The 144,179-nt window shown below is 41.0% G+C and overlaps 2 protein-coding genes and 2 pseudogenes across 3 annotated transcripts; 2 read left to right on the top strand and 2 right to left on the bottom strand.

Moving 5' to 3' along the window:
• The first annotated feature begins 4,636 nt into the window (after positions 1-4,636).
• On the top strand, positions 4,637-41,392 carry TNFAIP8L3 (TNF alpha induced protein 8 like 3). The gene is made up of 2 exons (XM_047736672.1): positions 4,637-4,988; positions 39,902-41,392. The coding sequence occupies exons 1-2, from the start codon at positions 4,937-4,939 to the stop codon at positions 40,462-40,464; spliced, it is 615 nt and encodes a 204-aa protein (XP_047592628.1). The 5' UTR covers positions 4,637-4,936; the 3' UTR covers positions 40,465-41,392.
• A 20,156-nt stretch (positions 41,393-61,548) lies between these two features.
• AP4E1 (adaptor related protein complex 4 subunit epsilon 1) lies at positions 61,549-122,149 on the bottom strand. Of its 2 annotated transcripts, XM_047736669.1 has the most exons (21): positions 122,000-122,149; positions 119,855-119,926; positions 116,837-116,960; positions 112,936-113,009; positions 112,146-112,267; positions 109,092-109,251; positions 107,222-107,388; positions 104,214-104,287; positions 97,138-97,260; positions 96,719-96,828; positions 93,890-94,029; positions 92,533-92,645; positions 92,303-92,421; positions 87,421-87,723; positions 85,188-85,302; positions 80,931-81,054; positions 75,991-76,249; positions 71,712-72,269; positions 67,787-67,977; positions 65,687-65,844; positions 61,549-64,640 (listed from the first exon to the last, which is right to left on the bottom strand). In XM_047736669.1, exons 1-21 carry the CDS (start codon positions 122,147-122,149, stop codon positions 64,480-64,482), a joined length of 3,417 nt encoding a protein of 1,138 aa, XP_047592625.1. In that variant the 3' UTR covers positions 61,549-64,479. The 2 variants fall into 2 exon arrangements, with proteins under 2 accessions (XP_047592625.1, XP_047592626.1); XM_047736670.1 differs by lacking the exon at positions 97,138-97,260.
• Positions 68,871-70,801, bottom strand: LOC125104194 (heterogeneous nuclear ribonucleoprotein A3-like; annotated as a pseudogene).
• Positions 122,150-135,185: 13,036 nt separating the features above from the next.
• Positions 135,186-135,919, top strand: LOC125104454 (60S ribosomal protein L7-like; annotated as a pseudogene).
• Positions 135,920-144,179: the final 8,260 nt, after the last annotated feature.

Raw genomic sequence — 144,179 nt, 5'->3', positions numbered from 1 at the left:
TCGTCCATCTCTCTCCCCACTATAAAAAAACAAATGAAGTTGTTGAAAGTTCACAGACATTGATTAAAGATGTATGCAGATTTAGGCATGAAGTGTTCACTAATGCTGTCAGTTATACCAGAAAATTGGAAACAACCTCAATGCCCAATAATAAAAGATTGTTTAACTACATGATGGTATATCCCCATACAGTAGAATACTGTGCAGATATTAAACATTGTGGCAAAAGTAGATGGAATGATGTTCATAACATACTATTAAAAGGAAAAAGCAAGTTAAAAAAGCAGAATGCGGGGCACCTGGGTGGCTCAGTGGGTTAAGCCGCTGCCTTCGGCTCAGGTCATGATCTCAGGGTCCTGGGATCGAGTCCCGCATTGGGTTCTCTGCTCATCAGGGAGCCTGCTTCCCTCTCTCTCTCTCTCTGCCTGCCTCTCCATCTACTTGTGATCTCTGTCAATAAATAAATAAAATCTTTTAAAAAAATGCAGAATGCTACACACAAAGAGAAAAGTTTTTCAAAAGATGTGTTATAGTTACTATAACTAGTGCAATTATGACTGGATTTTAATTTTTCCACAGTGATACTCCTGAAATGAGGAATGGAGGACAATAAAAATTTATTTTTGCTAGCCAGAAAGAAAGAGGAAAGGCCCCCCCTTTCAAGGTTGTCTTCTGCCAGATGAATATGAAGCCAGTTCAGACCCCACAGTCCAGCTTGCCTAGAGCCCCATGAAGGCCACCTCACTCTGGGCAGAGCTTCCTTGGTGCCACAATCCACCTCAAGACAAGTTATTTAAAATGGGGCTGCCCTAGCCAACCTCTCATCCCAAAATACCAAGGGCCACTTCAGCCTAGAAAAAATGGCAGTGCCAGAGCCCTGTGAGGTTTTGAAGCTGAGCAGCAGCCCTTAGCGCATGAGAGGAACCTCCCTCCTCTCTCCAGGCTGCTTGCCCAAAGGTTTACAGACAGCTCCCTTGCCATCCCACAAGAGGAGACAGGCAGATGAGTCATAGCACTGGCTTAGATTAGAGTATTATTGTGTTCGCAGAAATGGATCTACTTTATTATCCGTTTCTTGACACCTTACATATAGATAGGCTTTTCCCACCAGACTGGGCAAGTTTCTTTAAAAGCCAATGACTTCGTTAGCTAAAGCTAAGGAATGACCACTAAGAGTTAGAAACTCATCTGTCTGAAAAGCTGCCAGGCTGAAAAGATGTAGTGGAAACACTGAGGAAAGTGGTTTATAACCCTCAGACTTTAGATTCAAGTCTGCAAAGTGATGCCATTCTTCTAAAAATACACAGAGGAACTACGGAAATCCTTTCCTCTTTTCTAAGAGCTTTTCCTTTCCTTCTTTTTCTTTTTAAAGAAATATACTAGGTCTGGCTTGTAAAGGAGATTCACCACCTCAGATTTCACTGTTTTCGTGGGGGTGACGGTCGTGAGATACTATTTTAAGGACTTCCTTCTCTTATACAGATTTTTCCACACTGGGAGGACAGATAAGGTATGTTCCACTAATGTTCCTCATTAAACCCACATGTGTGCCAGCAGTCATTTCCCTTTGTCTTGCTATCCCATGACAACAGATTGCATGTCATAGGAAATTGGAATGGGGACCTTATTTGGTTTGGATCTCTCTTCTCCATTGTTTAATTCCACATTCAATTTTTCATTCTAGGTCTGCTTTTTTTTTTTGCAGAAATATACTATGACTGAATATAGGAATAAATAAATGAATAGGTGTTATTTTTCTGGACTCATACACTTTTCTGAAGCACTTTGACCAGCATCCCCCACCCCCAGCATTCTATCTCTGGGATGAATGTACTAGTTATTCAGTAAAGATCCAATGACTGATGGGCCTGTATGTACCATAAATGTGTGCTCTCCATACCTTGTTTACTGTTAACCAAGTTCCAGTAGTGGCTTCCCCATTTCCTTTATTGCTGTGATGTACAGATACCTCCGTGGGACTCTGTCTCTCTCATCCATCAACCTAGACCATCTGTCCATTAAAACAAACAAATAAATAATCATTAAAAAGCTTCTACCAAGTGCCAGGAAAGGAGGTGTAAGGGAGCAGAGAAAGTTTCACATTTCCTGTTGTTGAATCTAGGGTTGGCTTTCAGAGGAAGCTGGATGTCTTTTCAATCTAATATACTCTGTTCTCTGCTACCGTTCTTGTTTTTCCTTAAGAATGCAAAGCTAGGGGCGCCTGGGTGGCTCAGTGGGTTAAAGCCTCTGCCTTCGGCTCTGGTCATGATCCCGGGATCCTGGGATCGAGCCCCACATCGGGCTCTCTGCTCAGCGGGGAGCCTGCTTCTCCCTCTCTCTCTCTCTGCCTGCCTCTCTGCCTATTTGTGATCTATCTTTCTGTCAAATAAATAAAATCTTTAAAAAAAAAAAAAAGGGGGGGGGCGCCTGGGTGGCTCAGTGGGTTAAGCCGCTGCCTTCAGCTCAGGTCATGATCTCGGGGTCCTGGGATCAAGTCCCGCATCGGGCTCTCAGCTCAGCAGGGAGCCTGCTTCTGTCTCTCTCTCTCTCTGCCTGCCTCTCCGTCTACTTGTGATCTCTCTCTGTCAAATAAATAAATAAAATCTTAAAAAAAAAAAAAAGAATGAAAAGCTATGGGGCATAACTAACTGGGTAGCTCAGTTAGTTAAACAAATCTCTTGATTTTGGCTCAGGTCAAACCTTTGGCAAGGTCTTGGGCTCCAACCCTGACTGGAGCTCTCCAGTCAAAGCAGAAAGCAGAGTCTGCTTAGGGTTCTCTCTCCCTCTCCCTTAGCCCATCCCCACCCCACCCCCTGCAGCGCACAATATAAATAAGTAAATAAATTTTTAAATCTTAAAAAAAAAGGAATGCAAAGCTATGATGGCAAACTCTTTAAAGGATACCAGCTATTATTTTTTGAGTATCAACTTTTACACAACTGTCGCTGTTACTCTTTTCATTTAAAAATGCGATTTTAAAATATTTTTTCTAAATGGGATCCATTAGATCTAAGAAGTAATGTTCTTCCCACTTATCAAACATTAACTGTGTGTCAGGCATTGAGTAATAGCTTCCACAGTCATTACTTCATTTACTCCCTTACAACTATCCTATGAAGGAGATGCCAACATACAAGGAAACTGAGAGTTTAAGCCATTTGCCCAAGATTACACGGCTAGAATGGGAATCTTTTGACTATTCCACAGAAACCCATCCAGCTTTTGGCAACTAAAGCCCATGAGTTTGGCCACGTAGAAAAATGTTTTCTGAGGACGCAAAGTAGAACCGTACTTGTATTCTATGAAGCCCATACCTTCACTAAAAGAGGCAGTCATCAGGTAGCCAAAAGGCCAAACTGACTTGTTACACTCTACCCTACCAGCTGGGAGCAGGTCTGGACATCAGACAAGCCTGATTTCAAGTCACAGCTCACTCACTCACTGGACACGCGACCACAGAAAATTATTTGCTCTCCCTGATATTCAGTTTCCACATGTATAAAATGGAGACAGCAATATAGGTCGGATTCTATGAAAATACCAACTTTCAGCTCTTTTTGAACCCCAAAAAAGGCATCTGCACGTGCTTCAACCCAAACTCTTCAGTAGGTCGCTGTACAGATTAAACAAGAGCGCACAGGAAACAATTAAATGGCACTTTTAGGTAGACTGTGTCCTCCTGACTTCATTTCGCTCATGTCAATATAGTCTGCATTTTCGGTGGCACTTGATAAACACAGAGGCTGGCCTGAAGTTACGGAAGTGCAGGGAGTTGATAATTCGGGAGACAGTATGACTGCATGGATGGTCGAGAATTAACCACCAGCGATCTCCCGATCTCCTGAGGCCTTACAGCTCCTGCTCAGGGCGTTCCCCCCCAACGGCCCCCGTCGTTTTGTCTCTTAATTACTAAGTAAATTCACAAATACCTCTTTCTACAAAGTGAAAGGGTAGGCGCTTCGGAGCATGTGGTGCACTCCTCATTAACACGAGGTTTGAAAATCCCATTCTCCGCCCGAGTCCGGGGCGCCAAGGGGCGGGGCCGGGGCGGGCAGGGTGTGTCCGCGGCGCGCGACGGCCCCGAGTTAGGCCCCCAGCTCGGGCCCCCAGCTGGGCCCCGCTGCGCTCCGCCGCCAGCCCGTCCCGCCCACGCGGGCAAGAAGCGCAGCCGGAGCGTGCGTACCTGCTGAGCGCTGTTCCCTTCCTCGCCAGGTGCCAGGCCCTGCTCTCGGCTCCTCACGTGCATTATCTTATTTACTCTCCCACAACATTCCCGGCAAAAGGCAACTGTCATTTCCCCATCTGCCAAGTGAGGAAACACCTCAGGGAAGTTGAGTTTCTCGCCCAAGGTCCAGGAGCGGTGGACTCGGATTCCAGCCAAGGCAGCCCCAGGACTCCCACTCAGAACCCTTTTTTTGTTTGTTTCCCTTACGGGGTAGGGGCGCTTTTTCACCTCAAAAGCCAACCAACTTGGCCATCCGCAAGCGACCGCGCTCGGTCTCGCCGACCGGCACGACCTCACCGCGCGCCTCAAGTCCAGGGCTGCGGGCGCGGGGCGCGGGTAGGAGGAGCGGCACCGCCCCCGGGGTATTTAAGCCCCGTCTGGAGCCCACGGGGCCGGCCGCTCCCGCTCCTCCCAGCTCGCACCTCCCCTCCCCCTCCCCGCTCTCTCCCTGCGCGCCCCCACCCTCCGCCCCGCGCTCGCCTGGCGCGCAGGCAACGGCCGGCGGGGCGCTGGGAGCCGGGCGCGGGCGGCGCTCGCCTCTGCGGAGCCGCCCCCCGGCCGCCGCCGCGCATTGCCCAACCCGCGCCGCCAGCGCTGCCGCCGCCCGGCTGCCGTCCCGGGTGTGCCGCGGTCGCCGGAGCCCGGACGCCGGCCCCGAGCAGCCCCTCAGACGGGCGAGCGGCTGTGGACGTCCGGCCAGCAGCCCGCAGCATGGATTCGGATTCCGGCGAGCAGAGTGAAGGCGAGCCCGTGACCGCCGCAGGTACCGAGGGGCCGCGGCAGCCCAGCCGGGAGGGCCGGGGCCGGGAGGAGGGGAGGCTGGGGCAGGAAATCGCGAGTATTTCTCGGAGCAGCCGGGCGGGAGGCCGATCCCTTCCAGGCCAGGACCGGGGATTGCTCCGCGCCGTGAGTTTGCTGTGAGGTTTTCCACTGCACTTGGGCGCGCGGGGGGGAGAAGAGGTGCATCTGCGGGTGGCTCTCCGCGTAGCTGCGTCCTGCCGCGGGCTCGGGTCGCCGGGGCTGGGTGGGGGTGGGGAAGAGTTCGGGAAATCCGCGTCCTGTAGTTTGCTGCAGCGAGGGTTGCAACACATCTGCCCTTTGAAATAACTTTCTGTGCGCCGACCCTGTCCTCGAACCCTGGCGCCAGGGACGCTGCGGGACAGGTGACCCGGTCCGAAGGCGTGACAGGGGACTCCAGCAAGGAAAGGACCCGCGGGTAGACGGGCAGGGGTCAAACCACAGCTAGTGGCTGAGGTTCCCGAGGCTGCTACACCAGCGGAGCAGAGGGGTTCGCCCATCGCTGCCCCACAGAGGCAGAGGAGGTCCCAGCGGAGGAGTCCGGGAACACAGCCACGGGGCGGGGGGGAGGGAGTGGTGCTGCGGGGGCGCAGACGCAGGAGTCGGGCTTCGCCTTTAAGAGTCGCCGCCGGCTTTTCACGATCGATAGTTATCGAAGCAATGGGTGGATGCTTACTTTGGAAAAAATGAATGTCCTCCCCCGCCTCTCCCTGATACTGAGCAACAGGAGGAAGCCACCCACAGCCTTGGGTCGACTTACCGCTGGGCTCTGCCCGCCTTCACCGGTCGGCTCCATCTGCCGCCCACGGGTCCACGCACGGTAGAACTGATCGTCCAGCCCACCTGTCCCAGGCTCTTGGCACCCTCGGGGGCCCTGAAGGCTAGCCGCGGCCGGCCGGCGGACTTGTGACCTTAGAGCTGACCCTCCTGTCACAGACCCGAGGTCCTAGACTAGTCCCCACTCTTCCCTATGTCAGACCAGCATCCTGAGAGTGGGGACCAAGTGCCAGGAGGCACTCTCAGCCCAGGCGTCCAGGCGTGGGTGTAGGAAAGGCAAGCTCAGGAACCAGGCAGGACAGCGCCAGGCGCTGTGCCAAAAGCCCTACATAGATGATTCCCCTACATCTGCACAGCATCTAGCCAGGTGGTTATTAGTTCCATTTTACAGAAGCCCAGAGAAGCTATGTAGCTTTCCCCACCACTCACAGCAGGGAGTAGCCAAGGGCAGAGTGATTCCCTGTCCACTACATGGTACCCCTCTGCCTCTCACAGGGAGGCTGTGGTCAACACCTTTGGGTGGGTGGAAGAGATGAGCCTGGTCAACAGGTAGGGTGGCATTACCAAGATGCCTGCGTTGAGGATTCCTCCGTGTGTGTGTGTGTGTGTGTGTGTGTGTGTGTGTGTGTTTGAGTGTATGTGTAAGGGTCACCTCCTTTGTGCAGGTAGGTGTGGATATAACAAATTGACCTGAGCCCTTCGCCTACTTGTATGTTTCTGTGGCTAGGAAGCACCAAGATTTTGTATCATGCGGGACTTGTGGATCTCCTCACATCTGTTTAAAGTTCCAGTAGGTGTTTATGTATGTATCTAAGTCTATCTGGAAAGCTGGGGCAGGGTTGGGGGATGCTGACCTTGACACTTTACTGTCTCAAAATCCCAGGAACTAACATGCTGTCCCCACCCCACCCTCAGGTCTCTTACGCAGGTTGATGTTTCATGGAGAGGAGAAGGAAGCTTAGAGAAAGAAGAGGGAGGAGAAGAAGGGGGAGGAGACACTCCAGAGGAGGAGTTGGTGCTTTGGTAAAAGGGGAGGGAAGGAGTTCTCAAGAGTCCTGTTTCTTCTTCACCAAGTCTTCCCAGCCCCGGGTATCCCAGATGGGTGCGTGTCTGTTTGTGTCAGGCCCCTGCGCTAACAGCAGACCTTACCACTGAGGTCAGATGGGTCCCATGAAGAATAGGACAGCCAGCTCTATGAGCTGTCACCATGTGTTTGTGCCTTGCTGTTTCCTACAGTCATTTCTTCTTCTCTGTGTGTGCACGAATCTCTCAAGCTGAACATTTAATTGAATATCACAAGCCATTCTGCTAAATGGCATTCCATCTCATTATTCATAGTCTTAAACTATTTTTCGTGACAAAGCTTCTAGACAAAGAACTAGATGCTAATTCATTGCTTTGCTGTAGTTGCATCCTGTCAAATGGAAACCCTTGCTGCAACTTCAGATACAGGTTAAGTGAAGCTATGTTATCCTTAGGGGTTGGCCTTTGTCTCCATAAGGACCTTTGTCTCCATACAGGTACATCTGTGGACCTGTATCTGTGCAAGCTGGGTGTGTTTGTAGCTGGGGACAACAGAGAAGTGGGACTTCTTGGAGTATTCATTGTGTGTGTGTCTGTGTGAACCTACCTCTTGAGGAGTTAAGATGTGAGGACTGCTTCTTCCTGAGTGGCCTTCCCTTCTAGAACTTGTAAAAAAAAAAAAAAAAAAAAAAAAGCCCTGCCATGAGATGTACCCTATTAAGGTCAAGAGCCTGTACTCAGGAATCAGAAGGACCTAGGTTTCATTCTCTGCCTGTTGGGCAAGTATGTTAACCTCTCCAAACCTGTTTCTCCATCTGTCGAATGGAGATAACAGTAGTACCACAAAGAGGTCGTGAGGATTAAATAAAATACCACATGAAGTGTTCCCGGTAATCTTTCAGTACATGGTAGCTGCTATGTTGATTATCACCTGACTGGATTATTTATTGTAAGAATACTGCTAAATAATGTACACCAGTGCTTTATAAATTGTAAATCAGTAGACATGTATAACACGTATTATTGTCATTATTATCACACTAATGTAATTGCCTGAGAAGGTTTGTTTTGAATTTCACTCTCTCATTCTCTCTGGGGTGTGTGTGTGTGTGTGTTTGCTTGCTAGCTGGTTTGGGGGAGGTTATCTTTAATTTACCTCTTCTTATCCTCCTCATCTTCCAGCTCAAGGCATGAAGATGGAGACATTCAGAGCTATTACCTTCACTATCCCCCTTTCCTCTAACTCTAGGTAAAGTAACACAAAGCAGAAAAGCCCTTATCCAACCCACTGGCTAACTTGGAGATATCCACTTTCATGCCATTTCAAATGAAACAAGAGGAGGTAACCCTTCCAACCAGTGAATCATTTTCCTTCAAGGTAGCAGGAGGCCCAGAAAGTCCTCATCATTCCCCTTCCATTTTTACCCATCTCAGTCACCGTCCCAGTTACAAATTGGCAGAAGAGTAAGAAAGTCTCCGAGGACAACCTACTCTTGACCCCTTTCAAGAGATGTTTCCAAAGATCTCCCCAGTGCCTGTGGTGCCCTCATCGAGCAGGACAGCACTGTGCATAGTGGGTGAAGCGGGGAGATGAGATTTGTCTCCAGCTGCACTGTTTTTCAGGAAGCACAGGATGAGGCTTCTGTGTCATTCTGCTGCCTGAAACTCTACTCTGCCTTTCTGTCGTTTGGGGTTCTTTCTATGATTAGGAAAGAGGCAGGGTTTATGGAACACTGGATTCATTCCAGAGACCCAACTTGGCAGTCTGTCATTTGGCAAACCCACCATCCATCTCTCAGAAATTTTAGCACTTGGTATATTAACTCGACAGTGATTAAGAATCTTTCCTAAGAAGCAACAAGCAAGTAAACATTAGCAGTGTCAGCTTTTTCTCTTTTAGGCCTGTAAAACAAAGACAGTCTACCCAGCTGAGGGCAAACAGGCTCCTTCCACTCACAGCTAGGTGGTCCGGGGCCGTCAAGCTGGTGGGGTTTCTTCACAATCCAGGCAGAGCAACAGAAAAGCATTTCCAAGCAATGGAGTCAAGATATGATAGGGAAGCTTCCACACAGTAAAGGAAATGGGAAGACAGCAGACCTCTAACCCTGCCTTTTCTATCCTCATCACCTAGGTCCTCAGTGTGGTCCTTGTGAACAAAGTAGCAAGGTGGATTAGGCAGGTAGGGTTCAAGTAGGTAGGATTCCATAGGTGATTAAGAAGAGGAAAGGTGTTCCAGAAGTCAGACACCACTTGAGCAAAGGCCCAGATAAGCAGGGAGGTGACTGGAGTGGAGAGCATATTCTAGGGAGTACTGGGAAATAAAAGTATTGGAGTGATAGGGAGGGCCACATAGAAAAGGGTTCTTAGTGATTAGTCCTGATGGGGCCAGAGAGGACCCTGATGAGCTGACCGTTATGCAGAGACAGGACTGACTGAGAGCTGGGTTTGCAGGAACCGCATCCGACAGACACGGAGTGCGGGACTGCCTAGGCTTGGAGCACCGGTGACTGGGGTGGCCGCGGTATCAGGGCAAGTGGCAGCTCTCAGGTGAAGCAGAAGAGGGAGGATGCAAGTGCCATTTCTGAGAAGCAGACGACAGAAGTGCTGACAGACTGCATAAAAGCAGTGAAAGGAGAGGGAGAGTGGAAGAAGACTGGCATGCCGCGTCGGGGTGAGGGCCGGGAAATACAGAAGACGGACTCCCCGACCCACACTTCCCAGCCGACCCCTTCTTTCCATCAGGCACTTAGCGGTGGTGTTTTGCTTACAGGCACTTGTCCGCTGTGAGCAGTAGACCATGCTAGAGCACTAGCTTCAGGGGATTATGAGGTTCGGCAGTCTGTTGATTCTCATTGTTAGGTTCCTGGTGGAGACTGTTGGGTAACCCTTGTTAACTGACAGATTGACAGTGGATGGGCTGGCCAGCCTGGGACGGAGACCATCTGAGGATGAGGTACCACATGCCTGTTAGTCACTGTCTTGTGTCTTGTTCCTGTTTGTGGACATTTCCAGGGGCCTCTGCCTTGTCCACACACTGTCTGTAACTGCTTTATGGGTCAGGACCTTGTCCTGTGCTTTCAGGTTCCTGAAGGTTTATGGGCATAATAAATGAATGTGCATCTTGAGGAGCCTCCTGGGAACTCTGCACTGAGAGACCAGACAGCCAGAAACCTTTCCTATGCAGTGGAACTGCCAAAGCTTGCCTTCAGTGTTTTAAGATTTCTAATGCTGTCTGGGACCCCGTTTTGGGAAGTATGGGGAAGGCAGAGAGGTAAGGACACTATCCATTCTGGCTTCCAGGGCTTAAGATCAAATGGGGAAACAGGACACATACAGAAATGGCCACAGCCTGCACTAGTGCATGAAGACAAGACTCCTGACCCCTTGCCCTGGGATTGTACCCAGCCAAATTTCTGTTGTCTTAATAACAACCACTTCCCATTGTGTGCTTTAGGGTTATTCTGGTACATTCTCGTCTCTTGTCCTGGATTGTTAGCTCCCTGAGGGCAAGGATGGGGTCATTTTCACCTCTATCACCTCCCACTAACACCTTGGATCCTGAACACACTGGGAGGTTTCTGGCTGGCTGGCTGGCTGGCTGGCTGGCTGGCTGTGTGCCTGCATGGATAAGTGAAGACAGGCACAGCACAGGGATACTGCAGGTTCAGTTCCAGACCACTGCAATAAAGCAAATATTGCAGTAAAGGTAGGCCAGGGAATTTTTAGCTTCCCCAATGCATATGAAAGTCACATTTACACTGTAGCATAGTCTCTTAAGTGTGCAATTGCATGATATCTTTAAAAAACAATTTACATACCTTTATTTAAAAATCCTTTATTGCTCAGGCACCTGGGTGGCTCAGTCAGATAAGCATCTGACTCTTGATTTCAGATCAGGTCATGATCTAAGGGTGAGATGGAACCCCACGTGGAGCCTGCTTAAGATTCTCTCTTTATGGGGCGCCTGGGTGGCTCAGTGGGTTAAGCCTCTGCCTTCGGCTCAGGTCATGATCTCAGGGTCCTGGAATCGAGCCCCGCATTAGGCTCTCTGCTCAGCGGCTAGCCTGCTTCCTCCTGCCTCTCTGCCTACTTGTGATCTCTCTGTCAAATAAATTAATAAAATCTTTAAAAAAAAAAAAAAAGATTCTCTCTTTGTCCCACCCCCCATCTCTTTCTCTCTCTCAAAAAAATTTTTTAAAAATATTTTACTGCTAAAAAATACTAACCATTATCTGAGCTTTCAGTGAGCTATAATCACTGATAACAGATCGCCATAACAAATCTTAATAATAATTGGAAAGTTTGAAATATTATAAAAATTACCAGGATGTGTCACAGAGACATAAAGTGAGCAAATGCTGTTGGGAAAATGACACTGCTAGACTTACACCACCAGGGTTGCCATAAACCTTCAGTTTCAGGGGGGGAAAAGTCTGCAAAGCTCATTAAGCCAAGTGCAACAAAATGAGGTATGCCTGTATGTGGATGGATGGATAGATGCTGTTGTAGGCTGTTTCCCCAGGAACTGGACTCTGTGATTGAGGTTGGCATGCACTGGGTTTATTTGGGGAAGGAGAGGGAAGGGGAGGGACACTGGATTAGGCATAGTGAGAAGCTGAGCTCCAATGCACACCCAATAATAATAGCCTCCAGCTCTGGAGCTAGAACAGCCCTTCAGAACTGTTCTGAGTCAGCGTGAGGGGCCAGGCCTTCATGTCCCCTTATACAAGGGGATGAGATGTAGGCCATCTCGTGGCCAGATGTAGGCCATCCCAAGGAACAGGGTGCAAACTTGGGTGAAGCTGTCCCCACCCACTGAGAGCTATCTACAGGCCCCCAGAGGCTTGTGGCATGCTTGGCCCTTCATTCTCCAGGAGGAGCCTGAGCAGGACATTGAGACACCCCATGCAGGTGGTCCCCAGAATTCTTCAGGAGTGTTTCATTAGAGAGGGCAGCCCTGTCTACCAGCAAAGCTCAGGGGATAGTCATTGAGCTGTAAATTTTACCTAGACCTCCCTAGGAAAATTTAGATTGCCAGATGAAGTTAGCCATTCCAGACCTCATAGCTCTGCACCCAGTTATTGAGTCCATTCAATCCAAGAGGTTTTGGCTGATCACCTGTTTCATGTTCAGAGTGGCACAGGGTGCTATGGTCACATAGAGAAATAGAATTCGATGGGACCCTACCCTCTAGAAATTTGCAGCTGTGTTGAGGAGAGAAAACACCCACCCAAAACTGAATCTACAAGACTGGGAGGCATCAGCAAAAAATGCTGTAGGGGGACGCCTGGGTGGCTCAGTTGGTTAAGCAGCTGCCTTCGGCTCAGGTCATGATCCTAGCGTCCTGGGATCGAGTCCCACATCGGGCTCCTTGCTCGGCGGGGAGCCTGCTTCTCCCTCTGCCTCTGCCTGCCTTTCTGTCTGCCTGTGCTCGCTCTCTCTAACAAATATATAAAATCTTTAAAAAAAAAATGCTGTAGGATCTGGAGCAAGAGGCATTGTGGTCTGGAATTCTGGTGGTGAGCTTCATGGAGGAAATGGGCCTTGAGGGTAGCCTTAAAGGAGTGAAAAATTTAGATGGGGGTAGAAAAAAGAGAAGGTGGCAAGGCTGGAAGCTTGTGAGGAGCTTGGCCTGACCCAGTGGGGATCTCCTTAGATGACCAGCAGCAGAAGGGAGTTGTCATACTTAAAAAGTAAAATGGTGGGGGGGCGCCTGGGTGGCTCAGTGGGTTAAGCCTCTGCCTTCGGCTCAGGTCATGATCTCAGGGTCCTGGGATGGAGCACTGCATCAGGCTCTCTGCTCAGCAGGGAGCCTGCTTCCACCTCTTTCTCTGCCTGCCTCTCTGCCTACTTGTGATCTCTCTCTCTCTCTCTCTGTCAAATAAATAAATAAAATCTTTAAAAAAAAAAAAAAGTAAAATTGGGTGTCATAGTGGTACTTGTAGCCAATGTGTAAGTTTCTAGAGCTGGAACAAGAATATGTGTGAGTGTGTAAATATAAAGCCCTATTTCTTATGCTATTTTTTCCTTTAAAAATATGGCACCTGTTTTTTTATTTGTCAGCAAAACGAAATTATAGTCACACTTTCCATTAGCACTCTCCACTAACTGATTCCTTTTCCTCCAGAGTTACCATTGGCTCCTACTTGAATTCACATGCAGATCTCTATAAAGACACTATATACATAATTTGGTTTTGTTTTTTGCAGTCACTTGGCTTGTAGCTCTTCATGTAAAATGCCTATGTAGGTGGGTGTTTGGGCTGTATTCTGTGCAAGTATAGAAATAAAGGATAGAGAAAAATTTAAAAAACAAGTTTTCTCTAACAACCTGATCTAAGGAAACATATGAGAGTGAGTACCCTTTTCCCCACATATATTAAGGTATGCCAAAAAAAACTATTACTTTTTTGTACATCAGAGATGGCTTTGTTTATTTGTTTGTTTGTTTTTAGGCAGTTGCGTGGTCCAAATTCTGATGCTGCTTTCAAACAGTCTTCTCGTTCATATTGGCTTGCCTAAACATCATTGCCTGGGAATAAATTTGAGCCTGTTCATGGAAAATCTCCCAGTGTGCAGACTATAAAAATGGAAAGCTTGGCGGCACAGAAAGTGCTAGACACACCCTAATAGAAACCAGTATTTTGTAACTCGGCTCTCCAGAAAAAAAGAAGAAAAAAAGAAACTTTGGTGGTATCCAAATACTGGTTTAAACTGTTGAAAAACCCCAGGAGCAGCCACTGTCTTGTAGGTTCTCTTCTCAAAAGTAAAATATGCTTTCTGTGAAACTGTTCTAACCATGCAAGGAAACATTTTGGTGATACGTAGTTTTATGGAGATTCCTAATTGATATTTTTATAGTGGAGGCCTCCTGTTTCACGCAAGGGAAGAAGTTCTGTCACGGGCTGTTCTGGTGAGCACGCATGTCCAGCAGGTCTGATTTGGGCTCTGTGGGTTGTGCTGGGAAAGTCAACAGAAATTTCGGTGTAGAATGTGGGAGGGAGATGATGGGGCCTTCTGCAGGGCAGGCCTCAACAGCAACTGTCTACCATTGTGCTTCCTTGGTTTCCTTAGGATAACACTGACACAGCGAGGGAAGACTGGGATTGGGGTTATAGAGGAGAGGGCATGGGGTTTAAGAAGTTGTGGCAAATATCTAACAAGATGAGAAGCTGTGAGGATGCTCTTTGCCAGCCAGAGTCCAGTCCCAGAGGGCTAGTCCTAAATGTAAAATAATAGTGATGTTTTGAATTTTACTCATTTATTTCACATTAACTAAGCACATATAATGTATTCAAATCTGGACTGATTATTTATGTGATATTGAACCCTTATACCAGCCTTCTAGGATATGTACTAGAAATAGCCTCATTTTATAAACTCGGACACTGAGGCACAGAGAGGTTAAATAACTTGCTCAGGAATGTGCATCTTGTCAGTGGATATGAAGTCAGGGGAACTCCAAAAATAGTGCTCTTGTACAAGGTAGATTAGGTAAAGTTGTTGGATGCCACCAGGCTCATTTGTATCCCCCTCCAGCTCCCACAGGGCCTAGAATCCTGACCATTAGGTTCCTTTGTGAGGCTCCTTCTGGTAGGACGTGCCATTTCCAGAAGGCCCTGTGTTAAGCACCAGACATCACCTGCACTAGCCCAGTTGCACATTGGCAAGGACTGGCTGGCCCAGATTCCTGTTCTAGAGCTGGTGAAGTGTGGTTTTGGAGGGAGATAGAGAGAGGGGCACCAAGCTCCTACCGGGGAGAGAAGGTTGTAGAAGGACCCTGAAGCCATGCACATCTCCAGACCATGGGACGTGGTGGGTGGTGAATGTAGCAAACACTAGGACAAGAGAAGGACTGAAAAGCAGTCAGGAGAGGTGCTGAAGACAAACATTCTTTTTATCAAAGTGTACTTAAGCTTGCTGGGTCCTCAGGCATTTTTTTTCCACTCCAGCATTAAATCATCTCAGATAAAGCATTCCAAGGGCATGGTAATCCATTGGATTCAAGGATGAGCAGAAACCCAAGGATGAGCCTGCCTCACAGTGAAGAGAAGTTGAGATTCAGAGCTTGATTATTGGGGTTTGGGTGTCCCTGCAGTCTCTTACTTGCTGCTTTTTAGTAACATTAGTTTCTGACCAAAGGAATGCAAGCTCATGGTAGAATATGTGTAAAAATCGGTACAAAGAAGGAAATTAGATTGAGCCCTAAGAATAGATGTGCTTTTCCGAAGCCAAAAAACAATCCTGAAAAGATGCAAGGGAACTTTCTAAGGGGAGGGAGCAGTCTTTTTAAGAGAACAAAAGCCCCCCCAACGCAATGTTTTCTTGGGGACATTAAAGCCTCTGGTTATACTGCCAAGCAGTGTCAGAACCAGAGCTGGAGGCCAGATCCTCTGGCTCCTCTGTCCTTCCCAAAATCATACATAATTTTTAGAAAAGGATCAGAGTTATTCTGGATGTTGTGATATCAAAGGGACCCCTGCTCTGTGTCCTCCCAACACCCTGTCCTGTGTTCTTGCCACCCCTTCCCCACCAGGCACGTCTGCCCAGAACTCAGGCCACCACAGACCCACACTAGGCCTTACCCTTCTGCATGGCCCCTCCTCCCCTTCGTCAGAAGGGCCCTACACAGAGCCCTCAGAAGATTTTCATGGTCTTTAAGAGCCAAAAGATGTTTACTGGGTTTTATAGATGCCCGGTGACAATCGCAAAGGCTAATCTACTTTTGAGTTTAATATTTATTGGCTTCAGGAAAAGATTTATTGACTTCTAGTTCTCCAGTTTGATTTTTATCTGTGTTTAGATTGGCTGTTTTTGTAAGGAAACAGGGAAATTTGTTCATCTGTATTAACCTCTCTACCCTAGGATTTAAGGGTATTCATATTGAATGATTCAGTCTCAGTGAAACAAGGCAGGCAGAGTTCAGTTAAAACAGAGTCAACTTTGAGAGAGCCCGGAGTAGGACCCAGTGGGAATTCAACAATAATATCTTGGCATTTTTTTTTTCCTTTCGAATTCTCCAACCATATGTAATCCTGGTTTTCCCAAACTCTTCTTCCATTGCTCCTCCTGTGTCCATCATTAATACTTTTTTCCTACACATGTCTCTTCAGGCTGAGCCCTCAGCCTGGTCTTTTCTGACAATATACTTTCATTTGGGAGAGACTATTCATTCTAAAGGCGCAAGACCAAAAATTCCCCAAGCTGCAGTCTCGCCCAGTCCTCTCTCCCAAAAAATCCTGCCTTTCAGGGCATCTGGGCCTTTCCTCCTCACTGGCCAGGAGGCCCCTCATCTCAGCACCTCCACAACCACACCATTACCTCTCCCTCAGCTTTCTCCAGGTTTTCTGTGGCCTCCTTAGCCACTAAGTTATTCGGAGTGAAACAACGGTAAAGGCAGAAGAACAATGGAATACCCTGTACACTTGATCCACGGCAAAACCAGGACATGGATAAAGCAGGCATTATTATTCTCAGTTTACAGATGAAGATACAGAATCAGAGATTACCCCAAATCACAAAACAGGTGCTGAATTTTCACTATTAAAAACTGCACCTCCACCCCCACCAAAATGAGGGCAGCAGCACACCTACGTATCCAACCTAAAAAACAACATTCGGTCAAATAGCTACTGAACGATTAAATACATAACGACATTTCCACAATGCAGAATATTTTTCAGCTGTTAAGAAAAATTTGGGGGGTGCCTAGGTGGCTCAGTGGGTTAAAGCCTCTGCCTTCGGCTCAGGTCATGATCCCAGGGTCCTGGGATCGAGCCCCGCATTGGGCTCTCTGCTCAGCAGGGAGCCTGCTTCCCTTCCTCTCTCTCTGCCTGCCTCTGCCTACTTGTGATCTCTGTCCTTTAAATAAATAAATAAAATCTTTAAAAAAAAAAGAAAAATTGATTTGAAAAACATATAATAATAGAGGGAAGAGTTTGCAGTCTCATGCATAATGAAAGCTTGATAATCTGTGATCTCACTTGTGCTCCATACATGCATATACACACACATTATATGTACATATATTTACTTATACACACACACGCCCCTATACATACATATACATTCTCTGGTTTTTATAGAGAAAAGGGGAAGAGTCTCCTTTACACTCATTCACATAAACTTTTTTTTAACTTTTTAATTCTGGAACAGAATTAACCATTCTATATGATGAGTTTATGGGTAATTATAATTTCCTTCTTTGTACTTTTCTTCCAGATATTTCACAGTGAGTATGTATAACTTTTAGCAGGACATGTTAATTTAAAAGCAACAATCGAGTAAGATCTGGTGGCCTAGGCCACTGCTCATCCTGTGGGCTTTCTTTTAGTTTTGTCCCAGTTCCCTCCATCTTCTTCCTCGAAAGTAGTTCTTCCCTCACTTCCCTGTGATCTTCTTTCCCCTCAGACAAGTCCTCCCTGAGTCCCTCTCAGGGCTTCTTCTGGTGGGGGGCATGCTCCAGGCTTCTCAGCCCTCTTCCTGCTCACCCACTGCCCGGGCTGTGGCCCCCCACTCTCCCTGGTGCATCCCCAATCTGGGGCCACCTGGCCTAGCCTTCGTGGGCCCTCATGACATGAAGAGGAAGTGTGGGCCGTCAGAATAGGTAATGAGTAGGTAATGAGCTCATGGATTTGGGGTTCAGAGTCCGGCACAGGGTACCAGAGCCTCTCAAGCCAAACGCAATGCTGGAATGAGCTTGCTGACTCAGCCATCTTGGCCCCTGAACGTGGCCTCACTGATGCTGACTGACTGTCAGTGTATGCAGCTGGCATGACATTTCTCTATCCCTGACCTCTATCCCAAATACGAATGACTATGACTTTCCACTTTTTCATTTACACATTGATTTTGTGTCTTTATTACTTTTACAATTAGAAAAAAAGAGGGGTGCGCATTTAAAATCCTATTATAGAAGGATTATTAGCTTTTAGGAGGTACTAATCTACTGCCACCATTGGTCTGCCATTCTGAAACAAAATTATTATTGAGGAGCTGTATGATATTAAATATCATGTGTATCTGTTTGTGTTTGTGTGTGTGTGTGTGTTTCTAATGGAATTAGAAATTTAACTGAGGATTTCTTATGCAGAGGGTTTCTTGGAGCTGAAAATAAGAGACATTGTGGCCCCAGTGTTCTTTACTGCCTCCCTATGTCCACCTTATTCTACTCTAGCCAACCAAATAGGGTTAGCCCAGTCAAGAAGCTTATAGGAAACAGAAGTGCTAACCATTTCGATTCACCTTTATCAGAATTTTTAACCTAGGATTTTATCTATCTTTACTTTCTTGGTTTGAAATATACAAAATGATTATTTTTACCTCTTTTCAGATATAAAAATATATATTGACTATGTTCACCCTCCAAGAAAACTTCATCCTCCCATTTAAAAAAAAAAAAAGTCACTTAATTTTCCCATGGAAAGCAATGTCAGTTCTTTATTAAGCAGCCATATCTCCTTCTTAACAATTGCAAGTGAGTGAATATGACCACTGTGATTTTTAAAAGAGAGATCAGGGAATAGGAAAGGCAGAATAATCAAGATAGGAGTGAGTTCTTAGAGAAAGTAGGCATTTATGCCAATAATGGATGATACATCCTAAGACCAGCATTTGTAGTAAGCACCCAGGAATTATCTCCAGAAAGCTGTCACCAAATACCCCCATCCCAGGCTTTCCTTCACCCCAGGAGGGAGGTCAGTGATGAACTGAGGCATGGGTGGGATGAAGATGTCTGGTTCCAAACATCCTTGGGTTTTGTTTGTTTCATTTTTGGTTAAGAAAAAAAAAAATCACATAAAAATAATTCTGCCAAATTGTCATAACTCAATGAGAGAAACTGGAGTCTAAGTCTGAAGATAGTTGATAATTAAGGGGCCAAGATTATCTTAAGGCAGCCTGGAGGCAGGCAAGAACAAAGAGCAGCTGGTCAGGACATCAGGACATCAGGAGGCCAGAGGGGCAGGGGTCGCAAGAAGGGCCACTCTCTTGAGTCACTAGGCCTGCAGCGGTCCTGCCTTTCATGGTTGCCCAGCCTTCTTGGACCTCTTCACCTGGAGGATAGTACCTCTTAAAGAGTCCAACACTGAGAAAAGCTGGCTCCCCAGCAGCAGCCTCCTGACCTCTTACCTGTTGCCAGAAGCAAGTCTCACTCCTGACCTGTCCCCTTCTGTCCTGTCTCCCTGACCCCAGATCACTATCTCATCCTTAATGCTCCCCTTCCCTGCAGCCTTTCCCACCCAGGTGCATCTCTCCATTTCCTCTCCCTGGACCCCCCACTCACCTCACAAGCCCTCCTAGGCATTAGAGGAATGAAGGCAGAGGAAATTCTGAGACATACGGCCATGAGTGGTCATGAAACAAAGATTTTAAGCTTCCAGAGAGAATAACCAGGCCCTTTTACCAATGGACTAGTTTTCCAACTAGCAGCACCAAGAGCTAAACAACAGTGGTACAATGCCTTTGAATTCTCAAAGCAAAGGATTTCCCAGGTAGAGTTCTGAACCGCATCAAACCATCAGTCGAGTGTGTGGATGGAATAAAGTCATCGTAAGACACATTAGGTGTCCAGAACATTACCCTACCACTTTCCCTTCCTTAGGGAGCTGCTAGATCAGGAGTCAGCCAGCTGAGGCCAGCTGAGGCCCCCAGGCCACGTCTGGCCTGCCACCTGTTTTTGGATGGCCCATGAGCACTTTTACTTTTTCTTTAATGGCTACATTTAAATGGCTCTATAAGTACCCAAATATATTTGCCTTTTGGCCCTTTGCTGTCGGGCTCTTTCAGGTAGTTTGCTGATGCCTGTGCTGCACAATGTGTTCCACTGCAACGGGGTGTAAGTTAAGAAAGAGGAAGCCATGAGATAGACACAGGAGAGAAGGGAAGAAGGATGGAAGGAGCACCAGGGTGGGGGCCTAGCGGGGGCTTAAGAGGGAGAGGTGCCCAGATTTGGACCAGTGCACCGAGAGCGCCCCAGCAAGTCTCCAAGAAAGAAAATTAAAGTAAAAGATGAGTTGATGTGTCTGAGCCCATTGAGAACGTTGTATTGTGCTAGGAACTTTGGGAGTAAATTAGTGCTAGGCAGATAGAAAACCAACCGGAAGAAAAACAAGGCAGTGTTTAACTCCTGAGAAAATAAGATGAATAAAAAAGGAAATGCAGTCATGGAAGCGATAGAGCATACATGAGTCAGCTATGAACGGTATCCAAGTCACAGTAATGTAAATCACTGAAGTCTGATTTAACCAAATATTATAAACCAGAACTAAATGGGAAAGTGGAAGGAGAAATGAATGGGGGAGAGCTAATTTCTCAGCTTCCATAATAGGAAGTTAAAAGTGAAGTGGAGGACTAACAGTATAAGCATGTATTTATGTCTTTATGTAAACATAAAGAGGTAATTTTTAGTTGAAATAGCTAAAAGAGTTTGAAGTGTTTTGCCATGAAGAGCCAGCATCCAAAGTGGGCCAGAAGATGCTGCATTTTGGATAAGCCCTAGAGTGACCAGACTTTTAAAATAATGTACCCATATCACTTTGAAAATAGATTTCTAAAATAATAAAAAGGAAGCGTGACTGGTGAGCTGGAGGAGTAATGTCCTGGCAAGCATGCCCAGGTGGGAAAGAAGCTCAGTGGGGGGTGACCTCAGGCCCCTGGTTGGAGGAGACAGGCTTCAGTGTCCTAGGGCCACACTGGTTCTGATTATCATTACTTCTCCTGACCTAAGTGTGAAGACATTTCAATAAAATGTCAAGACTGATAACCACTTGCTCACGCAATGAATGTTCTCTGCGTTTCAGTCCCTGGCTGGAGCCATGGGATGACTACATCATGATGCCTGCTGCCCAGCCACTCACAGACAGGCGGCACATGACGTCACTAATCCAGCTGGTGTGCAGTGGCTCTGCACTGGGACGAGTAGACTAGAGGGAAATGTGGTGGCAGGGATGCATGCTCAGAGGTCAGAAGTCCTTCTGTGGAGCCTGGCTGGTCAGATAGGAATCGGGAGGAAGGGGACAAGGGAGGCACCCATGTCTAAACCAGGGAGCAGGACGTGCAGAGGTGCAGAGAGGACCTGGGAGTGATAAAGCCTGGTACTGGGAGACCTGGGTGTGGCCGGCAGTCGGGAACTCAGAGTCTAGAGAGAATGAAGCTGGAGAGGGGAACAGAACATAGATTCTTGGCCCTGCAAACTGGCATGCCATGATAGAGCCTGTCCTTGTCTTCCCCCCCACAACATTGCTTCCTGACTTGTCACTACTGGTTTTTTTAGGTTTAAATTTATTTGAGGGACGCCTGGGTGGCTCAGTTGGTTGGGCAGCTGCCTTCGGCTCAGGTCATGATCCCGGCGTCCTGGGATCGAGTCCCACATCGGGCTCCTTGCTTGGCGGGGAGCCTGCTTCTCCCTCTGCCTCTGCTGCCATTCTGTCTGCCTGTGCTCGCTCACTCTCCTCTCTCTCTCTCTGACAAATAAATAAATAAAATCTTTAAAATAAATAAATAAATAAATAAATTTATTTGAGCTCCTACTATGTGTCAGAGACAGAACTGTGGACACAGCAGACAGGTCTCCACTTCTGCAGTTTGCAGTGGACAAACCAGTGAAATCAGGCAGGAGGTTCTTAAATAGGCCCTGTGTTGGGGGTGGGGGGTTCTGGCTAGAAGGACTGTTCAGGGGAGGGGTGAAAGGGAGAGCAGCACAACATGTTTACATTCAGGTAGAAGCTGCATAGAGTAAAGTGTGCGGGGCTGGGGCAAGGATGAACCACTTTCTCTTTGGGCAGAAAGGTGGGATGACAGGGAAGTGAGACCTGGCAGGAAGAGCTGGCCCTGAGGGTTTGGGCAGAGCTCCCATTGGCAGCTATGTCAGCACAGCGCAGCCTGCTGGGGCTGGCAGTCTGTGGCTTGGTCTGTGGGATCTGAGGCCAGCACAGGGACAGGCCTCGGGGAGAGTCTGCCGACCGCCTGTTCTGTGGTGACCACATGCTGTGGTCTGATGGAGGAGGCAAGGGCCCCAGGAAATTTATGGAGGGGACATTCTGGAGGGAAACCACAGAAAAGGAAAGCTGGAGTCTCCAACGTCAGTGCCCTGGGTTTTTCAAGGAGAGAAAAAGGAGGCACTGCATTGCTGAAATGGGCAGTTGCAGAGCAGAGCGAGAGCTCGGTGGATGAAGGAGAATCTGAGAGAAAGGAGCCTGAGAACCCAACCTACGGGTATCCGCTCATATGTCGTGTATGCTTGGTGTTGTTCTTCTATGGACTTAAAAACTCCATTTCTGATTCTGAAGAAGTTAATATAAAATTAGCAGAATCATCTAGTCCAGCTCCCCTGTTTAACAGACCAAGAAACCAGGAAGGTGAAGGCTTGGGCCCATGATAAACAGTGAGCACAATGGGGGCAGTGGGGCAGCCTGGGGTCGGCTTCGGTCCTCCACGCCCTGCTGTCTGCACAGTGACTGGACACAGGGACAGGGGAACAACTCCATGGCCACAGCTCTGTATCCTGACCTCACAGGACGGCCATTATCAGCATCTGGGGGTGACCACACCAAATGACTTAATTTGAAATGGTAAAACAAATCATTTAGAGACATATCCTGCCATGGGACAAGTATGGAGAAAGTTTAATTTAGAAAGGAAGCCTCAAAGAAAGACACATTTGTGTGTAACTTCCAGGAACACGAGTTCTCCACAACTTGTTTGGTTCCTGAGTGATATGAGTGGGACCCTCTTGGCTGACAGCGGTTCTGTCTGAAGAGGGGTCCCAGCTGAGCCCAGGAGTCCAACCTTGGAGACTTTGCAGGTGAATGAGAGACCTGCCGTCTCACCTCCCCTCTGCAAACTCCATTCCCTGCCATGGCCTTTCCCCTGAGCCAGAAATGACCATGGCCCCAGTGGATATCCCGAATGTGGTCTGACTTACGTCTTAGATCTCAAATCCATGGACAAAAGACAAAAAAACGGAAAAAACCCACAATTACTACTGAATATATGTAAGGGGTATTATTAATGATATATTACATGTGCCCCTTTCCTGCTGTTCCGCTTTCAGATTGACTGAAATCCAAAAATGTCATTGTACAAAATTTATTATTTCACTTTAAAAAGAAAAGTAAGTAGAACATTGAGCAAGGCACTGTACTGTCTGCCAAATCATTTCCCATCTAGAAGTACCTTCTGGTTTCTTCTCCCTCATGTGTTCTGACCTCTCTAGTACAGCTACTGTTTATTTATTTATTTTCTTTTTTATTTTTTTATAAACATATAATGTACTATTAGCCCCAGGGGTACAGGTCTGTGAATCGCCAGGTTTACACACTTAACAGCACTCACCATAGCACATACCCTCCCCAATGTCCATAACCCCACTACCCTCTTATTTATTTATTTTCTTTAAACTCACTTAAGCTGTGTTAATCTAATCACAGCACCTTCCAAGAGCCTCATTCCTTTAGGCTTACCTGCCCACTATCTCAGGCCATTATTTTGTTTATTTTTTTTTTCCAGTATAGACTGGAATGTGTTCCATCTTATTGCCTGATTTTTTTTTAAGGTTTTAGGTTTTATATCTACACTCCAAACTTGAAGAATTCCAAAGGCTGACATTTTTATTACATCAGTCTGTTTACTAATTTCACATATTACCAAGTTGGCATCCTCCCATGGCTCTGAATGCGGCATCCTACTGGTGTCCTTGTTAACAGTCCGCTGGCCTGAGCCTGGGTTTTCAGCGCCTGCCATGGAGAACAGTGTGGGAGCCACCAGCAGAGAGGGGATCACCCAGAGAGACAGATGTGGCCCATGCTACTGTGATCCCCAGCAGCTCCTGGGTGTTAAAATATCGAGTAAGCCTGAAGGGATGTGAATGGGAAGGCTCCTGGGGTGGCAGGAGGGTGGGGGCTGCTGCCATGGAGAGAGAGCTCCTGCTGGATTTGAACACAGAGGGTGTGGTGGGCAGCACCGCTGGTGCCCCGGGGGACGCTGCCACGTGCAGGGGTGCAGACGGGCAGGACCCAGCTGGGCCGCACAGGTGACTTTCTGGGACAGGCAGGGCATGAACTTGTGCAGAGCTCAGAATGTTCAGCAGGTACGCCATGCCTCTGCACACCGTGCCAGTGTGGATCCTGAACAGATAGACTCTGGGCCTCAAAGAATGAGAAAGAGCACTCTACATCGTTCAATCGGTTATTCGTTTACAGACATTTATTGAACAACTTGTACGTGGCAAATGCTGCCCTCATTGGGAGGATACACAAGTCCTCTGAGCAACAGTCCCGGAATAACTCCAGTGCTGCACTGGAAAAGGACCACACTGGACATGGGTGCGAGCATGGGTGCGAGGGTCCCCCGTCCTGGAAGAACGTGAGTGCCGGAGAACAAACCTTCGCTGCCCCTCTGCCGCCTGGGCAGGGATCCACGGGATTCCGTAATGGGCACGGAAAACCAGGGCAGCTGGGGTCAGGGCACTAGCCCCAGAGGAAGCCCACTGAATTTCTGGTACTGCTTGGCTGTCACCTGCCTGTCTTCAGCCATTTGGGCTAGGGCAGAGCCATCCATGTGAAGGGATGAGCTGCCCTTTGGCGTCTGATTTCAGTGTGTCCTCTAACGTCCAACAAGCAGGCATCTGATGGGATGAGGTGGATGGAGCCAGGGCTTCTGTGGGAGGTGCTCCTCCTCGGTGTCTCCTGCCACCTCATGGCTTAGGAAGGGGCAGTAGAACGGACTCCTGGATGTGCAGGTAGACACCTTTGGACACCCTTTCCCCCATCACACACTTGCTGCTGGTTATTTGTTACTTTCTATAGGTTAGAATATAGGGTTCTTTGATCATGTGTCTGTGGATATGAAAGTGTGTATGCCTGGGAGAGTGTTTGGTAGAATATACACATGGTGACTGTGACGCATGGAGGGGTTATGGGAGACTCATTTTCTTCCTTTAGTGTATGCATCTTTTCTGACTTTTCTCAATACTCATTAATCATTTTTTGTAATAAAATTGTTAAAGAAAATATTTTGAGAAATATTTTATCTTAAAATAGAACAAGGAGAACAGTATTGAAAATTATACCTGTGGATAGTGTTAATTGCTTTATTCCTGAGAGTGACCCATCATTCACAGCAGCTACCTATTTTGTGGGTGCTCTAGGGAAAGAAAAGAAAAATCTAGAGACCTTAAAATAAATGTTAAATCGTAAGTATGTGTTGATTTTAGGGGATTATTGCTCTTCTACACATGAATAAACATTAAAGAAATTGATTCTCCACTCATCCCCAGTCTCAAAACACAACACTTGTCACAAATGGCTTTATGGGTGAGTTTTACTAAACCTTTAAAAAAGCAAGGAAGCTACACAATCCATTTCATGAGGCTAGTTTACTCAAACATCAAAATCAGACAGGGACTGTACTAGGAGAAAGTTATAGTTCAATCTCACCTTTGAGCATAGTTGCAAAATGCTGAATACAATACTTACTATGGAATTCCTCAGTATATTATATGTGTGTATGTTACATACATAAACACTATACTATATATAATGTACATATGTAATATGCATTATGATGAAGGGGGTTTTATTGTGGGAAGGCAATGATGATTTAAATCAGAAAGTCATTTAATAATTGGTTAGATTCACATGTTAAAAGGGATAAACCATATGGGGATCTCAATAGGTACAAAGGAAGCATTTGATAAAATTAGATACACATTTCTACCTTCAAACAAAGCCTTACTAGCAAAACTGGAGCAGATGGAAGATTCTTCCACTTGATAAGTGGTATCCATCAAAAACCCATAGCAGAGATCATATGTGGCCAGGGTCAGGGGTGGGGAGGATTTTAGAGGCAATTCTGGTAGTTAAGAACAAGACAGGGATGCCAAATAGCACCCTTATGATTCAGCATTACACCAGAGGCCCCCAACAGTGTAACAAGGCAAGAAGAAGAAATGGGAGGTAGAAGAAAATCATTTTGTGCTGGCAATGTAGTTGTCCATATAAAAACATCTGAGAGATGCTACCGAAAATCAATTAGAATTAATTACAGAACTCAGGAAAATTTCTCAATTAGAGATAAATATACAGGAATCAGTTGGATTCCTACATATCACCAACAACCATTTAGAAACTATAAAAGAAAAGAATTATACTTGCAGTAGCAACCAAAACCATATGATATACCCTGAAGTAAATCTGACAAAAGATATGCGAGAATTTCACAGGAATGACTCTTAAAGCATTATGGAAGGACACAGATCTGACAAATGGAGAGATATATCATGCTAATGGATGGGAGGCTTGATAGCATAAAGATCCCTGTTTGCTCTAGGTTAATATAGCATGTTCATGGCATTTGGTCAAAAGATCCTTAAATTCATGTGGAAGAGTAAAGGCAAGAAGAGTCAGGACAATTTTTTTTTAAGATTTTATTTATTTATTTATTTATTTATTTGAGAGAAAGATAATTAAAGAAATAGAGTGCAAGCAGGAAGGAGGGAGAAGCAAGCTGCCCTCTGAGCAGGGAGCCAGATGCAGGGCTTGATTCCAGGATCCTGGGATCATGAACTGAGCCAAAGGTAGAAGCTTAACCGACAGAGCCACCGAGGTACCCCAGTCAAGACAATTTCTAGGAAGAATAAAATGGTGGGGGGAGCCTTCCCTGCAGCCTATCAAGATTTATTATGAGTTCCAATAGTGAATACGGTGTGGTGCTGGTACTAAAATAGTTTAGTAGAACACAGTACAAGACACAGGCCTGTTGTAATTTGGAAATTTGATAAGAAAAAGGTGGCCCAATGGGTGAGTGGGACAAGGATGAACTATTCGATAAATTGAATAAATTGTGAGGAGACAAAGGTACCTCGTGCAGAATGCAGGAATAAATGCCAAATGGATTAACGACCTGCAGGTGGGAAGCAAAACCTTTAAACTTCTGGAAGATATATGAGATTCACTTCCCACCTCGTGGCAGGAAAGGATTTCTTAAAACAAGATACAGAACCCACTAACAATAGAGGAAAACATTGATAAATTGGACTATATTAAAAATCTTAACTTCTGTATGACTAAAGACACCACAAATAAAGTGAAAAGGTACTACAGACTGGAAGGAGATGGTTGCAACTGATGTGACCAGCAGAGGATTAGAGTCCATAGCATACTAAAAGCTCCTGCAGGGGAGCCTGGGTGGCTCAGTCGGATGACCGTCCCGTCTGCCTTTGGCTCAGGTCATGATCTCAGCGTCCTGGGATTGAGTCCCGTGTCAGCCTCCCTACTCAGCCAGGAGTCTGCTTGTCCCTCTCTCTCTGCTCCTCCCCCTGCTTGTGCTTGCTTTCTCTGTCTCAAATAAATAAATAAATAAATAACTTTTTTAAAAAAAGAAAAGAAAAAGAAGTCCCTACAAATTAGCCAGAAAAAGACACACAATCCAGTGCGGGGGGCGGCGGGGAGCGGTGGCTGGGAGGGTAAGGCAGGAGTTAGTAAATTCTACCAATAAGCAATTCACAGAAGAAGGACCTGAATGCTCAATATACACAAAAATACGTTGAATTTCCCTAGCAGAGAAAGATATATTACAACAAGCTACTACTTTGTACCTATCAGATTGGCAGGAAATTAAAAGGTGGGCTGTTTGAAGTGCTGATGAGGAAATGGAACTGCAGACACCCCTCAGCTGCTGCTGAGAGTGAAAATTAGTGCTGTCTGCTGCGAAGCAACCGGCAGCCTCGGGCCCAGGAGCCGGCGGTCACCTCCTAGATGTAGAGCCCAGGAGACTGACGTGTGTGCACAGAGAGACAGGTCTGTGGACGTCTTTGCTCGAAGAAAGGGGAAAGAACTGAATCGTCCATCATCAGGAAACATGGGGACATCGTATAGTCACATAAGCAATTCCATGCCTGAATACGATAAATCTTGAAAGCATGATCGTGATCGAAGATTTGCAGAAAAATGTGTGTGGTCTGATATCTGAAGTTTTAAAACACTCTAAACAACATACTGGTGACACATGCTTTCTCGGGAGGCAAAACTATAAAAACGTGGAGGAGACAGACACATCAGCTTCCGAAACACAGTTAGATCTGGGGAGATAAAAGGGAAAGAGGCAGTTGAAAACAAAGAGGGCATTTGCCCTAGCTCTGTCTCCCAGGACAAAATTCTGAGATTTGTCACACCTGGGCAGGGGCCAAATGACTAGAGTTTGTCAGATTATCTTCCATTCTGTCTACGTATTTGCTATGTGTCATGGTTTTTAAAACAATTTTTCTGAGGGGAGAAAATAAACCCATTTCCATTTTTCAAGTGGGCAGTAATTCAAAGCACATTTAAACTAATTGATCTTTGTCACTCGAGAATGGCAGTTTAGCGTGGCGGGGTGAAGCACGGGACTCTGGGGCCGGCTTTCGGGTGTGAACCCAGCTCTGCTGCTCCCTGAATGGTGGCTTCACATGAACTATTTAATCTCTCTGCTGCGGATGCCTGGGATGGAAGACGTAGAATGCCATTGCTGCTGCTGCTGCTGATGGTGATGATGGTGATGATGACTGGCATGTGCTCATAGAGTTGTCGCAAGGGTGTGATGAGGTTGTGTGCATTAAACACTACGGAAGTGGGCTCTCTTATCATGCCTGAATATGACCTACCGTCCAGACAGACCCCAGTTAACTTATTAGGTGCAAGGGAGAGTGGGGGAGGGGATGAACAAGCTCTGGTTCAAGAAATCATGTAAGTAGATGTTGTGTTTGGTGGTGGTGGTTCTTCTACTACAATAAGACAAAAATATCTCTCAAGTCTCCAAAATTGACCTGTGGAGTTGGAGATGACTCAACCCCCAGCAACTTCACCCGTATCTGCCTCAGTTAGCTCTGCTAAGTAAAATCCTCACTCATTCACTTTTCAGAGCTAGCTGTAAATCAGTAGGAAAAACAAAATCAGTATCTAACTGTTGAAATATATAGAATTCCCTCTAAAAACGAAAGCGACATCTATCTTCAGGTTTTGATGAGTATGTGGCATTGTTCTATCACATAATAAGAATGGTTTTTGTAGTTAAATGATGAAATGTGAATCTCCTTGCTAGATGGGGACTTAAATTGAAGTCTATTTAATGTCTCAAATAAGTGAGAAATCACAGACATTCGGAAGCCAAGGATGATTTTCTGAAAGCAGGTGCCAGAAGGCCAAGATGGCAGGTTTTGTCTGGAGCTGATCTGAACTTGGGCCCAACTGCAGTTCTGCTGCTTACTAGCCCCATAGCTATGAGTGAATTACTTAAATCTGCCATGGCTCAGATTCCTCATCTGTAAAATGAGACTCACCACCCCTCTTGAAGCACTATTGGGAAGATCAGATACATGCCATCCACCATCCCAGGTACATAATCTGTGCTCAGTAGTTAATAGTATCTGTAACGTGATTCTTAATTAAATGAGCTGCTCAGTGCTGATGGGTGGTGGTTTGAAGGGAGTCTAAGACAAAATGAGATAAGGTGCTGATAGGTCTTACTTACAGCTGACCCTGCCAATTTCTCTTCACCTTACTTAGAACAAGAAGTTATTTCAAAGCCCAGGAATTTTTTGAAATGAAAACAAACAAACAACAACAAAACAACTTGGTCTTCTCCTTAAAGATGATCAAATGCTGCTCTTAAAAGAGTAATTATTTGGGACTCCTGGGTGGCTCAGTTGGTTAAGCATCTGCCTTTTCAGCTCCCGTCATGATCTCAGGGTCCTGGGATCGAGTCCGCGCGTTGGGCTCTTTGCTCAACAGGGAGCCTCCTTCTCCCTCTGCCTGCTGTTCCTCCTGCTTGTGCTCTCTCTCTCTGACAAATAAATAAATAAAATCTTAAAAAAAAAAAAAAAAAAGGAAGAATGATTCAGTGCAAAGTGTTGCAACAATCAGAATCAGCTCTCCTGTAAGAAGTGTCCCGTTTTGATTACCATTGCTTTTCTACATTTTTGCACAGCATCCTGAAATGTCCCGTACAGCTGGGAAGATTCATCATGCTTGACCCCCAAAAACATTCATTTCTAACCACTGGATGAATGACTCTCAAAGACGGAGCAGCCACCAAGGGCAAAGCCCAAACTCTGTGCCTGCTCCCGGGCCTGGGCCAACGGCAAGATTTCCAGCCAAGCCCGAGCTGGTGGGGAACAACTGGCCAGTGCGACACCCCGTCCTCCGCGTTTGCTTATCTGGCAACCTAGTCCTTCTTCCTTCCACCCTCCCTCCCAGTCCTGCCATACCCAAGCCCGCCTCTCACTTCCTACCCTCATTTTTTACTTACTAGAAGGGGCAGTTTGGTGGTGGGCCCAAAGAGGGGAGAGAGAATCTCTAGGAGGGATACAGTATGGCCCCAACTAAAGGGATTCCCAACAAGCTGTGAATAGAGACTATCCTTGAACCAGCTAATGTTAGATAGTTGCATTTTTAAGAAAGAACCTGTTTATCTCCAGGGATTCCCCCATTGACAAATTCCTTAGGGAAGATGGGTCTCTTCACTGGCTCCTGCTTGATGGAAAGAGGTAGAGTTTGGGTGGGCAAATGGGACGCTCAGGGTGGCGCAAGTTGATGTGAGGTACCTACTGGGCAGGCTCCCGTGACCTTCTCCAGCCAGACTGCCCTACGGCTCTGGAACTCAGCATGCTAAAAACTGAATTCATCCACCCCACAAGCTTCTAGATGCCTCTTCCAGTTGATGGTACATTCCTTGCCCCCTGCACCCAGTTAACCTAGAAGAAGCACTCAGCGTCATCCTTGATTCATCCCTGCCCCCCGACAGTCGTCCGTGCTGTTCCTTAGTACCCCCCCACCCATAGGACAAGCTAAAATCACAATCACAAGCGCATTTCACTAATTGTTATGGCTTCCTACTACCTTGGGGAATATCTCAAGGCAAGAAAAAGTGTTTCAAATCATCTTATTAGAATTTTTGAAATTTTTACAGCCCGTTTCTTGTCAGATCTGATTAGATCATTACTTTTACCTTATAATTTGGCTGTGGAAAAGCTCTTACGATGAGAAGGATAAACGTCTGCTCTCCCATTTCCTTGCTGTTTACTTATGCTGGCATGATTCGTGTATTGTCTTCAGTTTTGGTGCTTGCTGGAATCTTCTGAAATCACTGGTCCATTTTGTGAGGGTTTAGTTGAAACTAAATAATGTAATCACTGAGTCTGTTTAATCAAACACACATAAACAAATGCTGAAATAAATCAAAACTTGTGAGAGGGGATAAACAAGTGAGGGATACACTGAACACCCCCCAAATCCTGAGAGGGGGACTTTCCCCACTTCCCTTATGTCTCCCAGTCAGCCTGCGTGTTCAGTGTTAGGAAAACTTCACTTCTCTCCTGAGGAGACAGAAACAGAGGTTCTAACATTTTCATTTTGCACACTGCTCCCCTGCATGTCAGGGTGACCCCTCCTGTAGGACCCACAAGCCACCTGCTTCTTACTGCAGTAGTGGAAATTGGGGGGACCTCAGGTCTTAGGCACAGAGTGAGCCCAGGAGATACGCACTCAAGGCAGGTGGCTCTCTTGGGTTGGCAGGGTGGAAGACCCAGCCTCGAAGAAGTCTCAGGGTGTGCTCTGGGTGTGCTCAGCGGTGACCTGCAGTCAGAAAAATGCATTCCTGACCCTCCCAGGCCATCCACGTTTTACTGTGATGCCTTTTAAACTATCCCAAAATATCTTCTTTAAGTCTCAAAAATGCCATCCCAAGTATGAAAGGGACTAGACCAACAAAGGGTTTTTTTTCATGGGCTTCTAAGCTTTGGTTATTTCTCTGTGGAGAGAGGGAAGGATCCAGGTTTTAGCTTGTCCCCACCTCAAAGACCCCACCATCACTCAACGATCTCATTTCACTGTACCTCCTCTAGTGCCATGTTTTTAATATTCCAGCAGTACACAAGCCACAGCTTTATACAAGGAAAGGACAGTGCTTTCTAGTTGACTCCACTGGAGATGCAACGACTCAATTAGTAGTTTTCCTGGAAACCATAACTCTGTTAGGTTCACATTTCAAAACACTACTTAAGGTTGCTTAATAGTTTTGTCCCCATAGCTACATAGGGACATCCAAGAACTGAAGCAGAGCCAGCGTCTTCTCTAGAAGGTGTTTTGTCATTGTCATGGAGATCCAGTCCTGCAGACCACCTCTCCCCCTAAGCCAACCCCTTTCCATCGTTCACACAGAGAACAGACGAGGAAGCAGGCAGGGAGAGGAGAGGGTGTCACTCTCCCCACTGGGTCCTGGCCACTTGTCAGTAGTGAAGAAGGGAGCCTGAGGGACATGACCAGTCCAGTCAGCTTTTCTGGGTGCGTGTGCAGGTGAATAGAGAGGAAGGTGCTCATGAAAGTTCCGGTAGTTTGTGAGGCTGCTGCATCCGAAGGAGGCTTGCTTTTTTCCCCAACAGTTACATGTAAGTGATTTAAGTGCCAGAAATTTGGACTACCACCCATCACCCTCTGCTCAGGGTTTTGCCCTTCCCATGTTCCTTGTCTGTTGGGTCTCCTGCTTCAACAGATGGTGCTTATTAAGTGCCACGTATTGTTATTGTTTTCCTCTGGGTACCGTCTCCACTCCTAACTTCTCCTTCTCACTGTTAGCTCACTCTCTTCCTTGCTATCATCATCTTAGGCTGATTACAGAAGTGACATGATCCCCTGTACAGCACAGGCCATGACAGATAAATTTCCAGTTTTATTATTTTGACACAGCTATCCACACACGCCTTCAAGTTTTCCCCACACTCCTTTACCGGAAGCAGAAAAGTTACGGAGTCCAGAGTAGGGAGAGGTGGGTGGAGTCTGTCCCCCAGTCCCTCCATGCCTCAGCACATCCTGGGCGGATGCTCAGAGCTCCTCATCCCTCATAATCAGCGTTTGCTTTATTTTTCCCAAAATGTACTACCTGCTCTTACCACGCTAGAGCTCATCTGCCTCTTTTTCTGCCCACTCACCCAGCTCCGTAAGATCTTCCTGCTGTGTGTCACCACCCGTTTGGCATTTCACCATCTGGGAGAGCTTAGTGTTGTCTCAAATGTTGAAACATCACTTGTACTATGGCTGAACATCATTTATAGAAGCATCAACTCAGCCGGCCCCAGCACTTTTCCGTTTAGTGAGAGACCCACTTAAATTATCTTTTGCTTTCTCTCTCCAAACTAATTGGCCACCATTGTCACGCCAGTCTTCCAACATGGCTCTGGTACTTTTCTTTTCTTTGTGAATATTCCAAGAGGGCTTATTCTCAGAGCACTGACCTCGCATTGCTCTCACTTGAGCTTCTCCATCAATCTTAGTGTAAGGAAACCCCTGTTACGGTTCAGTGATCAATTTCACAGCTTCCTCCATCTTGTCTCATGGTACTGGCCAGGGGAGCTGTATGGTAGCTGCATGCTCACATTTTTATCTCCATTCTCAGAGACTCTGAGGTGTTGTAAACAACTCCTTAGCTTTTGTGGCTAGGGAATGGGAACTTTTGTACAAACATGGTTAAGAGAATTATCCCTGGCCAGAACAGCCCTCCAAAGGCTTGTACACAGCAACAAGGGGACAGTCTGCGCCAAGACCTAACCTGGATCTCTTGGTGTTTTCCCAAAACAACTACGTGTCCACCAGTTAGGCCTGTTTCCCCAAATATCCAAGTACACTTACAACCTTGGCTCCCAAAACTTGCATTCTTTCTCTCAGCCAGCACTGTTTCTCCCTGACAGATCACCCACATAGACCCCCTGCAGAAGGCTGAGAGAGAAGAATGGAAGGAAGGAAACAGGCCCAAGATTTCTCTGTGCAAAAGTCTTCTGAAGACGACTGCCTCTCTGGCTCTCCTTGTTGTACACACCCTCCATTTAATCATGCACACATGTTGGAGACATTGGCTCTCCTCAGCCCTGCCCAGCCAATCCCTGGGAGTTGTAAAAGTTGACCAGAGTGTCTTGATTTTATTTCTCTCAATCCTATCCCAGCATTTCTCGTAATATATACAAGATGATTGTGTGTGTGTGTGTGTGTGTGTGTGTGTGTGTGTGTGTGTGTACAAATTTTGTAAGGTTCAGGAAGTTTGAGAAGTGGGTAGACTAAACAAAACTACACAGGTATCTTTACTGTGGGTCTTCTCAAAGCCTTTAATAAGCTACCCGGTATGATAAAGCCTCAAGAGCCAACCATAATCTGTGGTCATCCACAAAGTCATATGTAACTCACCACAGATCCTTCTATCTGAGAGCACCTAGCACGATGAGTGTTCTGGCGGATCCGTGTTGGCCATGTCCTGATCAGTGGGTCTTTCACACAGCATGTCAGAGTCACCTTGCAAGCTTGCATTACCAGCCATCTCCTGAAGATTTTCCTACTGGCAATCTGGGGTAGAGTGGGAGAATCTACTTGTTTGTTGTTGTTTCTTAAAGCTTTCTTGATGATTTTGATGATCCATAGCACTTGGGTTCCTCTGCTCTAGACTGTTGCTATTTCTGGCTTCAAAAATGCCACACCTGTGACCCTCCTGAGCCCTCAACCCTAGAAGCCTGTACCCTAAGTCCCCTTATACATAAATAACATATTCTTATACAGTAGAAATGGCTGAAAACTTAGCAGGAAAACCACCCCAAGCCTTTGTGATTAAGGGGAAATTACTGGCCTGTACCTTTACTTTAGAAACCACTTTGTAACATGGTAGCCACCCCCATCTGTCCACATACAAGTCCCCCTTTGGCTGTCCCCAGCTGTTCTCACTCAAGCCATTCTGGGACATTTTGTTTGTTTCTGCATTTTGATTCATTTGTCTGTGTCTCCCATCCCTGTGGGACCAAATTCAGAGCAGGACCCAAATGGATATTCTGGGGCGATTTCCTCCATAAGCACTTCATATAGAGCCAAGCTAGCCAAAATATTAGGCAGACTAATTTGGCCAAACTCATTTATTGCCAAACTAATAGGAAGTGCTCAATAACTACAGAGCAACCAAAGGACAAAAGGGACTTTGCCCAAAATGAGCAAAAGGGGTTAAGTTTACAGAAATGAAAAGTAGAGAGAACGGCAGATTTTGGTAAATGTGGCAACATGAGAGTACAACTTACCTGCTCAGATGATAGGCAGGTATGTATGATTTTCTACCACCCTCAGAAATTTTTCTTCAATTACTTCTCTGTTCAATTTTTAACTCAATGATATATGCCTCACTGGTGGTTTCGGAATAGGGTGACCAACTTTTCCCAATGTGCCTGCCACTGATCTAGTTCCAGCCCTGAAAGTCCTCTATATGGGAAACCCCTCCATCCTGGCAGCCCCGGGCAGCTGGTGGCTCTACTCAAAAGACAAAAAGAATACCCTGACCAGATAAACTTGCTACATCACGTCTATCCACCTGAATTATTGCTGCTGTAACAAAGCAAATTACCACAAACTTATACCTCTAGAGAACAGAAATCCCAAGTGGGTTTCACAGGGCTAAAAATCAGTGTATCCACAGGGCTACACTTTTCCTGGAGGCCCCAGGGGAGATTGTGTTTCCTTCCCTTTTCTAGTTTCTTGAAGCCAGCCATGTTCCTTGGCTGGTGGCTCCCTCCTTTATCTTCTCAGCCAATGACCACATCACTCTGACCCTTTACTTCCACCATCACATCCCCCTCTGTGTCCCATGCTCTCCTGCCTCCCTCCTTCACTTTGAAAGACTCTTGTGATTGTATCAGGCTGACGGGATGATCCAGGGTAATTTCTCCATCCCTAAGCCCTTAACTCAGTCCCATCTGCAAAGTCTCTTTTGCTGGGTCACACTCACAGTTTCCAGGGACCAAGACACGGACATCTTGGGGTTGGGGGTTATTCTGCCTACCATATCCAACCCTCTAAAAGTTGATAAAACACCTCAGTGTATTAAAGGAGTGTTTTAAAGTCTCAAAGGAAAAGAATCTAACTGCTTAACCCAGTATTTTCCAAACTTATTTGGTCAAGAATCTCCTTACCCCAAAGAGTGCTTTTTATCACCTCTTGGAATCCTGCTGCTCTTGCTGAAGAGAATTCCATGTACTGTGCACACCGAGAGTCCAGACCTCCCATTTGATGTGCAGACAAGGGTGATTTTGAGGTAATTGATTTATAGATCTGATTCCTCTTTCTTACCTCAATACATACTCTTTTCTACACTTTCCTACCTGAGGAACAACCTGAGGTCAAAGCCTGGTGGACCTCTCTCCTTTCCACTCTTGTAGTCAGAGTTCTAACCCATGAAGACTCATATGGGGGCTGACTGACATGCCCCCGGGGTGCAGAACCTCCCTGGTCAGACACAGGGAGGACAGGAAGCTCTGGTGCTGGTGGTGCCTCTTTGAATCAAGGTGCCATAATCCACCCCTACACATTTCATTTGGAAGTGCATCTCCAATAAAAATTTATTTTTTATGTTTAGTGTTTACCGGCGTTTTAATATTATATATTGTACCCCAAAACAAAATAGCTCACTCTAGAAGAAATGTTTAAGACATGAAGATTTATGATCACTAGAATCATCTTTTAATTTAAATTTCAATTTGTATGCATCCTTTGGCTATAGAGAATTGTGATGAGTTGATCAAATAAAACATTTTCAAGCATAAAAATACATTAAAATTCTCTGGGTGTCATGTCATGAGATGGGGGGGGAAGAACAATGTAATATCTCTAATTTTTTAAAAAATTTTATTTATTTGTCAGAGAGAGAGAGTGCCCAAGAAGGGGGACCAGGAGACAAAGGGAGAGGGAGAAGCAGGCTCCCCACAGAGCAGGGAGCCTCACCCAAGGCTCTGTCACAGGACCCCGGAATCATGACCTAAGCCAAAGACAGACACTTAACTGACTGAGCCACCCAGGCGTCCCTAACATTTCTAATTTTTAAAGAAGAGCTTGCTCTTAACACTTTAAAATGGATAATAATGGGTGTTTTATCACTGTAGTGCTATGTTATTTTGGACATATTTAAAAGAATGCTTTAACAGGCTAATTTTTAAATGCTTTATAATATCTAGAAATTATATCTTTTAACAAATTATAACTATTTAATCTTAAGGTGAAAAATACTTGCTGTCAAGTTAAGGGTGTAAGGAGGTGCATAATTTTTTCAAAATTCTTATGGGAGTATATGAGCAAAAGGTGTGACAGCTACTGGTCGAGAGAAGAATGTTGGCATTGCTGGAGGGGAAAAGACTAGCAAGGAAGCCTTGATAAAATGTGTCAGCTTCATTTCATCTAGGTTGCCACAGAATGGGAGAAGATATTCACAAATGACAGTACAGACAAAAGGCTGATATCCAGGATCTATAAAGAACTCCTCAAACTCAGCACACACAAAACAGATAATCATGTCCAAAAATGGGCAGAAGACATGAACAGATACTTCTCCAGTGAAGACATACAAATGGCTAACAGACACATGAAAAAATGTTCATCATCATTAGCCATCAGGGAGATTCAAATCAAAACCACATTGAGATACCACCGTACACCAGTTAGAATGGCCAAAATTAACAAGACAGTAAATAATGTGTGTTGGAGAGGATGCAGAGAAATGGGAGCCCTCTTACACTGTTGGTGGGAATGCAAGTTGGTGCAGCCTCTTTGGAAAACAGTGTGGAGATTCCTTAAGAAATTAAAAATAGAGCTTCCCTATGATCCTGCAGTTGCACTACTGGGTATTTACCCCAAAGATACAGATGTAGTGAAAAGAAGGGCCATCTGTACCCCAGTGTTCATAGCAACAATGGCCACGGTCGCCAAACTGTGGAAAGAACCAAGATGCCCTTCAACAGACGAATGGATAAGGAAGATGTGGTCCATATACACTATAGAGTATTATGCCTCCATCAGAAAGGATGAATACCCAACTTTTCTAGCAACATGGACGGGACTGGAAGAGATTATGCTGAGTGAAATAAGTCAAGCAGAGAGAGTCCATTATCATATGGTTTCACTTACTTGTGGAGCATAAGAAATAACACGGAGGACATGGGGAGATGGAGAGGAGAAGGGAGTTGGGGGAAATGGGAGGGGGAGACGAATCATGAGAGACTGTGGACTCTGAAAAACAATCTGAGGGTTTTGAAGGGGTGGGGAGGTGGGGGGTTGGGTGAGCCTGGTTGTGGGCATTAAAGAGGGCACAATGCATGGAGCACTGGGTGTGGTACATAAACAATGAATTCTGGTACACTGAAAAGAAATTAAAAAAAAAAAAAACAAGTGTCAGCTTCAGCTAACAGAGTGAAGCACCTGGTGCACTCAGCACTCCTTCCCTGCCCCTCCCCCTGCCCCCGCCCCCGGCCCTGCCCCCGCACCCAGAGTCACCAGTGCCTGAGGCCCTGGGCACACAGGAGGCCTGAGACCAGGGCTCCCCTGTTGGTTCCCTTTGCACCTTGACTGTAGGGAACGTCTGGCGTCAGGGTCATTTGACTGGGAAGTTGCTTGAAGATTCTGCAGTTTCAGACTTTAAAGAGCGTGAGCTCCCTGGGCTGTAGGATGCTCCTGGCCCCTACTGACTGCCCTACTGCTGCTGACCCTGCCACACCAGCCCCCCTCCAGCCCAAGCCCCTCGGGACCTGCAAGGAGAAACCCCAGAGCAGTAGAGCTGTCCTGGAAAGGCCCAGGGCTGAGGGAGCAAGGCGGGGCCCATGAGGAGAGGGGAAGTGGGTGTGAGGAATGCGTGGGAGCCTTGTTTAAATTGTGTGGGAGTGTTTTTTGAGTCTGTCCGTGAGACCTGAGCATCTGGGTGTTAATCGCTGAGCACTGAGCCATAAGCCCCAGGTGGGCAGACCATGTGGAACATGGGGGCAGCCAGGCGAGGCTTGCGGGACCTGGCTGGCTTGTATGGCCATGTGTCCACTCTGCCTGTCCTGTTACTTCCCTGTGGCCACAAAGCACTGGATACAATCTCTTTGGATCCTAGAAGGGTCTTCAGTCCTCAAAGGAAAACTTTTTTAATATAAATTCACACTGTATTTTACTACCTTCTTCTTCTGCAGTGTTTCTCTGGTATTTCATCCAGCAGACGCCACTTCATCCCTGTGCCCAGAACAGAGCTGGGAGCTGTGGGAGACACCGTCTCCACCTTCAGGCAACCCACCTCTCCTCTGGGCCAGTAATACACGTACACGCTATAGCAGGATGGGCAGTGGGTTTCTGATGTCAGCTCTAGCTAACTGTCCACACCACGGAGTAGTTCATCAAATCTAAGGCACCACTGATTATAAGAGGTTCTTTTATGTGCTCTTAAGAAAAAGGTGCTGCCAATTAAATTGTGAGTGACTGCTTTCTTTTTTACTTAGAAATGTTATACTTATTGAAAGGTCCTTTTGGACTTGCTTAGACACAGGGTGGTTTTTTTTTTTTTAACATCTTTTACTCTTGTTCATTCATAAAGTGGAAAAGAAGAGAACCTGAATGACTAGGAGGTGTTAGTGTGTGTGTTTCGCACACAGTGCCCTTCTGTTGTCTCTGCCAACTGAGGGCATCTGAGTGCTCTTGACTTTTCTCCCCAATCTCTGGCTCCTGTTGTGCAAATTGCTTGCGTATAGATAAAGACAACCACAGTGCATGTGTCCCTGGCAACAGTGACTGTAAGACACACAACAATTTCCTAGATAGGGAACATGAAAAAAAAATACACCTTAGACTCAAAATATGGATTCTGAGACTCAGTCAAAAAGACTGCCGTGATCGGGCATCCATGTCCATCCAGGGAATGGCATTGGCGTCGGTGCAATGTGCTTGTTGTAGTAATTTGCACAACTGAATAGTGGAGTTCTCTTTGAGCTAAGAGGGTCAGGAAAGCATTGTGCATGAAGTAGGTCTAAAAGGGTGAGATTTGGCCTAGAGAAGAGGAGGCCACTTCCAGAGAAGGAAGAGGGTGATTAGAAGATTCAAGAGAATAAACAAGCATGGTATGTGGAGAGGACACTAGCAATCCCAGGCTTGGGTGGAATTTGGTGAGGGAGCAGTGGGATATAAAGGCTTGTTTTTGCTCTAGGAACGTAAATTCAAATTAGTGTCTTTCACTTGTGGAATCATAATAAACAGCTCTCATATTTCTCTAACTTTTCTCTCTTTCCTCACACTAGGTCCCGATGTTTTTAGTTCAAAGAACCTTGCCCTTCAAGCCCAGAAGAAGATCCTGAGCAAAATCGCCAGCAAAACCATGGCAAATATGTTGATCGATGACACTAGCAGCGAGATCTTCGATGAGCTCTACAAAGTCACCAAAGAGCACACCCACAACAAGAAGGAAGCCCACAAGATCATGAAAGACTTGATCAAGGTGGCAATCAAAATTGGAATCCTCTACCGACACAACCAGTTCAGCCAGGAGGAGGTGGTCGTCGTGGAAAAGCTCAGGAAGAAGCTGAACCAGACCGCCATGACCATCGTCAGCTTCTACGAGGTGGAATACACGTTTGACAGGAACGTGCTCTCCAAGCTCCTGCACGAGTGCAAGGACCTGGTGCATGAACTGGTGCAGCGACACCTGACGCCCCGGACCCACGGGCGCATCAACCACGTCTTCAACCACTTTGCCAATGTGGAGTTCCTCTCCACCCTTTATAGTCTGGATGGAGACTGTCGGCCCAACCTCAAGAGAATGTGTGAAGGAATCAATAAGTTGCTAGATGAGAAAGTCCTCTGAATGCCTTCTCTCCTCCCAGACTTTGCTGAGTCCCAGTTGCAGCACCAGTATGGTCCAGGTTCGAATCAAGAAACCAGGAAACCCTTGTCTGAGATGCCCATGTCCTACCCTAGTTCCCCGTCTGCCGTTGATGCCGATTTCACTCAGGTGTGTTTCTCCCCTGAGCCCACTGACGAGCTCTGTACTTCCAGTCACCTTGGTCAGCCAGCCCAAAGGACATTTCATCTCTTCTCAGCAAAGGCTGCTGTGCTCATCGAGGTGAGCTCGCTTCATCTTGGGGAATGGAAGGAGCCCTGGACCAGGAGCTGGAGGACATGGATTCGGTTCCTGGCTTCACTGGGACAGCTATCCTCAGGATCCTGGGACCACGATGCCCACCTCCCAGGGCTGCTGGGAGGTTCAAATGAGGCAACATATGTCCACACTTTTGAAAACTCTAATGTAAGGTCTTATTATTTTCTCTCTGGAATGTGAGAGGGATCCACCTGGATTTAGACTACTAAGCAGCAGAGAAGAAAAGAATAATAGTATCTAGTGGTCAGGGTTTACAGTCTGTCTCTAGATGTGCTGTTTCAGACACAAACGAATACAAAGGTGTGAAAAAGCATAGCAGCAGACTGGAAAAATGTTTTCCAAGAGCTGTGTTTTTAGGTCCCAGATGCAGGTTTATGATCCTGCAGAGGGAGTCTTTCCAGTGAGGTGGGGGTGTGGAGATTTTCCCACTCCTGACGCAGGGGCAGAGAACTGTGCTCCCTGCAGGCTAGGCCTCCCCCTCTGAGGGGTGGCGCCCATGAGGTGAGGTGTGGGAGGGCTCATCCTGGCAGCGTGGGAGCCGAGCAGAAGGAACCCCTATCCACCTCTCCTGGCCTTTCACATCCCATTGTGCTAGTTTCTTTGGTTCATCAATAAATTGAAACAACCCTTCAAACAAGAGGTTTTGGAGTTGTGATTCCAAAATAAAATACCTTGGAGTTAGAATAGGTTAAGAACAATGGGATTGAAAGGCAGACAGTGCTGGGCAGGAGCTGTGCACTCAGACCCTAGGGAGGGCGGGCACAAAGGGGGCCCCGGGCAAGCTCGCTCACAGACATGTGGCCACCTTCTCTGACCCGCTCCCAGCCTCACTTTCACACTGCGGCTTCTGACATCTTTTTATCAACTCTTAACAAACATCAGGACAGGGTATTTGCTGCCTTCTCCTGTCTGCAGGACACCACATTAGGAGACTTGCTCTCCCTGCATCACTTCCCATCCCACTCTGCTTCTGGTACCTGATGATTATGTCAAAATACCACATTAGCTCAGCCGCTGGCTCAACCCATCAGAAGACGGCTGTGGGAGGCTGTGAAGTGACATCCTATGAGCCTCAGTGGCCATGCTGCCTCGTGTCAGCATCAGTGCACACCATCAGTTAAGTTCTTCCACTACCAGCACTCAAAAGTAGTTCATAGGAGGGGCACCTGGGGGACTCAGTCCGTTAAGCATCTGCCTTCAGCTCAGGTCATGAACTCAGGGTCTTGGGATGGAGCCTCACGTTGGGCTTCCAGCTTAGCAGGGAGTCTGCTTCTCCCTCTGCTCCTCCCCACTCACACTCACTTTTGCTCACTCACTCTCAAATAAATATCTAAAAATAAAATGAAAACTATTTCATAGGAAGGATGACCAGGAGGGAATAGGGACCAGGTAAGTCAGCCCCTAGCACCCCCTCACAGACCTGAGGACTGAACGTTGATACCTGGGCCCACGTGGGCTGGGGACGTGGTTCAGCAATGGAAGCTGCAGGTGGCAGGCGCCTTCCTTCCCAGTCACCCACCAGGCAGCAAGCAGACCAACAACAGCTGAATTTTCACATGGAGTCTTCAATGCCTGCCTCGGTGTACTTGTTTAATTAAGGACTCCTTCCTAGTTTTAGAGATGGTTCTAGAAGCAGCAGGTCCTTTTTCACTAAGCAGCTACCCAGGGAAATCAGACCCACCAGGACTGGGTGGAACTATCTTCTGCCCCATCTGAGGGACAGCAGGGAAGAAGGTGGCCACTCCAGAGGCCACCACAATATATCAGTTTCTGACAGTCTGTGAGTCTCTAAGGAAACTGGGTCCTCCTTGTTCTCATCTGACAAGGACCACCACTTTCACCAGCATGTCTCAGTTAGTGCAAAAGCAGAGCATAGACCAAAATCTGTTCTGCTTCCTTAGACAGCCCCCCCGCCACGCCCCGCACTGAGGCAGCCAAGGGGCGCTTTAAGTGCGTGGCCAGTTGGGTGTAGCTCAAGCTTATCAACGGTAGCCGGGGGAGCTGGGCTATTCAGGCACAAGTAACCCACATGCCTCCAGAAATAGCCCAGGCCGATCCCATGTGTACAATTTAAACATAACCATTGGCATATAAACTCAAGTGATTATCAAGTGTCACCAACCAGCTGAAAAGCTTACAAATTTCAGACACTTTATGTAACAATCTAGTGAACCAAAAAAAGAATCACATTATTGGTTTATCCTAAGGACTCTACCCACATCACTCTGTGGCCCTGAAAGCCTGTTTTGGCTGGGGAAAATAAATACACACACACACACACACACACACACACACACACAGATATGTCTGAGATCAGCAGATGCTTTCTAAAACAGGACTCTGTAGATGTGCATTTGTGCTCAGAACTCTACAAAATTTTTCAATAATGAGAACCCACAAAAGCAAAGTTAGAATATCTGCATTCAGGTGGCACCAAAAAGAACACAAATTTCAAGAGAAGTAGCGGGACAAAGTCATGGCGCTGAGCAGGCCACGTGCCCTTCAGAGAGCAATGCGGGGCTCAGCAGGCAAGGGCGCAGACAGCACACAGCCTTTAAGAGTGGGGGTGGCAGGATCAGTCTGCCTCTGTCCTCGGGGAACATCCCTAGGTCTTCAGCCATCTGTGAGCACCCAGATCTGTCCCCTGGGAGGACCGCGGACTTGGGCTGAAATATCTCCCAGCCCCCCAGCCCTGGTTGTGTGCCCTTCCTCTGGCATCTGAGCCCTGCAGAAACACATTTCCTGCCGGCTGTGCCTGCCGTGTGTCTGTGTCGCCTTTCCTCCCTGGGTTTGCATCTGTTGAGTCTTGACACCCTCAGCAACTCCAGGTCTCTGCTCAGTGACAAATCAAAATGAAAAGACTTCTCCATCTGTGCTTCTCCTCCAAACTCCCATCTCCCCCATCTGTACATTCTTCAGAAGCAAATCAGTACATTCACTGGCAACTCAATGAACTTCTTACATCCATTTATACTTTGAAAAAAAGAGCTCAGGGCGCCTGGGTGGCTCAATCAGTTGAGTGTCTGCCTTTGGCTTGGGTCATGATCTCGGGGTCCTGGGATGGAGCCCTATGTTGAGCTCCCTGCTCAGTGGGGACTTTGCTTCTCCCTCTGTCCTCCCTCTACCCCTGCTTGTGCTCTCTCTCTCTCAAATAAATAAAATCTAAAAAATAAAAAAATAAAAAATCAGGCCTGCATGCCCTCTGCGCCATTATCTTTGGGGGTTGTTTTGTTTTGTAATTCAACACAGTCTCAGGTATCAAGAGCAAAACCAGTCAGTGAAAATTCTAGGTCAGCTAACTTGGGCTGTGAGGACACTGGATTAGCAGGGGCTGTCCAATAACAAACAGGGACATTGACAACAGAGTCGTGAATCAGATAGCCTTGAAAGAGAGGGTACCCCAAGGCCCTCCCAACTCCGAATTGTGTGGGGCCACAGACCAGACCCACCTCCTGCTCTTTCCTTAGAGGGAAGTTCTTTGTTGTGAGAGGGAAGACTCTCCTACAATCCATTCCTCAAAATGGCATCTCGGAGTCCCCGAGAATTCTGGTAGGGGGGCGGGGGGAAAGAAGGCATGGTAGCAGGGGAGAGGGAAGAGGCCATGAGTTCTAAAGGGAATTTGAGATTTTTGTTTCATTCTGGCAACTTTTTTTTTTCCAAATGACATCAATGTAAGTACCTTCTGAATCTTGTGGGGACGAGACTTCATAGCTGGAGGACGCCATCAAGCCTCAGGGTCAGAGGCCAACCCATCCTGGCAATCCTAAAGAAACTCAGAGGTACAAGAGAAGCCATCACTAGCGATCACAAGCACTGTTCCCTCCAAGGAAGGGAACAGAGGAAAAACCTTACAGAGAGAAGTTGCCTGTACCCACTCACACTCTGTCCCAATGCCAGATTTACTAGAGTGCAGAATCCCAGGAGTAAAGAGTATGTGTGGTTCTGGGATCCCAGGAGCTAATTCTTTGGCTGAATTTAAGAAGGCACCTTGGGACCCAGGCTCTGGTGTCATCAGATTCCTCTGCACCCAGAAGAAGGAAGAACCAGCCAGAGTAAGCCATCTCTCACTCCCCATCCCCAACAGCCCCTCAGTGAGCTACTAACCTATTATTTCCCTTCCTTGTCCTTCTTTTGCAGTGCAGGGCAGGGGTCTGCAGAGTAGGGGTCCCGGCCACCCACCCAGGCAGCCAGAGCTTGGGCAGCTGGGCCCCCCAGGCCGTGGTATAAAGCTCCTCCTTGCCGACTGCCAAAGTCCTTCTGGACCAGTTCCTAGGACAAGAGAGTCTGGGGTTTGGCTCCCAAGGAGGGGCTGGATGGAAGCCAGAGCTTGGCACAGAGCAAAGGCTGGAGGCTAGCCGGGGAGCAGCAATTCGTTATGTTGTGGAAGGAGAAAAGCACTCTTCCAGGCTCTGTCATTTGGGAAGGAGGAGCCTGTGGGCTGGTTCCCTCTGTGTGACTGGGCTCCTTCCGCCTCCCAGAGCTGCGTTTCCCTAGGGGTCTTACTCCTTCAATGGTAGGATGGGGCAGCCCCTGCTTTATGGTTCAGTAACAGTGACAACTTGATTTTAGAACTGGATGGTGGGTTTGGTTTGGGGGAGACAGGTATTTGGAGGTTTGGTTTTTTGTGGCTTTCATATGCTATGCAAAATGTAGGACATGGGACAAGCCATGAGTCAGAAGGTTTAGTCTCAAGCTCACCTGCTACCTGGTAACCTTGTACTTCACCTCCCTCAGGCCGTGAAAACAGAGCTGCCCTAGATCACTAAGAACCCTTCTCTTTCCGTAGTTCTGTGTTCTGAGCATCGTGGGAGAGAAGTTCTGGGCATTTTTTTCCCTGTGTGGTTCTTAAAAGGGAAACTATTCATTCGTTAAATGAAGCAATAGCTTCCAAATAGACTGAGAAATGACTCCTTGATGATCCCCTTCAGGACTTTTGATCATAAATACAAGTTCATGATTTTAGAGGGGAAAAGCTTTAAGCTAGAAAATGCAAGGTAAAATTAGGACTCCAGGGGCACCTGGGTGGCACAATCAGTTAGGTGTCTGACCCTTGGTTTTGGCTCAGGTCATGGTCTCAGGGTCCTGGATCCGGCCCATGCCAGGTTCTGCATTCAGCATGGAGTCTGCTTAAGTTTCTCTCTCTTCCTCTCCCTCTGCTCCTCCCGCTTATACTCTCTCTCTAATAAATAAATAAAATAAATAAAATCTCTCTCTAAAAAATAAATAAATCTAATAAATAAATAAAATAAAAGTCCTGTTTTTTAAAAAATAGGACTTGGGCACCTGGGTGGCTCAGTGGGTTAAGCCTCTGCCTTCGCCTCAGGTCATGATCTCAGGGTCTTGGGATCGAGTCCCACATTGGGCTCTCTGCTCAGCAGGGAGCCTGTTCCTCCTCTCTCTCTCTCTGCCTGCCTCTCTGCCTATATGTGGTCTCTGTCAAATAAATAAATAAAATCTTTAAAAAATAAAAATATAAAAAAAAAACATTAGGACTCCATAAGGACCAGAGAAGGGAACAATGTGAGCCAAGGTAGAAAGCCAGTCAGTCCACCGCTTAGCTGGGGCCCCCTGGGATTCAATGTCAGGACCAACCATCTACTGAGACATACATTTCAAACTGAGAAGTGTCAGCCTCAGTAATGTCTCTCTGTAGAGAAAACAGCATAAAAAGCACAGTTGTAAATAAGTCATTACTGATGTGAGTCAAATATTATAGGAAATGATCAGAATTATTTTTAAGTATATTAATAAAGCCATTCCCCCAACAAACAAGATTTTTATGGAGTTCTTGGATCTTTTTCTTCCTTTGAATGGTAAAACTCTGATTTCCCTCTATGTGGTAAACACATTACGTCACTGAACTAACTCTATTTGTACATACAAATGGCATGCTTTGAAACATCCTCAACCTGTGTCTGTAGAGAATGTACTTCATGCACCCTGGTGTAATGAACTTTTCTTTAGATACTTTTACTGAGAGGTAATTCGTAAAACATACTATTCACCCATTTAAAGTGCACAATTCAGTGGACTGGGGTATATCCACAGATGTGTGCAACCACAAGCACACAATTTCAGAACACTTTCACCCCCTCAGAAGGACACCTGGTCCTCTAGCTACTGCCTTCCTCCCCCACTCGGGCCTCACCAGCAATACAGAAGTTGCTCTTCCCCTGCCCAATAGCACAATAATAAACTTCTCAATATCGGAAGTGCAAGTTGAGCCTCAAGCAGCATCTGTGCTGTTCTGTGAGAACAACCTCACGGCGTCCTAACGGGCAGCCTCTGTGGGGAGCTGGATCCAGCTAAGTGTGAGGATGGCAGGCTGACCAGACACCTGCAGTTGGCAGCTCCCTCATCCTTTTGCTGCTCCAGCAGTGGACCCCAAGTCGATGGCCATGCTGGGGGTGCCAGAGAAGGAGCTCAGGTCTCATGTGGGGCAGAGGGCCTCAATGTGTGGACCCTGAACCACCCGCATCAAGATTCCCGAGGACAGGGAATGGTTCCTTTGAAAATGCACAGTCCACCCCAAAACTACCTGAGCCAAATCTCTGCATTATGAACAAACTCCCTGGCAATATTTAGACACAGAGTTTGCTGACCCCAGTAGAGAGGGCTCGACTTGCCATCCTTTGCATCTCTATGCTTCGTTTTTCCCTCCTGCTTCTTCCAGCTTTGAGTCTGAGTCCCTCACACTCTCCCATTGTGTCCACGAGGCCCCCCTAGACTCTCACTGTTCTCTTGTACGCTGTCAGCTGGGGCTATCAGAAGTCCTGTCCTCACAGGCTGCAAGGGCCTGAAGGACAGCTGTCTTCACCACGGTGGACACCACCCATTCTCTCCAATGCTGAGAGTTGCAAAACTGTGGGGAAGGTGGCAGGAGGCCCCTCCCCCCCCATGCTATCCTGGCCATGCTGTGAGTTTCACATTTGCCATATATTTTTTTCCTATTTCTTGTCTCTCAATTAATGAATTACCTTCTAAAGTGGCTCTCTGAAAATTTTTTTCTAAGGAAAATGACCTGGGATGCTGATCTGGAAATGTAATTTGGTCCAGTTGCTCCAAGAATAAAAGTCCCTCAGGGGCACGTTAAAGATGGCATCCTCTGCTAGGCCCTTCTCAGGCCCTTTTCTTTCCAAGGCTCCCCCTGGAAATGCCAGTGAGGAGCAGGATTCTTTGGAACCTGGAGGGCTAGGAAGCAGAAAGACCTGCCTTTCTGATCTTAAAGTCCATGTGGGCTCAGCCCAGCCATCCCCGGGACTCCCAAACAGAAAGGAAGAAGGGAGCTAGGGCACACACAGACACAGGAAGAGGGTCCCAGGAACACAGAGGTTTGGTCCCACATGATTGCAAATTGAACAGGGCTACCCAATCCTTTTGGTGGTCCCTATCCAAGCTCTCTTGCAGCAAAGGGGAGCTGGCTTTCTGCCAGAGGAAGAAAGCTGGAGGCTGCCTTTCAGAAAGATATCTTAATAGCCAATGGAGCAAAAAAGGAATGAGGGAGCTCCAGCCATGTTAGGGGTGAGTGCTCACAGGCCTCCTCAAAGAGCCAAGTACCCCTCACTCTGGGTCCACTAGCACAGGACAGGACTAAGGTGCTGGTGTACCACCCCACCTGGCCAGGGTGGAGTAAGGCCCTACAGAAATGAGGGCTTGACCCAGACCTCTTGCCTCTGATCTGACAATGGCAACTCATTTCTGGAGAGACCAACCAAGTGATGGTTCAGATTATGAAGCCATACCCTGATGATTCCCCAAATTCAATCAATGAAACTGATTTCATTGAAATCAATGAGCTGCTTCCCTCCATTCTACATAGATGGAGGCCCCTTCGCTCATTATTTGTCAGGGGCAGGGAATTTTGAGTTTCCATCTTGCTTCTCCACACTGTGGCAGTCATATTTCACTCTGTTCTCCCAATTTTTTTACTGTAGTAAAATATACAGAACATGAAATTTTCCATATTTACCAGTTTTGAGTGTACAGCTCAGTGGTATTCAGTCTGTTCACATTGTTGCACAACCATCACCACCATCCGTCTCCAGAACCCTTTTCATCTTGTAAAACTGAAACTCTGTACCCGTTAAATAATAGCTCTCCATTCCCCCTCCCCCTGGCCCTTGCAAACCACCATTCTTTTTGTCTCTATGATGTTGACTACTCTGAGTACTTCCTATAAGTGGAATCATACAGTACTTGACTATTTGTGGCTTCTTTCACTTAGCATAGTGTCCTCAAGATTCACCCCTGTTGTAGCATGTATATGTTCTTCCCCTTTAAGGCTGAAGAAGATTCCATTGTGTTTATACCACATCACCCTTATCTAGTCATCCATCCATGTGCACTTGGGTGGTTTCCACAAGTCTGCTATTGTGAATAATGCTGCTATGAACATGGGTGTACAAGTGCCTCTTTGAGAGGTGCTTTCAATTATTCCCAATGTGGAATTGCTGGGTCATATGGTAATTCTGTTTTTAATGTTTTCCATAGCAGCTGTACCTTTTACATTCCCACCAACAGTGCACAAGGGTTCCAATTTCTCCTCATCCTTACCCACATTTGTTATTTTCTGGGTTGGTTTATTCTGGGGTGAGGGTTATTTTTATAGTAGCCATTTGAATGGGCGTGAGATGGTATCTCATGGTGGTTTTGACTTGCATTTCCTTACTGATTAGTAAAGTTAAGTATCTTTCATGTCCTTATTGGCCATTTGTATATCTTTGAAGAAATGTCTGTTCAAGTTCTTTGCTCATTTTTGAATTAGGTTTATTTTGTTGTTTTTAGGAATTCTCTATATATTCTGGATATTAATTTCTTACCAGACATATGGTTTTCAAATATTTTCTTCCATTCTGTAGGTTGCCTTTTTACCCTGCTGATAGTGTCTTCTGATGGACAATTTTTTTTTTGTAATTTTCATGAAATCCAGTTGTTTGTATCTTCTTTTGTTACCTGTGCCTTTGGTGTCATACACCAGACATCATTGCCAGATCCAATGTCATGAAGTTTTTGCCCCATGTTTCTTCAAAGAATTTTATAGTTTCAGGTCTTAAATTTAGGTCTTTGAGCCATTTGGAAATAATTTTTTAGCACTTTATTGTAGTTTTCATTGTATGGTCTTTCATCTCCTTGTTAATTCCTATGTTTGATGCTACTATAAATGGAATTCTTTCCATAATTTCTTTTCCAGATTGTTCACTGATGGCATATAGAAATGCAACTGACTTTTGTCTGTTGACTTTGTATCCTGCTTCTTTGCTGAATTCTTATATAAGTTCTAAGAGGGTTCTTTTTGCTGTGTGTGTGGAATTTTTAGGGTAGCTGCTACTGTACTAAGAGCTGAAATTGACCAACATTAACCATCCAAACCTTCCTCTGGAAGTTACAAGATGGTCTTATGCAATAGATCCCAGTGTTCTAAAATAGATCAGACAGATTATTCCACTACAATTGTTGTATAGCAGGTGAGACCAAAATCCCAAGTAAAGGAGAGAGGTCTCATGCGCTATGTATATGTATACCCATGTGTGAGACACAAGTACCTGATTTTTAAATTCCCAAAACCACAGAAAAAAATTTTTTTTTCATTTTTTAAAGTCAAATCCAGTTGACAAATTTCCCAAAACCTTCTCAGTTAACCACAAGCAACAGGAATTCTTGAAAGATTCTTGGTAGATGTTAAGCTTTCCAAGAACGTGAACAAGAAAAACAAGTCTATGAGCATGCATGTGTGATGCCTCCAAGCCTAGAGCAGGTCCTCTGACCACACTATTAGAAGGAAGAAGTGGCGGCATTTCACTTCCCACCTCAGCTCTCACTGCCTCTCACCCTGAGTGATAGTGATCTCATCTGCAGACTAATTCATGCCAGGATGATGTGAGGGGAGGCTGCAGCCCCTTCACCCAGGACAGAACTGCAGCTTGACTGGGCTGCTGAAACAAGGCCTTTGTAGGAATTGGGTTCCTCCTGACTCTCCTCCCTTACATTGTAAATGCCAGGAAGAAAGGACCTACAGGGGAGTGGGTGACCCTTACAGTCGTGGCTGGCCAATTCCTCACTTGCCTGAGAGTTCCCAGAGGAAATGCAAACAAATCAGACCACACTTGGCTGCTGGCCAATGAATCTTTGAACTTCTTCAATAAAAAGTCTTTAAAACTTTGGTTCTGACCCAAATCTTTTGCTGCAGGATAAAAACCGCTAGGCCTCAAGTCTCTGTGTTTAGGGAAAGTGTGTCTGTGGCATTTGAATAAGGGTGTTTATCTCAGAGATGGTTCCTTGAGTTCCACCAGGTTCTATAAAAAGCTCACTGTGCCTCACTTGCAGTGTTCAAATCTTCCTGAATATTTGGTGTTTCCCCCCACCCCTCACCTGTTGGCTGTATCTTCTTGTGACTGTCCCTAACTCTGTCCTCCTCCTTGTAAGTCCCCTGTTGTGCTTTATAAAAAGGCCCAGAGGTTGCTGACTTTCCACTGAAACCAAGACAAGAGAAAAACTCTCCAGCAGGAGGTGTTTGAAAGGTATTTGTTGGGGCACCTTGGTGGTTCAGTTGGTTATGTGTCAGACTCTTGGTTTCAGTTCATGTCATGATCTCAGGGTTGTGAGATCGAGCCCCACATCGAGCTCTGTGCTCAGCAGGGAGTCTGCTTGAGATTCTCTTTCTCCCTCAGCCCCTCCCTCCACTCATGCACACACACTCTCTCTAAAATAAATAAATAAATAAATCTTTAAAAAATAAATAAATGCTTCAGTCACTGGTATTCACTATCCAAAGTGGTCCTAGAACCTCCAGTGTCACAAAAAAAAAAAATAATAATAATAATAACTAAATTTAAAGAATTGGTGAGCTACAAGATGCCATGTGTTTCTTTTAGGCTAAATTGCACATCAGATTTTTTTTTTCCATTCCCTCTTTGTTGCTGCTTACTTCCACAGCAGGTAATACAGCAGGTACCTGCCTTCCAAGGCCAAATCTCTTGCCCTTATAAACACAAATCTCAGGAGGAGAGAGAACCAAGTTTTCCAGGTCTAGGCATTCCTTAGTCCTGTGTGTCCTCCAAATCAATACCTTTACTGACTCCACTTCCATACCTTCCTGGAAATAATACTGAGTCCACTCGGAGCCTCTGAGAGGAAGTCTGGAGGAAGTGAGCTGCCAGCAAACCACCAGACAGAGGTTTCTCACCCTACTCTAGCACCAATCTACCCCACAACATGGACATTCAAACAGCAGCCAAACCCTCCCCAGTGTGTCCCAAGTATGATGCTTGAAACTCAACCTGAAATCTGCCGGCGCCAAACCCACAGCACATCTGGGAATCAAAGGCATCAATAAAGTTTCCCAGAGAATCCAAAGTAGGTGGAAAAGGAGAACAGGAGAGGATTCCAAACTCAAGGAAAGAAAGATCAGAGATCATACCCAGGCATATTTTTAAAGAAAACTGGAGTGAGCAATAATTGTTAACCCATTTCCATAACTGTGCCTTTAATTAACACCTTTACAGAGTCAGGCCCAAACTGTTCATTTTCACCTGAATGACTTTTAGTGACAATCAATGGGAACCAACTCCATTTCAGAATTAATTTTCTTTTATGGCACATTTCCAGATGTGTCACAGGGCATAAAGTGTTATAAAATAGTATTCTCTATTATCCTTAGAGTATCAGTATAAATTTATATGCACACAAATGTACTGGGTCGAGGATTTTAGGACAGCACCAAATCATTTATAATGATGTACATCACTAACTAGAGAAAAAGAGGTTCTAGATAGGCCTGCTGCTTGCTTCCCTATTAGGCATCCTTTCTTTTTGCATTGGCTGCAACACACGTCATCTCCTCCCCCACTGAACAGATTTACTTTAGCCACCCATAAAACAATTTCATACTCTACCATAATGTTTATGGATTAAATGTGATACTTGACCTCATTTTGTTCAATTTTCATGTTTTTCTTGCCATTACATTTATATATTTACATGGAAATTTCTAAAATTGGCCAGAACTCTGATGGAGCAGACTAATTATGAGAGCAGATGAAATAACATATTCATAGATTATTTATGATGTTGTAACTTTCTAAAGTGCTGTGAAGTCACCTTCTCATATGAAGATAATATTGCTAGTGCTGGTATTTATGGAAAGTTATAAATGAACATGTTGGATGCCTGTTTTGGGTAATGGCAGCTTTCAGGGCTTTGGAAGAGTCCTTCACTGTAGTCACTTTGTTTGACTTCATTCTTTCCTCTAGGGAATTCATTCATGGCTGTTTAAGAGGAGGCTGACCCTGGAGGGGGGTTGCCAGGGCTGCTTATAAGTGGGTGCAGTCACTGTCTCTTGCCTGGGTAAAGAGTGGTTTCTTAGAGTATAGTGTGTCCCATCTTGGGCTGCCTTGACTCTCACACATGCTGATGGGAATGTAAAATGGTGTGACCACTGTGGGAAACAGTGTAGTAGTTCCTTCTAAACTCCAACATGGATACCATATGACCCAGCAATTCCACTCCTTGATATATACCCAGGAGAAATGAAAACATATACTCATAAAAGTCTGTACACTGATGTTCATAGTAATATAAGTCAAAATGTGGGGCACCTAGTGGTTCAGTCAGTTAAGCCTCCAACTCCTGATTTTGGCTCAAGTCATGATCTCAGGGTCATGAGATTGAGCCCTGAGATGGGCTCTGTGTTGGGCGTGGAGCCTACTTAAAATTCTCTCTCTCCTCCCTCTGCCCCTCACCATCCCTACTCATGCCCGCTCTCTCTCAAAAAAATCAAAATCAAAATCAAATGAAACATAATTGCCAAAAAGTGGAAACAACCCAAATGTTCACCAACTGAAGAGGATAAACAAAATGTGGCACACCCATACAAAGGAATACTATCTGGCCAGAAAAAGAACAAAGTATTGTTAAATGCTACAATATGAACAAACCTTGAATACATTATGCTAAGTGAAATAAGCCAGAGACACAAAGGCCACGTATAGTATGATGCCATTTTTTAAAAATGTCCAGAAGTGGTAATCCATAGATGCAGAAAGAACATTAGTGGATTCCAGAAGCTGGGGAGAGGGGAAATTGGGGTTAACTCCTAATAGACACAGGGTTTCCTTTTGGGTTGATGGAAATTATATAGTGATAATGACTGTACAATATAGTTAATATACCAAAAAATACTGACTTGTACACTTTAAAATGAAGGGTTTTATGTTATGTGAATTATATCTCAATTAAAAATGGCCAACACCAAAGGAATATATTACAGTCTTCACAGAATAATATCAACAATGTCAAACTTAGTAACTACAAAATGCAACTCTGAAGAGGACTGCAGACAATTTTAAGAAAATTAGTCAGATATATCTTCTAATGCATTCTTCAGAAAAACACCTCTGTTTTTTGGACAGAATAGGTGCTGAGGTTTTGAGGACAGAAATAGCTAAGAAATGTGACTGTGTTACAAGAAAAATAATTCTGCTTATGTTATCTTTTAAATGATGATATCGATATAAAGACATTAATTTTTGCTTTAATGTAAATAGTTATGCTTTCCAAAAATTTGTTAGAAACAGCTTTTTATTTATCTGTTTTATTAATCCGAGACACCCAGGTGGGTCAGCTGGTAAAGCGTCTGCCTTCAGCTCAGGTCATGATCCCGCTGTCCTGGGATCGAGCCCCGCATCTATTTTATTAATCCACTAATAAGCCAATTTGTTGATCAATGAAGATTTCAAAAAACTTTGTAATTTTAAATTCTATATAAAGCTCTCATTCACTTTCAAAAATATCTTAGTTTCCACTATAAATTCCATGGTCACCCTACTTAGAAAGAAATAATCAAGAGTAATAAGTAATAGTTCTTTTGTAGCCTGAGGAACCAAGACACTTCACACCCTTAATGGGGAGAAGGTCCCTTCCGAACAGCTTGTGGGGCTCCTGCAGACATCTGTGTCCCCATGCTTGCCGCACTCTGCCACCCAGATTGTTCCCCCAAATGAAGAACTCCCGAAGGGCAAGGACCCAATCTTATTCCCCAGGACTTAGCATCATGACTGACCTTTGAAAGGTGCTCAACTGATGAAAGAAAAGAAATCAGGGAAAGAGGAAAAATGATCACTTTTTGTCAGTTCTGTGCTCTGTTCCTGCACCCAGTCCCCTCTGTGTTCTAGCATGGGGTCTGGGGAAAACTGGGGGAAGCCTGGCATCAGGACTGGGCTTGCCCCCTTTCCTCTCTGAGCTTCTGGGACTGGCAGCCACACTTTTCTGGACTTTTCCATAACACCTCAAACTGGGCTTCAGTCAGCTGGCCCATCCCCATGCCCCAGACTCACACCTCCTGAGCTCTGGCCCTGCAGACGTGGGCTTGCTCCCAGCACTGCAGTCAGGAACGGGTGGTCTGATGATTCTACACTACACCTGCTGGGAGTGACCCAGGCACACTGGCTGAGAAACTATGCTCAGAGGTACCACCTCAAAAGTTGATGTGCTGGGGGGTACCTGGGTGCTTCAGTTGGACTGTTGATTTCAGCTCAAGTCATAATTTCAGGGTCATGAGATCAAACCCCAAGTGGGGCTCCGGACTGGGCATGGAGCCTACTTACAATTCTCTCTCTCCCTCTGCTCCTTCTCACTGCTGGGAAGCATATGCCCATTCTCTCTAACCAAAAAAAAAAAAAAAAAAAAAAAAAGATGTGGCTGAAATAATTCATTAATTTAAAAAAGATCTTTTACATATATAAATAAAATGGTCAATAATTTCAAACATGTTTATTTCATTAAATAATTATACATATACCTCCGCGTGTATCTGTATATGTATGCTGGATTAATTTGCTTATCACTCATCTTTGGTGATGATTGTTTTCCAATACAAAACAATAAAAATGGTGAATCATCAATTATCAATGGTTAACTTGTTGAAAATAGTTTTCCCCTGGCTTTATAATTACCTGCTTAATTAAATAATCACACATTTAAATATTTAAATAATCACAGCATTATTTAATTTGTTGACCCAACTGTCAAACTAAAATAAAAACAAATTACTGTAATTTCTCCATTTTCTTTAGACTAGCTGGACTTTCAGCATTCACAGTGGCTTCAAATCTTTAAGTAATCAAGAAAAGAAAAAACAAAATATGTCTCTCTCTAGTCAGAAAAGAAAATCCCCCATCTGTCTGCTCACAGAAGTTATGGCACCCTCTAATTGGCAGAACTCCCAAAGGGCCAGCTGCTTCTCACCAAAGCCACAAGGTGTGGAAGAAGAAAAGAAAAAAAAAGAAATAAGAAAATGGGCAGAGGATGTTCAAGGACGAATATAAAATCCCTGTAGTCCTAACTCTTCTGCTAGGTGTCTGTGTGACCTCGGGCAAGTCACTTCAGCTCCCTGAGCCTCAGTTTCTTCATCAATAGGAAAATACAGCAGTTGGGCAGATTAAGCACATAACAGTGTTTGGAACAGTTTCTGACCCAGAGGCACTCAATAAATGTTACCTTGTTGTGACAGCAAATTACTTTTCCTTGGAGGCCTTTTAGATTTGATTAGGGGTAGAGAGTCACTGTGGACAGGAGATATTACGTCAGATGAAGCTGGAAGGCGGAGAGCTCCTTCTAGTCTACTAGTTGAGAAGCCCCTAATTAGAAAGAGGTTGTTATAAACTAATTACATACTACTTAAAACAGGACAAATAGGCTTCATTTTGAGTGGCAACTTAGATTACCGACGATTTAAGAGGTGGATGACTGAAGGGCTATGGTAGGAAGGATTCTGAAGCTGAGGCTTGAGTCCAGAAGCAGGAGCGATGTGATAGATGGCAGCGTCCGTCCCGAGCTTAGAAATGTGATAGCAGGTGCCACTCTTGATCTTCTGTGCACAAAAGACCCACCTGCAATGACTTTGACAAAAGAACTTCAATAGAAACTCAGACAAATAACAGTACTTCTTAAACCAAGAAATAATTTAGTAGAGAATCACTTCATTAAAAATACACACACACACACACACATGTGCACACCCCTAACAAAGAAAAATGCCAGTACTAAGAAGATACATGGCATTACAGGGACAACTCCTGAGAGATACCCTGCTTTACTGACTTAGGCCCTTGAAATCCAAGGAAGAGGCTGGGAAAGGTAACTCTGTTGGAGAGCCCACGAGCTGACATTTTCATTAATAAGTTCAATGTTCATGGAAGGAAACTTTAAGAAACAAAAAACCTCAAAAAAAAAAAAAGGAAAGAAAGAAAAGAAACAACAACCCTCTACCCCTGCCCTCCCCCCACAAAAAACCCTTCTATTATGCACAGAGAAATTAGCAGTTCAGAGCCCATAGTATTCTCCCACAAAGAACATTCCCAATAACCGCTCCCAGTGCTGGGGAGAGCTGGGCTCAGGCTGGCCTACCACAGCACTCTTAGCCTGGGGCTGTTCCAGGCAGAGGCTAAGGCTTGTGCCCTTCTGGCCTGTCTGGCACTGTCGGTGGACACAAGTCTTCAGAGGCTTCACACTGATGGGAAGATTTCAGAAGTCCTCTTATACTCCATTCTGCTTTCTTAACCAGTGCTTAACTGCCATAATAAGGGGGCTCTTCCTTTCAATGCTAATTGCATCCCCCAATTGTAGGTACAATATCTTTTTTTAAAAAAAGATTTTATTTAGGGGTGCCTGGGTGGCGCAGTCATTAAGCATCTGCCTTCGGCTCAGGTCATGATCCCAGGGTCCTGGGATTGAGCCCTGCATCGGGCTCCCTGCTCGGTGGGAAGCTTCCCTCTCCCACTAGCTTATGCTCCCTCTCTCACTGTGTCTCTGTCAAATAAAGAAATAAAATCTTTAAAAAAAAAAAAAAAAGAACTTCTTTATTTATTTGGGGGAGGGAGTGGCAGGGGGGGGTAGAGGGACAAACAGACTCTGCACTGAGTGTGGAGCCCGACACAGGGCTCTCTCTTATGACCCTGAGATCATAACCTGAGCCAAAACCAAGAGTCAGACGCGCAACTGACTGAGCCACCCAAGCGCCCCAGTACATTATTTTTAATAACCTGGCCAAACCTAAAACATACAGAGGAGTGTTCCAGTTCTATGTCCACACAGAGTAAAATATGCCTCTTCCTTTCAAATTCTGTACTGAATTTGATCAAGTGACTCAGGAATGCCTAAGATAGGAATGTGTCCTTCATGAAATTAAAACCTAATTAAGGTACTACCTCTTCTGACCAAGAGTAAAAAGGACTAGATTTACCCTCCTGCCTTCAACAACTGGGAAACTATAGAGATTACATGAAATCATGATCTTCAGACACTGGAAAACACCCAGTGCAGGACTCTTGATTTCTCTGAAAGAAGGGAAACAAAAACCAAGGGAAACAAAACCAAAAATGATTATCCCAGCTAACTGCCTGGAAGCAGCTTCAGGATCAGGGCACAGGATTGGGAAGGAAAAGTCCCAAGAGATCAGGGAGGCCAGGATGGCTAGAATTTGGGATGCAATAGTTTTGTTTCCACCAGCCAAAGTGCCCCCATGAGACAGAGGTAGTATCTTCAGAAAGGTGTTAACCTTAATAGTGTTAACCCTAAAGACTGCTCTGGACTCAGGGCGCCTGGGTGGCTCAGTGGGTTAAGCCACTGCCTTCGGCTCAGGTCATGATCCCAGGGTCCTGGGATCGAGTCCCGCATCGCGCTCTCTGCTCAGCAGGGAGCCTGCTTCCCCCTCTCTCTGCCTGCCTCTGTCTGCTGTGATCTCTCTCTGTCAAATAAATAAATAAAATCTTAAAAAAAAAAAAAAAAAAAGACTGCTCTGGACTCAGCCTAAGAAAACTTAAAGGCAGGTGCTGAAAGGATCAAATTGATTCCAAGCAACTTAACTGCACCAGAACAAAACTTCAATTCTCTCTGAATTGCCTTTAAAATTTAAAAATGGATTTAATATCAAGATTAGAGCAAGGAAGGGACAGAATAAGCACTGATTGTTTTTTTCTAGATTTGACCTCTATAGGGCTGTAAATCAAAATCTTGGTTGAAAGTCAGATCCAAGATGGCACTAATAGAAATATAATGCAATCACTTACGGAGTTTAAGCTTTCTAGTAACCACATTAAAAATAAAAAGAAACCTGTGAAATTAATTTTGATAACATACTTTTAGTCTAATATATTTAAAATACTATTTCAACATCCTTAATATAAAAATTATTTTACTTTTGCACTACATCTTTGAAATGCAATGTTTATACTTCAAACACATCTCAATTCTGACTGGCCACATTTCAAGAACTACCAGATGATGCTGTACAAAGGGCAAGTCTGAAAGGGTACTGAGCACAGGAACTTCTGCCCCTGTGAAACCCTCTCATCACTTAGGTCTTTCTAATAACCAACCCCATCCTGAGGCTCTGTCGGAGCCACTCTAAGTCAGCCCATTAGCATAAAATCAGGTCTGCTCCAAAAAGGCTCCTTGTGAAGCCTGTGTAGTTGAAGACTGGTCCAATATTTGGGTCCAAATCATTTCATTTTTCCCATAGCTCATAATAACTCTTCTACTTAACTCGAGCCACTATTAATCAACTAAAATGAAAAAATAAATTCTTAACCTTGATCTATCAGGTCTTATACCTTGATTATCAGTGGGGACCAGCTTGCTCCACTCACTGGTTTTGCCCTCAACTTCATTAAATTATATGGTAGCAATTCAGACCAAATCCCTCCCCCTAAGACTATATCATACCTCGCCTCTGTTCCTTTCTGCTTGTCACACAATGTAAGGGATGGAGACGTGCAATCAAACAGATTTCCAAGTGCTTTTCCTTCACTGAAATACCAAAAAATCTCTGGGCTCTAGTCTGCCCATTTGGCACATGTGCTGCCAGACTGCATCAGGGAAGAACTTCCTAAGGTCAGCTGTTTAGTGGCCTCAACAATATGTTCTGGAGAATGAAAAGTACTCATCCGGGGGTGCCTGGGGGGCTCAGTGGGTTAAGCCTCTGCCTTCGGCTCAGGTCATGATCTCAGGGTCCTGGGATCGAGTCCCGCATCGGGCTCTCTGCTTGTCGGGGAGCCTGCTTCCTCCTCTCTCTCTGCCTGCCTCTCTGCCTACTTGTGATCGCTCTCTGTGAAATAAATAAATAAAATCTTTAAAAAAAAAAAGAAAAAAGAAAATCCACTTAGGAAAATAGTTTAAATAACTAAAGAAAATTGATTCCTTTCTTGGAAAGAAGCCCACAATCTAGTTGCAAAAGAACTCACTGTATTTTGAGCATTACAGATGCTCCAGGAAACTCATGGCTATTTGACATCATTCATATTTTCCCCCTGCCCAGGTCTGTCTTCCCTGTATCCAGGCCACAATCTTTAAGTTCTCAAGGTTCTCTACATCCATCTTTTAGGTACCTTCCTATCTTGGATCCAGGCACCCACCATAGAGTTTCCCAGGTGATGCATAGGAAAAAACATTTCCTTTTAAGTAATTCTGTTTCCTGTTTCCTGCTGCTTATTCAGAAGACCTGTTCTTTCCTGATGCTGTTGGCCTTGTTAATGTATGTTGCTCCCCCCCATTATCACAGTGCTCACTCTTCTAAAAAACAGGCAATGCTAACTTAGCTGGTAAATCTGCCTTATCATATTCATTAGCTACCTATCTTAAGCTTCACTGATCAAATGTCCACTGTTTTCTGTCCTAGAACAAGTTCTTTTAGATCAATACAGCTTCATGGGCATCTGCTATAATGCAGAAATGTCCTCCTCCAAGTCATCGTATCTGTAATCACACTATATTTGCAGAGAGATTTCTTAAATGGCATGGCGCCTTCTCGTAGGACTTAGCTTTCAGGTCGGTAAAGGTCCCATCAAGCACTCATGCTTCCTCTTTCCCACCTGATAGAAATTGGCACAAGTAGTTTCACCAGAACCCCTTTCTGCTGACCTGTATCTATAAACTAGGTCAGATCACTTTGCTTCATTTTTCGGAGAGCCATGGGATTGCTAAAAGCAATCCCTGGATATTACCTGGTCTCAGATTACTTATTTTGAGAGGACAAGTCATTCATTCAGTAAGCTGAGCCCCTAACAGTGAGTGCCTATTATGTATCAGGCAAAAGGAACATAAAACATTTACATGGTCCTTAATCATAAAAAGTTCATAGTCTCATTATGCACACAAATAAACAAGTAGCTTTCATACAATCATGAATCCTGGCCCATTTGGCAATAGCCCACCCTCCCTTCACCAGGCCCTTCTTTTCAACTACTGCAGCAGGTGTGGTGCATTTTACCTTCTGTGCCCCAAAGATGGGGCTGCCAATCTCAGAATTTGTCTGCTATACATTATAGCCAACGGTAGGCACAAATCGGTGAGATTTAATGCCATTTTTGATCTAGCTTTGTGTTTTAGGATACACATGCAGAAATGGCCAGGAGACTCAGAGTCTTTGGTCACTAAGTCACCAACTGACTTACCGTGTTTCTTGCATCTTCTGGTGGCTTTAGGGAGAGGGAATAATAGAAACAGAACACTGCTTTGAATGCTCTGATCAGGCTACAGAGGATACGGACATACACCTGAGGATCAATCCACACTCTAACCTGTCAGAAGCCCACAAAGTTCTCTTTGAACATCACACAAAAACAGCAGTATCTTTACTTTTAACCAATTAGACCACATTCTTCGGGACCATTATGAGCAAATTACTCTTTTCATCCTATTCCAGTTGTGTCTGTTCTGTTTCACCAACACCATCAAATCACTGAGTAGGATTTACTGATTACTCTGCTGTTTAGACAATAAAAAACACACAGACCAAAGAACAGTATAGATCATTTTGTATTTATTACACGTTTAACTGAATTTTTTGCAATTACAGAATTCAACTCCAAAATAAGGTAATTAATGCCTGTTAGGCTGTCATTCTCACTTGCATTTTTCTCTCCTAAAATTTTACACAGCAAAACACCTTAAAGACATGTGAATAGGTTCAGTGCACTTTCAGTGGCTCACAATTATGAGACAAAGACCACATTTATCCATAAAAAAGACAAAGAGCTCAATATTGTACAATATTACGGACATGAAATAAAAGAGAAGAAAAAATACAATACTGCATTTTCAGCACAACTGTTTTGGTAGAGGCTAGCTGGTCACTGCTTAAAACGCCGCCGCTCTGCAGGGCACATGCTGCACTCGGCAAGCTTGGCACATGAGCGCTTGGGGACTGCGCTGCTTCCATCTGTGGTATCTTCAGAAGGACCCTCACTCGGGGCCCACGTTCCCCTGAGCCTGATCTGCTCGCCCCCACAGGGACTACTCTGGTGGGAGCCTGTCTGCCCTGTATTCACCTCCAGGTTCACGCTTGCCGTCGCCGGCCTTCTCACACAACTGAGGGTCCCCACCAGAGCTCTTACTCCAAATGTTGCCCCCTCACATGACTAAACTGCAACTGTACGGTAAAGAGATCGTCTACCCACAAAACTCATTCTCCCTACTTGAGAGTCACAGTTCCTGCAATGCAAAAAAGGTTGGTGATGCCTGATTTAGAATTTAAAACACTGAATTAATCTAGGCAAAATATATACTGCTCTGAAGTTCTTTACAATTTACTCTCTTTTTGTTGTTGTTTTTAAAACCATAAAAATATAAACATTGTAAACATTCTACTAATCACTTCAGCGGAAACTCTGACACCCTATTTTCCATTTAGTGAGTTCAGAAAGAACAAAAGTGGCACGAAGTTCCCTGTGGCAGGCCAAAACAACGTCCCCACCCAAACCTACCATTACACATGTCCCACCATTAGACAGCTCTGCTGGCCAAGCCATGTCTTTCATGACAACTGCCGCTGCCACCCCTGAACAATCTTGCAGCCAAGCAGCACTATAGTTCATTGTAATCTCTCCCAGGCGGTTGTCCGTCTGCTTGCTGGACACCTTACACCCACTGCTCCATACTCAACCCGCCTTCATGATCACACAAACACAGAGAAGTAAGGACACAAAAAATTAGAGCACCTCCTTTGCCATACACTACTCTCCTCTACAAGGTGAGAGGATACATCTTATTTCTTTGTCAGAGTAAGAGCAGAATTAGGGGGGTGTTGGTGACAGAGGTAGAAATAAAGAAGCTGATAAGTTTAGCCCCCAGTGTCCACTACACCCCAGAGAGAGCTCATACCCTTCACTACAACGCTGGGAACCTGAAGATGAATCTGATCTTCTACTCAAAAGGAGAAACCTAGACAGGAAATTCCAGTCATTTATCATTGCTCTTGTAGCAAGGTTTCACTGCATGTTTTTAAAAGCATAAAATTAACAAGGTGCTACCTTTTTAAAAACAAGTAACTTTAATATTAATTTTTTAAAATAGCACTTGAGTTTTTAGGGAGGAAAACACTAGACATGAAAAACGAATGAAATCTATCAGCTCTGGGGAATCCCCTTAGTATCTGTATCAGTTATGATTAGTGAGATAATTTAAACTGAATTCCACACCTGTGTGACAAACAGTACCAACTAACCAGAGAATTAACTGCAAGGACTTAAAATTATATTACCAGAACAGTGTCCATGGTGAAGTGTCAGAAAAAGTGAAATAATAAATATTTTCCACAGCACCATAAGATTTTATAAAATACTTACTATTTCAGTTTTTAACTTTAATGTACAATCTCAAGATTGTGGTCCATCATTCATAGTAGGCTTAACCTCTTTTACTGATAAGAGTTCTGACAGAGGCCATAAAGGCACAACTAACAACAAAAAAATGATATATTTTACTGAAGAATCTGTCTGGTATACTTAAGCAGTCACTGCTTTGGCTCTATCCACTGAGTACTAGCGGACTCAAAAAGCCAGTAAAGATGACTTTCCCATTTGTACTCACAAAATTCAGCTTGTCAAAAGGACCTAAATGGACCTAAATGGACACTAAGATATTCACCATAACTAAAATGTCCTTTTATATCTGTTTGTTTTAGTACTGTGTGCTCTTATAGGTTGTGTTTCCACATGACAATATTTTGTAAATGGCTCTGGGTTTTTAAAATAAGAATACAGTGATTCACTTTGAATTTTAAAAATAAATGCAAGTGGGAAAATAAACAAATTTTGGAGCCAAATTATCTGCAAGTATGTGTAATGAGTTATCTACAATAAAAACTATATCACAGATTGAATCCCCCCAATATCCAGCATGCTCATGGATCTCCTGAACTGTCAGTGTGTGCTGTGCCAACTTAGTTCAGTACTGATTTAAGCAAAACATAATTGAAAGTAATTACCTGCCTATCAAAAAGCTTACTGCATTCCAAAGCCAAATATGAATTAGGTTTGGGATTATCAATGCCATGTCTGTCTCCCCTCCATTAGTGCAGAAAACTGAGACTTGGCTTTACTACAAATCAGCTAGCACTAGAGGAAATTTGCTATAAAATTATTTATAACAAAATAAATATTTTCAGTCCCTCTACACTAAGTGACATATAAATCATTAGCAATTTATAACATTAGTTTAGGTCACTTTTTTGGGACCCAAACGTACTGTACAATCCTGAGTAAAAGGTTAAGGATACAGTTCCTTTGGGATCTTTCTTGATCAGGATTCATAAAGAAAACACATAGAACCATAGCTTATAATAAGCCCCGTTTTCATTAGAAGTACCAAGAGTTCTTTTTACTTTGGTAAGTACATTTATCTATGTAAACCATTTATTCTGATGGGAGTAAAATATAAGCAGAGCTTCTGCTAGGATCCCTCCATCACCTTCTGACACTGATACAGTAAATAGTCAGGAAGAGTAGAGCAGGAGGATCTAAACCACAGGGCTAGTACGTCACCATGAACTCGAAAATGCAGCAAGCAGGGGACAGATGGGAGCAGCTGACAGGCCAAAAGCCCTTCATTGCCTACAACAAAACAAAAATTAAAACTTCTTTAAGACAAAGGGACTTCAGTAGACATTTCTCCAAAGAAGGTATATAAATGGCCAACAGGCATGTGAAAAGACATTCAACATCACTGAACAGTACAGAAATGCATTCCTACTCATATCTAAGATATATATATGAGTATATATATATATATGTGTGTGTGTGTACATACACACACACACACACACACACACACTCGTATGTATGTATAACCATCGCTGGTGAGGATGTGGAGAAATTGGAACCTCTATGTACTGCTGGTGGGAATGTAAATGGTACAGATGCTGTGGAAAATGATATGGCAGTTTCTTCAAAAATTAAATATAAAATTATATAACCAAAAGAACTGAGAGCAGGGACTTGAACACAGATTATCTGCACACTCACATTCACAGCAGCATTATTTCTAATAGCCAAAAGGGGGAAGCAAACCAAGTGTCCATCAAGAGATGAAGGGATAAATAAAATGTGGTACATTCATACAGTGAATAGTAAATAGTGTTCAGGCTTAAAAAGGAAAGAAGTTTTGACACATGCTACATGAATGAACCTTGAAGACAGGTTAATGAAATAAGCCAGTCACAAAAGGACAAATATTGCATGATTCTGCTTATATGAGACACCTAGAATAGTTGAATTCATAGAGACAGAAATAAGAATGGTGGTTGCCAGGAGGTAGAGAGGGAGGGGGAATAATGAATTAGTGTTTAAAAGGCACAGAGTTTTAGCTAAAGAGGAAAAAGTTCTGGAAGTGATGGTGGCAATGGTTGTACAACAACATGAATGTACTTAATGCCAAAGAACTGTACATTTAAAATTGGTTAAAATGGAAACTTTCGTCATGTGTAATTTACCACACACAAAAAATTACTTAATAATGTCTGAACAACACACTCATTTGAAAGGTACTCATAAGAGGAAATACAGCTCTACGAAATCGGATACTCATAGAAGCTGATTTGTGTTCTGACTATGAGCAAGCCCCTATAAATACAAGATTGCCTTTTCGTAACTCTACGAACCTATAATCTCAACAACGTGAAGTCTTAGTTTCTGTTGTAGGGTCTTTAGGGCAGAAGGCAGAGCAGCTTGAGATTCTGACACTTTAACATTTTGCTTCACATCATTTGCGAAGGATAACCAGAGTTTGCCAAAGTTTTCAGTTGAGATTTTTAATGGCCTGAAAATAATTTTTAAAATTAGATTTATGTCCAGAAGGATGAAATAATTCTAAACAAACAAATACATATCAAATAACTCATGGGAATAGAACACAATCTTTGTAAACCTGGGTCCTGCAAAATTTATGTTTTAAATTAACTATGATTAGAATGTTTACCATCCTCCAAACTGATGAAAATACTGAAAAAAGATGTTATTAAAGTGTAGATGTCTTTTCAATAAATCACTCAGCTCTCTCTTTGTCTAAGTATTAGTAATTTCAGTAAAATTTTACCAAGTAATTTCATGAATCATTTAAACATAAAACTTTCATGTATACTTTGGATTTGGGGATAGTAAGACACTATCAACATCATGTACAAGAGTATGAATACAAGTATCTAGCACCTTATGTAAATTAGACCAAGGAAAGAATTTTAATAAATGTATTTTTGGAAACGGTTTATGAGGGGTGCCTGGGTGGCTCAGTGGATTAAAGCCTCTGCCTTCGGCTCAGGTCATGATCCCAGAGTCCTGGGATCAAGCCTGCATCGGGCTCTCTGCTCAGCAGGCAGCCTGCTTCCTCCTCTCTCTCTGCCTGCTTGTGATCTCCGTCTGTCAAATAAATAAATAAAATCTTTAAAAAAAAAAAAAAAGAAAACGGTTCATGAGACTGAAGATCAAATAGTGAACACTGGGTCTCTGGGGGTAGAATTCTAAGGAACTTCCAAATTCTACTTATATTTTTCTATAGCATTTGAATTTTTATAATAATTGCACACTTATTTTATAATTAGGAAAAATATTTTTTAAGGATACATAGGATTTTATTAATACACACTGAAGAACTGTTTATTGTATATATTGTACTTTTTCAGGTCACTAATGCTCGCCATGGGATACACCTTTAGTCAGAGAATATAAGTTTTTAGAAGGCTGGATTCTATCTTATACAGCACCATGCACAGAAATATATTCTTTGAAAGAGTGACAGTGTTTTTACTAAAAGATTTTAAAGAGTAGGTAAAGATTATAGCAGTGTGACACAAATGAATGGGTGAAGGTTAAAAAAATTTTATAGATATTCAGTGGCATTCTGCAATCTTGGTTCAGGCAACGTTCAATTTAAAAAATGCTTGAATACAGTAAAATTTAGGGACGCCTGGGTGGCTCAGTTGGTTAAGCAGCTGCCTTCGGCTCAGGTCATGATCCCGGGGTCCTGGAACCGAGCCCCACATCAGGCTCCTTGCTTGGTGGGGAGCCTGCCTCTCCCTCTGCCTATTGCTCCCCCACTTGTGCGCTTTCTCTCCCTCCCTCCCTCTCTCTCTCTCTCTCTGTGACAAATAAAAATCTTTAAGAAAAAAAAAAACACAGTAAAATATATCCATAAAACCAAATGAGAGCAGAAGAGTGAAGAAGTCATCTTTAATTATTCTGATAATACTGCATAGTGTCTAGTATAATGCTAAATACTGACAATATCTCTAACAGAAGTTTAATAACCTTGAGTAATTTTCTTATAGATCTCTAAAGCTTAGTAAACAGATTTTATGAAATAATTATTCAAATCAATGAACCATAAATGAGAGAAACTTTAAAAGCTTTTTTTTTTAAAAGCAAGGCAGAATCTCTGGAGTTATTTCAGCTTAAACATTACTTTAATGTTACTTTCTCTCAGAGATTTTCCAAGATTACTAATCAACCCCAGCCTAAATCAGGTCCCATATTATAATTGCTCTTCATACCATTTACTTTCTTTTCACAGCACATTTCAAAATTAGATATGCATTCATGTGATTGTTTAATGTCTCTTCCCCAGACTGAACACTCCCTAAAGGTAGGGACTGTATATTTATTATACTCCCTAGCACCTAGCACAGTGTTTCTGTCCAGAGAGAAGGCCTAATAAATATTTGCTGAATGAATGAATAACTTGAAATAACTTTCCAGAAAATATTTACCTAATGAAATCTAATAGTGATAAGTTTACAGAAAATTCAAGCTGAACAGACGGGGTATCCATCATCTGATAGTTTATAAAACCAGAAAGATTCCCTTCTGTAAAAGGTTCCTCCATCTGCACGCTATATTGAAAGGTTTTGATGCTTCCTGCTTCTATTGGGGGCAAGCAGCATCCAGGTTGCTCAGTGATCTGTAAATAAAAATAATAAAAGTACTGAAGAAGGGATCAATACAGACTATCATATGAATACCAATTTTCTACTTTATTGAAGTGATACAAAAACACACTACTGTAAGATGCTGAAAATAAACCACATCATGAAAATGACTGACAACTTTGAGAAAAATTCATTAGCACAGAGATAATTAAGAAATAGTATATAGGTAAAAGATATGTAACAAATTGCAGTGAAAATCTCTGTAAAATATAGCAACAACAATATAAAAATTATTAAACTTGTCTCTTTTGGTTTTCAATCCTGGCTAGCACCAGATGTTTAAAGCTAGGAGATTTGGCGCACCTGGAAGGTTCAGTCAGTTAAGTGTCTGCCTTCAGCTTGGGTCATGATCCCAGGGTTGGGCTCCCTGCTCAGCAGGGAGTCTACCTCTCTCTCTCTCTCTGCCCATCCCCCTGCTCCTGCTCCCTTTCTCTCTCTCTCCTCTCAGATAAATAAAATCTTTAAAAAATTAAATTTATTTTTTAAAATCCCAGGGGAGTTAAAAATGTGTGTGTGTGTGTGTGTGTGTGTGTGTACACACACACACACACAGGTGTCTTCCCTTCTCAATCTACACACTTACTCAAGCTATGGGGATAGAACTCAAGCAACTGGATTGGATTTTGTTTTGTTTTGTTTTGTTTTAATTTCCTTAATTTTTTTTTTAAGATTTTATTTATTTATTTGTCAGAGAGAGAGAGATCACAAGTAGGCAGAGAGGCAGGCAGAGACAGAGGGAGAAGCAGGTTCCCTGCCGAGCAAGGAACCCGATATGGGACTCCATCCCAGGACGCTGGGACCATGACCTGAGCCGAAGGCAGCCGCTTAACCAACTGAGCCACCCAGGCGTCCCCTTAATTTTTTATTCATAGTACCATTACCACAATTTACAGGGTAATATACCTGATATAATGAAAAGAATAAGACAAAGACAAAGCTGCAATAGATAAAAGACCTTAGGAATGTACATCTAATTGATACCACATTGCATTAATCAGTAATTGCACTTTTTGCAAACTGTGGCTATGACGGTCCTGAACAAGAAGATTTTCCTATTTAAGTTTAGTAACTTTTCTGACTTTGGATCATCATTACTTCTGTGGCAAATTTTTACAGTTCTTCTAATGCTTTTGGGACAACTGTCCCAAAGTAACCTGTAGCTTTCCTGACAACTCCTCACTCCTCTCCCGGCTAAGAACGATAGCCCTTTTCTTCTGTTTTTTTAGAACCTTTTGCTACCAAATCCACCACTTCCGCCACCAGATCCATAACCATCACCACAGGATTCCCCAAGCTTCTTCCAACAAAATGTCCCCCTTCATGGGTCCATAATTTGATTGCCGTTGTCCACTATAACTTCCAAAATCATTATAGTCCACCACCACCATAGTTACCACCTCCAAAATTTCCTCCTTCATTATGACCATCATATCCTCCACCATCACCACCATTTCTGCCTCTTTGCTGTCCATATCCTGGTCCACCAACACCTTAGCCTCCTCTACTACTATAACCAGGACAACCACCACAGTCGCCACATCACCTCCTCTATAACTGCCTCTGTTGCCACCACCTCAACCACCATAACTTCCTCTTCCACCAAAGTTTCTACCATGGCCAAAGTTAGCACCACCTACAAAGTTAGCACCACCTCCAAAGTTTCCTCCACGACCCATGAAGTTGTCAGATCCACCTCCACGACCTCTTTGTGATCCAAATGACTGCACTTCTTGTTTAGAAAGGGCCTTTTGGGGGCGCCTGGGTGGCTCAGTGGGTTAGGCCGCTGCCTTGGGCTCAGGTCATGATCTCAGGGTCCTGGGATCGAGTCCCACATCGGGCTCTCTGCTCGGCGGGGAGCCTGCTTCCCTCTCTCTCTCTGCCTGCCTCTCTGTCTACTTGTGATCTCTGTCTGTCAAATAAATAAATAAAATCTTTAAAAAAAAAAAAGAAAGGGCCTTTTTCACTTCACAATTATGCCCATTAATAGTGTGATATTTCTGAACAATTCTATCAACTGTATCATGACCACCAAAAGTTACAAAAGCAAATCCTCTTTTTTCTACTCTGTCTTCCATAACTTCTATGGTTTCAATCTTGCCATACTTTTCAAAGTAGTCTCCCAAATTATATTCTTCTGTATCTTCTTTAATACCACCAACAAAAATTTTCTTCACTGTTAGATGGGTACCAGGCTTTACAGAATCCTCTCTAGAAACAGTTCTCCTTGGTTCCACTACACGCCCATCAACCTTGTGTAGTCAGGAACACACTGCTGCATCTACCTCTTCAACACGAGAGTAAGTCACAAAACCAAAACCCCTAGAAAGTTTTTGTTTGGGGGTCTCTCATCACCACACAATTTGTAAGTATACCCCATTTTTCAAAATGTTCTGTTAAATTAACATCAGTTCGTTTCTAAGCTCAAACCACCAGAAAACAGTTCTCTCAACTGCTCTGGTTCCTTTGGATCATGGCCGCCTCCTCCCAGTGGCAGCAGCAACAGCCGGAGTGGGGCTTGGGGAGGACTGGGCAGCAGTTTTACCTCCATTTTGAGGCTGGAATCTCTTTCATTTTTTTTTTAAGTTCCACTGGTGAACTTAATGCCCATCTAGAGTCAGGAACTTCTGCCCTTGTCAGTGGTTCAGGCAATAACCCATTCAACACATTTTAGCCCACAGAAGAAACGGAGTGCATCTTGTGGACTAACTAACTCATCTACTGGTCAAATCTCATCATAACTCCACCAAGGACACCCATACAATAACGTAATTAAACATATTTCCAGAAATCACAATGGCAATCTCTTAAAGCTAGGGAAGAGGGACGCCTGGGTGGCTCAGTTGCTTGGACGACTGCTTTCGGCTCAGGTCATGATCCCAGAGTCCCAGGATCGAGTCCCGCATCGGGCTCCCAGCTCCACGGGGAGTCTGCTTCTCCCTCTGACCTTCTCGCCCATGCTCTCTCACTGCCTCTCTCTCAAATAAATAAATAAAATATTTAAAAAAAAAAAAGCTAGGGAAGAAATGCAATTGGTGCCCAAGCACTCAGTATAGAATAATAAATCAATGAAAGAAAAAGGCAACAGACAATATACATATTTATCCTTCAATAGTCTTACTCTTTGATGTTCTGCTTTGTTAATCTGATGACTTTGTCTCACTGTTTATAACAAGAATGAATGAGACATTTAAAGAGTGCAAAAAAACACAAAATACACACTGAAAATAACAACACAGTAACACATACCATGTGCCAGGGACTGCTGTAAGCATTTTACAGATATTAATTCATTTTCTCCTCTCAGTAACAGGCAGACACTATTAATATCTTCATTTTAAATGTGAGGAAACTCAAAGTTACATAACCTGACCATGTAACACAGCTAATAAGTAGCAGAAGCAAGATTCAAAGCTAAGCATTCTGAGTCAATAGCCCAGCTTTTTAACTACTGTGCTCTATTGATACTTGCTTTATCTTTATGGCTTTCCCCAATACAGGTGGAAAATCTTTATGTTTCCTTGTCTCTTTTGAATAATTTATCCCTACTCAAAATAATAAAGAAAAAACCTGTCACACCTTTGGGGTTTTATACTAAAGAGAAAAGGATGTGGAAGAAATTTATAAACCATCAGAAGATCAAACATCAGAAACACTAAGTAAGTATTGTCCATTTAAGGCAGAAATAAGGAACCATTCATTGTCTTACCTTGAAATTTTCTGCTGGAGCAATTTCTAAGTTAGCACTTTTCAATTCCAAACCACTCTTATTAGAAACTGACCAGACCATGAATAAACAATCATCTTTCCAAATTTTGTAAGCAGACACTGATATGGTTTCATCATGACAGACCTCCACAAGATCTGAATGCATGTGTTCAGAAGTTTCTTCCAGCAAAGAAGCAGCTAAAGAGGTTTCATTAGCAACTGAGGGTGCAGTGGACTGAGAAGGGTGAAAACCTTCCGTATTATTATCAGTGAATAAAGAGGGTGAAGAAGACAGCTTGCAATTGGAGAGTTTCTCAACTGAGGGCAGTTCTGTGAGTGACTCAGAATCCAAAAGCTCAGAGTTGAGAGAAAATTTACTTAATTCTTTGTCTCCTCTATCCTGCAAAGTATCCAAATAATAATCATCTTCGTAAGTCGCATCTGACGAAGAACCAAAGTAAGAACAGGTCATATGAGCACTGGTTGTTTCTCCACTTTTGGATTCCTTGACTTTTGATTTCCTTCTGAATTTGTGAGATACGGTATCTGCTTTTCCTAGCTGTAAAAATAAAACATAATAATTCCACCAGTCATGAATTTTAAACATTTTTCTGTAATTTCAAATGAGCATCATTTTACTAACTTAAGATTCTATCTGTAACGCACAGATTAACAAAAGAATCAGAGATGAATAAAATGTTAAGCCCTAAAATTCTGACAGCTACCTCATTTTGAACTATTAGCTAAGTCTTATTTCTCATAAAAACATAAAATCAAAAAAAGAAAGTCAAGTCATTTGTGAACAATTCTAAAAATTTGCTCAGTTTTGGAATGCTAGAGTAGAGAACTGCAAAAATTAAAAACAGTGAGGGGCACCTGGGTGGTTGAGTTTGTTGGGCGTCTGACTCTTGATTTTGGCTCAGGTCATAATCTCAGGTCATGGGATTGAGCCCCGCATTCACTATGTGCTGAGCACAGAGTCTGCTTGAGATTCTCTCCCACACTCACTATCCCTCCCCAACTACTTGCATGCACTCTCTCTAAAAAAAATAAAAATAGGGCACCTGGGTGGCTCAGTCAATTAAGGCTTCAGCTCAGGTCATGATCCCAGGGTGCTGAGATCAAGCCCCACATCAGTCTCCCTGCTTAGTGGGGAGCCTGTTTCTCCCTCTCCCTTACCTGCCACTCCCCGATTTGTGCTCTGTCAAATAAATAAATAAAATCTTTTAAAAAGATAAGAAAAGGAGGGGCGCCTGGGTGGCTCAGTGGGTTAAGCCGCTGCCTTCGGCTCAGGTCATGATCCCAGGTCCTGGGTTCGAGCCCCGCATCGGGCTTTCTGCTCAGCAGGGAGCCTGCTTCCTCCTCTCTCTCTGCCTGCCTCTCTGCCTACTTGTGATTTCTCTCTGTCAAATAAATAAATTTAAAATAAATAAATAAATAAATAAATAAATAAAATAAAAAGATAAGAAAAGTAAAAATAAAAAGCAGTAACATTTAAAAAATAAAATAAAAACAGTGAGATACCTAGTCATTTTTTGGGTTTCCAGAGTTGTCCTATAGAAGAGAAGATACCTTAAAATACAGGAATGGCTCAAACTCTGGTTTGGTAGTCTATAATAACCATGATTTCATGGCCCCACAAGTCAATAAACAGAAAAGAAAAACTGATTTTATGTCAAAAACTAACTGGCAGTAGCTGACACACACAGCAGGCAAGAACTCTATCAGTGACTAGTGATGTTTCCTCCAGACTCAGAAAATGGGAATGGCAAATCTGCCTTCCTTGAATCAAGACTCCTTGGAAATGGTCTGCAAATCTACATTAAGAGTGGAGTGATGGGGGCGCCTGTGTGGCTCAGTGGGTTGAAGCCTCTGCCTTCCGCTCAGGTCATGTTCCCAGAGTCCTGGGATTGAGCCCCACATCGGGCTCTCTGCTCAGCAGGTACCCTGTCTCCCCGCCTCTCTCCGCCTGCCTCTGTGCCTACTTGTGACCTCTGTCTGTCAAATAAATAAATAAAATCTTTAAAAAAAAAAAAAAAAAGAGTGGAGTGATGGTCCACAATTCACTCTTACCCTCCAAAGTCCTATCTAGAATCAGTTTAGCAGATTGGCACTCCTCTAAATCCACATCTCCAACCTCCCTGTGGCCGTGGGGCCCTCATTCACGAGATTCTAGTTAACCAGAATTCTAGTTCCTCTTCCATACCCTCTCACCCCCTCAAGTCCCAATACTTCTTCCAACTCTCAGCAGATAAGTTTGTCTCCTATCTTTTGATTCGGAAGTCATCAAACAAGAACTAAAATTTTATTCACACAAAAATGAAAAGGAGTGGGTGGGTGAAGGACTTCCACTTTCAAGTAGCTGTGGGACTTGAATTAGAATGTTCAGTGTTGCTCCTCAAGTCAGTAATTCTCTCAGTGTTTTCATTTGTTTTTTGTTTTCTCTTTTCCATGTTTCATTTCAGATAGTTTCAAATACTTTGTCTTCAAGATTTTCTTCTTCTGTACTGTCTAATCTGCTGCTAATCAGAAGCTCCACAAGCCATAAGACACTAGAGTGACATATTTGTTAAAATATTTAAAGAAAAGAAACAGTCAACCTAGACTTCAGAGAAAATAACTTTCAAAAATGAAGGTAAAAAAGAACAGAAAATCAAGAAACAGACTCTTAACTATCGAGAACAGTCTGAGGGTTACCAGAAGGGAGGGGCATGGAGGGTTGGGTTAAATAGATAATGGGGATTAAGGAGGGCACTTGTAGTCATGAGAACCAAATGTTGTATTAAATCACTAAATTCTTCACCAGAAACTAATATTACACTGCAGGTTAACTTACTAGAATTTAAATAAAAACTTAAAAAACTAAAAATGAAGATAAAGTGGAAGGCAAAGATGAGGGGGGGGAAAGCCTTGATCCTTAGAGAGAATTATGTAAAAAATTAACCCAAAAAGGATCTAGTATACCTTAAATGAAAAAACATCCTAATTATATTTCTAATATTGAGCTCACCACCAAAAAAAAAAAAAAAAAAAGGCTGGATCATTTGTCACACTGAATGTTCTCTTGAGAAAGACTGTTTAACTGAAAGCTTTGCACTTTGTTGAGAGCTTCAACAGTAGCCGTGGGATTCAGAGATGAGGGCTCCATAAGCCTGGGTGCACTGTGACCACTAAGAACTTCCCCAACGGTGCCAGGGGATTCACAGGTACCCTTAATCACAGTCAGCTAGAACACCTTAAAGACCCAAAATAAGTCACCTTGTGGCTGAAATCCAAATGCTGAGACAGCATTCAATACATTACTTATTAATACATCTAGATTGAATTTTTTTTCCTTAGTAGGGAATATCAAGTCTGATAGAAATGGGGGGTACTAGAAAAGAAAGAGAAAACAGGCAGAGTATAGGGATGGAGGGAAAATTCCATCAAGAGAGAAGGAAGATGAAAGAACTGGAATGATGTAAAACTGAAGAAAATGTAGTTCTAACCACAATTCTGTACCAAGTAGCTCCATCAGTCCACCAAACGGAAAATTACATAGAATTCTGAGATGCTCAAAAATAGCACCTGCCCTTCACTCCAGTTTTTCATTCTTTTACTATGATAATAATATATCAGCATAAAAAGTTTTTTAATCATAATGCCTGAGTATAATTTTCATTTTGTGTAATTCCTTTCAGTCTCAATACACTTTTATCTTCTTAGCAGTTATAAACAAAGTATAAATAAAACTTTATATTCTGCCTTTTTGCTTAATATATTACATGTATTTGTTATTTTACAATGCAGTATTTATCATTTTTAATGGCTAAGTAATATTTCGAGCTAATATAATTTATGTATCCATTCTCCTACTATTAGACATCTAAACGGATTCCTATTTTTTACTATTAAAAATGCCATTTTGAGAAGTACTTTTTCCACAGACATATCAATATTGTTGAACTACTGTCATTGCCAATACTTTCATCAAGCCCCCTTCCCACTGAGAACTGTGAAGTTCCCACTGAGAACTCCCACAGGAGTAATACCTGTGGTCATATGTGTAACTTCATTTGGACCCTGATCCTTGCCCCAGGTGACTGGACTACAGAAAACACCTGACTCAAGCTAAACTAATTAGAATTTCTCTTTCAGGAATATAAAAAGTATGTCATTGGTGGCTCTGGAGCTGGGAAAGCCATTTCCCACCATGTGTATGGGAGCCAAGAACTTTTGAGCCAGTTTTTTTGTACAAGACAGGGACACAGATTCCCAGAGGAATATAATGGACTACTTACCAAATTGATTGTACTTTCTGATCCTAGCCCAACAAATAATGATGATGCCAGCAGCTGCTTTTCTTTCTCCTCTTTAGATTGGGTATGGACTTGACACTGATCCTTTTTTGTTATATTTTGGTCTACATTCTCCATTATTATACTCTCTTGAGGAACAGGCGGAGCTTCAGTTTCATCCCCAGTTTTGCCTTCCTTCTTGGGAAGATAACCCTCTTTCCCCCACAATTTCTTTATACCTTCCAGCTTCAAGCTATTTGTCCTAAGAAGATTAAGAATGAAATCAAAACAACTTAAATAACTGCTGAAGAGTTACTTTCTCAAGGCATTTTTTAAAACACATCATTGTCATGGTCTTTTTTTTTTTTTTAAAGATTTGAATTTATTTATTTGACAGACAGAGATCACAAGTAGTCAGAGAGGCAGGCAGAGAGAGAGAGGAAGGGAAGCAGGCTCCGTGCTTAGCAGAAAGCCCGATGCAGGGCTCGATCCCAGGACCCCGGGGTTCATGACTTGAGTTGAAGGCAGAGGCTTTAACCCACTGAGCCATCCAGGCGCCCCTGCCATGGTCTTTTAAAAACAGCTTTCACGGGTCCCCCGGGTGGCTCAGTCGGTTAGGTAACAACTCTTGATTTCAGCTCAAGTCATGGTCTGGGGGTTGTGAGATTAAGCCTTGCATCAAGCTCTGCACTGGGGATGGAGCCTGCTTGGGATTCTCTCCCTCTGCCTCTGCCCCCACCCCCTGCTCACACTCTCTCTCTCACTCCTCTCTCTCTGTCAAATAAATAAATAAATACATAAATACATACATACAGCTTTCATATTCTATACGTCAGGAAGTAAAACCTAGATTTTATTTTAGTTTCAGCCAATGTCCCCTCACCCCCCAGCTAAAGGATTGAAGGCAAAAGAACTCTAGACTTAGTTAAAAATTTTAGATGACTTAATTTTCATTTTACAGCTTGAATAAGTTATCCAAAAACAGAACTACTATAAATTAGTTCCTTTCCTCCACTGACTTTTCAAAAATACCTCTAATGCTGATGAGTTAGAGATCAGAAATGACTTTTAAGTTTCTTAGCTATAATCACCCAATGAAGGAATAGACATTATATAATAAAATCCTGTTGAAAGAAAAAAAAAAATCATTCAAACCCATTCTTAACCCATCCAAAAAGTTTTCTTAATGTGAACACTAGCTACATTTTCAACTATTATAAAGGTACTTTTCTTAAAATGAAATGAAGTCTGAGCTCTAAAAGAAAAAATTAAGAGTTTTGGCATAAAGGTTATGTTTCTTTATGCCTGAGTTGAAGAATTAAAAGTAGTGATTAGAATTTGGGCTCACCTACTGTTGTGTCAAAAGTTATAGCTGTGAATAATCCCAAGTGCAGGCTGAAACAGCCAAAGATTACCTTTATTGTTTACATATAAGAACTGTGTGTCCATTGCACTTGGCTCATTTAAGCATCCCTGTCATAGTCCAAAACAGCATTGTAAAATTTGTACCACAAGATAGTCAGATCATGAAATGAATCTAACAGAAAAACTCAGAAATACCTGTACTGGTTATTAGTCCCTTCCAGTTTGTTGGAATCATGATCAATTTTTTGGTTTTCTATACTATGCCAGAAAGACAGGTGGTTATACCTCATACTGAGTGAAGAACTAATGCTATAAATACAAATTAGCTGAAAGACAATCTGAATGTTAATAAAGAATGCCTAGAGGCGCCTGGGTGGCTCAGTGGGTTAAAGCCTCTGCCTTCGGCTCGGGTCATGATCCCAGGGTCCTGGGATCGAGCCCCACATCGGGCTCTCTGCTCTGCAGGGAGCCTGCCTCCTCCTGTCTCTCTCTGCCTGCCTCTCTGCTTACTTGTGACCTCTGTCTGTCAAATAAATAAATAAAATCTTAAAAAAAAAAAAAAGAATGCCTAGAGGGAATTAGTCTAATCCTCCTCATTGAATTTTACTGCTGAATGTTCCTTTACAAATATCTTGATTTCTCCTTTTCTTTCACGTACCAAAAGAGCCTTCTAAAAAAGTTTTTTTTAGAAAAAGTAAAACTATTAGTTATCCATCAGACCTGTGAGAAGAAAAGCAGTTTTCTTGCATGAGCAGATCAAAAGTGGTTACAGGAACCACTAAGATGACCCCCATCATCTCTAGGATGCTCAACAGCAGACACTCAAAGGGATTCATAAATGCCCAGTGTTTCTATAACCCTGTTTATAAAAATACATCCTTTAATTAAGAAGAAAAAGGGGAAACTCCCCAAGTTTTACTAGTAAATTATTTAAATATCAGTTAACAAAAAAAGTTAAGTGTGGTGGACCCTGGGATGTTCCATCCAGATGACCCTTCAATAAAGGACTTATTGTCCCAATCGCTGGGAATACAGCATACTTTGGCGTTGCCTCGGCTGCAGAGGGACACATTGCCTGAGACCCTATACCTCCCTGGGCAGCCCACACCCAGTGACTGATGAACAGAAGTGTTGAGTCCTGGCCACCCATGTGGACCCAACTCAGGACAACTCTGAAGGGTCACTCTAACTTCTGAGCTCCCCACAGGGTCAGCAGACTGCTGTTAGACTGCATGGCATCTTAACTCCTTCCTATGCCCAAACCTGCTTCTTTCTCCTTCTTTCCACAGGTGGTGATCCCAAGGGCACTCCTTTACATTCTGCATGCTAAATCCATCACGGAATGCACTTCCCAGGGAATCTAATCCACAACAACAGGCAAAATAGGAAAGGAGAGGAAAAATAAGCCTAAAAGGAGCTTCAAGATACTTTAAAGACTTTTCTGGCATATTTCATCTGCATACATGCCTATTATCAACATAAATTCTCTGTCATGGATTATGTATTGGCAGCCTAAAAAGCAGGAAAAGTAAGAACACAAAATATGTTTCTTTACAATATGAGACATACTGTAAAATAATTTTTTTAAACATGAGTCATCTTTTCTTGGGTTTTGATAAATTCATGAGTTTACATGGTATACCTTTGTATTGTTTTTAATCAGATCAATCAAACACAGATGTAAATTCTGGCCAAACTAACTTCAAAAGATTAGGGATACACTTTAATTCAGCTCTAGGAATTCCCTTTTCAGATAGCCCCCAAAGACAGCCTAAAGTAAGAAATTCTATATTGGGCTTGCTACTACTTTATTCTCAGCTTGCTAGAGATTGCAAAAGAGTGGTTGTCTGCTCTCTAAAGCTGATTTGCCTTGTCAATTACCATATAGGTTCCCAATTCGAAATCATGTGTAAGCTGTGGTCCTCTTTGGAAATAAATTTTAAATTTATCCCTCGTGTTCCATTCCATGGTAACACAGCATATGTGTTATTCCTTAGCAGCTCTGCCAAATGTCATTTCTCTCAGAGTAGTACAAGTATATGTATAGGAATTACAAGGATCAAGTAAATCAAGTCCCCCAGATCTTAGTTCAGTACTAAACAAATAGATGCTGTCACCTGTTGTGCAAGTAAAAGAGACTAAGTTCCTCCTTGGGTTTAGAGGGTTCCTGTCCTCTCCTTCCCTTGTCCTGGTGTTCTGTCTGGCGCATTTGATTGCTATCACCACTACATTCAAATACTCACAAATCATATCTGTTCCCCATACTTGGAATACCAAAATTAAATGTCTGGGAAAGAAAAGGGTGTCAACAGAGCAGTAAAAAAGTCTAAGAAAGAGAATTTCATTCAGCATATCATCTTATATTCCCCATAATCTACAGAGATTAGAGTCAGTCTTCTGGTAAATAGTTCTTCCAACCATCATGCTAGAAGACTAACAAATGCAAAGATGAGCATAAAATAAAGTGACTGACTCCATTATGAACATATGAGGACTCAAAATTCAAATGTATCTTTCAAAGTTGCCACCTTTGAGATTTTATTACATTTATTCCAAAAAAGCTACCATTACTCAAAACAATTTTTTAAAAAGCACTGAATAATATATGGAATTGTCGAATCACTATACTGTACACTGGAAACTAGAGTAACACTGCCTTTTAACCACACTGGAATTAAACTAAAATTGTTAAAAAAGTTTTAACTCTTTTAAGAAGCTTCTTCACAAACAAGGAAGCCATTTTCATTACTTTATGTCACATCAATAACCAAAGTTATCCAGAGTGGTCACTAATTTCATTTGGTTAACTCAGCTTTTGGATATTGATAATGATGGCAATGACAATTAGTATTCATATTAGCAGCTTCCATGTATCAACCACTTCCTATGCACTGGATTTTATGAGGCACTTTGTATATATTACCTCACTTTTTTAACTTAAAAAAATTTACTTATATTTCCTAAAATGTACTTATATTTCCAAAATCAAAATCTACCTAAAAAGATTGAAGATTTGGCTCCACATAAGACATTTAGACAAATATATCACCCAATTTTCACGGTGGCAGGAAAGAAGCTCTGGAAGCATTCTGAGCAAAGTATGCAGCTGACTTAAATGAAGTCAGTCATCTTATTTTATGTTCATCTCTGTACTGTCAACCTTCCAATGAAATGGCTGTAAGATTTTGAGAAATGGAGAATGACATGCTGAATAATCACCTATGTATTCTTTAAAATAATCAACTATGTATTCTTTAAAAAACCTACATGTGTACATGTGTGTATATATATATGTGTGTATAACAAACATACAGAAACATACATACACATACATACATACACACAATATGTAGTAATAACACACACATCATTATCATGTGTAAACTCTATGTACATTATGCTGTCTTGGAAGGAAGCAAGCTCTCTTACAAGTTCTCTTGTCCAACATCAACACCCTGAAAACAATAAATAGAAACCACTGAAACAAGAGCTGAAAGATTTCAGCTTTCAGGGACACTTCTACTTTAAAGAAATTTAAATATTCCTATGTTCTCGATTTTAATAAGAAAGGAACTTACTCCTTCAGCCCGGTCTCTGCACTATTCCCAGATATATCTGAACCAAGAGAAATGCCCGCAGGAGACTGTCGTCCAGTGAAGCCAGATGAAGAAAAGGAGAGTCCATATGGTTCAAAATTGAGAACTAGAATTTTAAAACAATAATTTTACAACAAAAACAAGTTCATAGTTAAACAAAGCAAAAGTTAGAGGGGAAAGAAGAAGTTAACAAAGTTACCATTCACTACTGAAATAAAATAACTGAAGGTTAGAATCCAATGACAATTTTTATTTATTTATTTTTTTAAAGTAACCTCTATACGTAACATGGGGCTCAAACCAGAACCCCGAGATGAAGAGTTGCAGGCTCCACCAACTAAGCCAGACAGACACTCCTCCAATGACAATTTTTAAGCTGGAAGGGACTCTGGAGATGACCTAATCAAATAATTATAGTAATAATAAAAAAGTTATCATTTATTGGAAGTATTACAGTCTGTAGGCCATTATCTGCTCAAACACAAACGGTACTTCACTTTTATCTTTTCATCTCCCTTAGGAGCTAAAGGAAGATCCAATTAGGAAAGATAACTGATAAACCAGGTCACTGAAAAGTTGCTGCTCCCAGACAAAAATGTTTAATGAGCTATGAATAAAGAGATAACCACGTTTTTGTTTTTGCTTTTTTTTATAAATTTTATTTTTTTTAAAACATATATTTTTATCCCCAGGGGTACATGTCTGTGAATCACCAAGTTTACACATTTCACAGCACTCACCATAGCACATACCCTCCCCAATGTCCATAATCCCACCCCCTTAACCCCCCTCCCCCCAGCAACCCTCAGTTTGTTTTGTGAGATTAAGAGTCACTTATGGTTTGTCTCCCTCGTTTTTTGCTTAGCAAAATGATCTTAGGCACATTCCTATACTGAATGGACTAATGGAGCCCTCAGTGTGAAATTTCCCTTACTGAAAAGAATAAGGTTTACTCAGGTTTAGATTCCTGTGAATCTGTATATCCAAATGAATTCAATCAAGAACCATAAAAATTCATATTGTTATTGTGGTAGAGCAGAAGCCAATATCCATTCTCCTCTTTTAAGTAATAGAAACCTCGCTTCTTAGCTAGGTACATGGCCCCCCAGAAAAGAAATGACATTTCCAGACTCCTCTGCCATGAGCTCCAGCCAATGAAATTATGTACACATTCTGTGCACAAGTTCTGGAAGAAATCTTCCTGGACGAAAAAAACGCCTTTCTTCTCTCCCTTCCTCCTTTACATCCATGAAGCCATCATCAATCCTAGGTTGCCCACTTCTAGAATTTTTTTAACAGGAAAAAGTAGTTATCGCCTGTTTTGTAAAAGGCTACATTTTGTTAATTTGTTTTCTAATATGCTATGTAGCTATACCTAATCCTAACTGGCATATTTTTATCTTTTTGAACTACCTGGATTATAATACAAAGGACCTTCTTAAATCATAAAAAACTGCTTTTAAAATATAAATGTGAATTTCTCTTCATTTTACATTATCTTCATTTTACAAAGGAGAAACTGTGGTAGGATTTACCATGAACTTACCAAAGATTACAAAAATAGGAAAAATGATAGAGCTAGATAAGAAATCAGATACCCTGGTTCTAGAGCTCCACTCTCAAGTATTCTATTATACTGTCTCTTCCAAAGGAAACAACACCTAATCCAAAGAGAACTAAATAAACTAGTTTAGGATAGAAAAAACGAATTCTATATCTAAAAGAATGATACAGAAGAGAAATCAATGTGCAGTAGAAAACAAAATGATAGGCTAATTAATAACCAGGAGAACGGAGTTCTTGATGTACATCAGGTATTAACTGGGTACATGAACTAGATCTTAACTTCTCTGTCTGTAAAGTGAAGGATTTGGGCTAAATCAGCAGTTTCCAAATGCTGATTTGATAACCAGGATCAAGCTGACTTTGTAGAATCTCCCACATACAGCCAAGCTTTCCAAGGTTCAGAAACAAAAGATACAGGAGTAAGGCTCAAAAATCTGTATCATTTTTTAAAAACTCCATGATTCTGATTCATAATCATATTTCAAAATCACTTCTCTAAATAGACAATTATCATATCATTTCACTCATATGTGAAATATAAGGAATAGTGCAGAGGACCACAGGGGAAGGGAAGGAAAACTGAATGGGAAGGAGTCAGAAAGGGAAACAAACCACAAGACTCTGGGCTCCAGGAACCATCCTGAGGGTTACAGAAGGGAGTGGGGGGTGGGGTGATGGATACTAAGGAGGGCACGTGTGCTGATGAGCACTGGGTGTTATACACAACTAATGAATCACTGAACACTACATCAAACACTAATGATGTACTCTATGTTGGCTAACTGAACATAATTTTAAAAAAAAGAAATCAATTCTCTAAATGCTTAGAAGGTCCTTTTCAACTAGAAAATCCTCCCATTTTAAGCTTTTCAATCATGTAGTTTAACTTCCTATCCCATTTTGACCTCTTTTTAATAGCATCCGTAACTATTATCAAGCCTCTGCATTAACAAAATAGCAGTGAAGAGCTCAAGAAATGTTTCCTATGCACAAGTAAAAACAATTTAAGCCAAAGCTCAAGTAAAGATTGAGCAGAAAGAATTCAAAATCAGAGGTAGAGTTTAAGAGTGGGGAGAAAAAAAAAAAACTAGACACAGAAGGGGACAACATCTGGAGACAGGTAAAATTCCTAACCTGAGACAACAGAATTAAGCACTGTCATCCACAGAAAGCCTGGAAAGGCTGGAGGCTGAGAATGAACTTCAAACCACATTATTTTCATTCTTCAGTAAAAACTTACCAAGATCATTACAGAGGTGAATGACTAGAAGAGCATAAGATTTTTTTAAAAGTTAACTAGACATGTAAGAGTTCATGTGCATGTGGGGAGCAAGAGGAAAGTAACAGTGTGCAGAAAGAGTCAGAAGAAGGAAGTAGATGGCCGAATTGCAACTTACACTTTTTTGGTGTCATTTTTTTTTTTTTTTTTTTTTTTTTTACTGTAGCTCTGTTTTATTTTTTTTTTTTTTTTTAATTTTTTAATTTTTTTTTTAAGCATAACAGTATTCATTATTTTTGCACCACACCCAGTGCTCCATGCAATCCGTGCCCTCTACAATACCCACCACCTGGTGCCCCCAACCTCCCACCCCCCACCCCTTCAAAATTCTCAGATCGTTTTTCAGAGTCCATAGTCTCTCATGGTTCACCTCCCCTTCCAATTTCCCTCAACTCCCTTCTCCTCTCCATCTCCCTGGTGTCATTTTAAGATCAACCAGTTAGTTGTACTCATATGCCTACCACAGAGCCTGGAAAGTACTCAACAAAATCATTAGATGATGAATGTGGAGATGAAGAGCTTTCAGCACTGAACTTCTCACTATTACCATTCTGAACTCCTACAAAGATAATATTCAGAAGTCTCTCTTTATTAATATGCATACTTCCCATCCACCATCCAAACATCTGAATAATCTCCTTTTTACCAAAATCATGACATTCATCTTTCCCTGACAGGCTACATTTCTGAAATGTAAAGTTATTCTTTCTTTTCTTAGCTGTTTCTAACTTCACTGATCAGACATTTTGTTCGAGGAAGCATTCTTAAACAGTTTATATAAGCTGCTCAGAAGGAAAATGAAACTCACTAGTCCATGGTAACCAGATATGTTTTTTCAAACTTTTCTATAGATATGCTCACGTAAATAACTATGAGCCCTCCCTTTAGCACAGTGACCCAACATGATAATTCCATCTTTGAGTTCCTTCAAAATTCCGGAATGGCTTCCTTAGGCACTTATGTATGTGGATCCTATGACTTTGGGAATATCTCTGGGCTAACATATTTTTTCTGGGTATCCAAATACCTAATCAGGGTAAATAAGTCACAAGCAGATTTAAAGAGAGATGATAAAAACATTCTCAGTTATTTACATTACAAGGCTATAATGTCAATTGCATTAAAAAAAATCATGTCCTTGGGGCACCTGGGTGGCTCAGTGGGTTAAGCCTTTCTGCCTTCAGCTCAGGTCATGATCTCAGGGTCCTGAAATCGAGCCCCACGTGGGGTTCTCTGCTCGGTGGGGAGCCCGCTTCCCCCTCTCTCTCTGCCTGCCTCTCTGCCTACTTGTGATCTCTCTCTCTCTCTGTCAAATAAATAAATAAATAAAATCTTAAAAAAAAAAAAAATTATGTCCCTGCAATTAAATTTGTTACAGACCCATGAAAACTTACCTTTTTCCTGAGAAAACTTTTCCTCCTGCCGTTGGTGGTGAGGTTTGTAAGGCGCTGCCCCCTGACTAAGTTCTTCAGCCACAAAACCATCCAGAAAAGATAAAGAAGCATCTACCTGTATTAGCATGAAGCAAAAATTAAAAATTAAAAACATTTACCCTAAATGTACAGTAGACTATACACTCACATAATTTTAATCCATGTGTCCTAAAAATAATTTTTAAATGTAAAACTGAAACTTCAATTCTGAAAGTGCCACCAAGGTCTCTAGCTTTCTAAAACATCTATATTCAAATCAATTAGCTAAGAATGTTAACAATATAAGTCTTCTGCAATTGTGATCAATTTCAGTGCCCTGCAGAATAAACGGCAACCAATATGTTACAGCATCATATGTTAGGTGCTAGGACTGAGACAAAGACAGTTCCCACCCTCATGAGAATTGTAATCTACTAGAGAAGACACCTACACCAGGAGCTACAGGGTCTGTATTAGTTTGTGCTTGGGGGCTAAAAATAAGGTGTGGGCAAGGCTAGCTCCTTTTGAAGACTCCAAGGAAGAGTAAGTTCTTTATCCCTTTCAGTTTCTGAAGACACCACTATTCCTTGGCTTGTGGCCACATCACTCTGATCTCTGCTTCTATTGTTAGTTGGCTTTCTCCTCTCGGACTCTTTCCTCACCTTTATGTCTTGTGATCATGCCTTCCAGACAATTCAAGATAATCTCCTCATCACAAAATCCTTAACTTAATCCCATCTACAAAGTCCTTGTTATCATGTAAAGTTCCAGGGATTAAGGTGTGTACACTGTGGGGGCGCCACTATTCAGACTCCCACAGTGCCTTTGATTTACCATCCTATTCTCTGCTACCTGAAAATGCTTTTTCACAAATCTATGGAAAATTACTTAATTTCAGCAGAAATAGAAAGGTATGAGAAAATGATTAAGTGAAAAGAAATGAGATGAAGAAGAGTAAGGGGAAAAGAAGAAAAGAAAAAGTGAGTGAAGAGTGAAATCTACACAAAAGGCTATGACAGTGGTGGCTTCAGAAGGTTTGCTTCTGGTTTAGCCAGGTGTACACTAACAGCTCAGGTAATTAGAAAAGCAGGGGAATCTCAAACAGTTAAGTGGCACGTCACACTCTGAATCTGTAAAGGTTTAGTTTCTTTCTTTCTTTTTTTTTTTAATTTAATTTATTTGACAGAGAGGGACAGCAAGAGCGGGAACACAAGGAAGGGGAGTGGGAGAGGGAGAAGCAGGCTTCCCGTTGAGGAGGGAACCCAATGTGGGGCTCGATCCCAAGACCCATGATGGCCTGAGCCGAAGGCAGATGCTTAACAACTGAGCCACCCCGGCGCCCCAAGAAAGGTTTAGTTTCAATAAGATTCTTACAAAATGAAGCTATGTCAGCATCACTATCTTCTACTGGAGGGAAAGAGGAAATAGGTTACTTCCTAGTTTACTACTGTATGCAGCATATTTATTCACCATTTCAATGAATGTCTCTGGAATGCCTACCAAACATGGAAGCAAGGCCTCTGCTTTTAGGAGCTACCTGAAAGAACCAATGGACAAAGGTTCAAAATGAATACAAGTCATGAAAATCTGAGTCAGAATTAGTGGGAAGGCTACCTCTCCTATCCTCTTTCTCAACTATATTTGACAAAAATTTGTACAAATCTGATTTCCTTTTGGAAATTTCCTAATTTATGCCAGTCTGGGGGAGAGACCGGTATGCACTCAGGGTGAGTAATAACTGAGCTCATTAGGTTAAAAAGGGTGCTGGCTGAAAGGTGGGAAAAGGAAAGGTGGGTAATCAGGTTCTAAAGTGGGAAAGAAGTTCCAGGTCCAGGGGGACAAAATGCAACAGAGAAGTATTTTTTACATTCTCAAAGAAAACAAAGTAATAATTAAATGACATATTAGAAAAATTAAAGAGAGACTAAAATTTTTTAATTCTTGAATTACCGTATGTTAAAAGAGATGGTCACAGGATATAAATGCCTTCATTGCAGTTCTCCAGAAGAGATACTCCTCTATTCCTAACTAGTCGGGATCACTACTGACCTGCAGCTTTCAAATTCTCTCTCATACTAATGTGAGAAAAACTCCGACCTTCATCGTCAGTGTTACAGAAACTATATTCTGATATATCCCAGATATATCCCAAATGGAAGAATTAACCTGTTATAGACAATGTGATTTTTACAAAACTAAAATACAGATGCCTTACCACCATGTCTTCACAGCTCTTATCAACTGGAAGCAAGCTCTTCATAAGTTCCACATTCTCACATAAGTGTTTTAATTCGAATGCATGCTGTCTCATACAAGTATCCAGAGATACGGTGAATTCCTGGATTAATCTCTCGACTATGTTAGAAGAGTGTGCTTGGGATGTCAACTTGGTAACAGCAGCGATTAACCAGGTTTTTGTTTCTGAAGAAACTGAGTCACTTATAAGTAACTTGTAGAACTTGGTTAGAACTTCCTCTGGTGTGTCCTTATCTAAGAGGTAATAATACTCCCCCAAGACCTATGAGTAAAACAAACAGATGTTTATATAGAAGTATCAAGTTACGTAGCAAACTGTACTCAGAAATCCAAAGTAGATACTGCTGGAGTCAATTTACTCTAGATTAAACATACTGTCATAGCAAATTATTGGATAAGGATAAAACTATACATTTCAGGTTCAAAATTATATAAGAATTGGAACTCCGTACAAAAAGGTTTTCCACATCTTTATCATTAATAATATATAAAGCAGCCCACCTTTATAAGTTCACTTTCTTCTGATTTTCAGGTTTGGTTATTGCTTTTCATATGCCTGTCCACACTCTGTTACTTATTTTGCAATAAGCACTTAAACCAGGGGTTCTCACATGCTAATATGCATGAGAGTCACCTGAGGTGTTTCATAAACATACAGATTTCTAGGTTCTACCCCCAGATATTCTGAGTTAATATGTCTGTCATGGGGATCTAAAATATTCATTTTGAACCAGCATCAGCTGATTCTGATGCAGATGATCCAAAGAAGAAACTCTGAGGAACACTGATCTAAGTTACATATCTTTTTTCTTACATCTAACTTATTTAGGAGATACATAATCCTAATGGCCTAAGAATCATTAATAACTGATAATTGGGGGCACCTGGGTGGCTCAGTGGGTTAAGCCTCTGCCATGACTCAGGTCATGGTCTCAGGGTCCTACGACTGAGCCCTACATCAGCCTCTCTGCTCAGCAGGGAACCTGCTTACCACTCTCTCTCTCTGCCTGCCTCTCTGCCTACTTGTGACCTCTTTCTCTGTCAAATAAATAAAATCTTTAAAAAAAAAAAAAAAAACCTGATAATTCATGGAGTGTGAGATCTTTCCTAAGTGCTACTTATAGAGTATTTTCATGTCTTTGAGTAACATTGGCATCAGCAGGTTAAAAAAAAAACAAAAAACAAAAACAGTGAGGTGAGGTGACAGGCAAGGAAAAATTTATAGCTAGTAAAATGAACAGGAGGAAAAATAAATAGAACTAAGTAAGTTCAATCTTTAAAGTAGCAAGATAATTTTTTGTGTGGTTTAATAAGATGGAAGATAGCTCTAGAAAAGCTAGTAATCTAAATTCCAGTTCAAAAATTAATGGGAAGATGGAGTAGGTGCATTTTCCCCTATTCTTCCCAATAAGTACACCTAAAAACCTTTGATGTTATGTATAAAGCACACATAAAAAGACACCAATAGGTGGAGAAAAGAAGGCTGACTGCTAAGGATGCTGGGACAGTACAGTGGGTTATCTGCTGCTTCATACACCCTAGACTGGGTACTAGGAAGCCAGCAACCTGGAAACACCAATGGGTGCAGACAAACTGGCCCAAAGTAAAGCCTGCCCTCTAGCGAAAGAGCCAGGAGGCCAGAAAACTTTAAGACAATAACCCTTCTACTCCAGCCAAGCACTACACAGAAAAGAACCACAGACCCACCCACACCAGCACAGGCAGAGTAGAGAGCCAAGACTTCCACCCTACCAAGCTGTAAGAGGCACCCCCATTCCCACACAAGGGTAGTGACTGAGAAGTCCCTGTGGAGAACCAGGACTTTCATCCCCACCAACTGTAGAGAAGCCCACTCCTCCACAGTGTCCATGAAGACCACATATGAAGCCACTTCACCTCTACCCAAGTATAAGATGGACCCCACCCTACCTCTGCTAGGGTGGGGTCAGGAGAAGCCTAGAGGAGAGTCAGGACTTTCGCCATGCTCAGCCATAGCTAGACAACCCCTTCACAATGTCAGTGGAGGCCACATAGTAGAGATCTCAATACCTATGTCACAATACCATCACCAAAAAAATCTAATCAACGTTTATTGGACATACCATCCAACAACGGCAGAATACCCATTCTTTTCAAGCACCCACAGAACATATAGTAAGATATATCTTGGGCCATAAAACAAACCTCAACAAACTTAACACAACCGAATTCACCAAGTATTTTCTCTGAAAACAATGGCATCAAACTAGAAATCAATAACAGGAACTTTTCCAAACACTTAAAAATTAAACAACACTCTTCTATACAATTTTTCCAGAACATGGAAGAGGAAAGAACATTCCTTACTTCAGACCAAAACTGTAACAACAGAGTAGAAAAAAAATCTCATGTACAGAGATGTAAGAATTTTTTTTTTGAAGATTTTATTTATTTATTTGACAGACAGAGATCACAAGTAGGCAGAGAGGCAGGCAGAGAGAGAGGAGGAAGCAGGCTCCCCACCAAGCAGAGAGCCCAATGCAGGGCTCAATCCCAGGACCCCAGGACCATGACCCGAGCTGAAGGCAGAGGCTTAACCCACTGTGCCACTCAGGTGCCCCGAGATGTAGGAATTCTTAACAAGGAATCTACAAGAAATCTGTACACACACACACACATCCTAGATTAGTGAGTTCAGCAAGGTTCAAAGATTGCAAAGACAAGGTCAAAATACAAAAATCTATTGTACTTAAATAAACTAGCAACAGACACGTGGGTACCAAAATTAAAAATACAACTTATTTACTACTGCTCTAAAGAAAGTGAAATACTTAAGTATAAATCCAACAAAATTTGTACAGAATCTGTATGTTATGGAAAGAAATAAAAGCACTATAAATATATGGAGTGACATGGAGGAAAAAAAAGAAAAAGCTGCCAATACAATAACCATTCAGGCAAGGATTACCAATACTAAAACCACTGGTGAAAGACAGCTGAGGAAAAGATGTTCATGAGTAGCCACATAGAATCACCTTACAGATTAATTACAAATTACCAAGAGAAAGGGCATCTTTACAATGGAGAGATCTAAATAAAGGTCATCATCTTAACCAAACAATGAAACTTAAAATCACTAATGACTAGAGGAATTGATACCAAATGTGTCCTGATGATGCAGTGGAAAGTACAAAATATTGTTGATGTAGTATTCTTGCTAAAAATGTTTAACCAAACCAGAAATAATGAGGCAAATTCAGAATGCTGGGTAGTCTACAAGTCAACAGCATTCATCCAAAAAAATCAGTATCATGAAAACAAAAGGAAACTGAGGATCAATATAAAATAAAAGAGGCTAAAAAGACAACCAAAGGCAATTTGTGAACCCTGACTGGATCCAGGCTTGGGAGTAGTAGAAAAACAACCATAACAGATCTTTTTTGGACAAATGGATAAATGTGAAAATGGACTACACAGTAAGTGATATTAATGGATTAATGTTATATTTCTTATTACCAATGTAATAATGGTTCTATGACAGAACAATGTCATTCTTTTTTTTTTTTTTTTTTTAATTTTTTTATTTTTTTCAGCATAACAGTATTCATTATTTTTGCACCACACCCAGTGCTCCATGCAATCCGTGCCCTCTACAATACCCACCACCTGGTGCCCCCAACCTCCCACCCCCCACCCCTTCAAAATTCTCAGATCGTTTTTCAGAGTCGATAGTCTCTCATGGTTTACCTCCCCTTCCAATTTCCCTCAACTCCCTTCTCCTCTCCATCTCCTCTGAACAATGTCATTCTTAAAGATTCACAGTGAATTTTTTAAGGAGTGTCATGATATCTGCAACTCTATTGTAAATGGCTCAGCAAAACAAACTGTATATAGGTAGAGCTACATATAGATATAGATACAGTAAAGCAAAGGTGGTTAAAAAATATTAACTGGGAATACAGATGAAAAGTATAGAGGTACTTATTATAGTAGTCTTTCAATGTTCCTGCAGTTGAGAAAAAAATTCTTAAATAAAAGTCTGGGTAAAGTTTAAGTTAACAAGCTAACATTTGGCCAAAGTATAAAATATTAAAATATGTACAGCCTATGGTCTAGTAGTTGTACTTCACCAAATCTCCCCCTAACGAAACTCACCCATATGCACACAAAAAATACACAGAGATGATGGTATGCGTGCAATTACCTATGATTATATTATATACCTGTGACCTTCATCCTACAAAGAGATGATCTCCTTTGCTGGCTTTCATGAAGCCAGGAGGCATGTCAGGAGGTCCACATGCAAGAACGTAAACACAGCTCTGGGAGCTAAGAGTAGCCTACAGTCAACAATCTGAACCTCAAACACTCAGTCCTACAGCTGCAAGAACCTGATTTCTTCCAACAACCACATGAACTTGGGAGGGGATCCCTCACCAGTCAAGATTCAGATGAGACAGCAGCCCCAGCCAACACCCTGACTGCAACCCTGAGAGTCTCTAAGCAGAGCACCGAGATGTTTTAAGCACTAAGTTGTGGGAACACACAGCAACAGAAAACTAATATAACAGACACACAGTGTTCACATATTCTAACACAGATTCGCACAGAAAACACAACAACATATTGTAGACACAGAGAGCTAACCAAATACCTATACTTAAAAGATCAGACAAGAGAGATGGCAGGGAGAATGAACAGACAGCTAGATGGGTAAGTGACAGAAACTAGCCACTGGGAAAGAAAATTGACAGCTAAAGCCAGCAGAGTAGAACTGAATGACTTCTGAAGGAAATAAACTGTTAGTATTTGGCATTATAAAAAATATTATAAGTACTTATGATCTAATGTACTTTGCTCACCCAACTCATAACTTGAAGAAATTTCTGTGGATAAAACACATTTTCCACATCTAGTAAAGTGAGATAAGACTGAACTGCATAAAGCCTTAATTGTTGATCTTCTGTTTCATCATCAAAACCTACAAAGAAATTGACACATCATTTTAACTTCCACTAAATTCTCTAAGGACTCCATAACAAAACATTTAATTTTTGGATCTCTATTTTACAGAATGCAGTAATTTACTAACCTTCTGCGAGCAGTCTCATAAAGTTATTGGGAATATCAGGATGCATGACATCTCCTCCCACTGAAAACACAGCATTCATTGTCTGAATAAACCATGCATTATCAGGAGCATATGTGTCCACAGTGTTAAGAACAAGTATACTTCCAAGTGCCATGTATTAAAATTATCTTTGCACCAACCTTTTAAAGAATAACCCCCAACCCATCCTACCTTGTCATTTTTGCTCCTAACCTGTGCCAATAAATTGTTCTATACTCCAGTTTAATGTAAAATAGATGCTCAGTAAAAACTTATTTAATAAGCTTAATAAACTAAGTTCATGTTGCTTCATCTAGCACTGTTCCTTGTATGTAACTAAGTATCCAATGAATAAGTGTGAAATAATTTAAAGAAATGTTCCAGCTGACTAAGGACAAATAATGGAAAATGATACACACTTCAAAGAGGCTAAATGTGGTGTGTCTACCAGAACAAGCTGTTTAATGTCTTCTCTAATCTGTTCTGCTTCAGTTCTAAAATTCTATCATTCTGTGGGGCGCCTGAGTGGCTCAGTGGGTTAAGCTGCTGCCTTCGGCTCAGGTCATGATCTCAGGGTCCTGGGATCGAGTCCCGCATCAGGCTCTCTGCTCAGCAGGGAGCCTGCTTCCCTCTCTCTTTCTCTCTCTCTCTCTCTCTCTGCCTGCCTCTCCGTCTACTTGTGATCTCTCTCTGTCAAATAAATAAATAAAATCTTTAAAAAAAAAAATTTTTTAAAAAAAATAAAATAAAATTCTATCATTCTGCTGGCCAGAGCTACAGCACTGGCTAGGAAAAAACTATAAGCAATTTCCAAAACACCTGGATTAACACTGTACATTACTCTTTCTTAGATTTAAATAACAGACATCTTTAAAAGAATGGAATCTCCTGTGACCTACAAAGTTACACTGACTTTTAAAAACCAATTGCATGCAGCACTGGGTGTGGTGCAAAAACAATGAATACTGTTACGCTGAAAATAAATTAAAAAAAAAAATGTGAAGAAGAGTGACATGTGGAGTTCCCAACCACCTTATCACAACAATTTCCAGTATAAACAACAGTTGAAAGGATAAATTTTAGATGCTGATCCCTACTCCCAAGGCCCCCTCTGTAAAACAAGAACTTTTACCAGAAAAGAAACTAAGTATGAAGTAAAGTCAAAGATAAGGAGGCACTGGGACTCCTGAGTGGCTTAGTCAGTTAAGCATCTGGCTTTGGCTCAAGTCATGATCCCAGGGTCCTGGGACTGAGTCCCACAACACGCTCCCTGCTCAGCAGAGAGTCTGCTTCTCCCTTTCTAAAGGTATCCATGACTCATGGTCCAAACAAAGGATATTTCTCAGCAAGCTCAGCTATTTTGCCAACCAAATTGACAATAATATATTCTTCTTTGCTCTGATGTAAATATTCAAGCATTTTCTGGACAATCACTGTTATATTCTGTGCATTAGTAATTCTGTAAAGAAGTTCCAAAGTCTATTTAAGAAAGAGAAATAAAAACAGTATTACAAAACTATGCATGATAACTCCGATAAATACAGCACTATATAGGTTTATAATACAGTTGATTTTCCCACTTTTGCACAGGTCAGCTGGGCAGTCGGTTAGTAGGTGCTGAAGAAATGCACATTTTAACTGAAACAGAACTTAAGAAAGATAGAACCTAGTGTCAAAAATATTAATCATAATCAATTGCAAAGTCTAAAAGGCTTCTACTGATCTCAATAAGTACAATCTGACTACTACTACATAAGAGGCCATGTAAAGACTAAAAAATTTAAAGGCTTACTTCTTAAACCTGTATTACTTATGCCTGTATGTGCACGCATATATACACACATAAAACACATATAAAAATCCAGTCTTACAAACTATTTTCCACACTACCCAAACAATCAAAAACAGCCCTTGAGCAGGTTTGTCAGCCGAGGGCAAACGGCCTCTAATGGACCAGGGTTGGTGGCTCAAGTGCTTCAAAGCCTCAGCAAGGCCTATGTTCAGAATCTCAGGCAGCAAGGAAAAACTGTGTTACAGCCACGGTCTCAGTGCTCAGGAATATACCTCTTGCTTCTTCAAGCAAGATGAAGGAAGACCAGTACCACAGTAAGCTCCCATTCAGCTGGGCTTTCTAAGGCCCTACATTAAGGTTCTAAAAATACTGTAATTCCCAGAAGTCAATATGAGACAGTCCTGAGAAGGTATTATTTACTGGTATTTTAGGATCAACAACAACAGCTGCAAGAGAATGTCCACATATCCCACTTGTTAGACTTGTTCATTAGGGCTCTTTTCAATTTTTCAATCTTTATAGCCAGGATTTCAAGTACAAAAGATAACTGTTTCAGTTAATCTTTGACTCCATTTAAAATCTACAAAAACACAGGTCCCCCTATCGTTAGTTTTCAATTTATCAAGCTATCTCAAACATGCTCCCTATAGATTCTGAACTATGTATTATATACTTTTAGATAATTTACACCCCATTTATTTCCTATTCTAAGACCATGCAATTTAGCATTTCCAAGACTGCATGGGATATGATATTTTTATGTTACCTCCTTCTTTCTCCCTGTGAGAAAGATAAGTAATAAAACCAAGTAAAAGGGAATCCCGGTCCAAAGCAACAGGTCCCTCGATACCCAGGGACCAAAGTTCCTGGTATGCAATTACTTATAGAGGTTAAATGTGACAGTGGCATTCAAAGACAGTACTGCAATACCATCTTGGGACACCACTGATACTTAGTATCTTCCCCGAAGGATTCAAACTACTTTTCTCACTACAGGTAATAGAAAAACAGATTAGACTTGACCATTTTAAACAGATCAGACGTGATCATTATATTTTCCCTTGGACTCTCATTTTTAAATAAGAGCCCCCAAATTAAATATAGCAATAAGAAAACTGTACCTAAGTCAACTCTGCTCAATTTAGTAGCCAATCACACAGAGAAAATGCATGCTCTATACCTGTTCAAAGTGGAAGAGCCATATAATTATTAGTTATTGTCCTTTGGTGCCTTATCAGTTTTCTATGATGCCTACACATAGAAATTAGTATATCTGTAAACTTCCCAGATTCATTTGAGGTAGATAACAATTTTCGGATGATTAAAAACATGAATGCAAAAAGAAAAAATATGGAGCACTTAGGTGGCTCAGTCATTTAAGCGTCCAGCTGTGGATTTCAGCTCAGGTAATGATCTCAAGGTCATGAGATCAAGCCTCACCTCAGACTCCACGCTAAGAGTGGAGCCTGATTAAGAATCTCTCTCTCCTTCTCCCTCTGTCCCTCCCTCTCTGCTCTCCCTCTCTCAAAACAAATATACATATACATATATATATATATATGTATATATATATATAAGTAGATGACAATTTCTCAGGAATTTTTTTTTCAGGAACAGCACCTTTTAAAATACAGAATGTATAATCTTATATTTTAAAATTGCAATTGCTTAATGAAATAGTGTTCTTTCAATAAACTTTTTTAACTCACTGCTTTTAAGTAATTTAGATGTTCAATAAATTATTTTTAAATCAAAAATAAAAACAAACACTCATAGGTCCCACATAACCATTTTAAATGAAGGTACAAACTGATTTCTTTAATGAAAATTAACAGAAATACTTATACAGACACTTAAGTGGACACTGAAGCTAGCTTACAAAAGGAAAAAGTTGAAACAAATTAAGTAAATTATACACCTTTCCTTCCAAGCAGTTCAAATAATTTTGGGATATCTTTATTAATTTTCTCAATAGTCCTACATATTTAATAGAGAATTCATTAGCCCACTTTACAGATATTAAGGAGAATATGAAAAAATATTAATAGCCATAAATTACACCTTAAATTGTATTAACAGAAAGACCTGGAAATAGAATTTAGTTTTTCTCTTGGACCAAAAAGATATTAATGAAGCCATACAGGTAACTGAACCTAATTCCTCCGGCTCATAGTTTAAATCCATTTATGAGGATACTGACAAAAGGACTTTTTAGAAAAGCTCCTTAAATTTTAGAATAAAATATACTCAAAAGTTAAAATACACCACACACACACACACACACACACACTGCCCACTATTTTATTCTCTCCATATACCAAAAAAAAGTTTAAAAGTTCTAACACTTTGCATACACTATTCAAAATACCAGTTTACCTCTCTTTTAATAATGGGATCTGGATGGTCTAAGCATTCAATTATTGTCATCTGGTGCTGAAGAGCCAGAGTGGGATCCTGTTGGATAACATAGGTAAGAGCCTTCAGTCCTAGAAACAAAGATTACATTATACAATTGACTGGAAACAAATACCTAGCAAATTTCAAGAGCCCTCTTTGTAATTTCTGTCAAAATTATTTAATCATCTTGGAGCACCTGGGTGGTTCAGTCATGATCTCAGGGTCATGAGATTGAGCCCTGTGTCGGGCTCCACCCTCAGCAGGGAGTCTGCTTGAGATTCTCTCTCCCTTTGCTCTCCGCCTCCCCTTTGATGCATGCGTGCGTGCGTGCGTGCGTGTTCTCTCTCTCTAATAAATAAGTAAAATCTTTTTAATAAAAAATTATCTAATCATCTTACCTAAATATTTGAGATTTATTTTAGGTGACAGAACAAATTTTCCAATGCACTTGGCAGCCTTCTCAAGTAATTCTGATTTAGGATAAATAGAATAAACTGTATGTACACATTCAAACAGAATAGCTAGAGAAAGAAAATATAAAATATCAGGGATCATGTTAAGGCATAGTAAAAGAACATGCTTATATAGAACTCACAGCAAAACAAATGAATTAAAAGGTCAGTTTTAGTAAAAAAATCTTACTTATGGAAAATTTTCAAAGATAGGAACTTTGTTGTTTTCAGGCTTACACAGTTATTAGGATTATGCTACCACAACACACTCTAAAGAGAATTACCTATTAATAGATAAAAATGATGAATTCATTCATGCAACAAGTATTTACTGAACACCTCCTATGTGCCAGGCATTGTTGTAATAGGATGGACACAGCCATGGAAAAAAGACAAACACCCCTGCCCTTAAGGAGCTCACATTCTAATGGACACATAGGTAATATATTCATTGTTTCTATATAAACATATATTTCCAACACTCTTTCAGTGTTTTAAAATAATTTGTTCTCAGGCAATTCCTACCACTCACACAAAGAAACAATATATGTAGTTTATTTTAATACAATCATTTTGGAATGTTCTAGCATTTGCTTCAGAGTAGAACCACTTCATAAAAATCCTCAAGTCAATTCTTTAAAGGCAATCTCAAAGAACCTCAAACCATCAACTGAACATCTTGGTAGTGTTCAAATTTGATTTTCTAATGTAGTTAAACATCTGATAAATATGACAGATGATCAAAGTAGACACTAAAATGTTTTTCAAGCTCTTTTGAAGAGCCTAAGCCAAGGAGCTAGAGGTTCACCACAGTAGAGAACCAGTGAAGTATCATTACATCCTGCATGTGCTGTGGAATCACAGTAATGAGAAGTGACACACAGACTCAGCAAACTCAACAGTTCTACTACAAGCTGAAGCATATCCAAGTGTCCTTGATAGGATCATTTCTTCTTTAGTTCCAAAAGCCTAAAACAAAACAATCAGATACTTTTTGTGTGTATAAGACAGATCTTAAATATTCAGCTAGCTATGTTTTACACTGCTAAGTTGCCCATCAATTGATTCAAATCTAAATTTTGTATAAAAAGCTTTATATGAACCCCTTCTACAGAGAAAGAAAGAGAGAAAAGAAACCAGAAGTATAAAGTTCTCTTTAAGAAGGGAAAGGACTTTAAAGGAAAACCTACAAAGTAAGTTAATTTAACCTAAAAAGAGGGGTGCCTGGGTGGCTCAGTCAGTTAAGCGGCTGCCTTCGGCTTAGGTCTTGATCCCGGGGTCCTGGGACTGAGCCCCTCATCAAAGTTCCACTGATACCATATCCTTCTCCCTCTCCCTCGGCCTGCCACTCTGTCTACTTGTGCTCTCTCAAAATAAATAAAATCTTTTTAAAAATTTTTAAAAATCAACCAAAAAAGATACTCTGTATATTCAGATGTTGTGCTGTAAAATGTCCTCACTCTGTGCTATGAAAACAGTAGACGTTATGACTTAGTGAACTAAACAAAGAGAGGCTTGGTCAAGTGACTAACCAACTAAGGCAGGAGTGGATAAACCAATACTAAATCCAGCCCTTGGCCTACTTTTGCAAGCCTGTGGACTGATTTTCACATTTTTTAAAAATTAAGATATAATCAACATATAACTTATATTAGTTTCAGGTATACAGATACATTTTTTAAACATTGTGAAAAAGGGGTACCTATGTGACTCAGTCAGTTGGGCATCTGACTCTGTTTTGGCTCAGGTCATGATCTCAGGGTCTTGAGACTGAGCCCCACGCTGAGCTCCCCGCTAAGTGGAGAGTTGGCTTGAGATTCTTTCTCCCTCCCTTTCCTCCCACTCTGCTCCTCACTCCTCCCTCCTGCTCGTATTCTCTCTCTTTCTCTAAAATAAAAATCTTTAAAAAAATAAAAATAAATGTTAAAAATTAAAGTTGTGAAAAAAACAAAAAAAAAGGAGAATTTATGACAGAAACCTATGTTACATACAAAGCCTAAAATATTTACTATCTGGCCCCTTTTTAGAAAAAGTTTACCAAACCCTTAACTAACCAGCCAGTCCTAAGTAAGATTAAAAATAATGTTTTGCAGGGGTGCTTGGATGACTCAGTGTGTTGAGCCTCTGCCTTAGGCTCAGGTCATGATCTCAGGGTCCTGGGATTCAGCCCCGCATCAGGCTCTCTGCTCAGTAGGGAGCCTGCCTCCCCTCCCTCTGCCTGCCTCTCTGCCTTTGTGATCTCTCTCTCTGTCAAATAAATAAATAAAATCTTAAAAAAATAAGAATAATGCTTCGCAAAAATAATAATAATAATAATAATAATGCTTCGCTGGTGCACCTGGGTGGCTTAGTCGGTTAAGCATCTGCCTTCAGGTCAGGTCACGATCCCTCGGTCCTGGGACTGAGTCCCGCATCAGGCTCCCTGCTCAGCTGAAAGCCTATTTCTCCCTCTCCATCTACCCCTCCCCTCCACTCATGCGCTCTCGCTCTCTCTCAAATAAGTAAATAAAAATCTTTGAAAAAAAAAAAAATGATGCTCCATATTCTATTGTAACTAACATGGTTTCCTTTACAGATTCCTGCCATTCAAAACTCTGCTGCTATCAGATTGTGTTACTACAAAAACTTCTCATTACTCACCTAAAATCTAAACTTATTTAGATGCTTATAAAATTTCTGGAAAGCTAGTACAGGTAAAATTAATAGTTAGAAAATTGCATTTATTAGTCAACTTAGGCATAAATGAGCTGAAAAAGAATTTAACAGGTTTTTAGATTATTTTTCCACTGGAGCTAAATTCCTCTATTCCTCAACTCCACAAAAATCTGAGTATAAGTCCGTAAAATGAAACAGCAGCCACCCTCCTGGCTCCCCTCTACAGTGGTTTCAAAAAAGTGCTTCTGAGGATTTCTAAACATAAAAACACAATGCGAAGTTTTGTTTTCTCTTCCAGAGCAACCCAGATCCAAACCAAATATCAAGTAAAGATTACCAAATTAAAAATTAATAACATTCTAACATTTATGATACTCTGATTTTATCATAGGTATTTTGGGCTGGATTATGCAAAAAATTCAAAGTTCCACTGATACCATATCCTTCAGACTAGACTTTACTTTCATATGAAGTAAGTCTCTATCTACTGACCCCACTCTGGCAGGGAGATGTGGGTACCACCAATGGGGGTGGAAGCCCAGGTTCTCCACTCTACCTCCTTTGACACTTGGAGAAGCAAGGGTTCCTTGTTCTGGACAAGGTGGTGGGGGACAGGAACATCTGCTGATACTATCCTGCCTGGGAAAGAAAGGGGCATCACTTCCTAAGTACTCCCTACATGGCCACCACCGACAGTGGCCTGAGCATGCCTGACCAGTGATGGAAGGCTCCAACTCTCCACCAGGCTTCTTCTAACACCACCCCAGCAAAGAGAGGACAGGTACTTCGTTAACCCCCTATTTCTAACTAAATCCAGGCTCCCCACATCATCTCCGCTGACAATGCAAGGGAGGGTTGCACCTGGCAACACCTGGCACAGATGAAATTCTGGCTCTTCTCTTGGGCTTCTCCACCACAAGTTCAGGGGAGGGTTGGGAAGCTGGTTACACCTGGTGTGGTGGAATTCCTGGCTTCCCACTTAGTCTTTTCTGCCATGACACAATTTGTTCTTTGTGATGCTTGGCTGGAATGCAAGGCCACTGTCTAAAAGTTTTCTATCTTGCTATTTTGCCTTTTTCTTATCTTTCCTTTGGCTAGACAGCAGGCTTTTTTCTTGGGGCATTTTTGTCTGTGCCTGTCAGAATTTCCAGCATGCTGGCTCTCCAGTACCCAGTCTCGGGACTATGAGGCAAAAAGAAAACACAGGGTACTCACTATGGTATTGTTTCTTGCATCCCGAGGTCTCTAACCAGTCTACCTTCATTTCTCTATCTTTCAGAGTCATATGTTAAATTTACAAATAATACGCACTAAGTGGGAAAAACAGGGAAATGAACTTCTATCTACTTTTGATGGTCTGTTCCTTGTACTCCATTTTATATAATTCTACCAATTTATTAAATAACTTACTAAAAATGTTACTCTCATCAGTACCTTGCATACCAAACTCCTGTATCTCTGGATTTATACAGTAGAAAGTCCAAACTCATATGGCTCCCCTGAGAGGACCTCTGCAATATGGCCTTTCCACTGCTCCCACTACAAACTGTCCATGTAGGCTGCTGGTAAGTCAATATTCTCTGAAACAGTTTTACACATCCCTACTTCTGCACCCTCTCTCATGTCCCTCTGCCTAGATCCCCTTCTGGCTATCTGAATCCTACCTACCTTTCAGGGCCCCATTACATCAATAAATCCTTATGTGTGTTCTCAGGCCCACAGTGACCTCTACCACCTCTGGTTATTCCCTGCACCACCCCCCACCACATAGCATTCTACCTTATACTGGTATTATGCTTTCATAAATAAGCTATTTCTTCCATTATATTGTAAATTCCTTGAAGGCAAAGATTGTATTTTACACTTCCTCATATGCTCTATATCACTTTGTACAGTGCCTGGTACATAACAGTAGTCAATAAATGTCTTTGATGTGACTTAAACCTTAATTTAACAGTAAGGTAAGTTATAATAATGGAACTGTCATAAAAATATGGTTTAGAAAGTATAAAGACTAAAATTCAATCAGATAACTGATAAAAAGTAATCTCCTTTTCCTTTAATTCAATAAAATATATTACTCATTGATTAATCTAGTACCAGATCCTGGGATAGACACAGTTTCTTCTCTTATGAAGTTCATAATTTAAAATTCACATCCTTAAGCAAAAAAATATTTATGTTAGCACTACTAAAGAACAGTCTACCATTGATAAAATCACTGTAAGTTATAAACCATATCAATACAAAAAAGGAGGGAGCCTAACAATGGAAAGATTAATAAAGGAAATAAATAAAAGAAACTATAAGGTTCCCATGGCAAGATGAACACTGGACTGACAGCCTACAAAGAAACAAACTGTTGGTTTTGGTCCCAGAAATCTTAATAAAGTAAAGGTGCCCTAGGGAATTAAAAAATATTCCCTCAGGTATACAGCATTCTCCAAATCAAAGGAATGGGTAACAATGGCTAGATCCAAAAAGGGGAACTGGGTGGTGAGTAGTAAGGGTCAAAGGAGCACTTACTGTTCACTGTATACCTTTGTGTACCTTTTGAATTTTGAACCATGTGCATATATTACCTATTCAAGAAAATAGAATTAAAGCTGAAATGTCAATTACAAAAAAAAAAAAAAAAAAATCCCAAAACAAAAAACCTTCTGTAAGAAAAAGAAAAGTAGATCCTTTTAAACTCTTACCCTACATGCTATGTGCCCGGCTAGCTCAGTCGGTAGAGCATGAGACTCTTACCCTACATGCTAATTATATCTCAAGCAAAACATTTTAACTTGGCTGCCTGCAAAGACTCTGGCACTTCTCTAGAGCTTCTGACAGTTCTTGGCCAAACCAACTGTGCCAGCAAGGTTCATCCTTACCTCTGGCCTGACTCTTCTCATTACATAGCAGGATCCTAGATAATACCAACTGATCATTATGCTATACACTCCTAAGGGTAGGGACTGTATCTACCTCCTTTTCCTTTATTCTCCCAGACTCAGCATGAGAAATAAATCAACTCTTTCCTCAATCTGTACCTGGTTTACAGATCAAGTTTTTGTTCTGTAAGCCTTCAATAAATGCTGGTTGAAAAAATGAATAAACCATTTTTATTGCCTTAATTACCATTTATATGTGCAAAACACAAATCTATCCTTCAAAATTTACCATCTCAATTCCTTATGTGCATTATCATCCCTGTACTAGTCTTATACTGCAATCCTTTCTCCTTATTCCTACTCCATCTTTGTCAAGCACTTTTCTTACAGTTAAACTAGTGCAATTTCTGCCCCCTAGTCAATCCTACGTTTCTACAATCATTGTCTTTAAAGATCCACAGTTTACCACTGTCTTGAAGAACAAGTAATGGTCTTCCGCCCCTACTTCACAGTATTTTACTAGATTTTATTAGATTAAGAAATGACTTCTCATTTGAGTTACTCTCTCAATGTCTCTTTACTGGTCTTCTCCAGAGCACGCAAAATTCAAACTGTTTTATTTTGCTTCTGAATACTTCCAAATACCCCAATTTCTTTCCTGAGCTTTTTCAAAGTAATCAATAAAGAACTAAAGTTCCTCCCTCGGGCTATTAAGAGTGGAAGTTTTTTGGTTACTTTCCTAAGTTCTCCACCTCCAAATTGCTCATCTCGTATCATTAAATTACTTTATAAAACTGTATACAACACATATATAAATATTATTATTGCATACATATATATGTTATACGTCTTTGTCTATACCCTTCTCTTCCTTCAGTTGTCTTCTTAAATATCATTTTTCCAGAAAAATCTTCCTGTTCCTCCTCTCACTTACAGCTAGCTGCTACAGCACCCTATAATTCTCCTTTGTAACATTTATATCACCTGTCCTTTTCCATCTAGTCTGTGAGGTCAATGATAATACAATTTAATCCACAACTGTATTCTAAGCACTTTGCACAGGGCCTGACAAGAAACAGAAATTTAAGCAATATTTGATGACCAGTTGACTGATTTATTTGAGATCTGTCTTCCTAAGTATGGAACAGACCTACTGGGTTACACTTACAGTCAATTAGATGTTTAGTGAATATTTTCAATATAAAAACAATTTCTCTTAAAAAATGAAATAATTAGAAAAGAAAAAGATAACTTTAATAATGAATTTAGGTCAACATTTTAAACAATGCCATAATTTCAAATTATTTCTATTAGTTATCTAAGGCTTGCACTGAAAAATAATAACCCAAAGAATCATTTTAAAAATTAACATATACAAAAAAAATTAACATATACAATTCTTTTGGAATTTATAGTATTCTAACACACATTTTGTTACACTCCTGGAAAACACTGTTAATCATTAGAGTAGCATTTACATATGTTACCTACCATATGTGACATTGTGATTTAACTCGGCTCTTCGTAAGGATTCATCAAGAACATCATACATTAATTCACTTGTCCTGTTTAAAAGATATTTTATTTGCAGTAGAATTATAGTATTATAACTCAATAAAACAGTTTTTCAAACTTCTCTCTCTTTAAAACTGAGGATCTACAGAAAAGAAGTGAAAGAAATTCATTTTATGAACTTAATAGAACTTCACTTCTTTAAGATTCCATTTGTTCTTTTTCATGAGTTTAATTTCCTGCTTTATCAAAGCTAACTAGTCAATGGAGAGATATCTAAAGTCAATCAACTCTTTCCTCTACCTGTACCTAGTCTATAAATCAGGCTTCTGTTTGAATATCTTCATAATTTTATTTATAGTAAAATATGCTACCTGTATCAAATTACTACTGTAAAATCTCACATATCCAGATTATTCCAGATGGTAACCCCATAGTCTTTAAAAAATATTCAAATACTAGTCTTTCTTTGAATAGCACCAGGTTCTCTGGAAAAAAAATTTCAACTTTCATTTACATTAAATATAAAGAGATCACATCTTATGAAATGGGTTTCTATCATTCCTGTATCTTTGTGGTTACTGATTACAGTTACAGTAACTGGGCTGAGGTAGATACTATAAGAAAATGCAGTGCTTTGTAGAGCACCCTGCCTCCCAACCTAGAAAAGTCTTCTGCAAGAGGTCAGTGTGAAACTATGGCTTCTCAACTGGCATTTCTGTTTCAGATTCAAAAAGCAGTAACAGAAAAAAAAAAAAAAACTGCATCACATACAATACACAGAGTAGTCTTGCAGAGAAACTACACTGTAAAGCAAACAAAGAGATCAAAATAATGTGAGGCAACACAAATAACTTGTGATGTATGTTACACCTTTTTCAGAAAATTTCTTTTTTCCAAATATACAGTTATAAAATTTAATATGAAGTGCATGTGCTTTTATTCTGTCTTGACTAAAGTATAACTACCCAGTGGGAATCCAGAACCATATTCTAAAATCCCTCATTTTATTGTGTAAGCACTTTTTCCAGACAGTAACCACAAGGCAGACATTACAACCCTCCCCCCGACCCCAAATTTGGTAATACTACACCTAGATTACAGTCTAGTCTTCTATATTTTAAAAGCCAATGTCTGGCGTAAGAGTCAGAATTAACCACATGAAAATGTGGAAACATCTGCAGACATGATCAAGCAACATTAATACCCTAAGACAAAGAATGCTATAAAACACAAGAAAATATTCAAACAGACAAAAGAATATAAATATAAAAAGACTTTTCCAGTAAATTAACTCTTTCAATTAAATACACTGGAATCCTGTTATAAAATAACATTTTTACTTGCCACACTGAGCTAAGCATGGTTTAAGAAATACAAGATTTGTGTTAACAGAAAATGTCAGAGTTGGGACAAAAAAGGAGAAAATATTCTAATGTTCCACAACATCATAAGAGTTCCCCTCTTTATTCATTTCATTGGGCCTAATTCTATTCAACTGAGCTCTCTGGAGATAAGCACTCTCTTTGTACATATGCTTTGTAACTTTGTACATATTCCCTAAATTCATCCATAAAGGAAGTAAGAAAAATAATGAGTTAATGAATTTAGTAAATTCACTAAATGCCTCCAAAGTCACTGCATCTTTTTAGACCAGTAAGGTCTGGTTGCATTACCATGAAATTCATGATTTTAAAACAGAATTCTAGTGAACTCCAACTAGAGCTACACAATAGGAGACTGGATTATATAAAATAAAATTAGGACAAACATTTGTAATGTGCATATCTACTCCCATCACCTCCAGTTTTTTTACTTAGGTTTCATCAGGAATTGAGATTCAGAAACACAGAAAAAGTAACATAGCAATACCAGGAGAGATACAGTCCAATTAGGAGCTCCAGGGAAATGCAAACTGACATGACACTGACAAGGCACTAGGAGGAGCAAGAGCCCAGAAGACAATCCCTTTGTAAAGACAGGCTAAAGAATTAGAAGGTACCCAAATGCACAAAGGAGAACCATCTCTCATAAAGTCAAAACACCGATTAGCAAAATTCTTTTTAGCAAATATTTTAAGAGAGAAACACATTCAGGACTCAAGCCATGGTCCTTGCTCTCAAAGGAACTAAAATTTAGTTGGGCTTGCTCTTGAACAGTTCAGGAAAAAAATTTTAAAATATGTGTGCACACACATAAATATATAGAGAGTGAGAAAGAAAAATAACACAAATGCAAATAACTGATGTCTCTAGGAAAATGGTTTAAGGAAGCTTCTTGTACTGTTCTTGGAACTTTTCTGTAAGTTTGAAAACTATGGCAAAATAAAAAGTTACACAAAATATGTATCATTGAAAAGACACCCATTAAAAATTATATTTTAAAAAAAGAGTAAAAAAAAAAAAAGAGTAACTTAGACAAATGAATTAAAATGAAGCACTCACATCCAACCAGAGCAAGAGTCAGCAAACTAAAGTCTGCAGGCCTATCCTGGCTGGATGTTTGTTTTTGTACAGTTTTCACATTTTTAGATGATTAGCGGAAAAGGGGGGGGGGGATCAAAAAAATATTTCACAATACATAAAGATTATATGAAATTCAAGTTTAACATCCATAAATGTTTTCGGAACACAGCAATGTTCATTCATTTATGGATTGTCCTTTTGAGTTATACAATAACAGGCTTGAATGGCTGCAAGAGACAACATACAGCCCACAAAGCTTAAAATATTTATTGTCTGGCCCTTTACAGAAAGTTTCCCAATCCCTAAACTAGAATGATTAAGAAGGCTTCATGAAAGATATGGAGCCTCAGAGGTCCCTTTCTCTATGAGCAGGATTTAGATAAGCAGAGAGCCAGGATTATCCTATCCTAGCAACCTGTTATGTCCTTCCTATGGTGGTTTATTAAACATTGGGAGAATCTGATTTATGAAACTTCTAGATGACAGGCTATCAAGGTATCAAGTTTACTTAGAACAGTTTACCTTTGATCATCTTTTCCTAGAAGTCCTAGTATTCGCAAAAGCTGGATTTGTAACCATGGTGCTGGCACACTGTGGTAATTGAAATCTACTGGGAGCTTTCCTCCAACTACTTGCTTCAATATTGTTACAAAACTCCCTGTCAAGTCTTTATATCCAGATGAATTCTCCTATATCCAAAAAACAAAACAAAAAAATGTTCTGTTAATGTCTTATCAAATATAAAATAGACCTGGTTGAAATGCCATACAGAATCTAACTTAGATTATATCTATATGTTCACTTAGAAATTTCAGGTGCAAAAAAAAAAAAAAAAAAAAAAAAAAAAAAAGAAATTTCAGGTGCATATTTAATGAAACAGTACTCTAATCTAATTAGATTTCCTCCTTGATGAAACTGCTCTAGCTACCTGATCCAAATCTGAATCATTCCCCCAAAAACTTCCACCAATAGCTACCTGTACCCACACAGAGTCTTAATCACATTTCATAATTTCTTATAATTATATCTTATATAGAAATTTTACTAGCCAATATCAGCAACTAAATCAAAAAGGGGAATGAAAGGCACACTGATAAGGGGCATTATTTCTACTTTTGATGAAGATCAAGGCCTGTTTGCAATCTCTGAACTTTGTTTGCAAAAGACTTCTCATGTAAACGATCTGTGTTCTGGGTGGAAGAGCACACAGCAGTCAGGTCTACTCAAACATTCAAACCTCCCAGAATCAGTGCATCTGCCTTTTAAAAATTAATTAATCCTACAGTATTTAAACATACCTGTGTTTCTGAATGAGTGTGCTTTGATTATCTATCTGACTAATCTCTTGAACTGGGGAAATTACATACACATTCCTCAAAGTAAACATCAGATTCTTCATTGTAGTTTTTAATCTCATTATTAAGGACACCTTTTTGGAAGGGGAATAATAGCTCTTTCAAAGTTTAGTAAACATTAGAGGAAAAATAAGATTTAACATCAAATATCTATTTTATACCAATCTACTTTGGAGCACAATGCATAAAAATGAACACAATCTTCAATTCTGTAATTGTAAACTGAACTCAATAAATATGCCATTTTGTTTTATAATAGTCATCGAGTCTCTCACATATACATAAAACATACAAAGGTTTTCAGGCAATAGACTGAGGCTGAATTAGTATAAATCTATATCACCATTTAGAAAATTTTACCATACCATTCAACATTCCTTTAACATCCGACACAGTATCAATGTAAGGAGTCAACACTGTAGTCTATATACCTTGCACAACCCCCACTGGCTCTCCTTATTTCTAGAAGCTCATTAGACATCTCATGAATTTGTATGAAAGAAAGTCACTGCTTTGGGCACCTGTTGGTGCTCAGTTGGTTAAGTGTCTGACTTCAGTTCAGGTCACAATCTAGGAGTCCAAGAATCTGGCCCCACACACCAGGCCCTGAGTAGGGCTCCATGCCCACCAAGGAGTCTGCTTCTCCTTCTCCCTCTGTCCCTCCCCCTGCTCGTGCTCTCTCTCTCTCTCTCTCTGATATATAAATTATTTAATTTAAAAGAAAGTCACTGCTTGAAAAACAACAAATATGGATATTTCAATCACCTCCTATAACTACCATTTTTCCATGTGTCTTTAGTAACTCAAAAAACTTAGTCATTTAAAAAAGAGACTAACTCTGTAATGTGCCTACAACTCATGCTATCAAACAACTTGCAAAAATTACTATTAAAAAGTTAGTAATAAAAACGTGAAATGTTAATTCAGCATTTTACTGAAAAATCTGAGTTTTCTTTTAATTCCATAATTACATTGTTTTTCATAACTACCTTTTTCTAATAGAAACTGCTCAGTATCTCCTGAAATTTCCAACTTACCTTAATCATCCTAAAGTATATGTGCAAAGAAGCAGCCATGACCCCAACATCTCTGTCACAAAGTGCTTTCCGAAACTTAATGTGAATATGCTGTACTTGATTAGGAGCAATGAGATAGAATTTATATAATGCCAGAACAGCTTTTCTTCGTATAATCTCCCTAAAGATAAAAAATAAAATCTAAACAAACCATCTGACTTGTCAGGCATTTAGTTTGAAAAGATTGTAGATGAAATGATTCCAAGATAGCAGCTATTACCTTAATCTAAAAAGAAAGAATTACTCATTTTTGTTCATTTCTTTATTCTAATCCACTAAACTATAAAAAGTGGTTATCTCCAGGAGGTAAGAGCTCAAGAGACTAAATACCCATGTTATACATTTCTGTAGTTACATAATTTTTGGTAACAAGCATGCATTTATTATTTTTGAAACCAGAACAATCAAGGAAAATAAACAAACTTTTTTTCTTTAACATATAATGTATTATTTGCCCCAGGGGTACAGGTCTGTGAATCATCAGGCTTACACATTTCACAGCACTCACCATAACTCATATCCTCCCCAATATGAATAAACTCTTTAATTCCCTAATTCCATTTTTGAATGCCCTCTAGAAATTGGGAAAGAATCAACAATTCTAATTTATAAAGGTAGTTCTGTCTACTAATATTAAACAGTTTCTTTATTGATATTGGAAATCTCATTAATATTTTACTTTCTATTATTTTTTTTTTGTACCATGGGCAAACATATTCCAAATACTTTAGGGAGGCAGGGCAGCAGAAAGGGAGACTCACATTAAAGGATGTTACTCTTCCCCTTGCCCAACTCATGTTTCAAAAATGTCATTACAATGAAGAGGAAAGCAGGAACACCTGGGTGGCTCAGTGGGTTGAGCGTCTGCCTTCATCTTAGGTCATGATCTTGGGGTCCTGGGATAAAGCCCCACATTGGGCTCCCTGCTCAGTGGGAGCCTATCCCCCCTACCCTCTTCCTGCTCTTCCTTACACTCTCTTTCTCAAATAAGTAAAACCTTAAAAAAAAAATGAAAAGGAAAGTATACACTAATCCTACACTTAATTTTTAACAGATAATGTCTAGCACACAAGAAGCAAAATAAGAAGTTGCTATCCTATATTTTATTATAATTTCCAAGGAAGTATATCCCTTGTTATTCTCACTCATGCCTATTTCTAAATATATCATATTTGCAGGCTATGCTGGCAATGCTCATAACAGCAGCAAGTGTCACAAAAGTGAAGTATTTACTTTTGGGGTTCCTTCATAAGTATTTCTGTTACCTAAAATCATAGAATTTCAAAATTGAGATTATTCAATGCAATCCTATGTGTCCCACTCAAAAATACCTTTTAGAATATTCCTAACAAATGTCAAATTTAGCTTCTTTTAATTTCCATTAACAAGCAACTCACTACCTTCCTAGGCAAACTATGCCAGGACGGAAAATTCTTTTTCCAGAGAAAGCAAAAGCAGATTAACAACAGATTTGACATCAATATCATTAATACTATGGTGCCTATAAACTACATCTCATTATATGTATTGCTGTTAAGGGTTAATAAATATCAGTTCTGAGAGAGAATAGGTAAACGAGATGATGGAATACACACACTCAACAGGCTCAGGAATCTGCAGGCCTGGCCCTTTGTGGTGGTACTAACAAAAGACATCAGGAGACCTGGATTGAGGCCATAGGTCTGGCATGGTGAAATTCAAAAGTCAAGGCCAACCATCATCTTTGTGACATCCACTGGCCTACCTATAGCTCTGACCCATGTTCTTCTGCATGGAGTTAGGTATGGCCGTAATGGCAGAAGCAGAGTTTCAAAAAGTCTAACTGGTGAAAGACAGGAGAGGCCAGGATTTGAAATTAGAGTACATGAGAAGCAATAAGGAAAAAATTCAGTTCTCAGAAGGATTTCACACAAAGGCTAAGTATTTAATTATCACAAAACAGTGGGGATAAGGGAAATTTACATAAAAATAATGCTCTGCTATGATCAGATCAACCAGTAATTATCTAAGAAAAACTGTATTTTATTTCCAGTAATTAATTGTCTATAGCCATCATTTGTTCTGAACACAGATCTAACATAAATAAAACATTAACAAAAAAATATTAAGAATGTACATATAACTAAAATATTGTAATCACAAAAAAAAAAAAAAAAAAAAAAGGAAAAAGTGATTGCAAACTTTTTCCTAGCTCTAAAGGTTATGAAGTTATGGAACTTCATCAAGAACAGAACAAAAATAAAATAACAAAACAAAACAGGGGCGCCTGGGTGGCTCAGTCAGTTAAGCATCTGCCTGAGGCTCAGGTCATGATCCTGGAGTCCCAGGATGGAGTCCCACATCAGCCTCTCTGCTCATCAGACAGCCTGCTTCTCCCTCTCCCTGCTTGTATTCTCTTGCTCTCACTCTCACTCTCTTTTAGATAAATAAATAAAATCTTTAAAAAGAAAAAATAACTTGTGAAAAAGTAAGTCAAACTGATAAGGAGAGTTAAAGAATCTTATAAGATAGGATTAGCAAAATACTGTAAGTTAAGGTTTATCTGGATACATTCTGCTATAAAACAGAATTTGAACACTACAGTTTTGCCATGAAAGCAACCTCAATACACTGAAGCTCTGTATTCATAGCACTTGAACCACTACCAGATTTTTTCCATTATGTCACTTAATCCTCAAAACAACTCTGTGAAAACTAACATGCTTCAACCAACCCCACATAGCCAAAGGAAAAAGAGGACCACTGCTGATTAGTGGTAGAACTGGGAGAAAAGCCATGGATTCCTGACACTAAACCTCACTGCCTCTCAGTTTAAATTTAGAAAGCTACCTGGCATTTTCTCGAACCCACGTAAAATGAAGGATGATGCTATTAGGGATTTTTGCATTATATCTGGCAATCAAAGGATATCCTCCACCCTGACAACATTAAGTTAAATTTATAATAAAATTTTTAGTATAACTTTTTGTTTTGAAATATATAGTATAGAGAGATACCCCAAAATAATTTACTTACTTAGAATGCTGAAGTTTATCTTCAATTAATGGAAGAACAGCTGGAATCATTTCTCGAGGGAAAATCTGGCTGACGATAGTAAGAGCCATACATACTTCTACCAGGTTAGTGCTCTGCAAGTCCTGATGTAATGATTAAGCAAACAAAACATTCAGTGCAAATCTTGAAATTTAGGGTTATAGAGTTCAACATTGCAATGGTCCTACATATATACAGTTTTCTACTAACTTTATAATTAATTTGTACATTCAGAACAGATCCTAGAGAAAAAGACAACAGCCAGAAAAGTGCATCTGACTAAAAGTCTAGAGATTTGCTTTCAAATGAAACCATAATAACAGCAGTAGGAGAATGTTTCACTTAACCCCTACAACTGGGTTAAGGTCTATTACTAGCCTCATTTTACAAACTCAAAAACTGATCTAAAAGATCTTTCTAGGGGCGCCTGGGTGGCTCAGTGGGTTAAAGCCCCTGCCTTCGGCTCAGGTCATGATCTCAGGGTCCTGGGATTGAGCCCTTGCATCAGGCTCTCTGCTCAGCGGGGAGCCTGCTTTCCCCTCTCTCTCTGCCTGCCTCTCTGCCTACATGTGAACTCTGTCTGCAAATATATAAATAAAATCTTTAAAAAATAAATTAATAATTAATTTAAAAAAAAAAAAAAGATCTTTCTAAGCCCATTCTATAAGCCTGGCTTCTTCTAAAAATATCTAATTCAATATGATTGAGGTAAAATGTCGATACCTGGAAGACTAATTTAAGACTTCATATTTACCAACATATAATACAGTACCTTTACAACTGTATTCACAAGGAGAAGCAGCAGTTCATGACTTTCATGTAGGAATAAAGAAACAGCCAAATAACCTATAAAATTTGAGGGGGAAAGTCTCATTATTACCTAATAAAAATGAACTTTTCCCAAGAAATTAAACAAAGCAATAATATATTCAAAAATTTAAGTGTCAAAGATAACAGCTACAGGTTAACTATAAAGACAGATTGCAAAATACGAGGTTCAAAAACTTCAGGAAGATTTCAGATGTTCTTTATCCTGAAATCCTTCATAATTATGTATCACGATATACCTGAAACAGAAAAGAGGTTCTCTGTACTAACTTGAAGTCCTATAAATGACATAAGAAATACATCTTCTATCTTATGTGCATATCTCTACACAATCAATCAAAATATTTTCTATCTTGGGGCGCCTGGGTGGCTCAGTGGGTTAAGCCGCTGCCTTCGGCTTGGGTCATGATCTCAGGGTCCTGGGATCGAGCCCCGCATCAGGCTCTCTGCTCAGCGGGGAGCCTGCTTCCTCCTCTCTCTCTACCTGCCTCTCTGCCTGCTTGTGATCTCTCTCTGTCAAATAAATAAATAAAAATCTTTAAAAATATATATATATATATATTTTCTATCTTGTAATCAAACATACAACTGTTGAAAAACTAAAAGCTACTGTAGTTACTAGGGAGTTACTGGCTATTTGTTATTATTGAATGAGCCACCCACTACCATTGCATATGATGTAAATCATATATTAAGCCATAAAGAATACCTTATTTTCTCAATATGAAGATACACTATTGGAGGAGTAACAGTTGTAGAGGAAAGAAACACTGTCTACCACATTAAATGGAATCATTGAGTTAAGTAAGCGTTTTTATTTCAATATTAAAAAGGACATCTTGCGATTGAGGACATACATTAATACTACGACAGATGCATGTACATGGACTCTAGATACTCCATGTCACTTTCTTGTCACCCTTCATACTGATAAACATTTGTTAGACAGTTACTATGGATCAGTACATTACAAGCCTCACCTCATTCAATCCTTACCACTCTATGAAGTATTATTATCCCCCAAAAGAATATGAGGCCCATAAAGGGTAACTGCACAAAGTCTATGGCTAGTACATGGTGGAGCCAGCACTCAAACCCAGTCAGTAGGAGTTAACTCATGTTTTAATCCCTATGCTGTCCTGTCTCTCCACACAGTCTACACTGAGGCCCTATTCCCTGACTTCCATCCTCACTGTTTTCCATTCTTCTCAATTCTTTCAGTCCTCTCATTAGGGAGTCTAACTGTCCCTACCTTATCCACACACTGTGTGTGTGTCTGCTGGGAATCATGGGAAAGCTGTTAGAAACCACCTATTCTCACAACCAAGAAGCAGCAGCATGACAAAGAAAAAAGACTATAACCAGGGGCAAAAAAAGAGATGAGAAAAACCTTAGAGAGCATTTAAAGAGATTAGATCTTACAGACTGCTGAGAACTCATGTGATCAGCCAAGATATCACCCACACCCAATCACCGATATCAAGGTATGAAAAGATGAACAAATTCAAAGACCATCTCAATAAAACCTTACTTTTATCTGTTACAAAGAATATCCTTAACTACTTTGACTCTCAGGAAATAGGGGAGAGAATATTTGGTGACTCAAAAGATGAAAAGGTTCCAGAAGAAAAGAATAATGACTATGATTATGGAATATGTTTGATATAAAAGTGTAACATATAGAATAAGAATACAAGCTTTGACTCATACATACTTGGGTTTACATTCAGGATCCATCCTTTATTAGCTATATGACCTTGGACAAGTGACTTAACCTTTCTAAGCCTCAGTTTTGTCCTATCTCCCAAGATAAAGCACCTAACATCATGTCTGATTTAATGTACTGAAATGTATTTTATTCAATTATATTTCTAAAAAAAATAAGAAGGTGTCTCCATCAAAGAAAGCAACAAAACTAGTCTTATACATCTCAGGAGAGCTGAAGAGGCAACGGCACCAGAGTGAAGACATATATAAGGCTTAAATGCTATCTTAGGGATGCCTGGGTGGCTCAGTTGATTAAGCAATACCTTCAGCTTAGATCATGATCTGGGAGTTCTGGGATCGAGACCCACATTGTGCTCCCAGCTCCCCAGGGAGTCTGCTTCTCCCTCTGATATTCTCCCCTCTCATGCTCGCTCTCACTGTCTCTCTCAAATAAATAAAAACTTTTAAATAAATAAAGTTATCTTAAAAAAAAATTTCTACTCATTAGCACACATAAAAAATGTCAATACCTATAGATAAATGTCCTTCCACATGGCAATAAAATATTTCCCTAAGACCATAAACCTCAATAAAAATGACTCTGAGGTCTCTGTTAAAATAAGTTTTCATAATTATACATAACACCTGTACAAGCTTATTCACTGCAACATTATTTACAAGAGCAAAAAATAAAAAATAACCCATATGTCTACCAACAGAGACCTGATGGAAAAAACTATGGCCTATCCATCCATCCAATGAAAATGATGCAACTGTATAGAAGTATGAAGATTTCAAAACAAGGTGTAGAATAATCTATACAGCCATGTTATCTTCTGCATAAGAGGGAGTGTTTGAGTATACCAGTGCATTTGCTTGTTTTACAAAAAGAAACAATGGAAAGATTAATCAGAAACTAATGAAAATGTTACCTATAGGAGTTAAGGAACAAACTGGGTAAGAGAGGTCAGAGATAAAAGTCAGACTTCTTTGATTATACCTTTTTATAAGGTCCTAACTTTTGAACAATTTTTAAAATAAAATTAAGTAGAAAATGAAAAAAATTATATGACCATCTAAGAAGCACAACATAACAACAGCTGTACAAAATCACAGCACCAACCATTTCATATTGACTGCCTATTGTTTTCAAAATTTCCCTGCCTTTAGGGATCTTAGAATTAGTTCAGAGCTAAAAACATTAATAAAACACTAATATATGAAAAGGCAACATCATAAGATAACAGATGGTAAAAGCCACCCAGGTGATCACAGAAGAGTAAAACTTGATTTGGAATACAACGAGGGACAGACAGCATGCCAGGGGACATTCCCCTTGGAGGGAAGAATACAACAAATCTCAAAGAATGGAGTGAGTTTCAATAAATAGAATACTGGGTGCACCTGGTCTTAGAATCTTCCCCAAAATATCTTTCTCCTCCACCCCATCATCTGACAGAGGTGAATATAATTTGTGAAGAACGCCGGTCCTTGAAAACATGACACTATCAACTGTTTTGAATAAAGAACATGTTGTACTCCTATAATACTGTCACATGTTTCCTTCTTGGATTCTGTTACACAGCTGAACCTACATGAGCAAAAGATTTAATCCCTTATTTTAAAGGATATTTCCTAATAGCCCTAAACGTTGATTAAAAAGACAAAACTTTTTAAGAGATACCTCTAATCCTCACAGCTAACATTTATGAAACTAAGAACAGTATATTTTAAATTATTCAAGTCAATTTCAGTTTTTATTCTATAAGGAAACTTTTTTGATCATTGAACTGATGAGGTCAGGCAGAATTTAAAATCAGCTTTGCTGAGATATAATTTATACACAAGAAAATGCACTCATTTTTAAGTGTATGCCTTAATGAGTTTTGACAAATACAGACAGTCATCCAACAATCACAAAATAGGTAATTTTTAATCTCCATAACCCCATAATGCTATGGATCAGTAAGAGTAATTTCACTTACAGATTTGAGTTTTTGAAGTGTTCTCTTTTAAAGCTTTGGAAATTACAAGGCAGTGTTCTAAAAACACCCTATATACTCACCATCATTGATTTTACCTAGTTCCTGGAACTTTAAGGGCAACATTAAGTATAAAAACCTTACACACATACATACCTACTCTTTTTTCTAAAAGGTTTCCTTGTTGTGCCAACTTGATTGCATGTATGTAGCCAAAGGAAGCATCATATCCAAGCATTTCACAATATATAAGTCTCACCATACATTCCTTCATCATTTTCTGCAAAACAAAATATCCAGTAACTGCATAAATAAATAGAATACTTTGATTTTAAGTCTTAAATTATGTTGCGATCATTTCACAGGGAGATCTTTTAATCCTGGCACTGAAGAAATAACATATATACATATTATAAATCCATAATCTGAAGTCAAACTTTATAAATATATGTTGCTCCAAAACTTAGCTTACCAACAGTTTTAGTAAAATTATTTTAACATTTTGTTAGTGGCAACATTATAAAATAAATCAACCACAGCTATTTCTTTTTTTTTTTTTAAGACTATTTATTTATTTGAGAGAGCACGCACATGCACAAGCAGGGTGAGTGGCAGAGGGAGAGGGAGCAAGAGACTCTTAAGCAGGCTCCACACTCAGCACGGAGCCCGACACCAGGCTTGATCTCACAACCCCCAGATCATGACTGATCCAAAAACAAAAGTTGGACACTCAACTGATTGAGCCATCCAGACACCCGAACTATAGCTCTTCCTAATTCTAGGTGTCCCTGTGTAAAATTTGGTTATAATATGAGACACATGATCTTCAGGCAAAATCTCAGCCATGGTATTATGACTTGGCTTCTAGATTGGAGCACATGATTTTAATATTCTTTGCTGAATGAAAACATCCATAAAATTCCCATAAGTTAGTAATAATTTATAAAGAAAATAATGTTTACATTTAAAAAACCAAACTGCACCCAGACTTTCTTCAGAATTATTTTACTGTACATAATATGCAATAGTTTGTTTTACTGGCATTCTTTTTAAATAACTCTCAGTTATTAGGAACAGAAGGCATGATATCATTAATGCTACAGCCATTCCAACATTTAATTTTTTAACTGGGTCTTTCAGTATTTATAACACAAGCTAATAAGTTGTTTTAGGAGATTCTATAATTTGTTTTATTAGTATAATAATATTTGCATTCTCAACATTTATAGCAAATTTTAATCATAAATAAAAAATATTTAAAAATATGCTTTAATATAAGTCCACAGCCCATTTTAATATCTAAAAATTAACTAGGTTAGTGTATTATACAAAATACTTAGAAAATAATAACAAGTATTTTTAAGTAAGGATAATAATATTTACTAATTCATATTTATATATGTATGTATTTATATACATAGGTATATAGACACATATCATATTTATATACATAAACATGAAGAGTTTAAAAGAAACCATAGGAAAATCCTTGGAAAATAAGATTTAATTCAGGTCACTTATGTTTAAAGTAATAACAATTAATTCATTAGTATATTAAGACTACTAAACACTGAAAAAAACAAGGTTAAAAGATACTGAAAGTTCCTCTTAAAAGGCTTTCACATCAATTAGGAGTGAAAGTATTCATCTAATCCATTAAGTTTCATCCCTAGTTTTGTAACTTTCTATAGCATATATTTTTATTCTCCTAGTTTATGAGAAGAAAGTCCATTCCCTACTGCAGAATTTTTTTTTTTTTACAATTTCTCTAACAAACTCTCATGGAACCTCTACCCAACCACCTCAGAGACAGACTACAAAGCATACCCAGAGGCATCTGGGTGGCTCAGCTGGTTAAGCATCCGACTCATAATTTTGGCTCAGGTTATGACCTCAGGGTCATGGAATGGAGCCTGCGTGGGACTCCATGCTGAGGGTGGAGCATGCTTGGGATTCCCTCTCTCTACCCCTCCCGCATCATGCTTGCTCTCTCTCTAATTTAAAAAAAAAAAAAAACAAAACAAAAACAAAAAAGCATGCCCGGAGCTGGATAGCCATAATTATTATAAAACCTTCCATTCAAAATCTCTGGCTCCCTAAGTTCTACCTATTTATCTTATTTCTCCAGGTGTGTCAATTATAAAAATGGAAATCAAACAAAGTAAAAGGAAAGAAACCATTTCTGCTTAACATTTCTATCAAGTATCATGAATACACAATGACTTCATACATATACACACATATACCTATCTACACACATACATATACATATATATATACACACATAAATATATCAGATTAAGTATGCTGTGAGGTTCATTTGTCCAAATATTACTATGATCATAAAAGGAAATATATACATTCTCTTAAGCTATAAAAATGTTATTCATGTACATGATCGTGTGTTCATGCAAAATATTCACCCTAATATTCTTATTAGAAAAGGGAGAATACTCACTAAATATTTGCTGAATAATGTTGCTTGGCAAAATCTCATATGAAACCACATGAAAATTGAAAGAAAAAAAAAACTTAGGTCTTAATGAAACTATGTAGGGACAGTGGCCTGCACAGTGGCTACTCATTAAATAGCTGCTAAAAAGGCTTTTTGAGAAATCAAGTTATATGGCTCAAGTTCTAAAATAACTGGAACTTGATTTCGCTGTTGTGCAATACAGTGTTTTAGAGCAAGAAAACCATTTTCTACCTCATTCACCTATATTCCAAGATGTAGAACAGCAAAATGAGAGATCTATAATATACCAATTCAGGACTGAAAATATTACTTTAAATAAATGATATAGCATAACATTTTCCCAGTACACAACATTAAAACAATAAGATCAGCACTGGGGTCCCATGAGTATTGCCACATTTATGTAATTACCATCATGCTGGCACTGAATTGGCATCAGTCAAGCAAGCCTTGCCCTGGTGCAGCCCGTAAATAATAAAGAGATAACTAACAAAGCTAAAATAAACAACTGTATGCCTGTAAACAAAAAAAAAAAAACCAAAAAAGCTTAAGCTGGTGTCTGACCTGCTACCATCCATAACTAATTGTGACTATGATAAATTAAATTTTAGCAACTGATCAATTAGATGCCACTACAGACTGCATAGTGGACCTGATTTCAAATATTAAATGTGCTGGCACTGACTATGCAAACTCACCAGTGTTGTTGTAGGAGCAGAAACAGTTGTTTTCAGACTACTCAGTTCCTGCTGGATTAGTTTCTCTTCCTCCTAAAAAAATGAAAAGTATTTAAATGCACGAATAATGGTCTTTTCAAACTGTAGCAGTAGTTCTTAAAAGGAAAAATGTAACTTATAATGCTTTCAACAAAAAGTAAACGTTATTTTAAAGGACAGTTATAAAAATTACATGCTTAAGATTAGCCTAAATGCATTTCTCCAAACCCTCCCAATCATTCCTGGAAAGAATAATCCACCGTTCCTTTTTCCTTCACTTAACTACTGTCCTCTCAAGGACAGATTAGCAGAAAACGTTTTGTTTTGTTTTCCTTTGTTTTGAATTCAAGGTGGAGAGAAAGAAGAAATTTTTCATGTACTGGTCCAGGATAAGGGTCTCATGACGAACCTTCCCTTTAAGAATAAAAAGTCCTGGGGCCCACCCGGCTCAATCATTGGAGCATCCAACTCTTCATCTTGGGGTTCTGAGTTTGAGCCCCACAATAGGTACAGAGATAAGAATTAAAAAAATCTTAATAAATAAAGTAAAAAGTCTTCATAGAATAGAAAATAGGGTACGAAGGAAGAAACAGAAATAGGTCTTTTTCCCCTTAAGCTATACTCTTCCTTCTTCTTTTCTCACTATTCCTCACATCCTTTCCCTCAACTCCCTTCTCTTTCTCTCTCTCTCATATACACAACAAATACATCAATGTGGTCACTTCTGCTGCCTACATTGTATTTCATCTCCTTAGCACACTTGAATATCGGTCCCATTTTTGGCTAACATAATGCTATCTTTAAATTACACATTCAATCAGCAGATGTCCAGTAGGTAGCTTACTCAAGTACTACTCCTGAGGTACTGCCACATTTAGATACCCTATGTACAGTTCCAAACTGCAATTTAAGACCAAAAATATTTTTTTAATTTCACTCAGAATCTCACAGAAATGAGTAAAGGACAAAATATTAAGACAAGCAATATTATGTCCATAAATAATGATTTCTGAATGTGAAGGAGAAATACAGCATCCAGTAGAGCATCATCTTATTTCAACTTTAAAAGAATGTTTTAGGAGCGCCTGGGTGGCTCAGTGGGTTAAAGCCTCTGCCTTCAGCTTGGGTCATGATTCCAGGGTCCTGGGATCAAGCTCTCTGCTCAGCAGGGAGTCTGCTTCTACCTCTCTCTCTCTGTCTCTCTCCCTCTCTGCATACTTGTGATCTCTGTCTGCCAAATATATAAATAAAATCTTTAAAAAAAAATGTTTTAAACCCCAAGGGCACTTTGAAGAAAATCCTTCTCTCTGGGGACTTACAAGTTATTGTATATTGCTTATACCTGTCTTAAGCCCAAGATGAAGGACCAATTCCTTGGGGAAAAGAAAATTTGTTTTACTCTTTTTCCTCCATGTCTAACACATAACCTCTTTCATAAATTAACTTTTCAGCAAATTATGACATAACAAAATAATCTTATAGATTGTTGAATCTTGGTTCAACTACCAAAGTTTGTGGAAACTTAATACCTTCTATTCTGACTAGTCATTTTCAAAGCCCATCTGAGGCTGAGACAACAAACTTTTTATCTGGGGAGAATTAACGCTTTTTCTCCCCCCCCCCCCTTGTTACAACCTAAGAACCTCAAGCTCCCCAAAGACGTTGAACAACAGGTTCAGATGGCAGGCTCTGTTCCGGCGTGTGAAAGAACTGGTGAGAGAGAACCTGTAAAGAAACTTTGTAGAAGGTAAGCGATGCTGACACTTCCACGGCACTAAGTATCTTCACTCGCTTGATGGCTCATCTAATCCTCGAAAGAACCTATGGAGTACGTTTTGGTACTTTTCCACTTCAACGTCCAGAAACACACAGAGACTCAAAGATTAGAGAGACCAGCCACAGATGATAATGACTCAGTGTCACGGCCAATTGTGGAAATTCGGCCTCCTAGCTGTCAGTCCGGGAAGGCAAGTGACGCTTCCAGACAGACGCGGGGACGCACTGACACACACGGAGTCCCTGAACCCCGCGGGAGGGCCGGCCCCGAGGCTCGCCGCCGGACTCGGGCCTCCCAGCGCGGGGGCCTTTCGCCGGCGCCCCTGACCTCCCGGCCCAGCGAGCACTTACGTGCTTGGAAGTTAGCGCGGTGATGCCGCGGACGAGGCCGCCCAGCCGCGAAGAGAAAGACGCCTTGACGCCCGCCGGCCCGCCAACCGACTGGTTCTGCAAAAAGAGTCCCGGCAGCGCCGTCAGCGTCTTCTCCACTATGTCGCTCATCGCCGCCGCCACCACCGCCCGCGATCCGGTCGCCGCCCGGCTTCATGCCCGGCCCCTGCCTAGCCGCCGGCCCGGCCTCCGTAGACACTTCCTGTTTGTTTGAAGAATAAATCTTTATTCGCGTCGGGCGTGGACAAGGACAGTGTCGTTCTCGAGAGAGGCCGCCGGAGGGCGCGAGAGGCCGCGCGGAGAAGAGGCTAGCCAGCTGGCGCGCGGAGGTTGACTTCCTAGGGAGGAATTGAAGGACCTGATGGTCCGGTTTCGATGGCGACTCCGGGGTTTCCCTTTGCTTTTATCCGCCTCCGCGCCGCGCGAGACCGTATCTGGAGGCGCATGTTCCTGGCCCCATTCGGCCTCCGTTCCCAGGCTGCGGGACTGCGGGCCCTCCACCCACCTTCCTCCCCCACAGCCCGAGGACTGCCCTCGGCGCCACGCATGGCCCTGGCCCTGAGGGAGCGGGGACGCTGCCGAAGGAGAGCGCGCTGTGCTGCGCGCTTCCTCACGCCGGGGTGTCGCAATCACTGCCGCTTCCTAACCGCCCCTGTTCTCCGGGATTTGGGGACGTTCTCGGGAAAGGGTGGGACGTGGTCGCGAAGCCCTCCCCACCCCCACACCCTGGCCGACTCCTGCTCTGTGGAGGCGGTTTCGAGGTCACGCTCCCGAAGCAGCCCACCCGGCGCGGCAGACGAGTGTGGGTGTTGTGCCCTACCCGCTCCCAGAGCTCCGTTCTTTCTCCCTTCAGAGCTGATCACAGTGGCCCCTGCATAAATACCTCATCTCCCTGTGGAGGGGATAGTTCACCTAATGCTGTTACCGCAGCTTCCACCTAGGACAGAATCTGGTACAGTGGTTCTCAGAATGCGGCCTGGTGACTTCTGAGGGTCTCTGCGACCCTTCCAGCGGATCCACGAAGTCCAAATTCTATGTCCAATACTAAAATGTTTGCTGTTTTCACTCTCATCCTTTTGGGAGTATACAGAGAAGTTTTCAAGAGGATAGTTGACTTAAGAGCTTTGTTAGTGGTGGAATGTGTGCTTGAGTACCCCTCTGTTTTCTAGAATGTTCCAAGGTTTAAGGTATAAACATGTGCGCTTTCAGAGATTAACTTAGTTTTTCCTTACTACTACTAGTGTGTTCTCACAAGCTATCCTCCCTTATACCTAGTCACTGTAACCCCATCACTCCCCCATAAATGGGTTTTTTGAAATCCCTAAAATGTCCTTGCACCCATGAAGAAACACAAGAAAAAAGTTCATTTTGTGGACTTGCTTTGCAAGAATAGTTTTTAATTTATTGAAAAAGTAAATGTTTAAATATTATTTTAAATTGTTATTCTTATAGAATTTAATATTTTTTTAAGATTTTATTTATTTATTTGACAGAGAGAAATCACAAGCAGACAGAGAGGCAGGCAGAGAGAGAGGAGGAAGCAGGCTCCCTGCTGAGCAGAAAGCCAGATGCGGGGCTTGAACCCAGGACTTGGGATCATGACCTGAGTCACAGGCAGTGGCTTAACCCACTGAGCCACCCAGGCGCCCTGTAGAATTTAATATTTTATTCAAAGTAAAATTTGGTTTCTACCCTTTTTTTTTTCAATTTTTTTTTAAATTTTATTTTTTATAAACATATATTTTTATCCCCAGGGGTACAGGTCTGCGAATCGCCAGGTTTACACACTTCACAGCACTCACCATAGCACATACCCTCCCCAATATCCATAAACTCCCCCTCCCCCATCAACCTTCAGTTTGTTTTGTGAGATTAAGAGTCACTTATGGTTTGTCTCCCTCCCAATCCCATCTTGTTACATTTATTCTTCTCCTACCCCCTTAACCCCCCATGTTGCATCTCCTCTCCCTCATATCAGGGAGATCATATGATAGTTGTCTTTCTCCGATTGACTTATTTCGCTAAGCATGATACCCTCTAGTTCCATCCACGTCGTCACAAATGGCAAGATTTCATTTCTTTTGATGGCTGCATAGTATTCCATTGTGTATATATACCACATCTTCTTTATCCATTCATCTGTTGATGGACATCTAGGTTCTTTCCATAGTTTGGCTATTGTAGACATTGCTGCTATAAACATTCGGGTGCATGTGCCCCTTAGGATCACTACGTTTGTATCTTTAGGGTAAATACCCAGCAGTGCAATTGCTGGGTCATAGGGTAGTTCTATTTTCAACATTTTGAGGAACCTCCATGCAGTTTTCCAGAGTGGTTGCACCAGCTTGCATTCCCACTAACAGTGTAGGAGGGTTCCCCTTTCTCCGCATCCTCGCCAGCATCTGTCATTTCCTGACTTGTTCATTTTAGCCATTCTGACTGGTGTGAGGTGGTATCTCATTGTGGTTTTGATTTGTATTTCCCTGATGCCGAGTGATATGGAGCACTGTGTCTGTTGGCCATCTGGATGTCTTCTTTGCAGAAATGTCTGTTCATGTCCTCTGCCCATTTCTTGATTGGATTATTTGTTCTTTGGGTGTTGAGTTTGCTAAGTTCTTTATAGATTTTGGACACTAGCCCTTTATCTGATATGTCATTTGCAAATATCTTCTCCCATTCTGTCAGTTGTCTTTTGGTTTTGTTAACTGTTTCCTTTGCTGTGCAAAAGCTTTTGATCTTGATAAAATCCCAATAGTTCATTTTTGCCCTTGCTTCCCTTGCCTTTGGTGATGTTCCTAGGAAGATGTTGCTGTGGCTGAGGTCGAAGAGGATATAAAATCAATGCACAGAAATCAGTTGCATTTCTCTACACCAACAACAAGACAGAAGAAAGAGAAATTAAGGAGTCCATCCCATTTACAATTGCACCCAAAACTATAAGATACCTAGGAATAAACCTAACCAAAGAGACTAAGAATCTATACACAGAAAACTATAAAGTACTCATGAAAGAAATTGAGGAAGACACAAAGAAATGGAAAAATGTTCCATGCTCCTGGATTGGAAGAATAAATATTGTGAAAATGTCTATGCTACCTAAAGCAATCTACACATTTAATGCAATTCCTATCAAAGTACTATCCATTTTTTTTTCAAAGAAATGGAACAAATAATCCTAAAATTCATATGGAACCAGAAAAGACCTCGAATAGCCAAAGGAATATTGAAAAAGAAAGCCAAAGTTGGTGGCATCACAATTCCGGACTTCAAGCTCTATTACAAAGCTGTCATCATCAAGACAGCATGGTACTAGCACAAAAACAGACACATAGATCAATGGAACAGAATAGAGAGCCCAGAAATAGACCCTCAACTCTATGGTCAACTCATCTTCGACAAAGCAGGAAAGAATGTCCAATGGAAAAAAGACAGCCTCTTCAATAAATGGTGTTGGGAAAATTGGACAGCCACATGCAGAAAAATGAAATTGGACCATTTCCTTACACCACACACGAAAATAGACTCAAAATGGATGAAGGATCTCAATGTGAGAAAGGAATCCATCAAAATCCTTGAGGAGAACACAGGCAGCAACCTCTTCGACCTGGTTTCTACCCTTTTTTAACTTTAGGTTCTTTCGTTGGCTTACGAAAGGGAGATTAGAAGAGTTGCTTTCTCAATCTTCCAACAGCTAAAGATGCTGAAAAATACGACATTGACCTTAGTATCAAGAGGATTCTCTGACTCAGGTAAAGGGGAGAGTCTGGGTAAAACCGTACATAAGAAAGGAAAGGGAATTGAATATTTTAAAATGGTAGGACCTTTAAAACTCAGCTTTTTTTGATACCACTCTTTGAACTAGAAATGAAAACCCCACTGAAGCATCTTACAGGTGAAATTATTGTGTTGCACTGGCTGCAAAAGGGCAAATGATAACTGAGAGACTAATAAAGTTTGTGTGTTTCTCAGGAAATGACTGCTGGATTAAAAAAAAATCAAAGAAATCATCTTTGGAAAGAAAGTAGCCAAGCTACTTTCCAAGGATGCAGTAGCTCACCAAATTAGAAATTTAGTTGCAATTGTAAAGACTGAGATAACATCTGATCTGCAGAAATATATTGCCTTGAAGATGACTGAAAAATTACACAAACATAGATGTAAGCTAGGCTTGTTGCTTTGCTTGTATCTATCCAGTGTCAGTACTAATACTTGAAGATCTCTTATGTAAATGCTTGGCAATAAACACAGGTAGTGCTGAAATAGAGCATTGACCAATTTTTGGGGGGGAGCTAAGAGCAATATTTATTAAGCACTTTATACATGCCAGTCATTGTTATAAGCACTTTCAGTGTATTAACTCATTTGATCCTTACCATACCCTATGAGGTAGGAGATCTTATTTGCACTTTATGAATGAGGAAACGGAAGTATAGGGTGAAGTAATTTGACCCAAAGTCACACAGCTACCCAGTATAGAGCCGCAATTCAAACCTGGTTATCTGGCTTCAGAACTCATGCTGTCAGGCATCCTGTATTTCCTCTCTCTCAACCAGAAGTTTCTCCTGAATATATAAGTTAAATAATGAAAAGAGTGTTGACATCATCCTGAGTGATGATGACCCTATTGACTCCTTCCACTCACACACTCTAAGGGAGTCAGTGTTTGCTTGCTTTGGTGAATGACAGGTAGTGTCAGGCCAGATAGACAGATAGAGGTGGAAGATGGAAGGCAGAAGAAGTGACCAATTTTTTAAAGTAAGTTTATCCTGGAACAATTGTGCTGATATTTGCACCAATGGTATAAAAGCAATACTGGGCAAAAGTGCTTGCACCTTGGCACAAATCAAGGCAGAGGCTGCAAATTGTATTCTTCACTACCATACACTCCCACTGGGGGAGGAGAAAAGCCAGTTTACCTTAGAATATCTTTGATAAAGCAATAAGAATTCTTAATTTTATTAAATCTCGACCTTTCAGTATATGCCTTTTAAGCACTGGGTGTGGCAAAATGGGAAGTACACATCAAGCAGTTCTGATGCACAACCAGGGTTCTTCAAGGAAAAGGACTTGAGGACTTGTTTGACTTGAAAGCTGAACCAGCCACTTTTCTTCATTTATTAACAAACAGAGCCTTTCTTGAAAGTGAACAGCAAGTCTGTCACTTTAAGGAAAATAATTGAATTTGTTGTCACTGATAAAATTTAAGCTTTCATGTGTAAATTACAATTTTGAAGAATGTGTTTCTACCACCAGGAGTTTGATAATTTCCCAATATGTAGGAACTGTTTTGATAAGATTGGATGTGATATTAATAGAATGTTATTTTTGATCATATATAATTAAATGTGTCAACATTAGGAAGACCTAAATAACTCAGTGAACCAAAATCTTCCAAATGATCAATGCATGATGTTATAAAATTAGGGAGTGGATGAAAGATCCATTAAAAGTGCATTCTAGGGGCGCCTGGGTGGCTCAGTGGGTTGAGCCGCTGCCTTCGGCTCAGGTCATGATCTCAGGGTCCTGGGATCGAGTCCTGCATCGGGCTCTCTGCTCAGCAGGAGGCCTGCTTCCCTCTCTCTCTCTCTCTCTCTGCCTGCCTCTCCGTCTACTTGTGATCTCTCTCTGTCAAATAAATAAATAAAATCTTTAAAAAAAAAAAAGTGCATTCTAGCCCAATGATTTTAATGTAACCCAGTGAGAAAAGCTCACAGATATGTTTTCAAATTCCACGTTTTAACAAACCTTTAAGAAACTACTTCTTGTTGAGTTTTGGTGTTATACTAAAGAAGAATATCCGCAATTATTTGAAAAGGCTATAAAACTACTCGCTTTTGTCCCAAACTGCATATCTGTGTGAGACTAGATTTTTTTCATAAACATCAAACAAAATAACCTGTTGTTGGCTGATAATGGCTCCCAAGGATATATCCACACTGTAAGCCTTGAAACCTGTGAATAGTGAAACTTGGGCTGATGGGACTGAGTTCATGATCTTGAGGTAAAGAGATTATCCTGTATTATCCCAGTGAGGTCTACAAGCCATCACAAATGTCCTTATAAGAAAGAAGCACCAGGAAATTAGCCAACACACACACACAAGAACAGTTGATGCAGAGATAGGAAGAGTTGGGAAGGAGGTAGCCGCAAATGAAGGAATGTTAGCAGTCACCAGAATCGGGAAGGGTCAAGGAGAGAGGTTTCTTCTGGCGCCTCCAGAGGGAGCACTTCCCTGCCCGCACCTTGATTTTGGCCCAGTGAAACTTGATGTTGAACTTCTGGCCCCAGAACCGCAAAAGAACACATTTCTGTCGTTTTGAGCAGCCAAGTTTTGGTAATTTGTTATAGCAGCCCCAGGAAACTAATACAATCCCCAAGACAACAGATCAAATAAAGAACCAGGCATGAGAATCCAGCTGTTTTATGTTAAGGAGATTTGCAAAATTGTGAAACAGTGCCATTCATTCCTCTCACTAATTTTTTTTGTTCTGAATATATAACTGTTTTTCATCTTTTTAATGTTATTAACATATGATGGGTCTGTTTTTTGCTATTTTAAAAATTAGTTAATACCTTAAATTTTCTGTTTTACTTTTCAATTTAGTATATATATATATATATATATATATATATATATATATATAACTCATATAAACAAAAGGTTTTGGAGGTCCCTGATAACTTTCAAACATGCTGAGGGGGTCCTAAGACCGAAAAGTTTGAAAACTATCTAGTACATAGTAGGTACTCAATTATTTATTGAAATAAGTATATGCATTATTCAGTCACATCAATTGATACATGAGTATAGGCCAATGAACAGCAAAAGACTTTAGAGGTAAAATGAATGGTTGCAAGAGAAATATACAGAAGAGTTCTTAGAAAAGAAAGAAATTTGGGAAAAGACAAAACTATCTCCAACTGACCCAATTGTGAAGAAGTTGGTGGAACAACTTCCAGAGCTTTCTACCCAGTGTGTGACCCAGGCACAAAGATTGTTGAAGCCCCACCAATTTCTACCATTTCTCCTCTAGGTTCCATCTTGCAAAGCTAGAAGTTGATAATAGAGGTAAGAAACAAATGTCAAAAGCCCAGAAGTAAAATACCTGGTTGGAAAATCTACAGAATTATATAGCAAGACTTGCTAAGATTTAGGATTATAGGATGTGGAAATTGGAAGAAATTTGGATGTTATCGACACATCCAGTCACCTAATGATTGGATACGTAGGCTGTAGAAGCCACTTGACCAAGGTCACACAACCTTAGAGGTAGAACTGAAATTGCAGCCCTAAATCTAGACTTTGAGTTTGGAGCATTTTCCCCATACTTTCATGGATGGACAATGAAGAGGTTGCCTGTGGCTTCTTGTTCTGAGACTCTGGCTCCAAGTCCTGCCATGAAATGAAAGGGATATAGATGTTTTCTTTGAAGCTTGTAATTTTAGACTGTCCATTTTTTCTGTAAATATGGGCTCTCCTTTCTCCTTTTCCCATCTCCACCTTTATCCCAGGTAATTTCACTCAGAATGACAGGGATTGAACCTATTAAATTAAACCCTCTAGAAGTGGATTTCCTCTCTTCTTCCAGTCAGGGAAGAAGGTGGCTGAAAATAGGGCAGAGAAATGACTCAATACATTTTAAGAAAGTATGATGGTCCTAAGACTGCAGTGGGGCCAGCTATCTTATTCCTCATGAGAATATCAGCAGCCCCACCATTTTCCAAGCAGGACTGTCTCCTTGGAAATATATACAGATGTGTGAAAGGGTAATGTTTTTCTTCTGCACTTCCTCAGCTTCCTTTTCAAAAACTCTTATTTTGAATAGATGTCAAATTCTCTTCATTCAAATCTCAAACTGTACAAAAGGTTATGCTGAGAAAAATCTTCCTCTCTTCCACAGGAAGCTGTCCACTTCCCTTCCCTAGAAACAACTGCTACAATCTATTTCTTCAGAAATATATCATACATAAATGTTAGCTTTCTCTCCAAAAGTCTTACATTCTATCATGTGACCACAGAGAATTCAGCCTACTTCTTTCCAAGATCTATCTCTAGGGAATCATTTCTTCATAGAACATTTTCCCCAAAATTTTTGCCTTCATTTGATGGGACTATTAAAGACAGAAAACAGTTGTTCATGCTCACTTATTGCAAGATTGTCATGCTGTCCCAGGAATGTGTCTGGCAGCCACATGAAGGGGGAGTTCCAAGGACATACAAATATCCATGTCTCCAGATCTCACCTGTGTCCTCAGCCAAACTCTCCCCTAGGGTTCAGGGGAGCTGATGCTATTCTTATTCCTAAGTCCCTCAACTTCTAAACTCCAGTTAGCTTTCTTCATCCCTTTGCTCTTGAGTTTAGCATTTGGCCATGTTTTCCCTGCAAAGCTCTTGTCCGCTCTCACCAGTAATTCTGTCTCCCACTCCAGCTAATTTGCTTCCCTTTACCCCCTAATAACATGATGGTTAATATACCTCCAATTGCTTTCTTTCACCTGCCACCATCTCTGTGCTGTATTATTACAAAAATCTTCTAATTAGTCACCCACTATCACCAGTTTCTTCTCTTTTCAGTCAGCCCTTCAAAGAGCATTTTCTATCTCAGAAATCTGATCATGTTATTCTCGGTTCAAAATAGTCTGGTGGATAAATGCAAACTCCTTACCAGGGAAACATAGGCCTTGATAACTTTCCCATTGCCTGCCTCTCTAGCATTCTCTTCTACTAGGCTTAGATTAGGATTTTTTGTTTTAGCAATATCAAGCTGCCAACAGTTCTCTAAGTATGCCTATGCCATGCTTTTAACTCTCATGTTTTTGCACATGCTGACTGTCTGGCATATTCTTCCATTCTTAACTAAAAAATTTCTATTTATCCTTTAAACAGAAATCAGGCAGTCACTTCCCCATGAAGCCTTCCCTGCCCCATGTTTGTACCTTATACAACCCCTACGAAAACTGGATTGAAATGATGTATTTATATGTCTCTCTCCCTTGTTAAAACCAAACCCTCAGGGGTAGGAGCATGTTTTTCTTATTCTCAATTCTAGCACAGAATCTATATTTGTTGTCATGGGAAAATATTCATGATACATTGATGTAAGTGAAGAAAACAGGTTATATAACATATGTATGAATGGATGTGCCTGGGTAGCTCAGTTGTTTCAACATCTGACCCTTGATTTCAGCTCAGGTCATGATCTCAGGATTGTGAAGATCGAGCCCTGCGTGGAGCCTGCTTAGGATTCTCTCACTCCCTCTCCCTCGATCCCTCCCCCATCTCTCTCTTAAAAACAAACAAACAAACAAACAAACAAACAACCGTATGTATGGTTTGAGTCTGTCTTTGCCAAAATATTTGTCAATCTCACATCTACCACAATTTTTAAGTATAAAATTGTTTGCTGGATTTATTTAATGTCTTTCTCCCTCACTAGACTAAATTGTAACTTGAAGACAAGGATCAAGTATTTACCACCATTTGCCTAGCACCTGGCACAATTCCTGACACTTAATAAGCACTCATTTTACATTCCTTAAAGGGTGTACATAGAAAAATATTTGGACACATAGATACCCAAATGCTAAAGGTCGTTGGTTAGGATGGTGGAATTATGTTTACTCTGTATGCTTTTTTTAATACTTTTTGATATTTATTGAATTTTTTGAATGATAATATATTAATTTTATAATCATAAGGAAAATTAAAACCATTTTAGGAAGGAAGCAAGGAACTAGGAACTCAGAGGTCCATCCAGGTCTCAACTCTACCTTCTCTGTCAAGGTAGATTAAGTGGGTTTGCCTCAGAAATGGGACTTGTGGAAGCTGAGAATGTCAGGGATTAAAGCAGAATCAGAGAAAGAATTACAAGAAAAAAGACACACTAGGAGAACATCTGGTTATTTGTTCCCCACTACTGGCAATAATCTGTGGGAATATAAAGAAGTACCCATTGATGACCATCTCCACCATAACTAATCCCTAAATTTGTCCTAAAGTCTAAGCAGTTCATTTGTCCTAGCATTTACCAGTGCTTCTTAACTTGTTAACAGATATTTATTGTATAAGGTATTCTGTGGCTAAATTAATTAGAAAATGCTGCATACTTCTTTTCTACTCACAGACCTGCTCTTAGAGATGTGCCATGTATCTTAGCATATTCATGACCCTGTGAAGTCCTGTGATAAAGAACCCTATTTAATTTTGTTTAACTCAGTATGTCCCAAATGTTTATAACATATGAAACAGATTTTTTTACCAAACAAAAAGCTAATATCTCATAAATAACTGCTTGATAAATAAAATTTTATCACAAAAATGGATTTCAGAGCAAGACTTCTCACATTGATGAAGAAAGGAAATAAGCAAATCCTTTCTATGGGAAACTAGTATAAAGCAAAATTATAAAATATATCCATTGCAGTGCTCTAGAAATTAACCAAATGCACACAACAAATTGAGAAGTGTCAGTTCATTAAAAATTACCACACATCAGGTAAAAATCAAGTCTATGACAGACCTGAGGCCTCAGGGCAGACTCAGGTCCTCCCCTTTCCTCCTGTGGGAACCATGCCACCCGGAATGCCGCTGACAGAAGGGGAGCTCACGGGGCTCTGAAGACGAGTGGGCTAGGGCTGAGCTCCATGGCTCTGTCCTTCCAGTCAGTCTCACCCATCAGAGAAGTCACTCTTTCTCAGTGGACAGGAGTCAGTGAGGGGCAAGGAGCAAAGTGCATGGCAGCTCCCAGCCCTCCTGGTGTGTGGGGGCTGAGAGGGACCTTCACACACCCTCCGTAGAAAGGGGAGCTGTCTAGGGTAAACAGCCTCCCTATGAAGACAAATCCATTAATTGTATATAGCAGGAGTTGGCACATACAGACGGTGGACCAAACCTGGCCCCTTACCTATTTTTTTAAATAAAGTTTTATTGGAACATAGCCATGCCTATCCATTAACATATTACCCACGGCTCTTTTCCTACTACAATGGCAAGGCTGAGGAGCTGTGGCAGTAACCTTGTGTCCCACAAAGTAAAAATACCACCTGGCCCTTGGAAACATTTTTCCAACACCTATTGTATGGAATTTGAAAACTTGTTTCAATTCCTCCCTAAATACAGTGTAAAGAGCAGAGGTAGTGGGTTACTGATTTATGAAAGGCTCTCTGGAGATCGGTGGGGATCTCCAGAGGGGCCAGGAGAGCCCCCCTCCCACCCTCGCCCTGGGCTCAGAGAGAGGACCCTTATTATTTAAATGGTCTTTTTCTGTCTCTCTCTCTCTCTCCCTCTTAGCATAGAGGATATTGTCTAATTTGTACAAGCTAAATGGGCATCCGATGCAAATCTACTTTTTGTTAAAACTTTGTGAGATTTCACTGAAAGGGAACAGTCAAGACAGCCATTCGGAAAGTATGAGTGAGTCAGAATGAATGAGGAAGAGGAGGGAGAGGGCGGGGGTCCTGACAAACCCTGGGTGGGCCCCGCCCCCACTCACCTCCCCACCCACCTCCCTGCTCCCTTAGGGCTCACGAACCTGTGGTCTACGTCATCATGGCTGGGTTGTGGTCAAACAGAAAGAGATAAATTCTCACCATGGGCCCCACTTGAATACCTATATGTAAAATGATATGAAACAGGCTATCAGTAAAGATACACAGAGAAACAATACCAGAAAGAGAAAAAAATAGTAAAAATGTGACAAGTGAAAAAAAAAAATCAAGTCTATGTCATTTTTCCCAGAGGCTTCTCCTCCATGCCCAACTGCCCTATAAATTTGATTGGTGGTGTAATCTATCAAAGTGGAGCAAGTCATGAAAACCTTGTTTAATCTGGAGACAAATGTGAAAAATCCAGTTGCGTTGTCTGGCTGGGGTTGCAGTCCTGACTGAGGTAAACAATGGATTAGCCAGTAATATAAAACAGAGATCAGGAAATAGGCATAGATAGTAGCTCTCGATCCATCCCTGGCCAACCAGAGGCTGCATGCACACAGAGGAGACACACAGGTCCTGTTGGAAAGCAAAAGTTAGGCACATGTGAAAACTGCCTAAAATGTGAAAGTTCTCTCCAAACCACACATATATCTAATAGCAGAAAATGGAAATCCTCCTGGCTCTGGGTGTTTGAGCACAACCTCTGATGAATCCTGGGCTAACCACTAAGCTATGCAGGTATAGGATGACCCTTAAAAGACCAGAGACATCAGTAAGCACACGGTGTCAGGGAGACAGTGACAGGTTGAGTCCAGGCAAATTTAAAAAGACAAGCAAAGGGGAAAACAGCAACAACTCTCACTGGGGCTAGAAATCAGAAACCAGATTTGCTACAGAATTTTATCTAAAATGTCCAGCTTTCCCAGAGGCATCATGATTTTGGACTTCAAGTTATAAAGCTGTAGTGATCAAAAGAGTTTGGTACTGCCACAAAAATAGGCACATTGATCAATGGAACAGAATAGAAAACCTAGAGGTGAACCTACAAGTACATGGTCAGTTAATCTTTAACAAAATAGAAAAGAATATGCAATGGGAGAAAGTTTTAACAAATAGTGTTAGGAAAACTGGGCAGCAACATGCAAAATAATCAAATTGGATCACTTTCTTACACCTTACACAAAAATAAATTCAAAATGGATTAAATCAAGACCTAAATGTGAGACACGAAACCATTAAAATCCTAGTGAGAATACAGGTAATAACCTCTTTGATATCTGCCATAGCAAGTTCTTACGAGATATCTGTCCTGAGGCAAGGGAAACAAAAGCAAAAACAAACTATTGGGACTTCATCAAAATAAAAAGCTTCTGCACAACGAAGGAAATAATAAAACTAAAAGACAATCTTTGAAATAGAAGGTATTTGCAAATGACATATGTGATAAAGTGTTAATATCCAAAATATATAAAGAATTTATAAAACTGAACATCCAAAAAATGAATAGTCCCATTGAAAAAATGGACTGGAGACATGAGTAGACATTTTTCCAAAGAACACATACAGATATACAACAGACACATGAAAATATGCTCAATATTACTAATCAACAGGGAAATAACAAATCCATACTACAATGAGATATCACCTCACATCTGTCAGAATGGCTAAAATCAACAACACAAAAAAACAACATGCCTCTTTTCCTGCTGGGACCATGGAGTGTGCAGAAGAGAAGGAAAAGAAGGTTCCTATTTGCCAGAAACCCTTGAGAAAGAAGTTTGCCCAAAAGAAATGCAAGGAGGAAGCTTATCTTTGAAAAAGCTAAGAATTACCACAAGGAATACAGGCAGGTAGGTAGATGTTCTACAGAACAGAGATTTAAATGGCCAGGATGGTGCTAAAAAAAAAAAAAAAAAAAAAAAAAAAAAAAGAAGAAGAAGAAGAAAGAAAGAAAAGCTGGCAACTTCTAACATACCTGCAGAAACCAAATTGTCATTTGTCATCAGTATCAGAGGTATCAGTGGTGTAAGCCCAAAGGTTTGGAAGGTGTTGCAGCTTCTTCACCTTTGCCAGTTCTTCAATGGCACCTTTGTTAAGCTCAACAAGGCTTCAATTAACATGCTAAGGATTGTGGAACCATATATAGCATGACCTGAAGTCTGTAAATGAATTGATCTACAAGCGTGATGATGGCAAAAACAACAAGAAGTGAAATGCCCTGACAGATAACACATTAACTGGCAAATATGGCATCATCTGTGTGGAGGATCTGATTCATGAAATCTATACTTTTGGAGCATGTTTCAAAGGAACAAACAACTTTTTTGGCTCTTCAAATTATCTTTTCCATGAGGGAGAATGAAGAAAAAGACCACCCATTTTGTAGAAGTTGGAGATGCTAGTGACAGGGAAGACCAGATAAATAGCCTTATTAGAAGGATGAACTAAGGTATCTACCATGATTATTTTTGTGCTGTGGTCAGATAATAAATGACTACTTTCAAATGGGAGGGGAAAAAAAAGGAATAAAAGAAAAACAAACAAAAAACAGGTGTTGGCAAGGATGTGAAGAAAGGGGAACTCTCCTACACTGTTAGTGAGAATGCAGACTGGTGCAGCCACTCTGGAAAACAGTTTGGAGTTTCCTCAAAAAGTTAAAAGTAGAACTACCCTGTGACCCAGCAATTGTACCACTAGGTATTTAGTGAAAGAAAACAAAAATACTAATACAAAGGGATACATTCACCCCTATGTTTATAGCAGCACATCTACAATAGCCCATACATGGAAACAGCCTAAATGTCCATCAACTGATGAGTAGACAAAGAAGATGTGGTACTTACATATAATGGAATATTACTCAGCCATAAAAAAGTATGAAATCTTGCCATTTGCAATGACATGGATGGAGCTAGTGAGTATAATGCTAAGTGAAATAAGTCAGAAAAAGACAAATACATGTGATTTCACTCATATGAGGAATTTTTTTTTGAAAGATTTTATTTATTTGACAGAGAGAAATCACAAGTAGGCAGAGAGGCAGGCAGAGAGAGAGGAGGAAGCAGGCTCCCCGCTGAGGAGAAAGCCCGATGTGGGGCTTGAACCCAGGACCTGGGATCATGACCTGAGCCGAAGGCAGCGGCTTAACCCACTGAGCCACCCAGGCGCCCCTCATATGAGGAATTTAAGAAACAAAACAAATCACCATGGGGGGGGGAGAGCAAGAGAGAGTGAGAGGCAAACCAAGAAACAGACTCTAAACTATAAAGAACAAATTGACGGTTACCAGAGGAGAGTGGGGTCAGGGGATGGGTGACATAGATGATGACAATTAAGGAGGGCACTTGTCGTGATGAGCACCAGGTGATATATGGAAGTGCTGAATCAGTAAATTGTATACCTGAAACTAATACTACACTGTACGTTAACTAACTGGAATTTAAATAAAAACTTTTTTAAAAAATTTAAATAGAATGTCCAGCTTTCAACAACAAAATTATGAGAGTTTCAAGGAAGCAGGAAAATATGATGTGTATACTCAGGGATAAAAGCAGTTGATAGAAACTATCTCTGAGTGGGCCCACATGTTGGATTTAGAAAAGATTTCAAAGCAGTTATTATAAATATGTTCAAAGAACTCAATGAAATCATGTTTAAATAATTAAAAGATATATGAGAACAACGACAACAAATAGCTAACTCAGTAAAGAGACATAATCTATTTTTTTTAATTTTATTTATTTATTTGACAGAGAGAGATCACAAGTAGACAGAGAGGCAGGCAGAGAGAGAGAGGGAAGCAGGCTTCTTGCTGAGCAGAGAGCCCGATGCGGGACTCAATCCCAGGACCCTGAGATCATGACCTGAGCCAAAGGCAGCGGCTTAACCCACTGAGCCACCCAGGCGCCCCGACATAATCTATTTTTAAAAAGAGAACCAGGGGTGCCTGGGTGGCTAAGTCGTTAAGCATGTGCCTTCAGCTCAGGTCATGATCCTAGGGTCCTGGGATGGAGCCCCGCATCGAGCCCTGCATCGAGCCCAGCATTGGATCCTTGCTTGGCGGGAGGCCTGCTTCTCCCTTTCCCACTCCCCCTACTTGTGTTTCCTCTCTTGCTGTGTCTCTCTTTGTCAAATAAATAAAATCTTAAAAAAAAAAAAAAGAAAGAAAATTTTTTTAAAGATATTATTTATTTATTTGACAGAGAGAGATCACAAGCAGGCAGAGAGAGAGGAGGAAGCAGGCTCCCTGCTGAGCAGAAAGCCCGATGCAGGGCTCGATCCTAGGACTCCGAGATCATGACCTGAGCCAAAGGCAGCGGCTTAACCCACTGAGCCACCCAGGCGCCCCCCCAGAAAATGAAAATTCTTAAGCTAAAAGTATAATAGTTGAAAATTTACTTGGGGAGTTCAACAACAAATTTGAGATGGCAGAAGAACAATCAGTGAACTTGAAGGTAGATCAAAAGAAATTATTCAGGGACGCCTGGGTGGCTCAGTTGGTTGGACGACTGCCTTTGGCTCAGGTCATGATCCCGGAGTCTCGGGATCGAGTCCTGCATCGGGCTCCCGGCTCCACGGGGAGTCTGCTTCTCCCTCTGACTTTCTCCTCGCTCATGCTCTCTCTCACTGCCTTTCTCTCAATAAATAAATAAAAATCTTTAAAAAAAAAAAGAAATTATTCAGTCTTTAAAACTGAGAGGAAAAAAAATGAAGAAAAAGAAGCAGCCTCAGAGATCTGTGGGATTCAAGTATATCAACATAAGGGTAATGGAAATCCCAGAAGAAGAGAGAGAAAGGGAGGTAGAGTAGTAAGAATACTTAAAGAAATAACGGCTGAAATTTTCTCCCATTCGATGAAAAATACAAAGAGAAAAATGCTCAAAACAACAAAAGAAAAACAATTATCATTTAAAAGGGAAAACCAATTCAGTCAATAGCTGACTTCTCATCAGAAGCAATGGCAGCCAGAACACAGGGGTAAATATTTTCAGAACTGAAAAATCAAGAATTATGTGTTTAGCAAAATGGCCCTTTAAAAATCAAACCAAGGGGTGCCTGGGTGGCTCAGTGGGTTAAAGCCTCTGCCTTCAGCTGGGGTCATGGTCTCAGGATCCTGGGATAGAGCCCTCAGTCGGGCTCTCTGCTCAGCGGGGAGCCTACTTCCTCCTCTCTCTCTGCCTTCCTCTCTGCCTACTTGTGATCTCTGTCTATTAAATAAATAAATAAATAAATAAATAAATAAATAAATAAATATCAAACCGAAGGTCTTCATTTCCTTATGAAGGATCCTGTGTTATATAAAACTTGTATTAAATAGATCTTTAACTGGGAAGCAAAGACCCTTAGAGAGGAGAAACCACCATGACTTGGCTCTACCACAGAATATAGACCTTGTGTTCTAGACTTCAGTTTTTCAAGGAAAAAAAAAAAAAAACTTCATTAAAAATGTTAGCTATCAATTTAAATTTAAAAAAAAGATCTTTATTTTTTCCTATTTAAAAAAAAAGAAAATGAAATAAAGACATTTCAAGATAATCAAAGAATTTGTTGTTAGTAGACTTACCTTAGAAGAAATATTAAAGAAATTTCTTCAGGGGTGCCTGGCTGGCTCACTTGATAGAACATGTGACTCTAGATCTTGGGGTTGTGAGTTCAAACCCCACATTGGGTGTAAAGTTTAAAAAAAAGGGGGGGGGACTTCTTCAGACTAATAGGAGATGACACCAGACATTAATTCAAATTATATAAAGAAATGAAGAACACAGGAAATGGTAAATATAAGAGTTAATACAAAACACTATAATAGTTCTCTCTTTTTTTGGTAAGAACTCCTTAAAAAGACAAAAGATTGTATAAAGTAAATCATAACACTGGGTTGAGTTTAGAACATTGTACAGATGTAATATGTATGACAATAACACGAAGGAGCAATCAATGGAACTATATTGGCAAAATTTCTGTATTTTACTGGATTAGTATTATTCCAATTATTATTAACCTGAAGCAGATTTTGATAAATTAAGATGCATACTACAATTCCCAGGGCACCACTTAGAAAATAACTCAAAAAAATAGTAAAAAATTAACATAGGAATTAAAATGAGATAAAAATACTTATTAAGCATAACAAAAGACAATTAAAGAAGAGAAGAAGAACCAAAAATAAAAAGATGTGCTATATAGAGAACAAATAGCAAAGTGCCAGACATGAATCCAACTATATTCATTATTATGTCATATATCTGAATGAGTTATTTCTTTCATTCTGTTAATGTGATAAGTTGCATCGATAGAGTTTTGTATGTTAAATCATTCTCACATTCCAGAAATAAATCCCACTTGGTCATGGTATATAATCCTTTTAATGTGTTATTATATTTTGTTTGTTAGTATTTTGTTGAAGGTTTTTTGCATCAATGTTCATAAGGGATGTTAGTCTGCAGTTTCCATATAGTGTCTGCCTGACTTTAGTATAAGGATAATGCTAGCTTCATAGAATGAATTTAGATGTGTTCCCTCTTCAGTTTTTTAAAAGACTTTGAAGAGGATTGGTGTTCATTCTTCTTTAAATGTTTGGTAGATTCACCAGTGTAGCCACATGGTCCTCAGCTTTTCTTTGTCTTGGATTACTGATTCAGCCCCCCTACTAATTATGGATCTATTGAAATTTTCTATTTCTTCATAATTCAGTTTTGGTAGGTTGTGTGTTATTAGGAATATATCTGCTTCTTCTGGGGTATCCAACTCGTCGGAACACAGTTGTTCATAGTATTCTTTTACACAGTAATCTCCTCCTTATCTTAGGGGAGACTTTCCAAAACCCCTAGTGGATGCCTCAAATCACAGATAGTACCAAACCATATATATATAATATGTTTTTTTCCTATACCTACGTATCTATGGCAAGCTTAATTTATAAATTAGCCACACTATGAAATTAACTGCAATAACTAATAATAAAATAGGGTGATTAAAACAACATACTGTAATATAAGTTTTATGAATATGGTCTGTCTCCCTCTGTCTATCAGACGTTGTACTGTACTCACCCTTCTTCATCTTGTGATGATGTGAGATGATAAAATGCCTACATGACGAGATGAAGTGAGGTGAATAATGGAGACACTGTGGTGTACCATTAGGCTACCATTGATCTTCTGATGATATGTCAGAAGAAGGATCATCTGTTTCTGGATGACAGTTAATCACAGGTACCTGAAACTGCAGAAAGGGAAACCACAGGTAGGAGGGAACTGCTGTAATTCCTTTTATTTCTGTGGTATCAGTTGTAATGTCCCATTTTTCATTTCTGATTTTAGTTATTTAGGTCTTCTCTCTTTTCTCCTTAATCCAGTTAAAGATTTGTCAATTTTGTTTGTTAATCTTTTTAAAGAATAAATTTTAGTTTTGTTGATTTCTCTATTCTTTTTCTTTTTTCAATTTTTTTAAAGATTTTAATTTTTTATTTACTTATTTGACGGAGAGAGAGATCACAAGTAGGCAGAGAGGCAGGCAGAGACAGAGAGGGAAGCAGGCTCCCTGCTGAGCAGAGAGCCTGATCCCAGGACCCTGAGATCATGACCTGAGCTGAAGGCAGAGGCTTAACCCCCTGAGCCACCCAGGTGCCCCTCTTTTTTTTCTTTTTTTTAAGTAATCCCTACACTCAACATGGGGCTCAAACTCACAATCCCAAGATCAAGAGTTGCATGTTCCACCACCTGAGCCAACCACGTGCTCCTCCTCTATAGTTTTTTTATCCTTCATTTATCGCAAAATATTTTCTAATCTCCTTTGTGACTTCTTCTGTGACCTATCAGTTGTTTAAGAGTATTTTTTTGTTTCCTACATATTTCTGGTTTTCCTTCCGTTACTGACTTCTAGTTTCATTCCATTGTGGTCAGAAAAGATACTTTGCGTGTGTGTAATTTCAGCCTTTTTAAATGTATTAAGATTTGTGTTGTGGCCTAATATAAACTCTGTCTTAGAGACTATTTCATCTGCACTTGAGAAGAAGGCATATTCTGCTGTTGTTGGGTAGAATGTCCTATATACGTCTGTTAGTTCTAATTGGTGTATGTTCAAGACCTCTATTTCATTATTCATCTTCTCTCTGATTTCTATCCATTACAGAAAGTGAATATTGAAGTATCCAACTATTATTGTGGCTCTGTATTTCTCCCTTCAATTTTGTGATCTAAGTGAATGGATTCCATATTCATGGATTAGAAAGAATCAATAGTGTTAAGATTGCAAGTCTCCTGAAACTGATATATAGATTCCATGCAAAACTACAGCAGCCTTGTTGACACAAAGAGCAAGCTGATCTTAAATTTTATATAGACTATCCAAAATTATTTAAAAAAAAAGAATAAGGCTAGATGACTTATAACAGCCAATTTCAAAACTTACTCTAAGCTTACAGTAATCAAGATAGTGTGATATCGGTGTAAAGACAGACAATATATATTATAGAACGTATGTACTAATGGAACAGAATTGAGAGTCAGAAATACATTCTTACATTTATGGTCAACTGATTTTTTTAAAGATTTATTTATTTATTTATTTATTTGAGAAGGGGAGATCATGGGGAAGAGGGGCAGAGAGAAAAAGAAACTTAAGCAGACTCCAAACTGAGCTCATAGCCTGACATGGGGTAGATCTCACCACCCTGAGATCATGGCCTGAACCAAAACCAAGAGTCGGACACTTAACTGATTGTGCCACCCAGACTCCCCTATAGCCAGTTGATTTTCAGTGCAATGGAGAAAGGACAGGCTTCAACAGATGATGCTGGGACAATTTGATCTCCATATGCAACAAAAATTAACTTAGACCTTTACCTCACACCATACCCAAAAATTAATTCAAAGTGGATTTTAGATCTAAATGTAAATGTATAACTATAAAAGTTATAGGAGAAAACATAGGATAAATTCTTCATTACCTTGAGCTAGGCTCAGGGTTCTTAAATACGACATCAAAAGTGCAATCCACAAAAAAAAGTGATAAATTATACTTCATTGAAGTGACAATTTCTGGGCTTCAAAAGTAACTCTTAATAAGTTCAAAAGATAAGGCATAGACTACGAGAAAAGATTTACAAATTATATATCTGGTAAAGGAGTTGTATTCAAAATACACAAAGAACTCTTACAACTTAGTTATGAAAAGACTAACAGTCCAACTAAAAAATGAGGAAATGCACATTTCACCAGAGAGGATATATGAATGACTAAAAAGTACTTGAAAAAATAGTCAACATTGCTAGTCACTAGGGGAATTCAAATTAAAACCACAATAAGATAACATTACACACCCACTAGGGCTGTAAGCAAAAGGACAGACAATACCAAGTGTTGAAGAGCATGTGGGGAAATCCTTATATATTGCTGGTAGGAATGTAAAATGAAGAAGCCACATTGTATAACAGCTTGGTAGTTTTTTTAAAAGGTAAACAAATTTGCCATATGACCTAGAAATTCGACTATTAGGTATTTACCCAAGAGAAATGAAAATGTATGTTCCCAAGAAGACCTGTACATAAACATTCACGGCAATTTGGTTATTCATAATAACCAAAAGCTGGAAACAACCCAAATGTCCATCATTGACGAGTGGGTAAACAAGGTCATATGTCCATGTAATGGACTATTTTTCAGCTATAAAAAGGAATGAAGCACTGATCCGTACTACAACATGGATGAACCTTGAGAACAGTATGCCAAGTGAAAGAAGCTATTTAAAAAAAAAAAAAATTATATGATTCCATGTGTATGATATGACCAGAAAAGTTAGTTAAATCTTTAGAAACAGAAATAAGAAAAGTAGTTGTCTGAAACTGGAGGTGAAATTGAGGATAGACTGCAAATACTTATGAAGGGCCCTTATAGGGTTTTGGACATGTCTAAGTCTAGATAGTAACAGTGGTTGCACAGCACTGTAAATTTACTAAAAACTATCAGCCGTATACTTACAATGGGTGGATTTTATGGTATGTAAACTATTTCAATAACACTGTAAAATTGTTAAATGAATTTCAGAAATGCTTGTCCATTACTGATTGACAGTTTTGCTACAGGATCTTTCTGGGACTTAGTGACCAGGGATGCATACAGAAATGGAAAGAGAAATCTGTTTAGAAAAATTAATACCTTAGTGAAGCCCTATAGAGAGTGACCAGAGAAAAATTTCAAGAGGGAAGGCTTGGGAATGCCCAGAAATTGTTCAGGAAACTCTCCAGGCTGAGGCAAGGCCTAGAAAAGGAGACATACCGGGTGGAGTTCCGGGGACTGCAATGGTGAGGATTTAGGCAACTTTAAAGAACACAGTTCCACTCTCATACTCAAGGGGTCACCAGAGGAGCAAGTCCCAGTGTGACGGCAGCCATTTCCAACCCCTCAAGGCAGGGCCTTCTGAGTTCATTGAAAACCTGACCCAGGTTCTTTAGAGAAATTTTCTTTTATTTTTTTTCTTGGGAGGAAGAGGAAATATGCATGAAGGTGGCTTCCTTTTAAGTCTGAAAATGTGGCAGGAAGAGCCAAGAGAGGCCCTGTGACTCTCTCCAGGGGAGAGGCAGCAATTGTAGCCAAAAGAAACTGCCCTAAGAGGAGCTTTTTCAGAATGACACATGCTATTTTCTTCCTCTCCCTCCGTGACTCAGATTCATATTTCACACAGAACTTTGCCTGTGTTTTCTTTCCTCTGC

This window comes from Lutra lutra, chromosome 7 (genome assembly GCF_902655055.1).
Source record: "Lutra lutra chromosome 7, mLutLut1.2, whole genome shotgun sequence".
Taxonomy (NCBI): domain Eukaryota; kingdom Metazoa; phylum Chordata; class Mammalia; order Carnivora; family Mustelidae; genus Lutra; species Lutra lutra.
This window is presented reverse-complemented; position numbering and strand designations above follow the sequence as displayed.

Coding starts and splice junctions, on each gene's coding strand:
- TNFAIP8L3 (XM_047736672.1), top strand. CDS start 4,937: ATGGATTCGGATTCCGGCGAGCAGAGTGAAGGCGAGCCCGTGACCGCC. Junction 4,989..39,901: donor CGAGCCCGTGACCGCCGCAG/GTACCGAGGGGC, acceptor TCCTCACACTAG/GTCCCGATGTTTTTAGTTCA.
- AP4E1 (XM_047736669.1), bottom strand. CDS start 122,149: ATGAGCGACATAGTGGAGAAGACGCTGACGGCGCTGCCGGGACTCTTT. Junction 81,055..85,187: donor AAAGTTTTCTCAGGAAAAAG/GTAAGTTTTCAT, acceptor TTAAAATTCTAG/TTCTCAATTTTGAACCATAT. Junction 76,250..80,930: donor GCAGAGACCGGGCTGAAGGA/GTAAGTTCCTTT, acceptor TAATCTTCTTAG/GACAAATAGCTTGAAGCTGG.